The sequence below is a fragment of the Chenopodium quinoa genome, unplaced genomic scaffold (genome assembly GCF_001683475.1).
Source record: "Chenopodium quinoa cultivar QQ74 unplaced genomic scaffold, ASM168347v1, whole genome shotgun sequence".
Taxonomy (NCBI): Eukaryota; Viridiplantae; Streptophyta; class Magnoliopsida; order Caryophyllales; family Amaranthaceae; genus Chenopodium; species Chenopodium quinoa.
In genome coordinates, this window is record NW_018743697.1 from 2,054,099 (window position 1) to 2,179,464 (window position 125,366).

At 35.6% G+C, this 125,366-nt stretch overlaps 14 protein-coding genes and 2 pseudogenes across 16 annotated transcripts; 7 read left to right on the top strand and 9 right to left on the bottom strand.

The window, feature by feature from the left end:
• Positions 1-14,020: 14,020 nt before the first annotated feature.
• Positions 14,021-23,471, bottom strand: LOC110684152 (phototropin-1-like). 2 transcript variants are annotated; one of them, XM_021860562.1, is made up of 22 exons: positions 22,506-23,471; positions 22,197-22,379; positions 21,197-21,288; positions 20,282-20,534; positions 19,852-20,089; positions 19,669-19,739; positions 19,372-19,478; positions 18,841-18,890; positions 18,595-18,699; positions 18,296-18,355; positions 18,110-18,199; positions 17,858-17,934; positions 17,686-17,770; positions 17,298-17,378; positions 16,922-17,025; positions 16,407-16,456; positions 16,192-16,298; positions 15,938-16,060; positions 15,578-15,629; positions 15,109-15,221; positions 14,745-14,885; positions 14,021-14,355 (listed from the first exon to the last, which is right to left on the bottom strand). In XM_021860562.1, the coding sequence occupies exons 1-22, from the start codon at positions 23,207-23,209 to the stop codon at positions 14,257-14,259; spliced, it is 2,985 nt and encodes a 994-aa protein (XP_021716254.1). In that variant the 5' UTR covers positions 23,210-23,471; the 3' UTR covers positions 14,021-14,256. The 2 variants fall into 2 exon arrangements, with proteins under 2 accessions (XP_021716254.1, XP_021716255.1); XM_021860563.1 differs by lacking the exons at positions 21,197-21,288; positions 22,197-22,379; positions 22,506-23,471 and adding an exon at positions 20,725-20,877.
• A 5,694-nt stretch (positions 23,472-29,165) lies between these two features.
• On the top strand, positions 29,166-33,070 carry LOC110683956 (cation/H(+) antiporter 11-like). The gene is made up of 3 exons (XM_021860352.1): positions 29,166-29,663; positions 30,059-31,108; positions 31,192-33,070. Exons 1-3 carry the CDS (start codon positions 29,469-29,471, stop codon positions 32,341-32,343), a joined length of 2,397 nt encoding a protein of 798 aa, XP_021716044.1. The 5' UTR covers positions 29,166-29,468; the 3' UTR covers positions 32,344-33,070.
• A 4,797-nt stretch (positions 33,071-37,867) lies between these two features.
• On the bottom strand, positions 37,868-38,933 carry LOC110683957. The gene has a single exon (XM_021860353.1). It carries the CDS (start codon positions 38,753-38,755, stop codon positions 38,180-38,182), a length of 576 nt encoding a protein of 191 aa, XP_021716045.1. The 5' UTR covers positions 38,756-38,933; the 3' UTR covers positions 37,868-38,179.
• Positions 38,934-57,137: 18,204 nt separating this feature from the next.
• Positions 57,138-60,256, top strand: LOC110684467. Its single transcript, XM_021860924.1, has 2 exons — positions 57,138-57,615; positions 58,194-60,256. The coding sequence occupies exons 1-2, from the start codon at positions 57,138-57,140 to the stop codon at positions 60,254-60,256; spliced, it is 2,541 nt and encodes an 846-aa protein (XP_021716616.1).
• A 211-nt stretch (positions 60,257-60,467) lies between these two features.
• Positions 60,468-64,156, top strand: LOC110684153 (annotated as a pseudogene).
• Positions 64,157-66,496: 2,340 nt separating this feature from the next.
• On the bottom strand, positions 66,497-69,124 carry LOC110684154 (exocyst complex component EXO70B1-like). The gene has a single exon (XM_021860564.1). It carries the CDS (start codon positions 68,718-68,720, stop codon positions 66,813-66,815), a length of 1,908 nt encoding a protein of 635 aa, XP_021716256.1. The 5' UTR covers positions 68,721-69,124; the 3' UTR covers positions 66,497-66,812.
• A 656-nt stretch (positions 69,125-69,780) lies between these two features.
• LOC110684156 (PRA1 family protein B3-like) lies at positions 69,781-71,053 on the top strand. Its single transcript, XM_021860566.1, has one exon. It carries the CDS (start codon positions 70,008-70,010, stop codon positions 70,629-70,631), a length of 624 nt encoding a protein of 207 aa, XP_021716258.1. The 5' UTR covers positions 69,781-70,007; the 3' UTR covers positions 70,632-71,053.
• A 4-nt stretch (positions 71,054-71,057) lies between these two features.
• Positions 71,058-77,307, bottom strand: LOC110684155 (sorting nexin 2B-like). Its single transcript, XM_021860565.1, has 5 exons — positions 75,802-77,307; positions 75,480-75,689; positions 74,963-75,223; positions 73,502-73,588; positions 71,058-71,454 (listed from the first exon to the last, which is right to left on the bottom strand). Exons 1-5 carry the CDS (start codon positions 76,864-76,866, stop codon positions 71,374-71,376), a joined length of 1,704 nt encoding a protein of 567 aa, XP_021716257.1. The 5' UTR covers positions 76,867-77,307; the 3' UTR covers positions 71,058-71,373.
• Positions 77,308-79,121: 1,814 nt separating this feature from the next.
• LOC110684157 (N-terminal acetyltransferase B complex auxiliary subunit NAA25-like) lies at positions 79,122-90,078 on the top strand. 2 transcript variants are annotated; one of them, XM_021860568.1, is made up of 19 exons: positions 79,122-79,515; positions 80,333-80,489; positions 80,565-80,683; positions 80,788-80,862; positions 81,153-81,246; positions 81,336-81,454; positions 81,834-81,904; positions 82,208-82,346; positions 82,753-82,928; positions 83,889-84,091; positions 84,442-84,572; positions 85,718-85,794; positions 86,282-86,356; positions 86,481-86,673; positions 87,345-87,464; positions 87,541-87,679; positions 88,012-88,049; positions 88,132-88,392; positions 88,999-90,078. In XM_021860568.1, the coding sequence occupies exons 1-19, from the start codon at positions 79,357-79,359 to the stop codon at positions 89,686-89,688; spliced, it is 3,036 nt and encodes a 1,011-aa protein (XP_021716260.1). In that variant the 5' UTR covers positions 79,122-79,356; the 3' UTR covers positions 89,689-90,078. The 2 variants fall into 2 exon arrangements, with proteins under 2 accessions (XP_021716260.1, XP_021716261.1); XM_021860569.1 differs by lacking the exons at positions 79,122-79,515; positions 80,333-80,489 and having other exon boundaries at positions 80,591-80,683; positions 80,792-80,862; positions 88,999-89,688.
• Positions 90,079-93,103: 3,025 nt separating this feature from the next.
• Positions 93,104-95,543, top strand: LOC110684159 (annotated as a pseudogene).
• Positions 95,544-100,964: 5,421 nt separating this feature from the next.
• Positions 100,965-104,496, top strand: LOC110684160 (laccase-3-like). The gene is made up of 6 exons (XM_021860570.1): positions 100,965-101,863; positions 101,967-102,118; positions 102,222-102,466; positions 102,540-102,668; positions 103,036-103,989; positions 104,112-104,496. The coding sequence occupies exons 1-6, from the start codon at positions 101,759-101,761 to the stop codon at positions 104,240-104,242; spliced, it is 1,716 nt and encodes a 571-aa protein (XP_021716262.1). The 5' UTR covers positions 100,965-101,758; the 3' UTR covers positions 104,243-104,496.
• A 95-nt stretch (positions 104,497-104,591) lies between these two features.
• Positions 104,592-105,838, bottom strand: LOC110684161 (SWR1 complex subunit 6-like). Its single transcript, XM_021860571.1, has 4 exons — positions 105,627-105,838; positions 105,443-105,545; positions 105,051-105,160; positions 104,592-104,927 (listed from the first exon to the last, which is right to left on the bottom strand). The coding sequence occupies exons 1-4, from the start codon at positions 105,729-105,731 to the stop codon at positions 104,724-104,726; spliced, it is 522 nt and encodes a 173-aa protein (XP_021716263.1). The 5' UTR covers positions 105,732-105,838; the 3' UTR covers positions 104,592-104,723.
• A 480-nt stretch (positions 105,839-106,318) lies between these two features.
• On the bottom strand, positions 106,319-109,801 carry LOC110684468 (cation/H(+) antiporter 24-like). The gene is made up of 3 exons (XM_021860925.1): positions 109,559-109,801; positions 107,650-108,654; positions 106,319-107,401 (listed from the first exon to the last, which is right to left on the bottom strand). Exons 1-3 carry the CDS (start codon positions 109,799-109,801, stop codon positions 106,319-106,321), a joined length of 2,331 nt encoding a protein of 776 aa, XP_021716617.1.
• A 1,313-nt stretch (positions 109,802-111,114) lies between these two features.
• On the bottom strand, positions 111,115-113,802 carry LOC110684469 (cation/H(+) antiporter 24-like). The gene is made up of 3 exons (XM_021860926.1): positions 113,560-113,802; positions 112,429-113,436; positions 111,115-112,251 (listed from the first exon to the last, which is right to left on the bottom strand). Exons 1-3 carry the CDS (start codon positions 113,800-113,802, stop codon positions 111,115-111,117), a joined length of 2,388 nt encoding a protein of 795 aa, XP_021716618.1.
• Positions 113,803-115,523: 1,721 nt separating this feature from the next.
• On the bottom strand, positions 115,524-117,675 carry LOC110684470 (cation/H(+) antiporter 24-like). The gene is made up of 2 exons (XM_021860927.1): positions 117,022-117,675; positions 115,524-116,941 (listed from the first exon to the last, which is right to left on the bottom strand). The coding sequence occupies exons 1-2, from the start codon at positions 117,673-117,675 to the stop codon at positions 115,787-115,789; spliced, it is 1,809 nt and encodes a 602-aa protein (XP_021716619.1). The 3' UTR covers positions 115,524-115,786.
• Positions 117,676-120,292: 2,617 nt separating this feature from the next.
• Positions 120,293-123,619, bottom strand: LOC110684471 (cation/H(+) antiporter 24-like). Its single transcript, XM_021860928.1, has 2 exons — positions 122,038-123,619; positions 120,293-121,936 (listed from the first exon to the last, which is right to left on the bottom strand). Exons 1-2 carry the CDS (start codon positions 122,680-122,682, stop codon positions 120,716-120,718), a joined length of 1,866 nt encoding a protein of 621 aa, XP_021716620.1. The 5' UTR covers positions 122,683-123,619; the 3' UTR covers positions 120,293-120,715.
• Between the last annotated feature and the right edge of the window lie 1,747 nt (positions 123,620-125,366).

Consider the following 125,366-nt stretch of genomic DNA (forward strand, 5'->3'; position numbering starts at 1 on the left):
TCCAAACTTGCAAGCTCAACTCTGACTGAGTTAAGCCGTTCTGTCTATGTGGAGGTGCGCCGAGAAAAGAGTGTAGCCGAAGCAATATCAATCTGCTGCGCTGCACTCGAGCCGAGCTGGATGGATGACATCCTGGCTTATAAACTCAGGGACGAGCTCCCCGAGGATAGGAATTCGGCCTCCAAGATAAAGCGGATCAGTTCACGATTCCTCGTCTTCGGCGGCCAACTCCTCAGAAAATCCTTCTCCGCTCCATTATTGAAATGCGTGGGTCCAACGGATGCCGACTATATTCTCCGAGAGATTCACCTCGGCATCTGCGGAAACCACATAGGAGGGAGAACCTTAGCCCACAAAGCTCTCAGGGCAGGGTATTTTTGGCCTACAATGATCTCGGATGCAAAGAACATGGTCAGAAAATGCGAGAAATGCCAAAAATTTGCACCGGTAATCCATCGGCCATGCCTAGATCTCCAGCCAATTCTTAATCCTCTTCCATTTGCACAATGGGGGTTGGATATTCTGGGACCCTTTCCCGAGGCCCCATACAAAAGAAAGTGGCTGATAGTCGGAATCGACTATTTCAGCAAATGGATTGAAGCGGAAGCTGCTTCAAGCATATCTGAGCAAACTGTCAGACAGTTCATCTGGCAGAACATAATAACTCGGTTCGGCATCCCAAAAGTTTTTGTGTTCGACCACGGCAGACAGTTTGACAACCTGCCCTTGCGCCGATACACTGATCAATTCGGGATAAAATTGGCTTACTCCGCGGTTTGCCACCCTCAGAGTAATGGCCAAGCCGAAGCCGCAAATAAACAGATCCTTAACGCTCTCAGAAAAAGAGTAGAGGATCAAAAGTCCAAGTGGGTAGAGGAACTTCCGGGAACCCTCTGGTCACTCCGGACAACCGAGAAGGAGGCAACGGGGCATTCACCTTTTCAGCTGGTGTATGGATCCGAAGCAGTGCTTCCAGTGGAAGTGGGCTCAGAAAGCCTACGAGTGAATCTCTTCTCAGCCGAGGAAAATGAGCAGCTCATGAAAGAGTCCCTCGACTTCCTTGACGAGATTAGAGATCTAGCCCGAGAAAGGATGGCTGCACACAAGCTCAGAATGAGCAAGTCCTACAACCGAAGAGTCTATCAACGACCTCTCAGAGTTGGGGATTTAGTTTTGAGGAATGCTGCAGCTGTTCAAAAAAGTCGCATTCATGGCAAACTCTCAGCATCTTGGGAGGGACCTTATGAAATTTATCAAGAGCTTCAGCCCGGTACCTTCAGACTCAAACAAATGGATGGCACCGAGCTGAAAAACCATTGGAATGCCGATGTGCTCAAAAAATACTATGTGTAAATCCTTCGGATAGTACAATCTATGTAAGTACACTGATTTTGTTTATAAAAAGGCCATCGAGCCAGTATTCATTCAGATTGCGTGTATTCTTTAAGTCTTTATGCTTTCTACGGTTTTTCAAAAATTCAAGGTTTCATTCGGCGCTGTCCGGGTATTGCATAATGATGCCTTGTACCTCGGCAAGCCGTAAAACCTGCCAAAAAAAGATACAAGCCCGAAGTATTGCATAGTGATGCCTTGTACTTCGGAGAATCTGTTCCTTTGGGCAAAAAGGCCATAGACTTATCCGAAACATAGCCTAAAAAATAGGAACTGATAAAGCCCCGAAGTATTGCATAGTGATGCCTTGTACTTCGGATGAATCAGTTCCGGGTGGTAGTTGCAACTCTGAAGTATTGCATGATGATGCCTCGTACTTCAGATAAACTGCTGCCCCGGCATGGTGTTTCGGATAGTTGTTCCCTTGGATGAATTGAAGAAAGTGTCACAAGAGTACCATCTCTAGAGTGAAAACTCTCAGGTGGGAAATCAGTACTTTAAAAACAGATGTAGAAAATAAAGCAAAGTGTTCAAAGATCCTCGGCTTAGCCGAGAAAAATTATCAGCCATTCCAGAATTCAGAAGACCTCATCTTCAGATTTCTGGGGGGCAGAGGGAAATAGAGAAATGGCACAACTGATCTAATACCCTTCAGCTCAGCCGAAGTTTGATACTTATGTCAGTTTTTTCACAAGTTGAAAACATCCGAGTACAAACGGCAAAAAGAAGTCTCAGCAGAAATGATTCTCGCTAGCCGAAGTTCTGCACTTAGCAAATATTTGAAAGATCATTCAAAGAAAGCAGTAAAGTGCGAAGACTGGTAAAGCGAAGAAAAAAAAAATACACAAGAAAGCTGAGAAAGTGAACTTCTTTGAAATAAAAATGTTGAATTACAAAAATAGTCGGCAGCCGCCCACAAGCGGAAAGTAACAGCTGCCGAAATACGTACAGGCAAAATAAAAATATAATAAGCTGTTGTACGATAAGGCAAGCTGAAGCAAAAAAAAACAAAAGGCAAAAACTCAGAAAGCGGCAAGTCTAAAGTTAAGCACATGATGAACCGCAAGATTCTGAAGACGACTGCCCGAGTTCCTATGCTTCAGCCGGAGGATCAGACTGATCAGCGTTGAGTCCCATGGTGGCCTCAGCCCCAGCAGCAGAAGAGGAGGGCTTTGCACTTTGCCGAGCCTCCCTTTCCCTCTGCTCAGCTTCCAACTCCAGTCTTTCAGCTTCCTCTTCGGCTTCCTCAGCCTTAAGAATTTCAGCTTCAGCTGGAGTTGCATACTTCATGTGAGGGTCTTCGGGATTCTGGACCCACTCAGCACATTTAGACCAGTCCAGCTTCGGCTCAGCATGAAGGCAGAGTCTTCGGCATACTCGGAATCCGTTTCTGAAACCCATCTCATATTCCTCTTGGGTGTAAACACGGACTTTGAGTAAAGCCTCAGCATCAGCCAGCTTCTTCTGGGTCTCCTCCAAGTCCTCCTTGGATTTCTTCAGCTGTTCAGCGACTTTGGAGGAGGACCCCTTCAGCTCATTCAGCTCTTGCTGAATTTGGAAAGCCTTTGTCTGAGCTTGGGCCACTTCAACTTTCTGGATCAGCAGTTGATCCTCAGCCTCTTGGAATTTAGCTCTTTGAGCTTCAGCAGCAGCAGCAGCCTCTGAGAGTTGGACGTCTTTGGCCAAGAGCAACTCTTCAGCAGCCATTCGGCTGGCTTCAAGAGCCTCTAGACGCTGCTGCACTTCAGCTTGTGCAGCAGTTCCTTCTTGAATTCGGCTCTCAATAGCAGCCTTGAATTTGGAGACGTCCACTCCCATATGCTCCTGGAGGAATTTTTCCCCTTCCATCAGTGGGGGAAAAACCTCCATCTCCATAGCATCGCAGAAGGTTTTCAGAGCTTCGGCAGCTTTTTTACCGTACTCCTCAACCTCCTGCTGCTTCTCTTCAGCTGCTGCTTGCTTCAGCTTAGCAAGCTTAACTTCCTCTTCAGCCACCTTCCTTTCGTGCACAGCAGCGTCTACCCTATCTTGTAGGGTATCAATCAGCTCTACAGTGAGAGTCTGATTGTGCACGAACTGAAAACAGGAAGACAAAAAAAATAAGTAATAAGAAAAAAATAGAGCTGAATTTCGGAGGAAATGAAGGAAAATTACCTGCATCATCAGCAGTTGGTTAGACCTGGCTGGGTCAGGAACTGATCTACTGGATTCGCCCATCCCAGCAGTGGCCTTCAGCGACCAGATCCTTGCCCTGTCTACTTCGGACATGCCAGCAAAATTGCCGAAGTAGGCTGCAGCTCCTTCTCGGTTTTGACCCCATATGAGGTCCCAGATGTGATCTGGGATTGGAATTCGGGGGCCGAGAAACCCATTTCTCCAGAATGCAGAGTCTGGAAAGAAGGGAAGGACGACGATGGAGCTTGATTAGCTTTGGTTGTCTCAGCATCGTCCTTCTCAGAGGAGTCAAGTACTATGACCTCTTCTTCAGGGGTGAGGACGAAAGCCTCAACCTCTCTTGCGATATCTGCCGTGAAGCCTTCAGCACTTGACATCACGACATCTTTATTTCCGTGCTCAGCAGCACTCTCCTTGATTTCTTCTTGGACCCCTCCCTTAGGTTCGGGAGTCCTCTGATCCACCTCCATCTCAGGAGGTGGCGGAGGGGTCTTTTGAGGAGATTGGGGTGTTGGCTGGGGAACCCTCGGCGATCCATTGCCTTCCTCAGGTTCCCTTATTGCGACGCCGATGGTCATCGGCCTCTGCTGAAAGTCATGAGGGCCGATGATGGCCATCCTTCGGCGCCTTTTCAGAAGGGGCTGCTCGTCCATATCTGAGTCTGAAGACTCTTGTATTTGATCTTCGGGACGAACAGGAGCTTTGCCTTCTCTGTGTCTGTTACTCTCTTCAGACTGTAACAGACAGGGGGGAAGAAGAGTGTGAGTAAAAAAAAAAAAGAAGAAAGACAAAGTTAAGTCTAAAGGCTCACCGAGGTCTTCAGCAAAGCCTCGTCTTCTTCAGCTGCCCTAGCCGCAGCTTCTTCAGCAACTCTGGAGGACCCTTCTCCACCTTCACAAGCTTCAATAACCCGTGCAACCTCTTCGGCTGTACGGGCAGCTTCAGCTTCTTCTTCCAGCAGCTGAAACAAGGGATCTCTCTTCTTCCACCAAGGCTTCTGCCTCTGATACAGAGCAACAGCCTCAATTTGGAAGTGGGAAGAGTCTAGGTGAACCTCTCGGCGCCTTGGTTCAGTGATAGGGGGAGCCCGATCAGTTACGACTCGTTCTCGGTTGACGCCAAGGCGAGCGTAATCAATGCCGACGTTGGTCTCGTCCCGTTCTGAAAAAGAAAAGGGGAGAAGTCAATTCAGTTAGTTCGGCACATCACAAGAAAGCAAAATGAAAGAAGAAAAGAGATAATTAAAAGGCCTCGGCCCCAGCCGAAGAAGATTACCATCCCTAAACTTTCGGCTGAGGCCGACAGCTGCCAGCATATTCTCTTGGAAAACGTAGTGCGTATCGGGGAGCCAAGTCTCCGGGATATGCTGCATTCGGCCGCTGCCTCCCCGGTTCGGCAGCTTGCCGAAGATGTTCTGCTGATTAAGGTTCGGGTCTGGCCCGCTATCTTCGGGAGGACCTAAACTTCCCATATCAGGATCCGGCTCGGCAAGATACCGGGGAGCGCTGAAAACGTAAGGGTGGCTCGGCTCCGTGGGTGCCCTAACCCAAATCCATTGACCTCTCCAGTCCTTGTCTGAAGAGTCGTTCGGCCACATGGTTAGGAACGGGGGCCGAGACTCAATCCGATACCACCCAGAGCCATGGCATCCGTGCCCACTTTGAATGTTTGGCACTAGCCGATGGAGCCTTTTGAAGCAATGCAGGTTCGGCACGTACCTGAAGAATTTGCAGACCCATAAGTACGTCACTACCCTTCGGATGCTGGTGGGGGTCAGCTGGCACAGGGAAATGTTGTAATGGATCAGCAAGTCTCGGACGAAAACGTCCAAAGGGAACCTCAGCCCATACTGAAGCTGTCTCGTGTACACCCCCACATACCCCGGGGGTGGACGATGGATTCTATCGGATGCTGAGGGCATTCAGCACCAATATCCATCAGCTTCAAAAATGCCGTAGTGCAACTCAATTTGCTCGGCAAATCGATATTGATCGGCGTTCTCTACCCACCATGAGTAGGGGCGGTTCTTTATCATGGCCGAAGCGACTTCGGCATTCTCCCACTCTGAAAACCCAGGGAGGATATCCCAAAGGACAGCGGGAATTTCATCGTCCCGTCCAGAAGCACTCGGCTCATCCGTTCTTTGAGGAGGAGCCGAGGAAAGGGGAGTCGCCCTAATCCCATCAGCAGGGTCAGACTCCGGCCTTCGACCATTCCAGGTCCCAATCCTATTCCTAGGATCGGGAATCGGCCTTGCTCTTCTTGGAGCACGGGCTTTACCTCTAACTCCTCTTGCCATGGACTATTTCGAAGGAAAAAGTCGAAAAAGGGGAAAGAGTGCAAAGTCGAAGAAAAATGAAATAAAATCAAAGGAATTTACCTTGATCTGAAGCAAAAGTCGCCGATTTACGAATTGGTAGTGACAAGTCTCAGCTTCTAAGCTTAATGCTCGGGGAATTTGCGAAGTTTTGATGCGGGCTCTTGAGCGTTCTTGAGAATTCTGGGTTTGTGTTGATGAATGAGTGGGGAGAGAAGACGCGCCTCTATTTATATCTCCAGAAATGGGAATTCAAGGAGTCTGCGTTTCAATTTCTCTCAAGCACCCCACTAAGTAACCGTTAAACACACGACCTTGCAGTTAAATCGCCCACTACCCGTCCAACTTCCGCAATTATCCACATTAACTGTTGTTATCTCATTAATCATGGGTTAATTACGGTTTAAATTCACATTTTTGGATTAACAAATCATTCACTTCCCTCCTTTTCTGATTAAATCAAACCCGACCCGTCATCCTTCCAAATCGGGTCTGGGGGGCAAGTTGTTTGGGTCCAATTTAGTCCAATTGGGCCTGGTCACTGAATGATCCAATTAAAAGCCCAAGGTTAAGGTTCAACTCTCCAAATGTGCTAAAGTCAAAAATCAACATCCTCAAAGCCATGTCAAGGTCAGTCAACGGCCCAATCAGCTTGGCCCAGCCCAACTGACTTCCGGGCCCAATCCGCCTCCTTCATTAGCCAAGGTATAAAAGCCAACAATTTGGTCAATTCTTGGTAAGACAATAAAGCCTCAAGCAACTAAACTCTTGCACAGCTTTCTCTCTCTAATATACTGACTTAAGCATCGGAGGGGCCTTCCTCGGCGTCCCCCCCGAGGCTAGTTTACGTGTATTTGTTGTGCAGGAAACCCTCGGCTCCTGCGTCGTTCGGACCGAGACCAAGTTCCCTCAAGATAAAAGGATCTTCCGAGATTCGATTGTTTTCATCCGAAACACGAGGTATACGAGCAATGCCATTCCATTTATATTTGTCATGCATATCCCTAACCCTTTGAGCCGCAGCAACAGTATCAACAATCAACTTACGAGTACCAATGATAACATGCATCAAATTATTCTCAATCAGTCGACCATCAGTGATACGACGGTCTAAGTCAGCAATCTGTCGAGTCAACAGTAATCAAGAATCAACTTAGGGTTAACATCATTAGAAGTAGCATTAGCTTTGATAGCATCCCAGTGTTGGTTGCGCTCAATGATAAGAGCATCCTTTTGTTTTATGTGCTGTTGAAGGTATTTGTCAGATCCCATTAATGTAATTAGCAGATGTTGTTCTTGTTCACCAATATCTAGGTCTGGATTGCCAGCCATATTTGAGAGGTTTTTTTTTTTGAGAGGAAATTGAGATTAGGTTTTATTTCATAGAGAGGTAATGAGGTATATATAATATATTGAGTAAATTTGATTGTAGAATTGGTTGATATTTTTAGAAAATATATGCTTCTAGAACTAAGTAAAGATTTTAAGAAAAAAGATAGACTGGAATATTCTTGAATAATCTTGAATATTGAGCACTGGGAGGAATTTTAGATCTATGTTTTCTACTTTGTGCACTGAGGAAGTGAGGAGAAAGAGCATGTTTTTTATTGGGGAGTGCTAAACGCAACCTGACTTTACTTAGCGCAACCTCTATTAAGCAATCAATTGAACAAGGTCTCTTTTATTTACTACGGATTTACGAAGTACTAGTATTAATTTATTTTATGGTTGTACCTCTATGTAGAGCTGTCAATTTGAGTAAACGGGTTGGCTTTGAGTCGGGTAAGAGTGGGTCGGGTCAACTCGAGTCGGGTCAATTTCGATTAATTTCATAACCTATGCGGGTCGGGTTTGGGTTGGGACATGCTTGAGTCACGCGAATCACGTCGGGTCATACATATATCGGGTTTTGGTCGGGTTACATACGGGTCGGGTGAACATTAGGCCGGGTTTAATTTGGGTTTTCATGGGTTAAAACGGGTTAAGGTAATTCTCAGGTTCGAGTTAGGTTCGGTTCAAATCAATAATTTGCGGGTTAGAATTAGGTCGGGTTTGAGTCAGGTTCGATTCAAGTCAATAATTTGTGGGTTATAATCAGGTTGGGTCATTTCCAAGTCGGGTCATTCTCGGATTCAAGTCGGGTTAAGTTCAAGTCAATAATTTGCAGGTTACAATCAGGTCAGGTCATTTCCAAGTCAGGTCATATTCGAGTTCAACTAACTATAAATAGATAATTATCACTTTTATCAAGCTTATTATTTTCTTTGACTATAATATATATGACAATATACTAGGGAACTATAGTCTATAATTTAGGAAGATAATTATCTCCTTTGACCATACAACAAAATATATACTATATTTAACTCTTAAATTTGAGGATGATGCTCCTTTCTTTTGCTGGCCTGGACCGACTTGGTCTCCCTAGACAAAATGCTTTAATCAACAATAATAAGATGGTCTAAATTGCATTTAAGGTAATTTGAAATCAGGTCGGGAACAATTTGGGTTGAATTTAGGTCGGGTCAATAACAAGTCGTGTTAATTTCGAGTCGGGTTAGTAACAGATCGGATTGAATTTTTGGATCGGGTAAGTAATAGGTCTGGTAAAATTCGAATCGAGTCAATAACAAGTCGGGTTGAAATTGGGTCAGGTCAATAACAAGTCGGGTTGATTTCGGGTCGAGTTTGTAAAAGGTAGGGTTAAATTTGGGTCGGGTTAGGAACGGGTAGAGCTGAATTCAGGTCAGTTTAGTAACAAGTTGGGTTAAATTCGGGTTTTGACGGGTAAAAACATGTTAGGGTCAATTTCGGTTCAAGTCGGATTCGGTGCAAGTTAATTAAATAGACCGTTGTGAACCGGTAAATCGGTGCAAGTTGTAAACCGTTAAATTGGCCGTTTAACAGCAAATTGGATGGTTCCACACACCCAATTGGACTCCCATAGGGTATTAAGGACCATGGTAAACATTTAGGCAATTTTTATTTCCAGGCTAAAAAAAGTTAAAAAAAAATCCCAAAATTAAAGGCTAATGTCCACGCATTTTGAGAAATTTTGGAGGTTTGGGATCCGGTGTCAAAAAGTCTTGAAATTCTATGTGATACATCTCAGGATCATATAATGCCGTTTGGAACCATATATGATCATTATTTGTTGTCATAAATGTTCGTGGTAGGCTTGAATTAATGAAATCAATGCAAGTTGTAAACCGGTAAATTGGTCGTTAAAAGGCAAATTGGATGGTTCCAACCACCCAATTGGACTCCTGAAGGGTATTAGGGATTATGAGAAAAATTTCGGCAATTTTTATTTCCGGGTGAAAAAGTCAAAAAAAAAAATTCCAAAATTGAAGACTTATTACCCACGCATATTGAGAAATTTTGGAGGTTTCAGGCCCGGTGTCGAAAAGTCTTAAAATTCTAGGGGATACATCTCGGGGTCATATAATGTTGTTTGGAACCATATATGATCATAATTTATTGTCATAAATGTTCATGTTAGGCTTGAGTTAATGAAATCGGTGCAAGTTGTAAACCGGTAAATTGGTCGTTTAAAGGCAAATTGAATGGTTCCACCCACCCAATGAGACTCCTGGACGGTGTTAGGGATCATGAAAAACATTTCGGCAATTTTTATTTACGAGCGAAATAGGGTGAAAATTTTTAAAATTGAAGGTTAATATCCACGATTTTTGAGAAATTATAGAGGATTTAGGGCCTGGTGTCAAAAGGTCTTGAAATTATCGAGTATACATCTTAGGGTCATATAATACCGTTTGGAGAAATTCATGATCATTATATGTTGTCATAAATGTTCGTATAATGCTTGAGTTAATGAAATCTGTGCAAGTTGTAAACCGGTAAATTGGCCGTTTAAAAACAAAGCGGATGGTTCCACCAACCCATTTGGACTCCTGGAGGATATTAGGGACCATGGTAAACATTTCAACAAATTTTATTTTCGGGCAAAAAAAGTCATAAAATTCCAAAATTGAAGACTAATATCCACGCTTTTTGAAAATTTTTGGAGCTTTCAGGGCCCAGTGTCGAAAAGTCTTGAAATTCTAGAGGACACATCTCGGGGTCATATAATTCCGTTTTGAACCATACATGATCAATATTTTTTGTCATAAATGTTCGTGGTACGTAGGCTTGAGTTAATGAAATCGATGCAAGTTGTAAACCTATAAATTGGTCGTTTCAAGGCAAATTGGATGGTTCCAACCATCCAATGGGAATCCCGGACAGTGTTAGGGATCATGGTAAACTTTTCGGCAAATTTTATTTCCGGGCGAAAAAAAAATCAAAATTTTAAAAATTGAAGGTCAATATCCACGATTTTTGAGAAATTATGTAGGATTCAAGGCCCGGTGTCGAAAAGTCTTGAAATTATAGGGGATACATCTCGAGGTCATATAATGTCGTTCGGAACCATTTATGATCATTATATATTGTCATAAATGTTCGTATTATACTTTTGTTAATGAAATCCGTGCAAGTTGTAAACCGATAAATTGGCCGTTTAAAGGCAAATTGGATGGTTCCACCAACCCATTTGGATTCCCGGAGAGTATTAGGGACCATAATAAACATTTCAGCAAATTTTATTTTCGGGCAAAAAAAGTCTAAAAATTCCAAAATTGAAGACTAATATCCACGCTTTTTGAGAAATTTTGGAGCTTTCGGGGCCCACTGTCGAAAAGTCTTGAAATTATAGAAGACACATCTCGGGGTCATATAATGCTGTTTGGAACCATATATGATTAATATTTGTTGTCATAAATGTTCGTGGTAGGCTTGAGTTAATATAATCAATGCAACTTGTAACCCTGTAAATTGCTCGTTTCAAGGCAAATTGGATGGTTCCAACCACTCAATGTGACTTTAGGACGGTGTTAGGGATCATGGTAAACATTTCGGCAATTTTTATTTCCGAGCGAAAAAAATAAAAAATTTAAAATTTGAAGGTTAATATCCACAATTTTTGAGAAATTACGAAGGATTCAGGGCCCGATGTTGAAAAGTTTTGAAATTATAGGGGATATATCTCGAGGTCATATAATGTCGTTTGAAACCATTTATGATCATTATATGTTTTCATAAATGTTCGTATATTCTATAGTTAATGAAATCCGTGCAAGTTGTAAACCGGTAAATTGGCCGTTTAAAGGCAAATCAGATGGTTCCACCAACCCATTTGGACTGCCGGAGGATATTAGGGACCAGGGTAAACATTTCACAAAATTTTATTTCCAGGCAAAAAAAGTCATAAAATTCCAAAATTGAAGACTAATATCCACGCTTTTTGAAAATTTTTGGAGCTTTCAGGGCCCAGTGTCGAAAAGTCTTGAATTTCTAGAGGACACATCTCGGGGTCATATAATTCCGTTTTGAACCATACATGATCAATATTTTTTGTCATAAATGTTCGTGGTACGTAGGCTTGAGTTAATGAAATCGATGCAAGTTGTAAACCTATAAATTGGTCGTTTCAAGGCAAATTGGATGGTTCCAACCACCCAATGGGAATCCCGGACAGTGTTAGGGATCATGGTAAACTTTTCGGCAATTTTTATTTTCGGGCGAAAAAAAATCAAAATTTTAAAAATTGAAGGTCAATATCCATGATTTTTGAGAAATTATGTAGGATTCGGGGCCCTGTGTTAAAAAGTCTTGAAATTTTAGGGGATACATCTCGAGGTCATATAATGCCGTTCGGAACCATTAATGATCATTATATGTTGTCATAAATGTTCGTATTATGCTTTAGTTAATGAAATCCGTGCAAGTTGTAAACCGATAAATTGGCCGTTTAAAAGCAAATTGGATGGTTCCACCAACCCGTTTGGACTCCCGGAGGATATTAGGGACCATGATAAACATTTCAGCAAATTTTATTTCCGGGCAAAAAAAGTCTAAAAATTCCAAAATTGAAGACTATTATCCACACTTTTTGAGAAATTTTGGAGCTTTCGGGGCCCAGTGTCGAAAAGTCTTGAAATTCTAGAGGACACATCTCGGGGTCATATAATGTCGCTTGGAACCATATATGATCAATATTTGTTGTCATAAATGTTCGTGGTAGGCTTGAGTTAATGAATTCGATGCAAGTTGTAAACCTGTAAATTGGTCGTTTCAAGGCAAATTAGATGGTGCCAACCACCCAATGGGACTCCCGGGCGGTGTTAGGGTTCATGGTAAACATTTCAGCAATTTTTATTTACGGGCGAAAAAAAGTTAAAAATTTAAAAATTGAAGGTTAATATCCACGATTTTTGTGAAATTATGGAGGATTCAGGGTCCGGTGTCGAAAAGTCTTAAAATTATCGAAGATACGTCTCGGGGTCATACAATGCCGTTTGGAACCATTTATGATCATTATATGTTGTCATAAATGTTCGTATTATACTTGAGTTTATGAAATCCGTGTAAGTTGTAAACGGCGGTAAATTGGCCATTTAAAGGAAAATTAGATGGTTCCACCTAGCCAATTAGACTCCCGAAGGGTATTAGGTTGCATGGTAAACATTTCGGCAATTTTTATTTTCGAGTGAAAAAAAAGTCAAAGAATTCCAAAATTGAAGGCTAATGTCCACGCTTTTTGAGAAATTTTGGATGTTTCGGGTAGAGTTATCAATTCGGGTAAACAGTTCAGGTTTGGGTCGGTAAGAGTGGGTCAGGAAAACTCGGGTCGGATCAATTTAGATTAATTCAATAACCAATGCGGTTCAGGTTTCGATTGAGTCATGCTTGAGTCGGGTGACGTCGGGTCATAGTTCTTATCGTGTTTAGGTCGAGTTGATAACAAATGGGGTTACATTCGGGTCGGGTGAACAATAGGTCGAGTTTAATTCGGGTTTTCACGGGTTAGAGTAATTCTCAGGTTCGAGTCGCGTTCGGTTCAAATCAATAATTTGCGGGTTATAATCAGGTCGAGTAATTCTCGGGTATAAGTCGAATTCGGTTCAAGTCAATAATATGCGGGTTATAATCAGGTCGGGTCATTTTCAAGTCGGGTCATTCTCAGGTTTAAGTCGGGTTCGGTTCAAGTCAATAATTTGCGTTTTAAAATGAGGTTGGGTCATTTCCATATCGGGTCATTCTCGGATTCAAGTCGGGTTATGTTCAAGTCAATAATTTGCAGGTTACAATCAGGTCGGGTTATTTCCAAGTCAGGTCATATTCGGGTTCAACTAACTATAAATAGATAATTATCATTTTTATCAAGCTAATTATTTCCTTTGACTATAATATATATGGCAATATACTAGGGAACTGTAGTCTATAATATAGAAAGATAATTATCTCCTTTGACCATACAACAAATATATACTATATTTAATTCTTAAATTTGAGGGTGATGCTCCTTTTTTTTGCTGGCCTAGACCGACTTGGTCTCCCTAGACAAAATTCTTTGATCAACAATAATAAGGTGGTCTAAATTACATTAAAGGTTATCGATTTGAAATCGGGTCGAGAACAATTTGGGTTGAATTTAGGTCGGGTCAATAACAAGTCGTGTTGATTTCGATTCGGGTTAGTAACAGACCAGGTTAAATTTTTGGGACGGGTTAGTAATAGGTCTGGTAAAATTTGGGTCGGGTCAATAACAAGTCGGGTTGAATTTGGGTCAAGTCAATAACAAGTCGGGTTGATGGTCGGGTTTGTAACAGGCTGGGTTAGGTCAGGTTAGGAATGGATCGGGTTGAATTCAGGGTAGGTAAGTAACAAGTCGGGTTAAATTCGGATTTTGACGGGTTAAAATGAGTTTGGGTCAATTTTGGTTCAAGTCGGGTTTGGTTTAGGTCAATAATTTAAGGGTTACATTCTGGTCGGGTAATCTCCAGGTCAGCTTATGTTCGGGTTTAGGTCTCACATACTCGGGTCAATTCGGGTATAGGGTTGGTTTCAGGTCGGGTTTGGGTCACCATTTTTTCGGGTTCAGATGGGTCGGTTAATAATCGGATTTGAGTCGGTATTTTAGATCGAGTCAACTTTTAACAACTCTACCTCTGTATACCCCTGGATCCACCACTATTGAATAAGTGGGTTTTATCCATTTATAATATACCCACTTACACCCTAACCGACTCGCCGTCATGATTTTGAACAAATTAATGAAATTTTATAAAAGGATGATGGAACAAAATAAAATTGTGATTAGATATAAAATTTGAACAAATCACCACAAACATTACATAGGATACTACAAGAAATTAGATAAACACATCTCTCTTTTTTCCCCTCTAAAAGCATATTATTTGAAAGAAGCTAAGCAAAAGAACATAAATTCAATGAGCAATTTTGATCTCATTTTCTAATTCTAGAAGTAAAAATTACATACAAAGCTCTTGATAGAAGCATCCTCGATCTTAAAAGACATTTGTTTGGAGATCTAGCATTTCAGGATCCATGATTTTTGCTTCCTTCTCTGGGTCAGTGGAGAATGGAACTTCAAGCTCGGGAGGTTTCTGCAAAAATTTTACTCCACATTTAAGATACAATTCTTGTACATATATCGAAACAGCAAACTATGTTAAGAAATACGAGTAAAAATTTATGTAATAGCACATGCGCAGCTTAGAATAGTTTGAATTAATTGTCCTATCGTCTCAAATCCTTGTATATAAGTGTAACATGACTTTACGTAAAGGGCTCTTTATAAAAGCTTTACGTATAATCTTTCGGTCAATTATATTAAAGTAAATTAATTTTTAGACATTACTCGTACAAAATAGTACTTTATCTACGTCTAATGAATATTCTAAAGCTTGACAAGATGAAAACTGATTCTTAGATATATTATGATTAACTTTACTAATTTTGGTTATCAAAAAAAAAAATGACAGCGCGTATTTACCATGCCACGAACAAGAGCCCAATTGACTCCACGAAAGAATGGATGTCGCTTAATCTCATTTGCACCTTCATATGCCCCCAATCTGCTCTTGGGGTCTTTCTGCAACAACTGATAAATCAACTGTTTTGCATGGAGACTTACCTGCAGCATATACATCAGTATTAGCAAAAGTACATTCAATAAGGCTCTTCCAGTGTAAAAAATGATAGAATATGAAGTACAATCAAACAAAAAAAAAAACAGTAGATGGACATAAACCAAGATTTTGACTTCTTTTAGATATCAGAATACTGATTGTTGGTTAGGCCATGATTCTCAATTCTCAACTTAAAGTTCAGAGTTCTAAAGATTGGCTTTTACGTACCTGTTTACTTGACGGAAACTTTAGATTCTTTTGAAGCACGTTGGTGAATGTTTTTTGCCTCGTTTTACCACGGAAAGGTGTGTACCCATAAAGCATCTCATATATAAGAATACCTAAGAGCCAAGTAATGAATACCAAGCATCAAAATAGCTTATCATGATGACTCCTAAACAGAAACAGGTTTCAAATCTATATACATAGCTGGCTAGTGCAACAGGGAAGCGAACGCTAAATTTTTTATTTGCATACTATGGTGCATGGAAAATTAGCATTCCCCATTTTCCATAGAAAAATTGCACAATGCAAAAGGTCAAGACAGGTACAACATTGTAGAGAACAATGGGTATGCTAGCATGACAACTGGGAAAATCCATCAAAAATTCTTCGAGTAGCTAAACTGCTAATTTTAGACACATGGAAACATGAAATACAGTTATGTAGAGTGTAGACTCAGAAAAAAGCAACTTACCTAAAGCCCACCAATCCACAGCACTCGTATGCCCTGCCCCACCAATAATTTCCTGCATTCGATTCAGAAAAGAATGTTATTCACCTTCAAGTGGCAAAGATAATGTGGGAAGATTACATTTACATTTGCCCAGAGAGACAGACGCTCATGCCAACAAATTTGAATAAAGGATGCTTAAGAAGAGAAAAAAGATTTGACCAGTGTCTTTTTCTAGAAAACTTCAATTACGAGTTATGGCTAGACTCAAAGTGCTTCAAAACATAGTTAAGTTGTAGTTGACAGATTGAACCCATGTTTGTCACATACAAGAGAACACATTTGCTATGAGGAAATTAGATCATAATATTAAAGAGCACATACCGGAGCTATGTATTCCTCGGTCCCTACAAAAGAATTTGATGCTCGCATAGGCTCAGCCAAAAATATAGGATTCTGTTGAGCCTTGTTTTGCCTTTTCTTGTCATTGATTTCTGGAAGAAGCAACTGCAAACAGCAGCCAAAGAACCGAATCATATAACAGTATGCCCGAAAGTAAAGCAGCATATTAAACTGTTCTACATTAAATCTCTTTTCATAAACACACATACACAAATATACTACATAAGGATGAATACCTGTGGCATGCAAGATGTCATACATGAAAGATCAAAATCTGTCAAAGCTATATGGCCATTGCTCTGAATAAGTATATTCTCTGGCTTTAGGTCTCTATAGATTATACCTAAAAGTCAACAAAGAAGATAATGTCTCATTTGCTGCCATCCCCCATGGAAGAAAATTTAAAAAATATTTATTGTCTTTAAAATAAAACTTCGTATCGTGCATGTACCTTGGCAATGAAGGTATTCCAGTGCAATAATCACTTCCGCTGCATAAAATCTGCAAAAGAATTGAGAATTTAGTTTATGAACATAAAAGGAATCTCTGGTCAACACTGTTGAGAACCATCCCAGTTTTCTTTCTCTTTGGAGATTGGTGAACAGCTTTTAATCAATGAATTACAGTCAAATCAGTAAGTACCTATTCCTGCATTTGGTATCTGGCTTAAAGCCTATTACTGCATTTGTTAATCTGGCTCAAAATTTACTACTGCAGTTGGTATCTGGCTTAAATTACAGCATTGATTAACCTTGGGAAGATTTGGTGTACTAATTCAAGACTTTTAATAATGATTTTGTGACCTGTATAAGCTGGGAATCTACATGTTACTTTTTGAGAGGGAAAAGTATACCAGAACATAAGGAAGTCTTCTCTCAAGACCGTTTGCTGGCAAATCTAGATAAAACTGTAAAATTAGTCATGGTCTACTATAATTTTGCAGAAGAGAGCACACTCAAAATTTACCTCACTGCATCTTCTTTCAAGACCTTTGTTGGTTGTCTATCCAGAAGTAAAAATAGCTCCCCACCAGGGCAGTAGTCAGTTATCAGACAAACGTGTGTTTTTGTCTGCAAAAATTTACCAGAAATGAATTAATAGTAGTAGATAAAATTAATCAGCATACCAGTCAAAGAATAAAGCCACTATGAACATGGTAATGTTTTTCTATAATGGCAAACAAAAGTTTTCAGATGTAGCGAACATTCAAAAAAATTTAGACTACAATATAGTCATACAGGAGCCAATAACCAACTCTTTCAGGTAATAGCCATATCTAACTCTAAATCTATCTATTGCATTCAGAAATAGCGCAGTATAGTGTGGAACTGCTTTGCATTACCTGAAATGAAGCATATAATGCAGGGAGAAAAGGGTGGTCCAACATGTCAAGAATTTCCCTTTCTGCAATAGCTCTGTGTACCTACAACAAAATTGGCAGACAAAGTGAGCACAGGAAATATATCAAGACACAAGCTTCAGAGTTCAGAGTCAAAAGGTCGAGTTCCTTTAAGGATTAAGGAGTATAGCAAGCACTTCAAAATTTTGACATTAACATATATAATTAACTTATAAGTGACATCAGTAGTGCAGCATCCTATAATAAAAGGTCTATCATGGCCATGTATAATTTGCAGCGGATTGGAGATTGGACTTGAAAGACTGAATAATCAAAATAATTAAATAACTGAACATATAGTATACACTATACAGTACAATAATTTTGATACCTTATTACGATTAAGCATTGCATTTTTATCCATTGCCTTCATGGCGAAATATTCACCCGTTCCACATAATTCCACCAGATGCACACTGCAGACAATTGGGGAAGTTAAGAGACAGTCATTAAAGCACTACAGATTATAGTTGAATATTGCAACTCAAGGATTTAATAGAGACCTTCCAGTGTCACCAGCTCCAAGAGGCTTCACTGGATTAAAATGTTTCAAGCCTATTGGTTCACCACTTTCAGTTACCTAAAAAAAAAAATCATTTTTAATAAATTTAAAAAAGAAAAAAAAAACATATAACAGAAAAAGTATGTTTAAATATTCTTATATGCTTAGTAATATTGCAGGTATGAACTATATACAAATGGATGGGTGATATAATTTTTTTTTTTAAAAAAATATTACATCCTTTACATCTCACCTTTTGAATAGCTTTCCATGAGGCACATTCCTTCCTATGTGGTTTAGCTCGTACAAACTTTGAATGATTTGCCCACAAGTCCTCAGGTTTCTGCAGATGACATTGAATAAAATTATATAGTCAAACTTACAGTTTGAGTTGAAGAGAAATGAACTATTTATCTTGCTATATACTCCTATTGCTCACCTTGTTGGCATCGGGAAGTTCTCTGACTGCAACATCAACATTTTGTGCAGTTTCTTTCACCTGAATTGCATGTAGTGAGAATGTTAAATTTTAGGCCACTTTTGCATAATTGATATCAGTGTACAGTATCTAACAGAGATAAAAATGCATATTATATATGTACACGCCATATCCTCAGTTGGCAAGCACAGGCAATCCCTTAAATCCGAGGATTGTGCTTACAGCTAAAAGTCAAATCAGAGCAATCAAAATTTAAACATTGACAGAAAAGAAGGGGTGAATTGATATGAATTACTTACCAGCTTCTCACTCTCAGTTACAGTAGCTACCGGAATGCTGTTTTGAAGTGGTTCGACATGCTGACTACCATCTAACTGTACCCCAATAAAGTACTGGACTTCTCCCTAATCACAGACAAACACACAAGGAATAATTAAGAGAATAACAATGAATCAAATCATGACATGGGCTTAAGACAATAAATTAATAATCAGTAAGGAGACAATTTACAAACAAATTGTTGAAGGCAGTAAAAAAAGTTATACCTTTTGGTCACGCATGGGCTGTAGATGGAACACATTCCAGAATTTTTTCCCTAAATTCAGAGGATCACAGTCATCAGCAACTTATTTACCAACAGATGCGAAACAGAAGCTTGTTCCAAGGTTTATACTCAAGATTTTAGATGATAAAAATTGATTTAGTGATAAACAGGCCTTTTCCCTTCAGTACTTTATTTCTAGAGTATGGAAGAGTTTACATCATGCAAGTATTTGAATCAATATGGCAAAGATGCTTCAATACAGAAAACAACTGGAATCTTGCAATTACATGATTCATTTACAAGGATTATGAGCAGCAAAAGGTATCATGACTATACAGACATTTCAGCAAGATTATTAGTCACCTGAAGGAAAGCAACTAACTATTATAGCACAAGTAATATAGAGTAATATCTGTTTTAGAACATAGAAGCACTAGGAAATCCCAAGCAAATTCCACCTAATCAATTTCCAACCCTAATGTAAGGGGATGAGGGTGGGGGTATTGAGCAAAGTTCGGAAAGTAAAGAATACCAGTTTTTGTGTAGTTAATCAGCTGAACAGTAACATCTGTTTCATTATTAATTGCATCTCTGATTTTACGTACTGTTTCTGGATCAGTTTCAGGCCCCTGGAGAAACCTGTAAAGTTGTGTAATTGCAAAACAGTATTAAGCATAATGTATACCAAATTTAGCGATGATGTGAAACACATTGACTGATCATGTAGGTCAAATAATAGCAACAGTTTCAAATTTCAGGATCTGATACTTGAAAAAACTAAAGGTAACAGCACGGAACTAGATTCATAAATAACTAAAGCTTGGCCTACCTGCAATTTCTTCCCAAAATCTCTTCACGGCTGTATTCTGTCAGCTCTAAGAAACTATCAGATGCAAATATCTGTAACAACACATATTGTGAAAATCAGTAGAACAACATTCTTCAAATGTTAATATTTTCAATGTTTGTTATGGTCTTCTGGATGAGTGATAAAGTATGAAAAGAAACTTACAATGGGATTATCAGGAAGCCTTGGATCAGTGATGACAAAATTTTTCTCTATACGTTCAAGAGTGGTAGCAAGATCAATACCCTTTCTCATTTCCTTTTTCCTAACTTTATCATCCACACTATCTGGTCTTAGATCATCATAATCAAAATCATAATCTTCATCGTCAGTGCTTCCTTTTTCATCAAAAGTTTCTTCACCATTAATAGGCTCCTCACTGGGCTTAGTTTTCTTCAAAATCCTAAAGCACAATTACATAGGAATATATGTTACAAACTTACAACAAACCATGATTATAATTTAGTAGGAAAACGAGAAATATGAGATAGAAAAAAAAGTTTTGCTTAAAAATACACTTATCCTGTTTGATCCTATTGGTTATCATGGCAAGATTCCCTATAAAAAAATAGCTTTGAAAATAAGAAATCAATACCCCATGAATGAACGGCGTCCAGATTTTTTGGGTTTCTTTTCAGGCACCTCACTAAGCCGTTCCAATGACATACGCCTAGCTGGAGGCACATGCTCTGAATTTCTCCTCATCTGAGACTGTGATCTGTCTTTTTCATCAGCACCACCTGATTTTCTCCGAAAGGGTCGATTCCCTGATTCACTTAGTGCCCGGGGCCTTTTCACTGCCTGCACTAGCTCATTGACCGAATTGGATGCCATGTCTTTCTGGCGGGCTGCAGTAATAATATTGGCATTTGTCATGGTTCAAGCTTAACAGTTTTGCATCATTAATAATTTCACTTAACATGAGTATATTGGAGGAATGATCACAGCATGCCTTAAGAAAATCTCATTAGCATGTACATTGGAAAATGTGATCACTTATAGTAATAACCAATAAAAGTTGCATGACAATATAACTACCTAGGGAAATTCTGATTACACGGCAACGATCCGTTCTGAACATATTTACAGCCAGGTTTCAGATTGCAGCTACATTTTTGAAGGATGAAGTATGAACCAAATTTAGGTCTAATTATGTTCTGTAAGGTAGGGGTCAGTCGGAAGTCCGTGTAGAAAAGTACCAAGTTATAATTATGATAGAACAGAATAAAAGAAAAGCTTTTTAATTTGTTGTTAATGTATCTTTCAATTAAGGGACCAGTCCTGATTAGACTCTAAATGCAAAATGAGAGCATCAAATTGCTGGATAATGCTTGCGGAGATCTTTACCACTTTCTGTAGGATCTTTTAACCTGTTTATTAAACTGTCCCAGTTGCTGAGTTGTCTATGATGTGACTTTTAAGATGATAAAAATTGAAAGGTCATTTACTAATGTTTATATCAAAAAAAAAAAAAAAAAAAAAAGGCAAATAGTTCTAGGATCAAACTAACCATCATATCGAATTAAGGATTCTGGCAGTCCATTGGGACGGACCATCTTATCCTTGTAACCCTCTGTGTGCTTGCTCACCTCCACTTGCATCCTGCCAAATCAGCATTCAATATACATTTAAAAGATAAGTTTCGTATGTTCTATCATTTTCCTACATCTACTAATCAGCAAGCATAATCCAATATACATCGCCGTTGTGATAAAGCAAAGTAATTAATCATAAATGCTGGCATATAAGTTGGGGAATTAGGCAACATGACAATAGAGACTTAAGGCTCATGACTGCTTTATTTGAAGCGTATATTTTGTATCAAATTATCAATATATTCATAATTCTGCTGATTCCTTTTACGTTTGACACGGTTCCCTGGAGGATATCTAAACTCCATCACCATCATGCAACACAAAAGTCAGGCAGATGACAAGAAATTTTCTGTCAAGTCGCTAAGCTAACTAGCAGACATAAAAATGGAAAGTCTTTTGATTTATCACAACAGGAAATGTCTATTATGGCTTATTTAGTCGATAATAGTGCATATTTGAGATCCTTTTTTATGTAGGCTATATGTTTAAGGTCCCACAGGTCACATGAGTAGCTGCATATGTGTTGCTGGTTACAAACTTATAATATAATGTTGGATATATTAACTCCTGTGTGAACAGGTGACCTTTCGATTAAAAACAGAAGAATCTAATGTTTTATAGTTGTAAACCCCAGCCTGTCTAAGGCTCTATTCTAGTTTCTCCACAACTTATTGACAAATGTTTCAGCAGAAATTACTAAAGTTCGGCCTAAATAAAAATAAGCGAAGTTCAATAATTAATTAAATAAAAGAAGCTTTAAAAAAAAAAATTAAGTTTAATACAAGGATTTTCAGTTTAGCAAATACTTCGTACGAGTATATGTTAAGTCGGCAATAGCTAAGGTTGTAACTAAATGTGCATGAATTTATAGCCTATAAACAGAAAAGCAAAAGTACTACGAAGTAGTATACTTACCCTATGTATTTAAGGACTTTTCCTGTTTCATCTTTGATGGGTGTCATAGTTAGAAGGTTCCAGAAAGGTGTACCATCTTTCTTGTAATTCAGCAACCTCCCACAGTAGTTGGTACCCTTCTGTAATGCTTCTCTAATTTTATCCAATTCTTCTGGGTCTGTCTCTGCTCCCTGTAAAAACCGGCTGGCCCACCCAATGAAAAATGAGATGAAATAAATTCCGTTATTACAGTTATTGGGATAGATAATTAATTAAAAAGAAAAATAAAAATAAAATAAAATAAACCAAGTACTAGAAGTGCAATCTTACCAGTTTCTACCAATAACCTCTCTAGAGTTATACCCAGTCATCTTAAAAAATCCTTCACTGGCATACAGAATTGGGTAATCAGGTTTGCTAGCATCCGACACAACAAAAGTTTGTTGAAATGCTGACAAGGCATCCTTTAAATCTTCAGACACTCTTGGGGCGTTCCTGGTGAGCCCACCATCTGATGAATCACCTGAACTCCGAACTGAGCCGCCGGATTCCCTCCTCGAGCTCTCAGGTTTAGGATTCGGTTCATCCCCGCCTGAAGTCCTGACCTTCACACCCTGTGGCTTCCCAGTTTCATCATCAGTTTTGAGTACTAAACCCCACTCAGCTGCCCTTTGCTCAGCCTTGGCAGTACTAGGACCTTTAAGTTTTGATTGATGATCATCCTCTTTTGAAATGGGAATTGCTGGGATGGTCTTGTAGACTTCTGGAGTCGGGTCAGGTAGAGCCATCCATGAGGTGATCTCATCAGACTTGAACTGACTAGAATTGGGGTCGAGTTTTAAGTCATCCTCCTTAACCTGCTCGAGCTTACTTCGTGCTTCCTCCCAGCTTTGCCATGTGGATGGGGACTGAAAAACTGGGTTAGTTGGCCTAGACGAGTAAGTAGATGGGTTGAATACTTCTAGTGAGCCTCGGGAGTCTTTTGGAAACGATGGAACAAGTGAGGACTGCTTGCTGGAACGATTTGATTCCATTATCTGCTTAGAAGAAACAGAACTAATGTCGGTAAACCATGTAATATTGCTTCATTGATCAACTTAAGTAGTTGAGCAAAAATTGGGTCAGTTGCAAGATGGAATAAAAAGGAAGAAAATGAAGATACAAAGTACTCAAGTCATAGGAATAACTCCAAAGAATTAGTGGGAAAACTATACAAGAGGGTCAGAGTGAAAGAAAATATAGTGTAAAAATAATGCAGCCAAAAATTGAAAGAAGGGTGGTAGATGCATATCACAATGCTTGAACAACAAGAACAGGATTTATAGTCCGTGGGGTTGGCTAAATAGACAAGGATGATAAAGATATGGATGACATGGAATGTAAAATGGGCCAATTGGTGCCCACATTGTTTGTGATCACAGGCAGAAAATACAGGGTAGCTTTCACTTCCAAGGATTTTGTCATCCTGTGCAGAAATATCATTCACAAATAGCTTAATGTAATTAAGGTCAATTAACCAAATATTGAAACAGCAATAACTTACAATTTGAGCCATTAATCAACCAAAAAGTTTCTGTATATTCTAGATTAAATTTCAAGCTTGATGACTCTCATACATGGATATGGACATTTGACCATTTGTTTTGGACAGAAAATATGGAATTGACATAAAATAGCCGAGTTTGACACTATGACACAAACACCAATACTTAATACTCGAGTCCAGATAACATAGGTCGGCATTGTAGAAATCATCTATGCTTTAGTAAAAACTGAAAATTCTCTGGCTATTATGTGTTGCACAAATTTAATACGTATGCCCCACCTTATGGGCAATCCTTTTGGTGACACTTTCTCCATGTTGTTATGTATTTTGGTCAGACTATAAATAATGACAAAGACAGACTGGTAAAGAAATGAGAAACATAACTTTACCATGAATTACATGACCAACAGTCAAAATCTTCATCACATGATTACGAAATTGATAGCAAACATTACACAGTAAAAATAAATAAAGCTCGAGAGCTACAGCATTATGGATTGTTGCAAAAAATAAAGACATCAGTAGTAGTAGACTAGTAGTATTACCTTGAGACTCAGACGGTGACTTGACTTGATGATAGAACTCAGCTCAGGTAGTCAGGTATATCTATCTGATGATAAGTTACTCAGCAGAATATATAACATCAGCATAAAAAGAGTAAGATTGATTGCTGCGAACAATCAACGAGGATGGAGCTTCAGTGGATTATCAGAAAAGAGCATAAAAGGGCCACACCTCCCCCATGCTTTGCAATGCTAAGCTTCACATGGCACTGCTTTCGAGTTCCTGCCCCATGCCCAAAAAATTTGCACCAGATCATATGTTACAATTATAGTGTAGACAGGCTAAGACAGCTAAATTCCGACACTCTCATCTAATTGGTTATATGTTAATGTAATGTAAAGGAGGGGCAAATCACTAGTACAACTACCGAGAGTGGCAAAGACAAGAGTGGGGGGCCTTAGCGAGCACGTTGGACACACAGGCTCTTACCAGCAGTCAGGTTGCATTCAAAATGCTTCCCATCCTCCTACCTTAGCTCAGTGTTCATCTTGACTAGTCAGTTATCTTAATTACTACACACCAAACTATGTAGAACCCATGTAGATTCTACACCACATGTTAGCAAGATACTTTGGTATGTTTTGTAATTATCAACTAATATAACTACATTTTGGTGAACGATGTAGTACAAGGCATACTGTACCATAATATTCTGTCACAATGAAAAACTACTAATCACCCAATGCTAAAATATCACATAGATACAAGAAAGATGAATACTTAGCTAATACTCCGTAAATAAATTATACATAGTACTAATTGATTCTTCTAGGCGGTACATCTACGTACATTACTTCTATATACGTCTAGAAAATTATTTAAAAGGTTTGATTTAGGCCTAAAGTATCATCCACAAAGGCTATAAGAACTAAATGTGTAACATATGTAAATTACTTTAACATTACACAAATATCCTGAAATACTTGCCTTCATATAAAAAATTCTGATTAACCAAAACAAGATTGTGTAACAAGATTATATTATTAGTTATTCTATTTTTTATGGAAGATTATATTATTCTAATTCTACCTAAGCTTAACTCCCAAATTGATGCATAAAACTGATGAAAATATAAGAAGCTTAAGACTTGGTTCATTTAGCAAGTGCAAACAGATAATCTTGCATTTCTCCCAACAACTTAAACAAGAACTCATTAAAAGCAATTAATTTCTACTAAATTAACTATGATTTCCAGAAAGGCCAAAAACACCACACAAATTCCTCAATAAACAGTGGTTTTAAAAAGGACACATTTTGTTTACTAAAAGAATTTCAACAACAAATATTATTTATGTAATTATATAAAAGGAAACTTCTAAAAATTGACAGGAACACTATACTAAAATTAATCCTAGCCTCAAAGGCTCAAACATAATACTAACAGTAAATTTAAAGTAGTTGATAGATGGAGACACGTACTATGACTACTATCCAACACTAATGCAGTAATGTCGTAACGTTTTTACCAATTGAACTAGTTGACATACACAAGTACACTCGGTCATGAATACTATCCAACACTAATGCAGTAACGCCGTAAAGTTTTTACCAATTGAACTAGTTTTTACCAAAAACCACTCATCTTATTCAATTTTCCTTAAAGAAACTCAAAACTAGAACGATTTAGGACTATAGGTACATCTGGGTGTGTAATTAGCGCGTAATTATGGTACGAGTACGACACTGTAGCCAAAAAAATCCTACTCAGAGGGGTCCCAAAGCACGTGCAGAAATAAGAAAAAACAAGAGCCTAAAAAACAAACCAAATAAAGAAATAGCACTGCCTCTTATCTCCTCCGGATTGTCCACTGTCTTTCTGCATCCACCATCACATCATATCATTCATGTTTTCTGCTCCAAACATTCTCCATTTTTGCCAGCTTCATCTACAAGCGGAGGCCCAATAGGCCCAACTTATTTGGGCCTGGCTGAAGTTGGGCCTAGAGATTCAGACTGATAAGCCCATTGATTTCGCAGTTCAGCCCTTTTATTTCATCACCTGCAAAAATGATAAAAACAAAATTCCAAAGTTATAAATAAATTGGGAGAAAAGAATAGGAAATTGTTGGAGGAATTTAAGGAAATTGATTGGAAATATACTCAGAATTTACAGTAACATATAAAGCTGCAACGAATTTAATCGGAAATTAGGGTTTTGTGATTGGCGAATTTCGAAATTGAAGAACGTTCGAGTAATTTGGGAATTGCTCTTTAGGTCTCTCTCCTTCTTGATTGTTAATGCGGAATAATGGAGTGGTTTGGAGTTGAGTTGCAACTTCATTTCAATAAACTGAATAATGTACGTAACTAATTGGGATAGTAGTTGGGGATCCCCAATTTAAATCACATTAATTTCCTAACTATTTTTTTTACTATTTTTTTTTTTATCCAAGTTTACATTTTAAAAAGCCCGGTTTTGTCAGTGAATTGTCCTTCTACTAAACTTATTTTTGTTGAAATTAAATTATTTAAAAAAATTATAAATTAAAATTTTAAAAAAAAAAAACAAATTAACTAAAATTATCTTAATACTTCGTGAAATAGGTGAGGACCTCACAACCTTTTATTCCGAAAACGCAAAATGTTTGGTTAGCAATTTACCACGATATTATCGTTTGTGAAACCCACTTAAGGAGTACTACGTATTTGTTACCTCACAAAGTCTCAAGAATGCAATGTGCATTGAATACTAACTAATATTGCAACAAATCAACAATCAAACATTGCAATTTTTTTTATACGAATGAACATCATACTACCTAGTCGGCTGGTCTCGAGACCAACTAACAACAACTGATCAAACATTGGTTTTTTTGTAGCCTATTAGATGGTTGATGGACCAGGTTAATCCAAGTCTATCTAGGCCCAATCCGATTATTGGGTATTGGGCCCAACACTAGGCCTGTATGAAACAAATTGAGTTATGACTGGGCCTAGTCCATAACTCCACCTAGGGTGACAATTACTTAAATTAACGTTAAACATGTTAACATTTAATATTAAAAAAATATAACTTAACCTGATCTACTATCTACACTATATATATAATTAATAGTTGGTTCGTGGAGGCGGATGCACGATCCACATGGTGCATCCGCTCCAAAATACAAAAAGGCGGAATGAACATTCAGATATATACTAATGAACATGGTCATATAAAAGAACATAGTAGTCATTTATGATGTACATGGACATATACATAAAGAACATAGTGTTCATTTGTAATGTACATCAGTTTTTTATGCAACAATTTTGTATATATATTTTTTTTAAAAGAAATTTTGTATAATGAAATAAATAAATAGTACTATAATTAATTTTTTTTACCATACATTAATTACAAATTATTTCAATTTTTTTTTTTACCAAAAGTTCACTTTCTCTCTCCAAACAAAACTTCAAACCCATTTAATTTCCTCAAACCTCAAACAAAATTTCAAGAAATTCGAAATTTTTAGCCCAAGATGACAAATAAAAATGAAAGGTAAGACCAAATTCGACATTTATACTTGTTTATTTGACATTTATACTTGTTTATTTTGAGTTTGAGTGTTTGTTTTTTATAAATTTGATTGAAAATTGTAATATTTGATTTTATTGAAAATTAATTGCGATTTTGATATAATTTTGTTGTTGCAATGAGAAATAAAATGAAATTCTTGAAGAAGATCAACCGATTAATATATTTTGGAAGAAGAAAGCAAGCAAATAGACAAATTTAGAAAAAGTTGTAGATCCAAATAATACAATGTACATTAAAATACAGTAAAATGTTCTTTTTTCATATACTTATATGATGCAAATAATACAATGTACATAAAACATGTAACCAACATTAGAACATATATGTTCATTAGAATATAATACAATGTACATTATAATACAGTAAAATGTACATTTTCATATACATACATGATCATTTATACCAAATGTACATTTACTATATGAATAATGTTCTTTAATATTATCATGTTCTTTACTAATATTATAAATGTTCTTTAGATTTACAAAAAAACATATAAAACTAGATGAGCTATATGTTCTTTACAAAACAACTATATGTTCTTTACCGAATAGCTAAATGTTCATTCCGCCTTTTTTTAAAGAACACTGATGCACCAAGCATGGTGCATCCGCCTCCACAGATAAAATTTCACTATATAATGATTATAATCTTTTCTAATACTAAAATAATTTACTATTTAATTTCATGATATACATGGTAAATTATACGAAGTATTAGATAAATGTTCATACAAACATAAAACAAAATGATGTTGCAATTGCTATTTTATTATTGAAGCATAATTATACAAAAACAAAAAAAATTGAATTACATTGGTTTTTAATTTGAAACAAAAATAAATTTATAACAATACTTTCTATGCAATGTGATTTAATTTTATTATTTCCGAACATTTGCTAGCAAAATGGAAAAAATACAAATTAGATTATGTAACAACTCGGTATTTACTTTATAGTTTCATGTTCTATAATGATTTTAATTAATTGATAAGTTTTTTGCCACAACTCACTTGTTGCTTAGCTTTAAACATAATAATAAAGCTAGAGGGCAAAAACTTAATATACTACTATATATTTTAATTAGAAAGATTAATCATATGTAATGATCTCAATTTTTGTCTATGGATTTATCTACCATACATATGGTATTGTTTATAGAACCTAAATTTAGTAAACATTATACAAAGGCCAACAATTTTATGTCCAAGCTGTATTTACTAATCTAGTTTACATTTTTCCTTTGGATTCTCTTGTTTGTTTTTTTGATTGTCATCCTCCTTTCTCTCTTTTCCACAATCCTCTTATTCGGTAGCTCTTTCATTCATAGAGAAAGAAGGAAGATTTTTGTCAAAGAGGTTTCAAAATTACAAATTGTAATAAATTATTAGAAAGAAAATTGATCTGAAAGAGATATACAGCTTAGTGAGGCTACCCTAATTGCCTAGGGTCCCACCCCGGTTTGCATTCGGGGTGGGAAGGGAGGAGGCTACTAATTGGGTTAAAAACATTATGCATGAGTATGCCTTGTATGTAAGTATCCTGAGAGAGGAACCTAAAACAAGGCTTGCACTCAGATCAACCTTTATATTAAGTACTTCTCCCGGTAATCCTGAGCCTAACATTATTTGAGTTTTATCATTTTTCTAACAAAGACCATCATGAGAGAATGGAATGCAACATGGTTGTCACCGGTTTGCCTTAAAATACCACCATGGTACCCTAGAACACATTTGGTAGAATTCCCTACTATAGTATTGCTAATTCAAATGTTGGTTGTCTATTGTCTAACTCAAGCCATACATCATAGCTCATTCAAGCGTTTTGGCCTTCCTCCTCTTGCTTCACAATTAATGGTATGCTCTCGATTCATTTACCATATTATTGTGACATTGTGTGTATACTAATTATATACAATTTATTTAATTTGCTATGAATCAATTCGTGACTTTAGGATAGATTTTGTTGTGAAATTTCTTTAGCCCCTCATGTTCAAGTAGATGAATTTCCTAGATTATATCCCTCTATGATATAAACATATATGATTGTACTAAGATGATTAGCTTGACCTATAAGGTAGCATAATTAGCTAGCTAGATTAAAGGGGAAAAATTAAAGCCATTACTATGTATGTTAATCATAAGAAATACTTTGAGACCATTCAAACCTGTTTATTTTTAATTTATTACTTGTGTGTTGTATTAGTGTTTTCACGGATAATGATCATATACTATCTTATGGTGATATATAGGCAGGTGTTGTCTTAACGCCGGAGATATGCACAACTCATATTAAGCCACTGAAGGAAGCTCATGAACTCATATTTCCTATGGCAAGTAATGAAGTATGGAAGTGTATATCTATGTTGGGTTTTAGTTTTTCTATATTCATTATCTCAGTTAAAACAGATTTTACCATCATCATGAAAACTGGCAAAAAACCTGTAATAATCGGACTACTAGTTCCCACTCTCACAGGTGTTGTGAGCTTAACAGTTGCGGCTTGGTATGGTGGATTTATTCGAGTAGTCAGTGATCAGAAGCAACTGAGCGAACTTTCAGCTAGTGCATCAGTCTTAGCATTGTCTACATTTCCTGTCATTGCTGTTCTTCTTAGTGATTTGAAGCTTCTTAACTCTGAACTAGGTAGATTAGCTTTGTCTTGTGGGATTGTTGGTGAGATTGCGGGCATTGCTCACACATTAGCCTTGAAACGAATACTTAGTACTGTAGATCTTCTTCAAAAAGAGAAGACACATGAAGTTCTTCTATATGTTGGACGTCGTGTTATTGGCCTTTCTGTGTTTGTCCTCATTGTAGTATTCATGCTTCGACCATGGATGAAAAAAATAATAAAAAAGACCCCTAAAGGAAAACCCGTTAAGGATACTTACTTGATTCCTATATTTTTGTTGATGTTGTTAGGAGGTCTTGTAACAAATATTAGTGGGGAGTTTGTGGTAATTGGTTGTTGGGTTGTAGGAGCGGCGGTACCTGATGGACCGCCTCTAGGATCAGCTATAGTTGGTAAATTTGACACCTTTGTCTCGGGAATTCTTCAGCCTTTTTTCATAACAATGTCTACCATGAGGGCCAATGTGTTTAAAGTTAACTTTCAAGACAAAGTCATTGATGGTGTAATCCTTGTCACTTTGTCTGGTTTTGCTACAAAGATCGTTATATGCCTTGCGTGTGGGTTGTACTATCGCATGGAAATCTCAGACGCCTTGGCACTCGCTGCCATTATGTCTTCCAAAGGGATTGTCGAAATTGGGATCTTTAACATGTTTATTGATTCAAGGGTACGTAAGTTATTGTAAGTAATCATTTTTCTTCAAATATTATATATTCAATCCTAACTTGAGGTATTTTCTACTTTTGGCAGCTAATTAGAATCTCAACATGCGCCTTTTTAATGGTTGTCACAATAATTGTTGCAATTGTTATACCCATCATAGTTAAGTGCCTTTATCAACCTCTAAGGAAGTATGCAGGATATCATAACAGAGATATTGTGAGTTGCAATCTTGAAGCTCATCTCCGCATCCTTACTTGCATTTCGAAACCAGATGATGTGCCTGCATTTGTTCATCTGCTCACTCTTTCTAACCAAGCCACGAACAACATGATTGTAGATGTTTTACACCTTATAAAGCTAGTTGGAAGAGCACAACCCATATTTATATCTCATGACTTACAAGAGGGAAATTCATCAGAAAACATGTCTTACTCTGAAGATATGATTTCAGCTTTTAACTCATTGATTCAAAGAGCTAACATGGAAGACCTCTTTATACACTTCTTTACAACAGTCACCCCACCTAAAGCAATGCATGATGACATATGCACACTCGCACTTAACAATTTAGCATCACTTATCATCTTACCCTTCCATAGAAAGCTAAGTACTCTTGATGGATCTGTCGAGTTTGAGGATTATGGGCAGAGAACCCTTAACAACAGCATGCTCGAACGAGCCCCATGCTCTGTAGGGATCTTCATTAATAAAGGAACATTGAAGCTCCCTACAGTTGAGTCCTCAAACATGACCTCAGTAGTTGTACAATCCCAACCTGAGCAAAATCAGTTCTCAGCAGCAGTGATTTTCATAGGAGCAGATGATCAAGAGGCGGTAGCATATGCTAAGCGCATGGCCTCTGGACCAATGGTATGGGTGCTTGTCATCCGATTAGTTGCTTCCGAAGATGAGACCGAGCTTGATTCCACCACAATTTCGGATATCCAACAGTACAAAGAGATCAAACAACAATTCAACTACTCAGAGCAAGTAGTCCATGATGGTTCACAAACTGCAAAAATGTTAAGGTCTATTGCAGAAGACTTTGACCTTATCATCGTAGGAAGATCACACAATCCAGAAAGTCCTCAACTTTCTGGTTTACAACAATGGAGTGAAGTACAAGAACTTGGTATCCTTGGAGATATCCTCGCCGCACCAGATTTTCCTGGAAAGACATCAATTTTAGTGTTGCAACGACAAAAGCAATGGTTATCTAAAGGCTATAAATATAGTTGAGTGCTAGTAATTTTTTTGATACTTGTACATACATATGTTATATGTATCAAAGTTTTTGGTATAATCTTTCAGGTATGAGCTGATGATGATACTTCTTATTTATATTTATCATTACACCATACTGCGGTTTGGTTAGTACAGAGTATTCTTAGGTATAAACATGAAAATTACATGTAGAAGTTAATATGAGCAAATTCTTCATGACAAACTCTTCATAACTTTATTTTCTTGAAGATTATACTAATCCACATTTTTTATATGCTCAACCCTAGATTTCTCATCGAAAGATCATCTATATCAACTTTGTAGTCTTGTAGAGGTAAATGTTTTTAATTGTAATAAGCTATTTAATTTGTTGCTTTGGTAAATTTTCTAAGCTATTTGTTGCCTTCTTTCTTTATTTGTAATTTATTTGTTTAGTATTTTGTAATCCATTAAAGTAATTATATGGAAGGAAGTGCATGTGAAATATACTTGTATTATTCCAGAGTTTCACGTACATTTTCTAAACTATTAGATGTGTTAAATGTTATTGATCGAGGTGAACTTTTTTTTTTTTTTGTTAAAAACCTAATTACTCAGTAATTTTTTTTTACTGATATTATATTGTTTCCTTTATTTCGTATTTAGGAAGAAAAAAAAAGGAAAAAGATATATGCAGCCCCAAAGGCTGCATATAAGAACCTAAAAGTGGAAAGAATTGACAATAAATATACAATTATTACACCGATTTACTCGCAAATTGTTGATAAATTCCCAATTTAATACTAAAAAGGAAAGATATTAAATGCTTATATGCATCCCTAAGGGCTGCATATAGCATTACCCAAAAAAAAAAAAACTCAAAAATTGAAGAATTCGCATGAATTTTGGATCATGTCAATTGAAACTTACAATTACTTTCAAATTTTAAAAAAGTTTGTGCCAATGCACAAAATTCAAATGCTTTGCAAAATGCAACATCTTAACCTTCAAGACAATTTACATCTTGTTGTCTTAGTCAAAATTAATTTAGGAAATTTTTTTACCATTGCATTAAGCTAATGTAATTATTGTAGACAACAAATCGCTAATTTTTATATATCCTTCATATGTATGTATATGTTTTATTTGCTAATCTAATACATAAATCTTAGATGCATCATGATGTGTATTTCATATATAAAGTGGATTAATTTAGACATATAGTTTTTTGAAGTGATAGTTGACATAATTGATTTAACAAGTTTTGACAAGTGAACATATATATGATCTGTAAAAGTGGTAAAAGCAATAGACTTTCGAAGTTGTGATTTAGGGAATGAAGATATATAAATTAATGATTGCCAAAAACATTATTGTTTATGAAAATATGTGGAGGAGAGAGACTGAGAGTGAGCGAGCAAGCTGGAAGCTTGAATCCATGTGAATTGTGAAGACTCACTTCCATTAAAGGATTTGCCAGCTTGTTTGGCATTACATCATACCTTCGACTTGTCGTTATTTAACTACTTTTTGTGTTTTTATTATTTAACTTCATTTTATATAATATATACCCGCCAAAAAATATAAAATACTACCTCTGATTTTTTTAATTGCAACTTTGGAATATTTTATATTTCACAAATAATACTCCAAAGTTGCAATTAATAAAAATCGGAGATAGTATTTATTTTATATATTTCAAAAATGAAATTAAATTATTTATGCTTATTAATAATTTCATCTTTATAATCAATAATAATACTATCTCAATCATATTAACCAATTGTTTCAAACTTTCCATATGACTAATTCAAAACTTAAGCATCTATTTCGATCTCTTATCTTCAAATTATTGGACATTAATTATTTAGTTATCTTATTAATTACTTATTAGGGGTTTGCATGCCTTCTAGATTAGTATTTGGCTTTTACGTCTAGTCAAACAGCTTCTAAAATAAATGTGCTTGATGAGTGATTGATTATTCAAGCAAAATCAAAATTATTAAGCAAAATTATTATTAGAGCATGCATGCATGTCTAATTGTATATGATTTACTAACAACCAATCTAATTTTATCAAGCATCAATTTTTTTTTTCTTTTTGTCAGATAATATAAAACTCCTCGATTAGAGTGATTTCCATTGATCAATATTTATAGGGTTACAATGAGAAACCTAATCATATTAGGTAACTGTAAGATATGTACAGATATCAAAGATAATCTTATACAAAATATATCCTAAACCTAGGATGAGAATATTCTATGGATATTCTCTATCACACCCCCGTAGTCAGAGCGGGAGAAAATCGGATGCTCAGACTGGATCTGAATCACGCATCGAACGGTAAGGATAGTATAGTAACCCATGATCAAAAGAGAAAGTAGTAGAAATGTGCCGATGATGGCGAGAGAAGCAACAGCCACGACCTACATAGAGTAGAGATAAGCACTGCTAGGCCGGAGGAGAAGGAGAAGAGCCGCACACAGACTTGGGCTAAGTTGCAGATCTAGAGAAGAAGAAGCTAAGGGATCAAACCATCATCGGGAAGAAGACACTACACTACTACGTGAAATCACAGTTGAAGAAAAATAAATAAAATTGCGCAAGAAAAGATTAAATCCCACCGCTTGAAATTAATCAATTCTCTGTAGAGAAACCAGGTAGCAAGAAGTAATACTCCACAAAGATTCCAAGTGCTGCAACAATAAAAGGAGCTAACTTGATAGCAAAAGAGATGTGCAAAAGTTGACCTTATTGTGATATACCACCACCCAAACAAAATCTATGTGATTATGTGTTAAAAAACCAATGAGGCAATGTAAGAATCATTGTTGGTCATGGGGAGGTGGAAATAGAGTGCGGCACATGGAATAGGTTGGCAGATGTGGTTACTGCCAGTAGTGGGAGGCGGTAGTGTATGCGATTGCCAACAATGATGGAGGAGGCTTTCGCGATTGCTACTGTTGGTGGGAGGCGCAAGATTACATAAAGATTCTAAAAATAACTTTGAGAAAAGAAAAAAAAATCTATATGTGTGTTTGCGGAAGCATAAAAAACTTTGTATATCCCGCCGGTGGATTTAATTTTCTAACCCACCGGCAGGGTGAGAATTTTTGTATATAATCCCAAGATCTAACCTAAGCTGTGATACCATGTCAGATAATATAAAACTCCTCGATTAGAGTGATTTCCATTGATCAATATTTATAGGGTTACAATGAGAAACCTAATCATATTAGGTAACTGTAAGATATGTACAGATATCAAAGATAATCTTATACAAAATATATCTTAAACCTAGGATGAGAATATTCTATGGATATTCTCTATCACTTTTTGGTACGTACAAAGAGTCAAATTATGACAATGATATGATATAATCTCAACTTTTGGGTACCACTCTAATAAGACCGTACCTTAACAAAGATAATGAGTGAAGGAAATTACAGGTAAATTAACAACACGTTAATTCAAATAAATTAAGAAGCTCGATAGTTAATCGATTGTCAAACTAGGGTATTAGGTACACTTAAGCTTCCAAGAAATTATACAACAACAGTCCAGGAGGGAAATACAAGGGGTTCGATCATGACTTGAGCTGGATAAAATAAAATTCATAGATAGATCTTTCACACGTTTACATGTAAAGGGAGTATCATGTATTATGTGCATTTTGTGCATCATTACATCATAATACTAGTAACATTCTTTGTATTATTCAACTTGATGATTAATTAATTTGATTATTCATTATAATAATAATGTGGAAGAAATGTAATATATGGAACACAAAATTGGAAGCAATGATGAAGACAAATTCCTGAGTTATATTACACATCTACCACAATTATCTCCTCAGTAATATCTGTACGGAGTAATTAACAATTTTGATGATCATAAAAAAATATCCATGTATTCATGCATGTAATCTGAATACTTGCATGATTAATTATTATTAACTTTATCATTAGCACCTAATTGATCCTACCAAGATTTATATTTTGACCATCCCAAAAAATATAAGGAGAAATGAATATACATAAATTTTGGATCATGTGATTAGAGAACTTAATTATTTTCAAAACACAAGTACGGAGCGGGTTTAAGAGTTCGTGCCCAGGCTTATTAGCACAAAATTCAAATGCTTTCATGGAGGAATTTATATTCATCCATGCATAATTATGATTTATGATTATGTTGACATTTATACACTACGAAATCACTTGCACTTCCAACACTTACGGTTTTTTAGTTTAGTATTTACGGATCAGACCAAACACTTGAGATCGAGTAGAGGGGATGCTAAGGGAATCTCTACCCCAAACACTTCACCGGGTAAGATTATTCAAACCTCTAACCTCAAAAATCTAATTAAGGTAAGGAAACTTACTGAATGAGCCAACACTTTGTTGCATGATATTCACTTGTATTATACTATAATATGTATTTTTCTAACAATATAATAGGAAGTCAAAGAAGAATGAATGAAATAAGCTAAGAAGTAGGCAAAATCAAATACAAGTATGACTTATGGAGTACAATGTTTTGTACTATCACTACTACAAGTTTACAACAATATCGTCGGTCCAATTTTGCTGACATATAATCTCTTTTGAATTACTTCGCATTTGTGTTGCAAAAGAATAAATTATTGTCCTTATTAGCTTGATTAACGATTTCTACTTTGATCTCGAGTACACCTAACTCTAATTGTACCTTAATATCATTTGCTACTTGTAATATCATTTACGAGTACTTCTTTTTTTTTTTTTTTTTTTTTGAGGGGTAACGTTAGCAGAATATTTATTTCAAATTAAGTTCCGCTAAGGCTAAGATCATTTACGAGTACTTAAAACCACATAAATTAAAATTGTAGTGAATATGACTCAAAAGTTGGGTGCAGTGGGAATCAAAAGCCAGCTAAGGTTGGTGCATAATTATTATGCCTAATGTCAACAATGGCTGAATTTGGCTAATAAGTGTGTTTGCATTGATAAACTAATTAAACATTATGTTGACTAAAAAAAAAAATTAGAGTAAGAAATTAAAATGAGCATTTAAAGTTTCAGTTACAATGTATTGTCACAACCGAATTGAATTACGTATAAATACTATATTGCAAAAATAGCTGTCTTTGCCTTGTGTACGTTAAACATCCAATCATTGGTTGATTAATGAAGATAGATATTTTTAAAGGAAAAACAATGGAAGATGGAGAAATGGAAAGAGACATAAAACTGAGATTCAAAGCATTTATTCAAGTTAAGATAGATCCACCAAAAATATTAAAAATTTTCATGTGAAATTTTATTTAGATGCGTCATTTGACTTTGAAATTAAGTATTAGCATACAGAATTCGCGTAAAATTTTAAACATGACAATTAACTGTAAGTGTCGTTTGATGTTTATATCAATGATAATTTTGAATTGGTTTTCTTTTTTCCCTATCGACAAAGGGTTCGTTATTGAATCTTATGTTCAAGTGAGATCGACTTAAGTTATCTGACATTATACATAAAATAAAACGCGATTAATTAACTCTGAAAAAATCAAGAATAAAATCCAAAGTTCTCCGTATTTTTCAACTTTTGGTATGCTCAAATATTTTGAGCTCTCTTTAAGAATTACTCCGTACTTGTACAATAATAAACCCGAAGCTGCCAATATTACAAAGCACTCGGAGAAAAATTAAGCCAAAATGTAATGTAATGTATCCACAATAAATTATAACTCCATCCTCAACACCTTGAAATTTTTGACAAGGAAAAAAAGAAAGGCTTTGCAATTTGCATATAATTGCAAATCTCAAATAAAGGAGTTTTAGAGAGAATAAAATTTTAATTTAATATATATTTAAAGAAAAAAAAATCACAAATCTTCAGTAATAATTTCCAAATGAGGTTGCCAAATACCACTTTTACCCCTGCTGCTTCTTCTCCTTTGATGCTTCCCAGATTTAGATTTAATCTTCAAATTTGTTTCACAAACTACCACATTGCTAATATTTTCATGATCACCTTCTAATTTCGACAAATCTATACTCAAAACTTTATTATCATTATCGTTATCATTATCATTATCATTACACTTGGACTTATTAAGCTCCTGATCATTGAGTTTTTGATTGTGAGTAATACTCTTAACCTTGTTTTTCTTAGACGAATAAGGGTTTTTAGAAGGCAAAGAAGAATCCGGTAGCAAGAAATAGATGCTACCGCGTTTAAGCTCAGAATCGGAGGATAAAATCATGATTTTCCTAACCATATTACCTTGTGAACAAGGTTTGCTTAAGACATGGTTTGGATAATCTTGAAGAATTTCACCAGCCGTTACACCGGCTCTTGTGATCTCTTCTACGTACCCGTTTAGGTGAACAATTCGGATCAAGTCGAGTGCACCACAAGGTAGTACACAAGCCAAACAACACCTTAAACTATTTCCCATTTTTTTTTTTTTATCAAAAATTTAAATATTTTTGGATGATCAAATAATGAAATTTATTTGAAGGTGTTTTTTGGGGGGAGCTTTGAATATTTTGATGTGGAAAGTGGTGATGAAGAGAGTTTCAAAAGTGGGGGTTTGAGAAGGTTGTTATATAAGAGGACCAACCTTATATTATAATAATATAATATGATCTAACTGTATGATATGATTATATTTTTATATAATAATGTTTTGGTTAATTTATGCTTCTAATAATGTGATTATTGTACTTGTTGTTGAAGTTTTTAACTACCATATTAGGTGATTAGGAAGCTTACTTAAGGGGAGTACTACCACTTGGCCGTCATGCTTCAAATTAAATTTAATCTCTGATTAACCTTGTTGTAAAGCAATAGTAATTAACTTTTTAATGTTAAAGTATGTGCTACGTTTTTATCTTTTAAGGTAAGAGTGCAAAACTTTGTTTTAATATGTTTTTAGGTCAAAAAATAACTTTACTTGCATTACCCAAGCTGATTTAAATAAAATTACTCAGTTATTCTCCACTTATTTAAGATTGAAAATGAATAAACCAGGTTATATATTCATGCATAACTCGATGCTAGAAATAGAGAATCGTATCTATATGGCACCAGGCCAGCACGTGCATCACACATGCCTATAGAGATAAGAGCATAGTCCTCCATGTGCATATCAATATAATGTTGGTTCAACCTGATTATCTTATCAACAAGCTAGTATGCTCTATATTACACAACTACAAATAAGGCGGTAAAAAGATTTGCAATAACTTATTATGAGACAGCTAAAAAATAAAAGGTTAATATCGGTAATTAAACTCTTACGGTAAAAAAATAATTTACGAATCAATACTAAGCTATTGTAAATAATTTAAATATGGAGAAACATTTTCAAAATTAAATGCAAATATCTCAAGATATATATAGCATAATAGATAGCCGTCTTACCCAAAATACAGCCTTTTCTTTTGATAAGCAGAGATTATGAATCAAATCTTACACTATTTCCTAATCAAGGCAGCTCAAGCAAGGTAAAACTCAAAAATATAACACCACTGTATAATTGTATAATATAAAAATATATTATATAGTTTTAGAGTAGAATAAATGAAGTTGACTAGATAAGACAAGCCTTGAAACTCACAGCTGAACTTATATTATAACCGAAATAAACCCATCTTTAATTAAAATTATATATTGAACGTCATAGTTTAAGGGACTAACACATGATCATATAATTACTTTAGAACACAAACAAAGGGGTGGTCTGTTTTTGCTAATTAAGTTTATGATTTAATTAAGTTGGCGAAACATGTTGGGTGGCCCACACAACATGACCCATTACGATTAATCGCGAATATTGGCAGAGTTGCGCCGATCCTAACGATTTATTTTATTTATTTTAGCTAGCTTAAGACTGCATTTTTAGAGGATAGAGAAATTAAATTAAAGTGTAATTTAAAATAGGTTGAAATTAATTAGAGAATTAGGTACAATGATTAATTAGAGAGGACAGCCTTGTTTATGATGTAAACAACAATTTAGATAATGTTTAGGTTGCTAATGATATAACATCACCTACTTTGGTGTTAGACCATGATTATTAAAGAGAAATGATTTTTGTAAGTCCATCTTATTGCTATATACCCCGATATTAATAAGAATAGTGAAGGGTTTAGCATCTATTATCAATAATTTCGTAATAAAATAACATTAATAATGTAGTAAGTAGTAAGAAAATACTTTTTGAGAAAAGTTTATAAATGTTGTTCTACTAATGTCACAAGTTCTCTTTTTGAGCTACAATTCTAGTGATTAAAAAAGGGTATTTGTGAAAATTAAAGTTAAGTTGATCGAAGAGATGAATCATATGATGCATGAGATGCAAAGGCCAACATAACCTTAATGTTTGAAAACTTGCAATTGATATATATGGACCTGTTCACATTTACTGAACTAAACTGAACTGAACTCAACTGAATAGAGTTGAAATGAATATTTTATGAGAAAAGGAAATTAGAAGCTGAAATGAATTGAACTAAACTAAACTAATTGGAGCTAAACTAAACTAAATTGAACTGGTTAGAGATTAACTAAACTGAACTAAACTGAAATTAAGTTGAAGTGAACAGGCCCATAATATGGCAGACTAAGCTAGTGCAAAAAAGTATAGTGTCGAGGCATTTGACACTCTTATCTTAACAAGATTTTGTCGTGCATGCAACATTTTAAGTGTCATCCTATCTTTTTTCTAAGTCATAAAAGTTCAATTCGGTCAAATTTAGGTTTTGAAAAACAAAATACTCGTAATTATTATTATAGTAAAATAAATATTATTCGAGTGTCAGTCCAAAGTTCCAAGACTCAAAAACATCTTATTGTAAATTATGGAGTCATATTGTTCATTGTTATGTTTTATTTTTTTTCCTAATTCTTTGAATTATTTTCACTTATTTATTTAGTTCATCCACGTTTTAGTATCCAAATTGACCAAATATGCCAATCTAATGCATTAACAGTTTAGAACTACCATCCAAAAAGAAAAATTCAGATCTGGATGTGAAAATTATTCAAAACTGAGTATTTGCTGTATTTTATAGCACTTAACAATCATTTTACGTGGAAATCACATGATTATCTACTGTAATTTGCAGTAAATATATGCAAATTAGAGCCTTATTCTTTTGTTTCTTTTGATAAAAATTGCATTATACGTTTAGAATTTAATGGTTACATTTTTATGTTATTATGGAATCATCATAGAAGTAGATACTCTGCCTTGGCAATAATAACAGTAATGCCCTGCTATTTTTGGACCACTTCTTTGCTGCTAATTTTGGACCACTTTACCGCGTAGCAAGTACAATCCTATGGTACTTTACCCTGCTTAATTCCATACTTTATGCAATTTGTTTATGTTTTCAATTCTATTGCACGAGGATTTGTTAATTAACGATGTGATTAATTCTTAAGTACGGGCGATAATTACGTCCTATAAGTTGTTAATTATTTACTTAATTTTAGATCGTGGAGATTCAAACCATGCATGCAAGTTGATGAACAGTTGCATCACTTGCATGTAGTTTATTGTTTATACTACATTAACGAAGACCAGATTTTCATTAAAGTTCAATAGTTTAATAAGTTGCATGTATGAAATGTAAACATGAATTATGTTCTAAGCATGTATCGACTTTGTAGATAGGTAAAACTTTGTGTTTTTGAGCTCGGCCATGCATATACATGTCAATACAGTTTCATCGTAAAATTAATTGGTTATAAATGGAGTAGCTCACTACGCTATAACTTAGTTAAACTCTCTTCTTTTTTTTATTCGTGGTATAACAAACTTATCCCAACTTATATGTGACCGATGTGGGTTATTATCTTAATTGATTTAATACAACCTGCCTTAGAGCATAATTATTGTAAATAACCATATCAAAATTTTGCAAAGTTTCTTTTAATGAGTTTAATCATAAAAGTAGTTGAGAAAAACCAACGATAACATATTTACATAAAAGAGTGCTCAAATTAAGATAACATATAATTATACCTGGATGTACGTTCCCATAATTTGTGGACTATAAATGTATCATGTATGTATTCAGTACTATTAGAAGATTAATAACAGTCCAATTTGGCAATTCTTTTTAAGACATTGATAGGATTTAAAGATTAACAACAAAACTTGCCAATACAATATTCATAATCTGTAATTAAGTAATGTTGTTAGAGTAACAGATATCTTCTAATCATGATTCTGCTGCTAGATACGATACTTCGTAGCATGTAGGTTTTAGGCACCGCCCTTAATTAAATCCGATTAAGTACTATAATTTTGTTTAGATTAAGTCCTAAATTTGATTAAAAACTTTAGACCAACAAAACAATAAAATAATTGAAAAATTACAAGGGCATCTGCACGAGGAGTTTGAAATTATAATCAAAGAATCTAATTTAGTGGTAAGTTTTAATATGAACCCTAATTGAAAACAAAATGTGTACTGAACGAGGGACCGAAGACACAGAAAGAAACTATAATTGAATAACGTGAGTATGTGAGTTAGTGTCTGTATTGACACCAAAGTCTAGGTGGAAAATTGATTATATTATTACCTATCCTTTAAACATTATTATAATAATTCAATGAATTATTACTAATCATCATCATATTCTTATATTAGTTCCTTGTAACTTAAAGTACACTTTTTTTTGGTCCATAAAAGTAAGCTTGATTATAGCCATACAAGTATGCATAAGAATAAAAGAAAAGATTTTGCAAGCAAAAACCCTTTTTAATGTAAAGAGCATTCTTTTTTCCTTATACTACAAGTTCGGATTTATAACAAGTATTCCCTTCATCCCATAATATAGTGTCTATTTTATAAACGATATGGATTGTAAACATGATCTAATAAATAAGATAGAAGTATGATATATGATTGACATACATATCATATCGAAGTCAAAAAAGCTCCTGATCGACATAATCATGTACTGAATGTATATGTTAGATGACCAAATCAACTATACTCAGGGTCATTCATGTGTTCATATAATGGTCTAATTCCGTAAGGGACGAAAATTACAATTTACAAGTGTTGTAACGTAGCTTAAAGAAGAACACATGATCATTAAACAGCTCTTTCCTAGCTAGACCCTCATAACTTAAAATTTCCCACCATTAACCCTTTTAACGCAAAGCTATATACACTAAATCAGACCAGTACTAACTTAGATACTGTTTCGCTGGCAACCCATTTCTCAACTGCGCCTAATACATTGCATTTTAGCTTGTTTTATTAATTCATCGTTTCAATCACCTAACAAAATCCAACTATATTATGCATCTACTATATAATAGTAGAAGGGACTCGTACTTTCAGATGAGTTTATTTTTTCTTTAATCAATCAAATTAAACATACAAAAAAAAAAAAAAAAAAAAAACAAACGCGTATTCTGTTGGGAAATAAATGCAAAAACATTACACGTAAACATGGTTTTAGGCACATGAGCTTCTTTTTTTTTTTTTTTTGAAAGATAGGCACATGAGCTATAATATAAGTAAGTTTTGTGAATAGGTTCTCGTAATTTTGAGGCCTTGAATATGTTATTAACTTGCCAAATTAAATGAGTTCATTCGCTGGTTGTTATATGATTAATTAATTTGCTCAATTCGATGGAATATTTCTGATTTTTGGTCAAATATCCGTACATTGTACCGAAATTAGAGCTTATAAGTTCAGCGTAAATGCGTAATGTAGTGGGTAAGTTGAGGTCAATAATTTAAAATAGAAAATATTTACTCCCTATGTGTGGAGTTCACTTGCTAATTATCACTCCATAACTACATACTCAAATTAGTTAGATTAATTTTTTTTTTTTTGGGATATTGTGCCTAATGTTTGAGATAGATTTTTTTTGTTGCCCTATGTTATCTTTCAAAACACTACGTGATATAAAATTACAAACCTCCTAGGCTTTTAAGGCTACACATAAGTATAATATACATTATATTATAGAATATTACAAAAATGAAAATTTATGACAATATAACGCATCAATTGGTATTTTCATCAATACCCGTATTATTAAATAATTCTTATACTTTTTTTTTTAATTAATATGCATGTTGCAAATTAAAGTATTTCTTTTCTATTCAACTTACTTTTTAAATTTATCTGAATTTATTTTCATTATAATAGACCTAACTTTGTTTAAACTTATTATGTTCGGATCCAGATTAGTCAAAATTGTTCAACAGAATATGGCCTTAAAGTATTATGTTACATAGTATCAAGCTAGCAAATAGAAACTACACGTAATATTTTGAACTCATAGTATGATAATCTTATAGAGAGTTTAAACATATATCATCTACACTTTAGTCGTTTTTCATGTAGCTAAACTTTAAACGATAAGTACAGACATTTGAAGTCAAATACAGTTAGCAAAATGGTTACTATTGTACTCCGTATTACATATTCCATGTTTGGTGCCTGTGCCTTGGCTACTATTTCTCCAAGTCTCTAACCTTATTGTAGCCTATCAAAATTGCATTAATACATACAGTTTATGCTAATTACACCGCAGTCACAGTTGTCAACATTAAATAACAGCTATAAATTCTATTTTGTTCATAATTAATTAGGGTCTGTTCTCATTGACTGAACTGAACTGAACTGAACTGAACTGAACTGAGGTGAACTGAACTGAAATGAATATTTTATAAGAGAAGGAAATTAAGAGCTGAACTGAACTGAGCTGAACTGAACTGAACTGAATTTCAACGTAAGAGAACAGGCCCTTAATCTGCAATCTGCATGCATACGTGACCTATATAATAGATTGAGGGAGTACGAGTATGTAGTATTTGTCCTTTATCGGTAAACTGCTTAAAGTCAAATAAGTCGAGTGAATCTATCCATTCAAACTAAACAAGGTCATAAGATCATGCATGCACATGGATAAGTGAATAATGAAGGAAAGAATAACGTTCAAAATTAAAAAGAAAGTAACAACTAACATAAGGAAGCAATGCAAAACGATAGAATGAAGATGCATGTTCATGTACGTATACGTACAAATACATCCTAATTAGAGTTTAATTGCTACTACTTTGTACGGTATTATGTGCATTAATTGTACGTTTTCCATTACAGAAAGGTCACTTGCACGACCAGATATCGATTGATCTGATCAGAATTACAAAAATTATACTTATTAGCGAGCATATAGTTTGCATACCGTACGTTTGGGACCACAATTTTGTCATGCTTTCAACTTACATGCTAACTCATACAAGTACTTTCTCATCAGTTGGTATATTTACTCTTTTGTTGAGTTTAATTACGTACATTATTTATCTGATTACTGTTTTCTGTTTTCCTAATATATATTGTCAGTGCTTAGCTTAATTATAATTAGTGTTATAGCTGTCACATAATTCCATCATTAAATTAGTAAGATATGAACTGCTAGTCGATTAGTAACTTAAGGTATATATATTATTAATATAACACTTTGCTTTAAGCTCCAAATCTTATAAGTGGTAGTTTAATTTGATATAGTTAAGCTTGTTTTGCATGCAATAATTTTGCTGTGGATTACGGTAGATGATTAATTCCATGGAAATCGTAGGATGTATGTATGTAACAAGATATACCAAGATCGAGTCCGAAATTAATTATCATGTTAATAGTGTAATAATTGAACAATGGATGGATTGTAGAGTATTAGAGTTCACCAATGTAACCTGCTTGGCTGCTTGTCCATAATGACAATATGTCATAATGTATTAATATACTCCTAATAAGATTGAATCTTAAATTCATGACTTCATATTCATGTGTATAAGATCAATCATGAATTCATGACTCAATATTTATAAGGTTAGTAATTAGTATGGCACTCAAAAACTCGATCTACATATTTGCATTACTTTGGCTTACATAAGATAGTGCATGAAGTAGACATTATTCCTAATAAGATTGAAAAACTATACAAGGAGTAATTTGGTTGACAAAAAAAATACAAGCAATGCAACTTCTTAGAAAATTCTCCTCCTTTTACAACATGTAGGAATGGGTTGAATTGCCTAGCTAGCATCCACCCAAGTTATTATTAAGTGGACCCTCGTGCATGAGAAGATTTACTTAGTGAATTGTTGTCAATTTGTAATCGACCAAATATTTTTTACCACTTAATTATTAGTGTATTGTAATCAACCTTAGCTTGATTGACACTTAATTCGTATTATAAAAGCAATTTCCTTAGAAATATAATAACTTATTGCATCCAATTCAATGGCTAGCTTAGCCTTTTCAACGGGTATTTAGGGTCTATCTAATTTACTGAATTGAACTAAACTAAAATGAATTGTTTATGAGAAAAGGAAATTAGGAAATGAATGGAACTGAAATTAAGCTGAAAAGAACATATCCTTACCATTGAAATCTTTGATTATTGCCAAATCAAGCAATCTGATCATCCGTATTAATACGTACCCCTAGCCTTTTTTGTTAACCATTTCATTAAACGTGTAGAACATTACTTATTGCAATTTGGTACATCTACTACTACTATGCGTTGATTTAAGCATACGCGATCGATGAACTTGAGCCTTAAACAAGGCACATGGGAAACTAAAAGCTCCAAGAAAGCTAATTAAGAGCAAGGGGTCCTTGAATTAAGTATACATTACAATGCCGACACATTCAATTAGCTCAAGGCTTGATTTGAAGCTCATTGATCATGTTATCCCATGTTTCATAGACCCCACGCTTCTTCTTCTATCATCTATCATGCATCCGATAAGACTTGTCCGTTGTCCCCCCCCCCCCCTTATAATCTCTTCATGATATGATGAGAAATGTAAGGGTACTTACATAAATGTACGCGTGTATGTTCCTAATTAACTACTTGTATTTTAATTCGTATGTATAGACAATGAACACGCGAGGGTAAATCCTTTATAATCGATCTCTCATAAGAAGGATGATGTTAAAATTAAAGGACAAGGAGGTTTAATTTAGTTAAGTTGGTTTAAGATAAGAATTGAAAGAACTCATTATTGTTAGATAATAATATTGCGTAAGGAACTTTAATCAGTATTCTTATTTCATCCAACTCGATTCCAATCTATACCAATGCAAACAAGTTATTTAATTTAATTTAACGATAAATTTGCACGAAATAATTAGATCTTATAAGATACTCCAAAATCCGAAAAGCATGAACACATGATCCTCAAAACTTGTAAACATGAACAGATGAAATGTATAATCCCAGCCTACACGTTATACAATACGAATAGGACAAACAACAATAAAAAAACGAAACTTTGTATTATACACTTATACCTTGATGAACTACACTGGTAATCTATAGAATTATTACTCGTATACAACAAAAAATTAACAAAGGGAATAAATATAATCTGTCACTGTGCATATAGCATCAAAATTACAATAGATATTTCAATCAAATCAAAATAAAAGATCACATTGAGATTTTCTAGGGCCAGAAGACCTTGGAAATGTAGCTTAATTGTACTAAAATCCAAAATAATTATCCTTCTGATTTCTTGAACAAATTAAATTACAGTTATAATATGATGATTTCGAGATCAAACCCATTATTTAAGCAAATATGAGAATGTCTTAAGCTAAGCTAAGCTAATCATACATAAACTATGCAATTAGGTTAGTTGATCAAGTTGATGAAATAATTGATATATATGAAGCACGCATGCATGTATATGCATGCAGCCGGCCATTGATTTGGTGCAGTACATAGAATCAGTAACCACGCCTACCGAATCCTGTAATGCACGAGTGAGCCAGCGAAAATCATGCCAATTTCTACTTCACATAGATATCATCTTTCAGACTTATACACCTAACACGTACTCCTTTTTGGCTTGTTATTGATCAACTTATTTTATATGTTTTTTAACCCCGATTTTGTGATGATAAGAAAAATCTGTTGCGTAGTAATCCAATTTAGTGTTGTTTATTGATTAAGACTACCTATGGTAGAATTCTTAAGGGAAAAGTTGTCAACAACTAAATGTGTATCAACCCCGCGTAGGGGTGGATCCATATGGGCCTTTGATGATGCAATTGGAACGCCCCGTTGTTAAAATAAAAAAATAGATTATGTTGTGGTTGGGAATTATTTGAGAAGAGGTAACCCTCAGACTGAATCCAATTTGTAAAGGAGAGGCCAAGTTAAACTTGAAGGGTAAATAAAATAGGACTTCTTTTTATCCTATTGTGTTCATCGGCGAATTACCATTTTTGAAGAGAAAACCACTACAAGCTAAGGATGCCATGCCTAGATGCATTTTGAACAGAGCCAGTAGTGTCCTAATTATGGTGGTCGTTCAATTGGTGGCTAGATTGACTGATGACTTGGTGAGTGTTGCTACAGAGATTATGTGGAACAAAAAAAAAAACCCCTAAGCCCAACATGTAAACGAATTGAGAAAAGATAACAAAACAAGTCACCCCAAGCCCAGGCCCAGTCTTAGGCCCAACAAATTCATCCAAATAAACTGAATAACAAGATGATAATGAAACTCAAGTTTTCTAAAAAGTGCATGCACTAAACACTACAAAAAAAAAATCAATATAGCATCAACCAAAATTTGTTGCTGTTCACCAAAAATCCATTGCCAACTCTATTTAGCAACGGGTTGGAAACAAAAAATTGTTGTTGCTAAAAGGCTTGTTGCCATGGGATTTTGGATACCAGTTGCAAAGCAATTTTGTTGCAATATTGCATCAATTTAAATATAGTTTCCATGATTGTTGCTGTATTTGGTGCATTCGTTGCCAACTTTGGCAACAGATTACCATTGGTCGTAGCTAAAATTAACAACAAATTATTAATGTTAGTTCCTTAAATAGCAAAAAATTATTAATGTTGGTTCCTAAAAATAGCAACAAATTATTAAATTTGGTTCATAAAAATAGCAACATATCATAAATATTGGTTGCTATCAACACTACAAGACAAAAACCCAATCCCCATTAGCAATTCGGTTCAACCCGATCTCGGCCTTTACTAATCTGAAATCTCACTTTGGTTAGGTCAAGTCGACTCGACTTTGCATGTAAGGCTCTTTGAATCCCCAGTCTCAAGAATCGCATTTAGTAGGAGTCGAACTTGTGACCTCAAAGTCACATAGTGAATCTCATACCAACTATACCAAATACTATTTGTTTACTTCTATGCATATAATTTATAATAAGTGAATGAAATATTAGAGACAAAATTGAAAAATTTGTCTCTAAATTAGGGACAAAAATCAAAAATTCGTCTCTAAATTAGAGACAAAATTGAAATTCGTCTCTATTTGATGTCATTATAGCAACAAATAATTTTATACATTATAGCAAAACGTGGCCTACATATAAATTAACAACAATATGTAACACAACTCGTTTCCAATGGCAACGAATAAAATAATACGTTATCAATTAGCAACAATAATTTAAAAGACTTGTTTCTAATGGAAACAATTCAAAAATTCATTGCCTTTTTTTGTTTCCAAATCAATACAAATAATTATTTGTTGTCATAGTTTGTTACTATTTGGCAACAAGAGAAAAATATGATGCCGTCTAGTAACAACTAGTAAGACAATTTGTTTTAAAAAGCAACAAATCAAAAACATGTAGCCATTGTTTATTAAAAAAACTAAAGCATAAAATGTTGCTTTTAATTAGGCAATGAAAAAATTTAGATTCGTTGCTATTTAGCAACGTTTTAAAAATCTGTTACCAAACTTAGTTGCTAAAAAGATTTTATTTTTGTAGTGAAATAAGAACCTAAACCTAAATCACGTTATACTGTACTTGCATCTAGAGTTGTCAATTCGGGTAAACGGGTCGGGTTTGGGTCGAGTAAGAGTGGTTCGGATCAATTCGGATTAATTCCACAATCTACGCGGGTTGAGTTTGGGTTGGGTCATGCTTGAGTCGGGTCACATCGCGTCATACTTCTTATCGGGTTTGGGTCGGGTTTAGGTCGGGTTAATAACAGGTCGAGTTACATTCAGGTCGGGTGAACAATAGGTCATGTTTAATTGGGGTTTTCACGGGTTAAAACGGGTTAGGGTCATTCTCGAGTTCGAGTTGGGTTCGGTTCAAGTCAATAATTTGAGGGTTAGAATCAGGTCGGGTCGTTCTTGGGTTTGAGTCGGGTTCGGTTCAAGTCAATAATTTGCGGATTATAATCAGATCAGGTCATTTTCAAATCGGGTCATTCTCGGGTTCAAGTCAAGTTCGGTTTAAGTCAATAATTTGCGGGTTATAATCAGGTTGGGGCATTTTCAAGTCGGGTCATTCTCGGATTCAAGTCGGGTTATGTTCAAGTCAATAATTTGCAGATTACAATCAGGTCAGGCCATTTCCAAGTCAGGTCATATTCGGGTTCAACTAACTATAAATAGATAATTATCATTTTTATCAAGGTAATTATTTCATTTGACTATAATATATATGACAATATAGGGAACTATAGTCTATAATTTAGGAAGATAATTATCTCCTTTGACCATACAACAAATATATATTATATTTAACTCTTAAATTTGAGGATGATGCTCCGTTCTTTTGCAGGCCTGGACCGACTTGGTCTCCCTAAACAAAATGCTTTGATCAACAATAATAAGGAGGCATAAATTGCATTTAAGGTGATTTGAAATCAGATCATACAATTTGGGTTAAATTTAGGTCGGGTCAATAACAAGTCGTGTTAATTTCGAGTCGGGTTAGCAACAGATCGGGTTGAATTTCTGGGTCGGATAAGTAATAGGTCTGGTAAAATTCGGGTCGGGTCAATAACAAGTCGGGTTGAATCTAAGTCAGGTCAATAACAAGACGGGTTGATTTAGGATCGGGTTTGTAACATGTTGAGTTAAATTCGGGTCGGGTTAGGAACGGGTCGGGCTGAATTCAGATCAGGTTAGTAGCAAGTCGGTGTAAATCGGGTTTGACGAGTTCAAATGGGTAAGGGTCAATTTCAGTTCAAGTCGGGTTTGGTGCAAGTTAATTAAATTGGTCGTTGTAAACCGGTAAATCGATGCAAGTTGTAAACCGGTAAATTGGTCGTTTGACGGCAAATTGGATGGTTCCACATACCTAATTGGACCCACGTAGGGTATTAAAGACCATGGTAAACATTTCGGCAATTTTTATTTCCAGTTAAAAAAAAGTAAAAAAATTCCAAAATTGAAGGCTAATATCCACGCATTTTGAGCAATTTTGGAGGTTTCGGAGCCCGGTGTCAAAAAGTCTTGAAATTCTATGGGATACATCTCGCGGTCATATAATGCCGTTTGGAACCATATGTGATCATTAGTTGTTGTCATAAATGTTCGTGGTAGGCTTGAATTAATGAAATCGGTGCAAGTTGTAAATCGATAAATTGGTCGTTTAACAGCAAATCGGATGGTTCCACACACCCAATTTGACTCCCAGAATGTATTAGGGACCATGTAAAAATTTCGGCAATTTTCGGGCGAAAAAAAGTCAAAAAATTCCAAAATTAAAGGTTAATATCCACGTTTTTGGAAAATTTTTGGAGGTTTCGGGACCCGGTGTAGAAAAGTCTTGATATTTAAGGGGATACATCTCGGGGTCATATAATGCCGTTTGGAACCATATATGATCATTATATGTTGTCATAAATGTTCGTAGTATGCTTGAGTTAATGAAATTCGTGCAAATTGTAAACCGGTAAATTGGCCGTTTAAAGGCAAATTGGATGGTTCCACCAACCCAATTGGGCTCTCGAAAAATATTAGGGACCATGGTAAACATTTTGAAAATTTTTATTTTCGGACGAAAAAAAGTCAAAAAATTCAAAATTAAAGACTAAATATCCACGCTTTTTGAGAAATTTTGGAGATTTCGGGGCACAGTGTCGAAAAATCTTGAAATTCTAGGGGATTCATATCGGGGTCATATAATGTAGTTTAGAACCATATATGATCATTATTTGTTGTCATAAATGTTCGTGGTAGGCTTGAGTTAATGAAATCGGTGCAAGTTGTAAACCTATAAATTGATCGTTTAAAGGCAAATTGGATGGTTCCACCCACCCAATGGGACTCCCAGACGATATTGGGGATCATGGTAAACATTTCGGCAATTTTAATTTTCGGGCAAAAAAATTAAAAAATTACAAAATTGAAGGCTAATATCCACGCTTTGTGAAAAATTTTGGGGGTTTCGGGGCACAACGTCGAAAAGCCTTGAGATTTTAGGAAATACATCTCAGGATCATATAATGACGTTTGGAACCATATATGATCATTATATGCTGTCATAAATGTTCGTGGTAGGTTTGATTTAATGAAATCGGTACAAGTTATAAATCGGTAATTAGGTCGTTTAAAGGCAAATTGGATGGTTCCACCATGTCGTTTGGAACCATATATGATCATTATTTGTGTTCGTAAATGTTCGTGGTAGGCTTGAGTTAATGAAATCGATGCAAGTTGTATACCGATAAATTGGCCATTTAAAGTTAAATTGGATGGTTCCAACCACCCAATTGGACTCTCGGAGGGTATTAGGGACCATGGTAAACGTTTCATCAATTTTTATTTCCGGGCAAAAAAGAGTCAAAATATTCCAAAATTGAAGTCTAATATCCACGCTTTTTGAGAAATTTTGGAGGTTTTGGGGCCCTTTGACGAAAAGACTTTAGATATTAGGGGATAAATCTAGGGGTCATATAATGTCGTTTGTGACCATATATAATCATTATATGTTGTCATAAATGTTCATGGTAGGCTTGAGTTAATGAAATCGGTGCATGTTGTAAATCGGTAAATTAGTCGTTTAAAGGAAAATTGGTTGGTTCCACCTACCCAATTGGACTCCCGGAGAATGTTAGGGACCATGGTAAACATTTCGACAGTTTTTATTTTCGAGCAAAAAAAGTCAAAAAATTCAAAAATTGAAGGCTAATATCCATGTTTTTTAAGAAAAATTTTGAAATCTTCGGGGCCCGTTGTCTAAAAGTCTTGAAATTTTAGGGAATACATCTCGCGGTCTTGTAATGTCGTTTGGACCCATAGATGATCATTATTTGTTGTTATAAATGTTCGTGGTAGGCTTGAGTTAATGAAATCGGTGCAAATTGTAAATCGGATAATTGATCGTTTAAAGGATAATTGGATGGTTCAACCCATCCAATTGGACACCCGAAGGGTATTAGGGACCATGATAAACATTTTGACAATTTTTATTTCCGTGCGAAAGAAAGTAAAAAAATTCCAAAATTGAAGGCTATCTATGCTTTTATAGAAATTTCAAAGGTTTCAGGTCCCTGTGTCGAAAAGAAATTTGATTTTAGAGGTAAATCTCGGTGTCATATAAAACCGTTTGGAACCACAAAAGATCATTATATGTTGTCATAAATGTCCGTGGTATGCTTGAGTGAATGAAATTGGTGCAAGTTATAAATTGGTCGTTTAAAGGTAAATTGGATGATTTCACTCACCCAATTGGAATACCGAAGTGTTTTAGGGACCATGATAAACATTTCGACAGTTTTTATTTCAGGCGAATAGAAGTCAAAAAATTCCAAAATTAGATGCTAATATCCACGCTTTTTGACAAATTTTTGAAGTTTCGGGGCCCGGTGTTGAAAAGGCTTCAGATTTAAGGGAACATATATCAGGGACATATAATGTCGTTTGGAACCATATATGATCATTATATGTTGTCATAAATGTTCGTGGTAGGCTTGAATTACTGAAATCGGTGCAAGTTGTAATTCGGTAATTGGCCGTTTAATGGAAAATTGGATGGTTCCACCCACCCAATTAGATTCCCAGAGGGTATAAGGGACCATGCTAAACATTTCGACAAATTTTATTTCTGGGCAAAAAAAGTCAAAAAATTTCAAAATTGAAGGCTAATATCCACACTTTTTGAGAAATTTTGAAAGTTTCTGGACCCGGTGCGAAAAGTCTTGAAATTTTAAGGGATATATCTCGGAGTCATATAATGTTGTATGGAACCATATATGATCATTATTTGTTATCATAAATGTTCTTGGTAGGCTTGAGTTAATTAAATCGGTGCAAGTTGTAAACCGATAAATTGGTTGGTTAAAGGAAAATTTGGTTGTTGCACTCACCCAATTGGACTCCCGGAGGTTATTAGGGATCATGGTGAACATTTCGGCAATTTTTATTTCTGGGCGAAAAAAAGTAAAAAAACTTTAAAATTAAATTCCACGTTTATTGAGAAATTTGGGATGTTTCAAGACCCGGTGTCGAAAAGCCTTTAGATTATAGGGGATGCATCTCGAAGTCATATAATGTCGTTTGGAACCATATATGATCATTATATGTTTTCATAAATGTTTGTGGTAGACTTGAGTTAACGAAATCGACACAAGTTGTAAACAGGTAAATTGGTCGTTTAAAGGCAAATTGGATGGTTCCACTCACCCAATTTGGAATCTGGGAGGGTATTAGAGACCAAGGTAAACATTTCGACAATTTTATTTATGGGCCAAACAAAGTCAAAAAATTTCATAAATTGTAGGCTATATCCATTCTTTTTGAGAATTTTTGGAGTCTTCGGGGCCTGGTGTCGAAAAGTTTTGAAATTCTTGGGAATGTATCTCGGGGGTCATATAATGTCGTTTGGAACCATATATGATCATTATATGTTGTCATAAATGTTCGTGGTAGGCTTGAATTAATGAAATCGGTACAAGTTGTAAACTGGTAAATTGGTCGTTTAAAGTCAAATTGGATAGTTCCACCCACCCAATTGGACTCTCGGGGGTATTAGGGACCATGGTAAACATTTGGGCGATTATTATATCCGGGCGAAAAAATTCAAAAAATTCCAAAATTGAAGGCTAATATCCACGCTTTTTGAGAAATTTCGAATGTTTCGGGACCTGGTGTTGAAAAGCATTGAGATTTTAGGGGATATATCTTGGGGTCATATAATGTCGTTTGGAACCATATATGATCATTATATGTTGTCATAAATGTTCGTGGTAGGCTTGAGTTTATGAAATCGGTGCAAGTTGTAAACCGGTAAATAAGTCGTTTAAAGGCAAATTGGATGGTTCCACCCAGCCAATTGGACTCCCGGAGGGTATTAAGGACCATGGTAAACATTTCGGCAATTTTTATTTTTGGGTGAAAAAAAGTCAAAAATTCCAAAATTGAAGACTAATATCCACGTTTTTTTGAGAAATTTTGAAGGTTTCGGGTAGAGATGTCAATTCGGGTAAACGGGTCGGGTTTGGGTCGTTAAGAGTGGGTCGGGTTAACTCGGGTCGGGTCAATTCAGATTAATTTCATAACCTATGCGGGTCGGGTTTGGGTTAGGTCATGCTTCAGTCGGGTCACGTCGGGTCATACTTCTTATCAAGTTTGGTCGGGTTAATAACAGGTCCGGTTATATTTGGGACGGGTGAAGAATAGGTTGGGTTTAATTCAGGTTTTCACGGGTTAAAACGGATTAGGGTAATTCTCGGGTTCGAGTCGGGTTCGTTCAAGTCAATAATTTGCGGGTTATAATCAGGTCGGGTTATTCTCGGATTTGCGTCGGGTTCAGTTCAAGTCAATAATTTGCGAGTTATATTCAAGTCGAGTCATTCTTGGGTTTAAGTCGGGTTCAGTTCAAATCAATAATTTGCGGGTTATAATCAGGTAGGATCATTTCCAAGTCGGGTCATTCTCGGATTCAAGTCGGGTTATGTTCAAGTCAATAATTTGCAGGTTACAATCAGGTCGGGTTATTAACAAATCTATAATAAGTCGTATTGATTTCGAGTCGGGTTAATAACAAATCAGGTTGAATTTTTGGGTCGGGTCTAGTAAAATTCGAGTCGGGTCAATAACAAGTCGGGTTGAATTTGGGTCTGGTCAATAACAAGTCGGGTTGATTTCGGGTCAGGTTTGTAACAAGTTGGATTAAATTCGGGTCGGGTTAGGAACGTGTCGGGTTGAATTCATGTAGGTTAGGTTAGGTTAGTAACAAGTCGGGTTAAATTCGAGTTTTATCAGGTTAAAACGGGTTTGTGACAATGTCGTTTCAAGTCGGGTTCGATTCAGGTCAATAATTTACTGGTTACATTCGGGTCGAGTCATCTCCAGGTCAGTTCATGTTCGACTTCGGGTCTCACATACTCGGGTCAACTCGGGTCTAGGGTTGGTTTTAGGTCGGTCAGATCGGGTTTGGATCACCATTTTTTCGGGTTCAGATGGGTCGATTAATAATCGGGTTTGAGTCGGTATTTCGGATCGGGTTAATAATCAAGTTGCATCTACAGGACTACAGATGTACTCGTATAAAAGTAGGTGAGAAATTAATCTTCTATTCCATATTTTGTGTACCAAGTCTACTTGTCTCATGCCTATTAGGATTATGAAATCAACCTTTTTTCTAACTCGAAACAGTTTATGCGCAAAATTAAACAGTGACACATACAATCAGACATGATACGGAATACAGTACATAGTAATACGCAGAAGACTGGGAATCAAATTAAGTTTGCTTGTCAAAAAAAAAAAAAAAAAAAAAAAAAAAAATTAAGTTTGCTACATAAATAAAATTGTGTCCGTTACTAGTTGCTACTTCAGAGTATAAATAAATCTATGTTACTTTGCTTACTCCTCTAATCCTTTTATATCTTGACACATAAACTAAGTTATCTATATCTGCTTATAAAATTTAGATGAATAATCTCTTCAAAGCTACAAAAATTATCCAAAATTTTGCCATTTGTTCTTGAAAATATATTACAGAATATATTCTTTCTATAAATTCCCATCCCACTAACTAAAAATCTACACCCCAAAAACATGGCTCCAAACTTATACTCCCACTATCAAAATGTGGTTTTGATAGGAGATTTTAATCAAGTAGAGTATAGTTCAGATAAGGTGGGTGGTTCTCCAAATATAGTTGGTCAAACGGATTTTCAGGACTGGAAGTTTGATTCAGGGTTGTTAGATATCCCTTTCTCAGGACCCACATTTACTTGGACCAATGGACATCATAATGGTAATCCTACATTTGAACGTCTTGATAAGGCCTATGCTACAAATGATTGGCTTATTAAGTATCCTGATACTTCTATTTTGCATCAGCCGATTCTATTTTCGGATCATGCTGCAATTATTCTTCGGGAACACCGAGTTTTGGAGGGTCGCAAACCATATAGAGTAGACAATTGGTGTCTTCTCTCAAAGGAAGTAGCTTCTATTGTTTCTTTCTCTTGGAAGTTGGATATTTTGGGCTCCCCTATGTTTTCTATTTCTCAGAGATTGGAGGATTTACGTTCAAAATTACTTAGATGGTGTGTTACTCATAGGAAGCTTTGGGGCATCAATTGGATAGAATTACATGATTCCATATCCCCATTAGCTCAGAATTTGGAATCCAAACTTCATAGACATCTTTTTCTTTCGTTAAGAGAAGAAAAAGTCAGACATTCTCAGGCAGCCTACCTTTACTGGAAGTAGCGGGCTAAGGTTAAATGGGATGTGTTAGGTGACTCTCACTCACATCTTCTTTTTTCTTATGTTCAGAACCGCCGTTGAAAGAATACAATTCAAGGTTTACAGACCTCTTCAGGAGATTGGACTCATGATCATGCTCAGATTCGTTCTATTGTCTTTGATTATTTCTCCTCAATTTATAGAAGTAATCAACCTCTTCAACAAATTCCTGAGTTTGATTGGTCCACCTTGAATTTATCCTGTTTATCGGAGGTTCAAAAGTCTAATCTTATGGTTCCTTTTTCTGCCTCAAAAATTAAAGCGGCTATGTTTAGTATAGATGACGCTAAGTCTCCTGGACCAGATGGGTTTACGTCTGCTTTTTTAAGTCTCATTGGTCTGTTGTTGGATCCTCAGTTATTGAAGCTATTCAGTATTTCTTTTTGCATGGTCACTTGCTTAAGGAATGGAATCGAACTTTCATTGTCCTCATTCCGAAGGTAGATCATCCTCAACAACCTTCACAATTTAGACCTATTGGGTTATGCAATGTTCTCTATAAATGTATTACCAAGTGTCTTGCTGCTCGACTTCGGATGATTCTTCCTTCTCTCATTTCAGACTGTCAGACCGCTTTTGTTCCGGGTCGTCTCATGTCGGATAATGGTTTACTTGCCCATGAAATTCTCACTTATATGAATCACTTGCGGGGTCGTACTATGTCAGTTGCTCTCAAGCTTGATATGAATAAAGCTTATGATAGAGTTAATTGGCAATTTTTACGGCAAGCTCTTCAGAAGTTTGGTTTTCCCCCGTATTGGATACATATTATTCAACAATGTGTTTCGACAGTCTCTTATCAGTTACTTGTTAATGGAAATCCGACTAAGGTTTTTAGACCCTCGTGTGGTCTTCGCCAAGGAGATCCTCTGTCATCATACTTGTTTGTTCTTTGTATGGAAATCTTTTCAGCTATGATTAATCAAGCGGAGAGCACCGGTCTTTTTAAAGGAGTTAAAGTATCTCGTTATGCTCCTTCAATATCACATCTGTTTTTTGCAGATGACTCTCTTCTTTTTTTCCAGACCTCTCCTCAGGCCTGTTCCAATGTTCTTGGAGTTGTTCATCAGTTCTGTGATATATCAGGTCAGATGTTAAATTTACAAAAATCCTTTGTTCGTTTTAGCCCTAATGTTCAAGAGGACTATCGGGAATCTTTAGCCAATTCCTTACAGCTAAAGAGTCTTCCTTCACTTGGTACCTATTTGGGACTTCCGGTGGATATGGGTAGAAGTAAACGCACACCTTATCAACCTCTTGTGGACAAGATTACTTCTCGGTTGATGAGTTTTGCTTCCCTGCATCTCTCACCTGCGGCCAAATTAGTTGTGATCAACTCGGTGTTGATTGCTTCTCTTAACCATATCTTATCTGTTTTTAAGATTCCTTCTTCAATCTCTGACAGAATTAACAATCTATTCGTCAGATTTTGGTGGAAAACAGGGAATCACTCCAAGGGTTTGGCTTTAACTCCACCTTCTGTCTTGTTTACCCCAAAGGGTTTGGGTGGTCTAGGTATTCGGCATTTGGGTTTATTTAATTCTGCTTTGCTTGCTCGTCAATCTTGGCGTATTATGCAGAATTCACAACTTCTGATTTCTCGGGTTTTTCAGGCCAAGTATCCTTCCCTTATGTGTTTCCGGTCACAAGGTCGTCTTTCTAATCCATCCTGGGGTTGTCGAAGTGTTCTTCATGGAATACAGACCTTAAAGATTGGGCTTGCTTGGAAAATTGGCAATGGTTCTAAGGTTCATATTCTTCAGGACTCTTGGGTGCCTGGTTCTCCAGTTTACTTTAAGAATTCTCTAGCTGGATCGGTTCAGCCGACTCTGATGTCTTCTCTTTTGGATCCTATTTCAAATGATTGGGATCCTGCTTTAATTCATGCTTTGTTTCCGTCAACTATTGCCTCCAAGATTCTGAGTCTCGAGCGTCCTCCTCAGCTGATGGATGATTATGTTTATTGGAAATACTCGAGAGACGGCAGATTTTCTTCTAAATCGGCTTATGCAAAGCTGATCGCTTTGTCGAATCAGCTTCCTGAAGGTTCTTCTCCAATTCCTCCTATTCCTTGGAGTAAAATTTGGGTTCTTCCTATTTTACCCAAATGGAAGCTCTTTATTTGGAAAAAATTTCACAATGCTCTTCCTGTTGCGGATACTTTGAGAACTAAGGGTCGTCCTGTAGATCCTGTTTGTTCTTTTTGTTTTCAAGATTCTGAGACTACCGAGCATTTATTGCTTCGATGTTCGTTTATCAGGAGATTATGGCATTGTGGTCCTCTAGGTATTCGGCTTCCATGTTTTAACAGCTCCTTCCATCAGTGGTTTAGCTCTTTACTCCTCTGTCATATCTATAAAGAATTGGGATGGTTTGGATTATATTTTATCTTTTGCTTGGGCCATTTGGATTCATCGTAATCACATTCGATTTCGACAAGCCACCTGCTCTCTGCCCATGATTTTCCAGATTGCTCAGGAATGGACTACTCGGAGTCAGGCGGCTAGGAGTTCATCTTCCTTCGATTACTCCATTCCCCCTGGTTTTGGTTCCCTGAATCATTCCTCCTTTCTTGCGGGAAACCCTAATATTTCTCCTACTGTTATTCTTATAGTGGACGGAGCCTGGGATTCTTCGGATTGTCGAGCTGGCACGGGTTGGTGTTTTTATTCGTTAGATACATCCAGCAGTTTGGGTTGTGCGGCTCGTGCGTGTTTTGCTCTTTCAGCTTTCCAGACGGAACTTCAAGCCTGTTTTTTTGGTCTTAAGATGGCTCTCCACCGTGGGTATTCTCGTATCCTTCTTCGCACTGACTGTTTATTATTGGTTTCTATCCTTCACAGGCCGTCGCAGGATATGGCTACTATTTGGATTCAGCAGCAGCTCCGAGATATCCTTTCTTTGTTTGAAGTTTGTTCTGTTCAGAAGGTTCCTAGAAGTGCGGTTCTTCCTGCTCACCAGTTGGCTACTTTATCTAGGAAGCGTCAGTTAATTAGCTATTTTTTTAAGTTTTTTGAGTTGACCTTTGTCCAAAAAAAAAAAAAAAAAAAAAACTTATACTCCATCTTCCTAATAACAATACTGTTGCAAGCTTTTTCCAATATTAATGTCACAGCCCAAGCATTATTTCCTGCAATCCTCGTTTTTGGTGATTCAGCCGTGGATACCGGCAACAACAATTTCATCAATACCATTATATCACCAAATAGAGCTGATCATCCTCCTTATGGAAGAGATTTTCCTAGCCATAAACTCAACGGTCGTTTCTCAAATGGGAAGCTTGTCCCAGATTTCTTGGCTGATACACTAGGGTTGAAAGAGAGTGTACCCCCATTTCTGGATCCCCGTCTGTCAGACAAGGACCTGATTACCGGTGTGTGTTTTGGGTCTGCAGGGTCTGGGTATGATGATTTAACGAGTAAGACAACTAAAGCAATCCCAATGTCAAAGCAGGTTGAGTACTTCAAAAAGTATATAGAGAGAGTTACAAGTATTGTAGGGGAAAAGAAGGCTAAGGACATCATAAGAAAGGCTTTAGTTGTTATAAATTCCGGGACTAATGACTTCGTGATCAATTACTATGATCTGCCTACTAGAAGACTGTAGTACGGTATAAATGGGTACCAAGATTTTGTTCTCGAAAGACTGCAGAGCTTTATTGAGGTTTTAACTCTTTTCTTTACTCCCTCCTTTCCCATAAAAAAACAATGGAAAATTTGTTAGAAACTATCTTATAAATGACTTTTTTTGTCAAAAACTACCTTATAATTTTTTTTTTGTGAGAACAAACCATTTTAACAACATTTTTTGCAAGGACATACCAGTCACCGGATTTTCAAGTTTGACCTCAAAAACACGGCGTTGACCAGTCATGTGCCGGGCACGTGACTTCATTAAACCCATTTCTTTTCTCTTTTCCTATTCTTTTCCCTCATCTTTCTCACGACTTACCCCTTTATGATACCCAATTTCTTCTCTCTCCTCAATTTATCTCTCCTCTTAATAAAGCATTCACCTTAAACTTTCTTCCAGAAATTGTATCTTTGTAGAAATTACAAACAACAAGTCTAAATATCATGTTATTCGAGTATGTATGTTACTTTGGTTTTTGAAAATGTAAGTGTAGTTGTTGGTTGATAAATGTGTAACTAATTAACTATATTAGGGTCTAATTGGGGATTTCTGTATGTTAATACTTGTGGCCAATTCGCACAGGTGAACAAGGCTTTGTGAGGAAATTGAGAAGATTGAAGAAGAAAAGAAAATATGGGGGAACCAAGCATCTTATTAAGTCGTGAGAAAGATGAGGGAAAAGAATAGGAAAAGAGAAAAGAAATGGGTTTAATGAAGTCACGTGCCCGGCACATGAATGGTCAACGCCGTGTTTTTGAGGTCAAACTTGAAAATCCGATGACTGGTATGTTCTTGCAAAAAATTTTGTTAAAATGGTATGTTCTCACAAAAAAAAAAAAATATAAGGTAGTTTCTGACAAAAAATGTCATTTATAAGGTAGTTTCTAACAAATTTTCCAAAAAACAATTAACAGATTCAAAAAGGCATAAAACGGGTAGAGGGTAATGGGGTATTAGGTTTGAGTGCAATTTTGCAATGAAAACGTATCTCATGTCAAAGTACATGATAATACAATTTCATCTCCAACTATGCGTTTTGCTACAAAAGGTTCCATTCTCACTCAACACCAGATCTAATCATTTAAAATGGTTGGGTGGTAATAGAAATTGAAAGAGAAATGCACATATTTGAAAATAGAGTTGTATAAACATTGACACCCTAAGATTTTTCTTACAAAATTACACAAACCAATCAACATATTACCGTCATACTACTCTGTGTGTGCTAAGACAATCATAGATGCTGTGTCATAGGTTGCAGGTTGTAGCTGACCAATAAATGACACATCAACTATAATTGTTTTAGTATGACAAGGAACAGAAATTAAATTGATTCATCAATTTATACGAATTCCTATAGCTTAGACATGACTTACTTTGGCCCAAACTTAAACAACTATTAACGACCCATTCAAGTTAATATTTCAATATCTTATAATTCTACATGACAATAACACACTACTTTCTCAAAAATCTGAAACTGCAGGAGGTGCATGAACTCGGATGCCGTACAATAATAGTAACTGGGCTACCTCCCATAGGTTGTCTTCCGATTCAAATGACAGCAAGATTTAAACTCCCAAATAAAAGGAAACGTTTAGAGGACCAGAATTCAGATGCCATGTTATATAACCAGAAACTAAAGAAACTCATACCTCATGCACAAGCTTCACTTCCGGGAACTCGGATACTATATGCAGACGTATACACACCATTTAGTGACCTGGTAAAAAATCCAGAAGAGAATGGTAAGGAAATACTTTGTATAAGACAACATGAAGACCAAATATTGCATAAACAATACTACTTATATAATTATCAGCTGATGTTATATTGTCTAAACACTGTAACAGGATTCAAAGTGACAGATAGAGGATGTTGCGGGACAGGATATATTGAGACAGGGAGCCTTTGCAACATATTAACACCTACATGTAAGAATGCTACAGAGTTTGTGTTTTGGGACAGTGGTCATCCCACAAAAGCAGCGTACCAGTATGTTCATGATTCTTTGCTTGAAGAGCTTGGTCCTCAGATAATTAATGATCCCAAGTTTTCTGTTTCCTAACATTCTGTAATATTCAAAATCTTCATACGTTATGTAATGTTGTATGAAAGACATATCCTCTCAGATTCTTTAAAAAAGAATGCAGATAGTTTTATGAATACATATAATTTCATCTTTTGGAAATACATCAAAAATACCATTTCAATATCTCTAGAATTAATACAACTGTTCTCATTAGACAAAGCAAAACACTGAATAGCATTAGACAACTTCCTAAGTTCCTTAAAACTCCAATTTTGGTATTAAACATTCTATTAAAGTACAAACATAATACAAATACATCTGGTCTGAGCTGCTGCCAAAAATATACAGTATAAGATTTAATGCTTACTGTGTGGAAGGCTGGAAGCTAATCATAAAACCAAGTGCAGTATTGAAAGTCAGAAAGGCAATTTAAATATTTAACATACTTCTTATAATGATTTTGAAAGGGCAATATCCTAATCGTCGGAAGATTCAGTCAACTAGCTATATCCCACAGCAGGTAAAAAAAAAAAAAAAAAAAAAAAAGAGAGAGAGAGAGAGAGAGGAGGTTCAACTGTTCCAGGGGTGCAGATGCAAGTAAGCATACTACAGTCCCTCAGGACATGGAGATTGAGGAGAAAGAAAAATTAGGGGAAAACAAGCCATAGAGTGTGCATCCCAACTTTTGGAGGAGAAGGAGGGGGGGGGGGGGGGTGACTATACATAGTACTTGAACTCAATTCTGGGAATATCCAAAATGGTATACTTCAAAGTGGCTTTGAGACTGACGAACTAATTCAAGCTATCTATCACCAGAAACTACTTAGATATCAGAAAGGCAAAGGTTAAGAAATCTCTAACATAATAATGTACCACAGTATCAGAACTCAAGCAATAGATCTGGCTGCAGAGTACAGACATATATCGGATTGAATTTTCTCAGAACTCGCTGAACAGCAAGCCACGTGTAAGAAACTACACCAGATATCTTTGCTCTTTTGTACAATGAGAATACTCCACACAAATCTTAATATCCTAAGCATACAAAGATAATGCAAAAAAGGCACCAAATTTCAAGGAATTGTGACAGAGAGATGAGTCTAAAATTCATATAGAGGCTTAGGCACAAATGCACAATCATCCTCTTCTCGTATACTGGATATCTAGACTTCTTTAGTGGTCTCAATATCTCAAAATGAGATCTAATCCTTTCTAACACAATTGAGTGCAAGCTCTTCTGTTGGAGACATTTGAGCGGTTTAGGTATAAGTACCTTAGACGGTTAGACCTAACTAGTTGAGAAAGGAACATTCCTAAGAGTAATACTAGAAGAACTATGTTCCTACAAAAAAAAAAAAAAAAAAAAAAAAAAAAAAAAAAAAAAAAAAAAAAAAAAAAACCTTTAAGTACTATGAAGCAAGAGAAATGCAATATGATGCGAGGGAGACGGAGGGGGTTCACCGATTGCTTAAACTAGGCCCAGAGTGTCATAAGATTATTATATAGCCCAAGGCTCTAATAGAAGTTTGCTTCCAGTCGGCTAATCTACCTTCACAAACAACAGGGCCTCAAATAGTCAAATTCTAGGGGATAAAAAATGTACAGGGAGCAGATGACTGGCCTTTCAGACAAATTCATAAATCATTTCTCAAAATGCACCTGTTTCCGTAGACCAGAATTCAATATCTACAACCTAGTTACTTGACATGATCACCTCACCCACAAAATTGATTTTGGCCCTATTTGGTAATTAGCTGGTTTGACTAACTGATTATATTTACTCGTTTGACTAGCCGGTTGTAAATACATGGTTCATGGTTGTGTAAAAGCATTTGGTAAATAACTGTTATTATTAGCTGTTTAGCATATGAAACAGCTAATAAGCTAAATGTTCAATAAGCTAATTCCAAAAAGCTCATGTTTTGTGAATTTACAAAGAGAGTTTTTTGAGTCCAAAATGCTCTTTAATAAGCTTTTAACCAAACACTATAATTAGCTTTTTGATAACGGTCAAACCACTAATACGTTCAATAAGCTAAAAACTCTCCAAAAAGCACTTTACTAAGCATATCTTATGATACTTAACTAACTACTCTACACCAGCCTTCTCGGGTCATATCTCAGCAAAGACATTATTGATCATACTAGTCTTTCAAGCAAGTCAGTCAAGTCGTTGGTGCTAAAAGAGCAATTAGCAATTGAATTTCAATCCCAATAAGTTGTTAGCACAATCTAATTTTTGTCCAATATGATGATCTCTGATATGATAGGTGCAGCACATCATGGGGATCAACTGCTAAAAAGGGAGATTTTGCATCAAGAGACATGGTCTGCAAGATTAAAATCCACTTACAAGCAACTGGACATACAATAATCAAGTTGACTTAAGCAAATGATAAACAAAATCAAGTGACATTAACAGCTGGCTATGCAGATACTTTCTGAGCACTATACAGGCAATATAGTGGAAACTAACCCGAGAATAGAAGGTTGGGCACATGACCCTTTGAAGATACACAGTTCTGCATTCCCATATCTCCGAATCTCCGATGTGTATACTGTATCTCGATTTAGTACTTTGTTAGTGGTAAGATCCTACAAAATCAGCACACATAACTCAAGTTACACATAATGTACAGGATTTATAGCTCCAGATTTCAGACAAATTAGTAGAATAGAGATGATTCAACTGAGATATCCAATTGCATGCAACAAATAAGCATCTTTCTACCTGTTCTGTAACCCTCAACTTTCTGCATACAGAGTCACAGCTTGTATGGTGAAGTAATGCTCTGACAGCACTTACAGCAGCTCCATGACAGTATATCATCATCCAAAGATAATTCAATGTTACAATAACATGAAAATACAATAGAAACCAAGCTTTAAAGACTTCAAAGTACAATAGGTAATAACAGGCAAGTAGGAAATTAATTTTTGAAGAGCAATTTCTTGCTAACATTAAAAATCGAACAGATCCAATTATACACAATCGTATAAAAATGATCAACAAGTCCTTTGTGAAAATAGGAAATTGATATAGAATAAAATTTGGCTTTCACACAAGGTTAAGTAGTACATAAGGGCCAAATCACACATCTATACACCCCAGTGGAAAATCTACCAGCACGCCAAAATTTTACACTCCACAGTGGGGAAACAACTAATTGATCACCAAAATTTTGGAAGACCTACCATTTCAATTCACATATTCATAAATTGATACATTGTTCTAAATCGATACAAACTTGCTTACACTGTTCTACAAAGTTACAAACAACATTTTCTGCTCATCAATTCATCACCGTCTTTCATCTCCTTCCACCATTACTATTACCCCGAAACAGCCCATTGTTAATCTGAGCCTCAACATCCTCCACACTATACTTGATATGTTTCTCAGGGTTCCTTCCTGCTTCTGCAGAGTTCTGGAACCTTCCAATGAATATCCGATAAGCAGGCAACAGATTTTGAATAACAGACATCTTCAAATCCTCCCTCAATTGATCATCAAACACAACCCACGAAGATTGAATCTTCAATATCTCCTCAAAGTAAGCATTGAACATCTTAAATCTTTCCTTCAACGGCCTCGAATTCTGGCCTCCATTAGCATTACTCCCACCTCCATTATCCACCTTCAAAACCCCAACCACCTTATTCCAAGTATTCCTCTGATAATTCATCTGAAACTGCCTAACTTTCACACTATGTTTTCGAATCCAATCTTCCCCTAACAACAACCCAAGCTCACTATCCTTCACCTTCTGCACAATGTACCTCCCATTATTCATCATAAACAAAGAACTCAAAGCAGCATCCTTATAAGTCTTTGATTTTGCCTCCAAATTACTCTCTAATAACTCCATAATCCACGCCATTTGAACCGACAACGAGCTCATCCCCGACATCCCTCGTTCCCTTTCCTCCTCAAACACCTGCTCCAACGTCTGCTGCGACTTACACGCAGCTCGAATATAATTCATCACATATCTAGTAATCGGATGAAGCCCGCCACCAGGCACCGGGTTTTTCGCCGGATCACGCCTAATCAAATTCTCCAATTCCATAAAAATCCCCCTAATTGCTTCCCCAACTCTCTTCCAAATTGCCACAGCTTCATTCCTCAGAAAAACACAATACTGATCAGAAAACAATATCTCAAACTCCGGAATCAAATCCCTCAAAGTCTCATAAACATCAAGCACTTTAAACAATCTCTCCGGAGACCGGCTCGAAATCGCGACCGCATCGGCGAAATTCAACAGCTGAATAGCCGAACCACGGCAAACCTCCATAAAAGCAAAATCAGAAGTCGACGGAAAACCGAAGAAAATACGATCACAGAGACGCCTTTCAGAAGGAAACAAAATCCGAAGAGAGAAAACCGCCGATTTACACCACCGCTCAATCTCATCCTCAAGCTCCGGCCATGGAAGCTTCTGGACTTCATCAGTGCTCAATTTCTGTAACCCTAACCTCGACAAACTCTCTTCTAGAAACTCCCTCCGGCACGCGCTGTACACGTGCGAACACTCTCTTCCGTACTCCACCAACACCATTCGCCTCGCAATTTCATGGAGATCGTTGATCGTCGACGCCGGTAAAGCATCGATAACGATGTTAAAATCCGTCACCGGATGTGCCACCGGAATCTCACCTCCGCCATCATCTCCGCCGTAACCTCCTCCGTCTTCTGAGTCGGAATCCGACGATTCACGAGTCAAATCGAAGGAATCAGCACCTCGTTGAATCAAGCCACGAAATTCTTCCTCAAGCTTGAAAATCGCCGATTGTAGCAGCTCATCTGCGCGATCCAGCGTCACGGCGAGCGCCTTGTTGTCGCGCGCAAGAGGAGCGAAGTCGCGGATTGTTGCGATCAGCTCGTCGAGAACTTCGAGGAAGGCGGAGGAATCGGTAGGGTCAAACCATAGTGGACGGTCAGAGGAGAGAGAATGAGAGATCTGAGCTTCGAGTGAAGTTAAGCATTCTTCCAAGGTAGCAACCGCCGACGACGGTTTATCGACGGATTTAGGGTGGTTTTCCGGCAACATATTGTCGGAAAGCGGTGATAATTTATCGCGAGAAAATCGACCGTCGAAAGTGGAGAAAATGTTGAAAATATCGTCGGTCATAGAATTGGAATGACCGAGAGATTTTGCAATTTGACGAGCAACTGCTATCAATTTCTCTTCTCCATTGATGTTGTTATCAGCCATAATTAAAATTAAGTATAAATAAATAAAATAAAATTGTGGTCACATCAAAAAAACAAAAAAGAAATTCGGACAAATTCAAAGTATAATTTTAGTGGTAGTAGAATAATCAAAGTGATAGTGTATATTAGGGTTTATAATTGAAAAGATGAACGCGGAAATAGAAGGAATTGGGGAAGAATAATAAAAAGAGGAAAGTGTGAGGAAAATGAGAAAGGGACAGTTTTTTTTTGGTATTTTGTTTTTGGAGTTTGGTTTTGTTTTTTCGAGTTTTCCCACTGTTTTGGTGTTTTTTGTTGGCCGTGTAAAAAGGTAAGTTTATCGTTGTTTTCTTGTTTTTGGATAATGGTGTTTTAATATCATTGCTTAGTCAGCATTTTCTAGATGATTATATATTTTTTATAGTGCTGAGTAGTAATTAATTAATTCCCCTTCTTGTTCAAAATTACGTCACAAAGTACTCGTAAATCGTAATAGATTTAGTACTCAATCGGGACGATCCTATTACTTCTTCATTTCGTATGCAGGATTACAATTATTTTGAGGTTAAATATTAAAGTTACTAATGTATAATCAAGATATTAATATAAGGTTGTCGAGTAAGGGTTTAAGACATACAAAATAACCACCAACACCGACTCCGTCACTTAAGAAGTACTTAAATTTTTTATATTTTGTAATGTGTTTTTACTGTTTTACTTACATTATCTAGATTTTCATACTTTAAGTACTTTTTATATAAACATGAACTTCATAATTTTAACTTTAGGAGTAATTTTAAAATCTAGATCTTCAACATATTTTGATTAATCCTAATTACAAGGTGTGAACTGGAGACTGAAGTCAATGAAAGTAGTACAGTATTGAATATTACAGGGTACTGTTAAAAAAAAAAAAGGCAGGCTCAAAAGCCCAAATTTGTTTTGACAGCCCAAAAATTAAACTTGGGCCTTACCTCCAGTAACATGCCACTCTATAGCACAACAGTTAGGCCCATACTATATTGCTTGTTGTCTCTTTATGAGTTTTGAAGCAACATATGCAAGTTGGGTGCATTGGTCAACCTTTTACATGCATGCTTTCATACTGATTCATATGCAATACTTGAGTTGTAACTGATGCCACAAGCAAAGGGAGATAAGTTACCATTTCTACAATCAACCATTTTTCACGTTATAATTCCTCCATTAATCAACAATCTTTTAAGAATACTACTTTGAATACATTCAAACATCATATCAACAAGTCTTAGCTCAAGTTTTTGCTTCTGAAACATCATATTCATATCCCATGTCCTCTCCTCTGTTACTTCAGATCCCAAAGAGTGTTTCTCTATCTCCCCCATTCCGTAACTTTATCTCTCGCATCAGCAATTCGATCTACCGTGCATACTCCCGACAACGCCCATGGTCAGAACTCTTTGAATATGCTGCATGTTCTCGTCCTTGTTCGTTCTCTGATGCCACAACAAGGATCCGTAAGAATCTTTCCTATTTCGGGATCAACTACCTTACACTCCTTGGTGGTGTGCTTGCTTTTTCTCTATTGTCTCACCCGCTCTCCCTCATTACTCTCCTACTTCTCCTTTCTGCTTGGATCTTTTTTTACTTCTTTAAACCATCTGAGCAGCCATTGATCATCTTTGGCCGCACACTATCAAACAGTGAAATATTAGCCATCTTGGTGAGCGCCACAATCGTTGTGATGTTCTTTACCAGTGTTGCATCTTTGCTGATTTATGCTACACTAATTAGTGGGGCTATTGTGTGCCTTCATGGTGCTTTCAGAGATCCAGCAGATCTATTTCTCAACGCACAAGATGGAACTTCTTCGTCCAGTTTCTTTTCTATTGCTAATGCTGCTTCAATCACATCGGCTCATGCCTCTATGCGTGATGCTGTTTCCATAATCTAGAATCTGATTTCAGATCTCATTATCTCAATGCTTCTCAGTTATGAGGGTATTAGTACATTTAAGCTTCATTAGATGTAATAGTTATTATGACCAACATCATTAAGTAAAAAAAAAAAGAGTAGACCCATACTTCATATTATTATAGGTCTCATTTCTATTCTATAAATTCTAAATAATACAGTAGGTTTTGTAAGTTGAGTTTTTAAATTTTCCATCACCCTTTAAAATGACTATTTCACCTTGATTCTACAAAAATGACCACAGCAAATAGGACTAAAAATCGTTTCACAGCAAAGCACACAGCTGCAATATTAGTAACAGGTTTGACTTCCCTTCATAACGGGGCAGAAAAATCTAGCCAAAGAAGGCAATAACGAATCCACAAGTAATCAACTAGCTCAACACTGAAAGTAAAACACAATGGAATTGATCAGATTGCCCTTGTTGAAAATCAGGCCATCCTTGTAATTTCTTATTAGTATGTCAGATGTTCAAAATGCAATCAGGCTAAAAAAAATAATCCTGCCATGCGTGGAACTTTTTTTTTTTTTTTTACAGGGTTTACAGAACAAATTCCAGTGAACACATCAACTGATCTGAGTTCCTAAAAGCTATATTATGGGCTCCCAATTTTCTGTGTGTGATATGAACTTGTTTTGTTCTTGATTAGACAGTGGGAAGTAAAAATATGGAAGACACAAGAAGAAACTCTTTTTTGCGTTACAGCTATATACTCTTACACTTAGGAACTATCTTTTACATATCCTCTGGTATCTTCTGCAACCTTTGACCACAGATTAGCCATTTTCTCAGCAGAGCTTACCTATTCAAATCACAACAACAAACATTGTCTCAGACCATAACTTTGCTTGGCAGTTCAAAGCCATAAAAATAAATTGATGCAAGAACATAAGACACGTTATGAATGAGTCATTCAAATCACTAACTGAAATTCAAGAAGTATATATTTTTTTTATAAAAGAGATATATGAGTTGTGTCACAACTCGCAAAAACACATAAAATACATGGAAATATTTTCTTGTACCCTGTATATGTTTCTCTGAGTGTATGTTTGTATTGTTTGGGTGTGCGTGTGTGAGTGAGATAGAGAGGTTAACCTCATGTTTCAACAGCAGGAGCAATTCTCCTCTTCTGATACCTATAAAAATAAAGGGTCATAGACACAGTCACCACCATGGCTCCCCTCACACCCCAGCCATACAAAAGCAACTCCAAAAGCCATTTACAAACCTCCCCCACCCCCCACCAACACCAAACCCCCCAATGAAAAGCAAAAGGGCAGCAACATTGATTTATATAGCCATTTACCATCCCAAAAATCATTTAGAGCCTATACCATCAACAGCACATCATTAGTTCTGTAATATACGGCTCCCACCAGGCAATCAATATGATCAATAACATACTCCATAATCCACACTCATATGGCTACATGCATCCCCTAATCTACTATCATTTGGAGAAGAAGAATGTCCTTTCAAAGTGGAAGGGAATAGGTGAAATACCAGATGCTCAGACTGGTACAAAAGCAAGCTATGCTTAGACACAGAGACAAACAGATCACATGCTCATCTTTGCAGAATTGGAGCAAACCGAACAAAGAATAAAGATCTTAAAACAAAAGGGTATATTGTGTATTGATAAGGAGAAGATAATTCATTCGTAGTCCTCGAATCAGACTGCAATCAGAACAGCAGCCAGATGTAATCATCCCAAAAAAAACAAGATTGTCTACAAGAGTACCCAAAAATGAACCTGGAGAAGTAGAGGGGGCATGTATGGTCATCTGTTGACTTCTTTAAAAATGCCGCATTCTTCCTCTTACTACTAGAATTAGAAGCTCTTTACTACCTATCAGTTGCTACTTATCAATAATGCTTTGGACAATGAATCTACCAAAAGAAACCTCTTCCTCTAAATTCTGGTCTTGACATCTTTAATGGTGAGCAGGATCAAAAGAATACAAAACACACTTCTCTACCTTTAACTGTGAGATCCAACGTTGAATCAAAAGTCTTGAGAAAAAACTCCAATTATGAGACTCCATGAGTCCCAGACTTTCACTCAAATAATATTTACTACCTCCGTTTCATATTATGTGCAACAAAGGTCTTGGGCATGGACTCCTAGGCAAAATTTGTTTGTGAGTGTTAAATGGAGAGAGAAAGATAGAGATGCATGTGATGAGGGAAGAGATAGAAAGGTACTACCTCCGTTACAGGTTATGTGCAACGATTAGACATTTTTCCTCTCTGCTTTATGTCAAATCGTTGCACATAACCTGTAACGGAGGTAGTATGAAAACTTAAAAAGGAAAGAGTATTTGTTGCACACTTGAACATAAGGTGTAGCAACCATTTTTAGTAAATGTTGCACATAATATGACACGGAGGTAGTTAGATGATCGATACAGCAACCAAAGAAAAGACGATCAGGCCAAGATTTCGCAGCCCCTCATCCATTTACTGCTTAGTTCAGGTGAGGATTTCTTTACAGGACCAAACTGCTTCAGAAAACAAAGAGTGAAAAGCTCTTACAATGAAAGCCTCCCAATTTAGCATCTCTCTCCTAAACATAACCCATTTGAGCACCCAGTTACTAAAATGATTGCACCTTTTCATAGGGTTCAAGAAAATACCCTCTCAGCAGTGAGGAGGGTATGACTATATGGTGTACATCTGAAATCCAAAATGTGCACCAAGTGATAAATTTCGAGTTTCTGAAACCTGATTTATCCCATGCAAAGCAAGAAAGACAAGGGGTAATGAAACAGAGGATCATCACACTCAACAAAGAAATATAACAAAATCAAAATTACACATTACAAGGAAGAGCAAGGAGGATCTACCTGATCATTTACAAACCCCTTCAACATTTTCAGAAAATCAGTATGTTTTTCCCTTTCGAGTCTTTCAAGTTCAGTCCTATTATTTTCCTGCAGATATACCAGCATTATTTTAGTCTCAACAATTATTATGGTTAGGAAAACAATAATATTACAAACAATTTACCCAACAAATTTGTCACAAGAATATTAAAATGAGAGCATGTATCTAACTGGGCTAAGTATTTGGAAACTTATAAATGAGACAACCCCAAGCCGAAAAATTTAAAAAGATGTAATGAAATTCTCTAGACTATCAAGGTGTACTCTACAAATTTCTTAAGCTGTGACATCCCAAAAACCCACAGACTGCATGTTTCACATGGATAGTGTGGTATGGATAACCTTATCTCTTATACTAAACAAGCCATTAAAAAGTAAAGCCACTGTTGATCTTACTGACAAACAAAACAGATGCAAATCCGAAATCAGAACACAAAATACCATCAAACTGCAAAAGAGCCACATAGTGTTGTATACAATATGATTAGTCAATAACTTCTTTTAAAATAACAAACCACCATATTTAACCAAGCTTTTTAGTGATATAGTCATATAGATTATAGCTTCAGAAATCATTGGCCATCCAGAAATTTCAACTACAGAGCTATAACTCTCATCAATGATTGGTACATAAGGAGACAATGACCAACATTTGCCTCTGGAAACCTTTAATTCTCCAGCCCTAGTACCATCTTCACCATGTCTGAGAGCATTGTAACTAGATAGAATAATAAATAACATCACAATTGTAACCTGCTTCTCCAGTAAAAGACCACAAAGAGAATTCCAAATTTCAATTTTCAACCATGTCTACAAACAACATACCCATATAGATAAACTACTACAACTTCCTTCTCTAGAACAGGACCACAAAGCGTTTAAATTCATTACTTTTCTTCATCACTGGTTCCAACCCCTACCTTACGGCATATAGTCCTTTAAAATTATAACTACTTTTCATCAATGGTTACCACAAATATTCTAAATTGAATCAAACTGGGCAAAACTAACAAATTTCTCACAAGGTAACCACCACTATCACAGAGCATCAATTACATATTCTTCACCACTACGCCAAGCCTACCACAAATATTTTAGCAGAATAGAAACATTGCTTGCTGAAACAATCAGCAAAACCACTGCTGCAATGCACTAGAAATGGTAGTTCTACAAAAGAAATCATGAGATACACTCAATATATCTAAAAGGGGGAATGATTAGAAAATCTGGAAGCTGTTAAATAGCTGAAGCCACATAAGAATGCAAGATGTTTGATTCAAAGGGCACCATGCAAAGCTGGTAGTTACGCGACAAGGTACAGATATAACATGCACTCAGATGTACGCAATGCTAGTTTGTATGGAAATTGTTTAATTCCAATGAGCAACTTAACTTGGACCATGATTTAGACTGATTCCATACCTTAATTCGCTCATACTCTCTGACTGCATAGTTTTTTGAGTCTTCAGTGATTTTCATGGTTTCCTTTAACTCTTCCAGCTTGTGATTTCTGGTCTTATCACCACCAAAGACTCTAGATGATGCAGCCTCAAGTTTGTCAGCTTTCGATTGCAAAGAGGATACCTCTGATAGAAGTGTCTGAACAGTCAACAACGCATTTGCACGATCTGAATACGCATTGTGAGCAGCTAACATAGCTCCAAGATATCCATGAAGGGTTTCCTGTAAAACACAAAAACAAGCAAGTTATCAGCATAATTCTAAGGCATCTAAGCTCTTTAACTGTACAAACTACAACGCCTACGATTGGAATGATTTTTTCTAGATAGAGTTTATGCATTAGAAAGTCAGTAAATAGGCACCAGAGGACAGCTTTTATATGTCCAAAATTGATTGTCAAGCAAAACCCCATCAATATAGAATAATAGAAACTGCAGTAAGCCAGTAAGCATTAATTAAAAGGCAGAATAGGAGATACCAGGTTCTTCACTGTTTTAGCATTTAACTCCCTATACATTCTGCTGCCTCTGACTGTAGCTGTTGCTATGTTCTTCATTTCAGCAGCACGTTTCCTTTGAGTATCAAGAATTGCTGCCTCATTCTCAAATTTTGTCAGCTTGATAAATGATAACCCCAACTCTCCCATTGTATCTCCCATATCTTGCTGAGCTTTGACCAGCGATTCAGCCTGTAAATAATTAGATAGCTAAGCATTAGGAAAGGAAAACTTCTGTAAATCATTATAAATGAAAGTGTGAGCAACCAACGAGTAACAAAAGAAGTTGAAAATGCAAATTGACCTGCTTAGAAACATCCGTGAGGCGGGTTTCGAAATCAAAGAGCTTTTCTTTCTTCTCCATAAACTCCTTGTCTTCCTCAACAGCTGGTGGCCTCGAATTTCCCCAGTCATTTGTGACAGACTGTTTTAGCTCTCTAAACAACCTCAGCAAATCCCTTCCTCCTTTAGCAGGCTGAACTGCCTCATGTGGAGTGACAACACTCCTAGAATCCCCAAATAATTGTTTTGGTAAATTAACAGCCCCATCTAGCATCCTCGATGCTACATCTGTGCTCGTCTGCAAGGGAAGCTTCCCCTGCACTTGCAAAAACATTCTCAACTCTTCACTCGTCCTAAGGACAGGATGAGCAGCTAATTTCCTCAAATACTTCTCCAGTGCCACTCTTCTCTGCTCAACAAACTCCTGCTTGTGCATAACTTGACTCTCCACCACACTCTTATCAGGCCTGGGAGGTATAAAAAACCCTCTATAAGACTCCGATAACCTATCCGCTAATGTCACCACGTCCCTAAACCTCCTCCTAACGCTAAACTCCGTCCCACCAAACCCCCTCATATTAGTCTTCGTAGTGATCAAATAAGTCACATAAGTGTTTCCCCCAGGAACAATCGAATTCGACGATAACTCCTGCTCTTTCTGGGGGTTCGAAACCTTAATGTTCAAATAATCAGCACCCAAAGAACTCAACGAGTCCGAACTACTCCCGGAATTCACTTTCGGGCTCCCAACCCCATTGACACCCCCACCATTAACACCCCCAGTAATTGGACTATCAAACACATCAGAGTAATCAGAATCCTCAAAATGCGAGCTAAAATCAACATCTTTATTTCTAATTTGATCCTCCTCTTGTAGAGGAAACAACAATGGATCTGAATCAACAGGTTCCGCCACAATCGAGGACGATAAAGGATGATTATTATGCGAATCAGATAAAGTAGTCAAAGCACTCTTGTAATTAGCAAACGATTTAGAAGATGATAATGGATCATCCAAAACTAGGGTTTCCATTTCTTCATTAGGAGCAAGAGGATGGGCTCCCTCTTCATTCTCAGAGCCCATCATTTTCTTCCCAATTAATCACCTTATCCTCCAAATCCAAAAAAAAAATCAACAAAATCAAAATCCAAAAAAACCCTAAATTCCACAAAAATTCCAAAACAAGTACAATCAACTGAAATTCAAATATTAATGCTACAATGAGAAATCAGTGAGCTGCGAGATCACGAACCAGGAGAGAGAAACAGATAATTGAATCGAATATTGAGGAGAGAGAAAAATTTCGCCGGGAAACGACGATCGACGGCGGAAGAACGGAGGTTATAGAAGGTGGTGCATTGAAATTCCGGTGGAAAAAAGGAGAGAGAAAATTTAAGGCGTATAAAGACGACGACCCGCGAAGAAGTTTGCACTTGACATGATAGACAGTATTTATTGATTACAAAATAGTACTTGTACCTTTTTCCTAACCCATATTATGGGCTAATTTAGGATAATTTTTTGTTTGTTTCGCAATGTGGATGATTTTTTTGGTTTTGATTCGTTTGTGCCTTGTGGTAGTTGCTTCTTTAGAATACACAGGTTACAAGTAACTAATCACTTAACACTCTCTTCTTAAAAGAGATTAGGGCCCTGTTTGGTAGTAAGCTTATTGGGAGTATATTAGCTTATTTGACTAACTTTAGCTAATTGACTAGTCAAACAAGCTAACACAAGTGTTTGGTAGTAAGCTTATTTAAAGAGCTTATTCCACTAAATAAGCTCTTTTTGAAAAAGCTCATTTTAGGAGCTTTTTTAATTAGCTTATTCATTAATTATTGTGAAATGACATTTATAACCTCATTTAATTTAAAATCCTTTCTAAATTACCTACCCCAAAATTAGCTAATTGGTCATTTCACATACTCAATCACCTTTAAGCTATCAACTATTTACCAAACACTTTTATATAATCAGTTAATACAATAAGTTAGTCAAATCAGCTAGTCAAAATCAGCTAACTCAATCAGCTTCAGCTTTCAGCTTTCTTCCAAACAAGGCCTAGGTCAAGCGTGATTTGCTTTTTATATTTGTGGTTGAGTATGAAAAAAGATTTAAGAAATTTGTTGTAAATACTTTGTTTCTTATTCTTGATCGTAATTAGGGTAATGCCTTTTCTTTTCTTTATGCGTAGTACAAAGTTTTATATTTTGCCATTCTTTTTAGTTTAAAATGCAATCAATTTGTAGGGTTGTCTATCATGAAACATATGCTCGTGGATTTCATAAAATTAGGTAATTATCAAAGAAGTATTGATCTAACTTAAGATGGATGATCGTGTGAGAGTGAGGGGTAGCTCAAGTGGTTAAAGTTGTCCTCCCGATTTCAGGTGATTTTTTGTAAAAACAATTGTAAAATCTCTCCTAATTAAACTTATATTATTTAATTAGTTTGTGGATTTGAGTTAATCCAGTTGCTTAAGTTAGTGTGCCCAACCCAAATACACTAATATTGTGTTATTTTCAAGTTGTATATTTGTGGTGTGTGAGATTCTCGTAGCAACTACTGATATTTTGTAAAGATTAATAAAATTGGTGGTGGTGACAAGAGGAAGTACTCACTACAATATTCACGACATGCAATAAACAAACTCATAGCAAGGTCGGCGAGAGAAGACAAAAATGTGTGGAATCATTGTAACAATATCAATAATTTCAATACCACTATATACAAAGATCAAAACTATTCTTAAAGTGCATTTACAACAACATGCATGTACTACTTGTGATACTTGCTTCGTCTTGACACTCCACCCTACATGGTAATCAAAGGCAAATCCAATTTAATTTTTTTTTTTAGATCGGGCCAAAAATGTGCAAATAAGAGAGATTGAACCCTTGACCTTCCAAATCTATGCAAGAAGTAACTAACCAACTAAACCACTACTAAAACTTAAATATTTGAACAAGATATTTAATTTATATGATATCAAAATCTGGGCATTGTTTCTAAAAAAAATATGGGCATTGCGGGGCTAAGGCTCAGGTAAGCCCCTGGATCCGTTTAAAGTACCTCATAGACAACGTACTAACGGTTCTAGAGGTATTAAAAACTGACCCGATCGACTTGAACAAAACTCAATTCAATTTTGGACTTGTTTAGATATAATAATTAAGCATGACTCAAATTTAAAATAGATCCAACTCGATCTCATCGAGACTAACATAACCATCCAAATTGATACCTATAGTTTATAGAGATTGATTACGAGTGTAAGAAAGGATTTTCTATTTGCCCCGAGCCTAGGCTAACCCAAAGGCCAACACCCATAAAAATGCGAGTTAGGTGACACACCACCTTCCCTTTCAAGACTAATCCAAATTTCCTCTTCATCCCCAAAATTAGGTTTTCCCATTTCAGTTTTCACACTCAGTCTCAACTCTCAACCATCATATTCGATAAACTAGCCGGCATTTCTCAATTCTCTCATCTCTTCCCAATTTCTTCACAAATTCTCTTCCCCCATTTTCTTTCTACCATCAACAATCTCAAAAATTAGCAGAAACGATTTCTTCGATGTCGAGTTCACTCGCCGGAAAATTTGGTTATGCCGGCGGCATACCGGAGCGAAAAGTCCGACCCGTTTGGGATGCGATTGATTCACGACAGTATAAAAATGCACTCAAACTCTCTTCTACTCTTCTCAACAAGTATCCCAATCTTCCTTATGCAATGGTCAGCTTTTTTCCTTGTAAATTATCTCATTCTTAATTTTTAACTGTTTTTAGGGTTTTTCTTGGGTATTATTTGTTCATTGTATGAGATTATGTTTGTTAATTATGTTTTTAATTGTGGGTTATTTGAATTGAATGTGTTAATTGAACGAAATTGTGTTTGATGTCTCTGATTTCGGTATAAATGATAGAGTGCACATTAATATACTATTGGGTTATGTGGGGTTTTGATCAAGATTTTTGTTTTCGTCGAAGATTTTATGTTTTGTGAAATGGTTTTATTGAGAAAAACTTGAAAAGTCATGTTGATTTGATAGCAAGAACCTTTGGATAAATATTGGCACTGTTATCCTTTGGTAGATTGGTTTTTATTACTATTCATCTTTATTAGAAAAATAGTGATTTCAGAGTGGAATGTGTGACATTAGATTCAATTGCTCATTCTGATTGTCATGTGGAATGTGTACAATTGTTGTCAGATTGTAGTATTTATATCCCTGCAATGCCTCGGTATCGGACTGGACTTCTTAAGCTTACAGGAAAGTGGGTATAGTATGTCAGTTTAAGGAAATCATATGTTTTACAACAAATTCAAATTTATGAGGATTGTATTGCTGTTTACTGTGTTGCATGTTTTCTTTTAATAACTTGTCAATGTTGCTCGAGTAAGATCTTTATGTTAACCCTCACATGCGTAACCATGTGATGTTCCCTTTTGTTCTTAGTTTGTTACTGGTATAAATTTCGGTAACTTTTCAAAATTTATCTTTCTTGTGGTCTGCCAAACCAATTGAAGAAATGTCTTGAAACATCTACAGGCACTTAAAGCTCTTATTCTGGAAAGAATGGGGAAACATGAAGAAGCATTGTCTATTTGTATGGAAGCTAAGGAATTGTTGCATAAAAATGTGTCCTTGTTAATGGATGATCTTACACTCAGCACGCTTCAGATTGTCTTTCAAAGGCTTGATCGCTGTAAGTATGGGTTTTGATGCTTATTGCTAAATGCTGCAATTGTGTTGTCTGACATGTCTTCTCTTATTTGAACAGTGGATCTGGCTACTAGCTTGTATGATTATGCATGTGGCAGAATTCCAAATAATTTGGAGTTAATGATGGGACTTTTCAATTGTTATGTTCGTGAATATGCATATGTGAAGCAGCAACAGGTTGATGTTTTCTTAGGCCACCATTAATTTTTGTTTGAATCTCCATTCTTGGCTTTAGGGGTATGTGATTCTTCCGGCTTAATATTTTCTTCCTTTTTTCCCAGACAGCTATTAAAATGTACAAGCTTGTTGGTGAAGAGAGGTTCTTGCTTTGGGCTGTTTGTAGCATACAGTTGCAGGTTACTCTTTGACGCTTTTCTGAATATTTTATACTGTAATTCATTTTCTTTTTTCTTGCTGGTAATCTGGTATGCTTGAGGATTTTTCTGATTTGTTCAGACTGAATACTATTGAAATATTGGAAATTGGATTTTTCTGGTATGTTTGATGAGGTTGATGCATTCTATATCTGAGAATATATGCTATGATTAAAAGGATAAAAACTGATGTGTTATTATCCTTATAAACAAGCCAATGGTTATTAGATATATGTTTTCCAGCTGACCAATTTGTTTTCTTCGCTTAACAGGTTAGCTGTGGCCAGGGCGGAGAGAAGTTGTTAGGATTAGCTGAAGGCTTACTTAAAAAACACATTGCCTCTCATAGCTTGCATGAACCTGAAGGTCTGTTTGTGATATCTTTTCATATGTCTGAATGATAAATCATGTAGCTTGTCTGGTCTTTTGTACTGAATGATTTACATATCTTGCAGCTCTTATTGTGTACATTTCCGTGCTGGAACAGCAAGGCAAGTATGGCGATGCTTTAGAGGTCTTATCAGGAAAATTAGGATCCCTGATTCTGATTGAAGTTGATCGACTTCGCTTGCAGGTATTTTCTGAAGCTTTTTTTCTTGTGCTTTGTTATTTTGTCTATTGACTATGGTGCTTGGTGAATTAATTTCCTCATATTGTTATCTGAAGCTTTGTGATCTTTCTATTGCTTTTATTACGAAAATGCTTGAAACTGTCCCCAGTTAATTGTTTTAGTAAGAATGTTCCTGCCGCTCTGCAAAAAATCCTTGGCGTATAATAAATTGAGACCTTTGAAACTATGAATTGCAAAGTTCTGTGTAGTAAATCTTCGTGTCTGTTGTTTAGCATGCATAATATTACCTCTTAGGTTAAAAAATTGTTAACATAGACATTGAAGCTCTTTTGATTTTCTTGCATTCGATTTCTTATTTGTTCTGTTTTACTTAAGCTGGCAGGGTAGACTTCTTGCTCAGTCAGGTGACAATGCTGCCGCAGCCAGTACATTCCAGAAAATCCTAGAAATGTGGTATGCTTGTGGACTCTGTTTTAGTGTTATCATTACATTGTCATTGCTTAGTAGAATGCAATTCACTGTTAATTAGTGTTTTCTTATGTGCTGACTGTCACCTCTCTTTTTTTAGCTTTTCTAAAGGATTTTAAGTTGCCTATATAGCTGAGGTCTCAAGGGCTGAGGCTGGACTTTTTTTTTTTTTTTTAAATTTATTTTTGTGCTTTAGCTCAGTATTGTGCTATTATGTGGTCCTTTGCTTTTGTGTTTTTTAACATCTCTTTTTCACTATTTAACCTCATTGCTCTTTTGACCTGGCAGTCCCGACGACTGGGAGTGTTTCCTTCATTATTTAGGTTGTTTGCTTGAGGATGATCAAAGTTGGTGCAATGGGGTAACTAGTGAACCAAGGTGTCCCCCAGGATCTGTCAATAAGCTTCCTCATATAACAGATGATATGGTACGTTAGCTTCTCTATGATTTCTGAGTATTATCATTCTTGAACTTCTTTTTATCAGCTTTCAGTGACCAGATAGTCAGATAAGTAAGTTAATTTGGGATTAGCATGGAGCTGATGCATATAAAGTTTATTAAATGTAGATTAAAAATATTGAAATTGTGTTTAGAGAGCATGAAAGAGAGAAAGTGTTTGATTAGAGAGAAAAAAATCAGTAGGACTGAAAAAGGCTATAGTTTTGTTTTGGGATGCTCCATAATGGCAATTGTGTAGGTTTTTTTATGGGATGTAGAAAGTAATAGTTAGAAGAATCTTCCAGTTATGTATTTAATCACTCTTATATTTGCTGATACTATTACTGCTTCGGATCAGTTTGACTGACAAGAACTTATTTGTTGTAATTTTGCAGTTCAATTCTCGTATCCAAGATGCATCAGCTTTTGTTAGAAAATTAGAGACAGAAGCTAGTGATGATTCTAAGAGGGGCCCATCTCTTGCTTATCTTGAAATTGAGAGGAGGAAACTCCTACATGGTATTGGTGCTAAGGAGAAACTTATTGATGCCTTGGTGCTATACTTTTCTAGGTGTGTATTTATATTACTTCCTCTTTTATTTTTATTTAATGCAACATTTGGACTTTCACGTTTGCCAACGCACTACTTCAACACTAATAAAAATTTGATATTTTGAAAGTATATATCAAGAAAATTCTAACAAGACCCCACATGGCTATAGTTTTCATTCCTTTATCAAATGATGGTCAAAGGGTATTATGTGAGTAGTGTTAAAGTCAAAATGTTGCACTTATAAATAAATTGACTGTCTGAACTTATCAATTATTTTCCTAATTAAGTGATGATAGAGGAGAAACCTTTTTTTTGTTAATTTTTTTTTTCCTTTTTCTTTCTTCTAGTGACCCTTAGAAGTACTAAGAAATCTCTAAGATACAGATTGAGCTGGCTAGAAATTGATATGGGGGTGTTCTCTAAGAAATTGATATAGATAAAGAATGATATGATTGGGCTTTTTACTCCTATCTATTTTTGTTGCATAACAGTAAAGTTGTGTTGGATATAGGTGGATATTACTACCCATGGAAACATGATAGAGCAAAAATTAGAGAATTAGGAAACTTAAACTTTTGGAGAAAGGCCTTGAATATATAAAATAATATTAGCAATCTTAAGGAAAAGTGCCATTTTTCTTAGAGTTTCAGAAACAGAGAAGTTAAAATTTGTGACAGGATTCAAGTTGTTTTTTTACCCCTTCTATTTCCTTTTTGTGGAAACATATTTGTATGAATGCCTATTCTGATTTTAGAGTGAGGGATATTGTATTTTGTTTTCAGTAAACGCAGCTGTTTGGTCTGGATCTCTGTAGCAACTATCAGTCATTTCAATTTTCTATGCGTTGTGTTAAAATTGCTTCATTCTACTCTAAATTGATAGCTTGGTGTGGCTTGTTTGCTCCGTTAGCACTGTATTACTTTTTTGAAAATACAGCTTGGTATATTGTTTCAGCTTTTCATGGTTATAATGATGCAGATTTGGCTACTTAGCTTGCTTCTGCTCTGATGTTGAAGTATTTCTTGACATTTTAACTCCCGATGAGAAAATGGACTTGCTGGAAAAGCTCAAAGAGAGCTCTGTATCCACGTCTATGGTACCAACAAAATCTCTCGGTCTGGCAATCAGTCTCCAGAAGTTACAATTGCAAATTGGCATCACATACAAGCTCCCTGATGCTGGTGTGTCTTCCTGTCTTTCCCATTTGTCATTTAAAATGGGTGGTTTAAGCAATAGCTTCACCCGTTATTTGAAATTGCAGCAATTTTCTTTTTAAGGAAGTTTCACAAATATTGCGTCATTATTTAATAAAGAAATTCAATATCTTCTTTCTTATTGCTAATATCCAATATACCTTTGTTGACATCACCTCAATTTCTTTTTTATTTGTGGGTAATTCACTTAGTTTTTGTGGTCTCTCTCATTTGTTTCCCACTTTTTTTAATCTCTGTGCCCCCCCCCCCCTTCTAATTTTGCAACATATTTGGATGGAGGAGGATTTTTCTTATTGGCTATCTTCTATTTGTCCCAGAACTTGAAAGTTTGGCAGTGAAGATGATTAATATTTATCGTAAAAACCTTCCTCTTTCAAAGGATTTGGATCCACAAGAGAGTATGCATGGTGAAGATCTTTTTCACATGGCTTCCAATATATTGGTCCAAGTAAGTCTTCCACAATGAGTTTGTATTCCTTTGGGGGGGGGGGGCTGGGGTGTTATGGGAATAGTTGCATGTATTAAGGCATGTGTGATTATTGTGCTTTACTTTGTTTGTTTCCGTGCTCAAATGTTATTGTTCATTGTACATTTGGCTATATAAAATTATAAATTGCAAAGTGTTCTGGATTTTAAAGAAACGGAGGAAATTTTGGTCCTGTAATCCGAACTACAGATGAATTTGGACTGATTATGCTCATTGAATGGTCCACCAGAGAATTAAAAATGTAAATAATTAAGGAAATTAGCTTTTTGAAAAGTGTTCCGTAAAAGAATAAGAGAAGATCATGTTTTCTACCCCTGCTTTGTCTGACCACTCAAATCGTCAGTGGTCGGAGAACCTTTTACTGAACCTCATTCACTGTGGACAACCAGTTTTGTGGCTAAGTCGGGCTCTCGAATTTTCTCTTTTCTTACACCTCCCCAATTCTCTTCAGTCCTTATCCCTCTTCTCATCACCACCCTTTTCATTTTCTTACTTGATGAGGCTTTTTTTTTCTACTAGCAACTATTGATTTCTTTCCTTGTGGTTAGTGGTTGCTGGAGACTGGAAGGTGGTTGATGGATGGATTTGAATGGAGGTTGGGGGTGGGTGTGAGAGTGGGGTTTGGTGGGTCAAGGGAGAAATTTTCATAGTTTCTCTCTCTCTCTCTCTCTCTCTCTCTCTCTCTCTCTCTCTCTCTCTCTCTCTCTCTCTCTCTCTCTCTCTCTCTTTTAAGTTTAATCTTCTCAAACTCAAATTTTGCTACATAATCAATACTTTCCTTGTTTATATGGACTTAAGTCACAATGGACCTTGGAGTTCCATTTCCCCTGTTTTATCATATTCCATTCCACATATAGGAAATGTTAGATTTGCTTTGCTTTATTGTTAGGCAATCATACTTGTTTGTTTGTGACGTGTGTTCCTTACCAATATTGATCCTATATCATGCTGTTGTTAGTCCAGTCCCTCAGATTTGCTTTGCTTTATTGTTAGGCAATTATACTTGTTTGTTTGTGACGTGTGTTCCTTACCAATATTGATCCTATATCATGCTGTTGCTAGTCCAGTCAAGCTGATCTTTTCAATACCTTTGTCGCTGCTTTCAGTTATATTGGAGAACTGGAAAGATTGGGTATTTGTTAGAGATTGTTATGATGCTGGAACTAGGATTAAATATCAGGAGGTCAGTTTTTCATCATTCAGGTTTTCTGGTTTTCTTTTTATTTATTAATTTTAGTTATAAATTTGATTCTCTTGAAATTCCTTAATTTCTCCTACTCATTTTATTATTTATACATAATTAGAATTTGTTGCATAATTTTAAGTGCTGTAATCCATGCATAAATGCAAATTTACTTATAAAATTGCTACTACAACTTGTTGCGGATATGTAGCATTTCCCTTGTATCCCCCCCCCCCAAGTTTCTGAGAACTCTTTGTATATCCTATGAATGCTTCATAGTGTGAATGTGCTCAATATTTTTTCAGATGATTGGTTACCTCAACAAATCAATAAAAATTTATGTAGTTACATATTAAATCATACTTCATAGTTTGATTTCTTTGGATCCACTCCCTGACTAAATTATGCTGTACCAGACTTACTCTCGTCTACTGAATATTTGGTAGAATGTGGAGCTGACCATGGAATTTTTTGTTTTAATGTACAGATTTGTATCGCAGTATAAGATAATATTGCTACATTTGTATTCTCACTTGGGTGCGCTTCCTGTAGCCTATGAATGGTTAGTAATTTAGTCAGAGCCAAAAACTCCTTTTATTGTGATTAGGTTGATGGAGTGCCACAATATAGTTTATATGTATTTTACAGAATGTTTTTTGACTATGAGAATTGTGTCAATATTTTAGGTTTCGTACTCTGGATGTGAAAAATATCCTGTTAGAGTCTCTCTCACATCAAATCCTGCCACAGCTGTTGTTATCTCCTCTTTGGGAAGCTTTAAATGATCTTTTGAAGGACTACCTGAAATTTATGGATGACCATCTTAGGGAATCTGCAGATCTTACCTTTCTTGCTTATCGACATCGTAATTATTCAAAGGTAAGCTTTTATCTAGCTGTGCTTATTTTAGTTTTGCTTCAGCAATGTCTTTTGGTTATTGGTGCTCCACTCTCACCTCTGTCATCCTCTTTTTTTTTTTTTTTTTTTTTTTTTTGGGTGTGTGTGTGTGTGTGTGTGTGTGTTTTTTTGTGGCACGTGCATATGTGCTATTTCAAATTCTGAATGTGTTTCTCTGCTTAAATTCACTTTATAACACTTGGTGCACCGGCACAGTTCAACATCCTTTGCGGCACGTGCATATGTGCTATTTCAAATTCTGAATATGTTTCCCTGCTTAAATTCACTTTATAACACTTGGTGCACCGGCACAGTTCAACATCCTTGTGATTAATTTTGGCACATGTTTTTAGGCTCAGTTCTGTAATTCTGTTCAATTATATACGCCTATAACTTTTGTTGCTGGCTTGCTGCCCTAATTCATCTTGCTCTTTTTGTGTGACTATTGCCTGTATTAAATCTGGAGTATTTGTTGTACGGGATTGGATTGTAGGTTAAAGTTATGGGTGCTTTAGGTAAAAGTATTTCATGATTCTACAAAGTAGGTGTAGAACTGTAGACTGTGGAGAGCCTGAAAATAGAAAATATTATCGGGGTTGGGACTTTTAATATTTTTGGCCTAACAAGTGTTGCTTCTGCTGCCTATGTTTCAGGTTATTGAGTTTGTGCAGTTTAAAGAACAATTGCAACATTCTAACCAATATCTGATTGCACGACTTGAATCATCTATTTTAAAGCTGAAGGAGAAAGCCAACAACATTGAGGAGGAAGAGGTAATATTTCCTGCAGGACGTGCCCTTAGCTACATGCTGATATTTCTTATGTGTCAGTGACATGTTTTCTTCACAGGGTGTTTTTGAATCCTTGAAATGTGGAACTCAAGCTCTTGAGCTTGCTAATGATACGTTGTGTCAATCATTGACATTCAATGAAGAATTACAATTAAGGCCTTGGTGGACCCCAACTCCAAAAAAGGATTATCTTTTAGGTTAGTGCATCATGCTCTTTGACCAGCAGTGAACTGTGATATATTTTTTTTTCTTTTCTAATTGACACTTTTTTTCGCTTTCATGCAAATTGTAAAACAAAAGTCTGGTTGCCGTTATAGATGTTAATGTCTGCCGTGTATGTTTCTCCAACTTTTCAGCAACCAGAAATGGCTTTATGAGCTTCCTTTTTATAGCTTGTGACTGTTGACTAGGCTCTTATAGGTTATTGCTATGTTGCTGCCAATGCTTTCCTTCATGTGACTCTGTTTGAGTCTTGTAAGATGGATGTAATTATCATAATAAAATTATTAATGTGTTCCTTTGATTTCAGGACCCTTTGAAGAACTCAAACATCCAATGGAAAACTTGGTATAAACACTTTTTGCTGCTCATGATGGTACTTTTATTTATGATTATATGTACTGATTTGGTCCTTTGAGCTATAATGCAGGATCATTGTAGAGAATGGGAAACAAATGTGCGAGAAAATGTTGAGAGGAGATCTCTTCTTCCTCGGATGATATATTTGTCTGTGCAGTGTGTGTCAGCTTCTAGTAAGGAGAACATAGATGTTAATGGGTCTGTGTCTGATTCTACCTTCTCCTTGGAGATGAAATCGTTGTTGGAGCGCTATGTGAAGATCCTTGGCTGTTCTGTTGACGAGGCTGTGAAAGTTGTGCTTGATGTTGCAGAGGGTCAGAGACCTTTGGAGGTCTGTATTATTATAATCTTCGTTCTTGTTTATTATCTGTGCAACTGCTTCTGATACTGCCCCTCTCTCTGGAACTATGATACATGTGGTAGCATGTGCCTCTACTGGATTGAAAGCTATAATAATATACTACATTATTTCAGGATTATCTAATATGAATTGTCAAAGCTATAATGATCTATTGAGTATAGCAGGGTATCTATCATCCATATTAAAAAAAGTACTACATATCATGTTATTTGAATAAGAGATGCCCTGTCTTGTGAATGGCATTTTTTTACTTTATGTTGACAGTCATTGGACTTATGTATATAGGAGTATACTTTCTTCTTCCCATTATGTTTTGCACACTTGCTTGGTGTAGATGTCCAAATCATTTTATTTATTATTCACCCCCTAAGAAAAACCAAGTGGCCCACTCTTTCATAAACAATGTCCACCATTTATATCTGTGCCAACCCTATCATTAAAAACAATTAAGGGCAGAGGGATTAGCTTGATCGAATGGGTAAAATCTGCTGTGTTGTTTTTTTTTTAAAAAAATTTATTTATTTATGATTATTAATTTTTTATTTAAACTTTTTCCTGTGTCGGCATTTGGCGCAGGCTTTGGGCTCAGACTTGATAGATTGGGTGAACTTCGCTGTATTTTTGAACGCATGGAACTTGAGCTCCCATGAATCCGTGCTTCCAAGAGCTGAAGGGAGTACATCACTTTGGCATCTAGTAAATTCTTTGCTACAGAAGTGTATAGTACAAAAGGTCAGAATAACAGGTCCCAAGGTTTGTTCTCCAGGAGGCGATCTGCCAGTTTTGGTGCAATTGATTGCAGAACCTGTTGCTTGGCATTGTCTAATACTCCAATCTTATGTTCGCTCATCTATTCCTTGTGGCAAGAAGAAAAAGAAAATTGGACCCACAGATGGTTCAACTTCTGTGTTATCTCAGACCATCCGGGATTCAGTTTTGTCTCTGTATAGCATTATAGAAGTGGTTGTGGAATGGTTGAAAGAAGAGGTCAATAAAACAGAAGATGAAGCAGTGGACCATATGCTCTCCTCCCTCACGAGTGACCCAAATGAAGGTCCTGGAAAAGTATACCAAGCTCTTATAGAATTGTGGTCTACTGCAGACGAAGGAGAACTGGGTGACCGAATCTTCCAAGGAATCAAGTCCTGGAGTCCAACAGATGTTGCCAGGAAGACATTTAAAGGCCAACATAAGATGATGTCGACTTTTCTACAAATATGTGACTCCAAGCTTAAGCTGTTGGAGACTGTAAAGCAGCAAATATGAGGTGCAAGTAACCAAGTACTTTGCTTAGCTCACTCTTGACAGTTGTGTTGGGTCATTTGTTTGGTTGGTATGTTTGTTGCCTTGGCACATTGAGCCTCCTGCCTTCATTCTTTAATTACCCTAAGGGAACTTCATTATCCAGGCACCATGTGCGTTTTTTTCTTCTTGATACAAGTTCCCAATCTAATTGGCATGTTTCTCAATAGGAGAATTTCGAGCTTGAATCATGTACATTAAAGAACAATAGGAATCACATTTTTCTTTAGTTCTTTTTGACAGCAGAAAAAAAAGAGAAAAGAAAAGAAAATAGAGGCTTGTAACTTCAAATTTTTTTCGGAAATGAGCTTTGTCAATAATTTTTTTGAATGATAGTTTAACAATTTTACATGATTTTTTCATGCCAAGAAAGATTTTCTTGGTACTCCACTATTCCTAATACATGATGCCTTTCTGTAAATTTACTGTACTTTATATCTTACTTCTTGAATAATTTACCAAATTGCCATGGAATGCAGTTGCAGAACCACATTTATGATTTGGACTTCTTGTTGCTGTTATTTTTGTTTGCAGCTTAGCAGAGGGAGACTCGTTGCTCATTTTCTGACCACTGATGCTCTTCCTTGTCAAGGCCTTGCTTACATAAATTCTTCCTCCAAATTCATCAAGAATCACTTGCACGAATTGCCTGAGCACCTTGGCCTTCGCTGGCTCAATGAACATTGAACACCTTTATTTCCGACAATGCAGGACTCATTCAAGTTAATATTTCCCAAAGATAATCCTAGGAGCACATCTCCATGACTCCATCCATAGGAATTGGAGGACTAAAAGATAACTGGAGTACCTAATCAACATGCCGCGATTGATACTGTATTAATTAACAGAGTCATCCGATTCTGGCTGTGGAGCAGAAATCCACAATCATGAACTTGTATGCTCCTTAGCTGGCCAATCTGACATCACTCTATACTCGTAAGCAGCAAGTAGAGATAGTTCAATGACAGTCACCTAAGAACTAGAGGGGTCATTAGCATGGAAATAGGAATAAGTGGGTAGTTGATGACAATTGACAAAGTCCCAAATAAGATTCTTATCCAAGACTTGAGATCAGATCACGTCTAAATCTACGATAATGTCTTTATTACACCAAAATAAGGCTCCAATGACTTTTTGCAAGAAAATTTGTCAATTTTTTCAAAGAAAAATAGCATCACATTGACACTCCTTACTAGCTACTCCGTACCTACTTAGCCAACACATGACAAATTGGCAAGTTATTGTAAAAGATTACACCATATCAACAAATATGGTATAAACAGATTCATTTATCTTTTTCCTTAATGGTAGCAATTATCCCATTACATGTATCGTAGAAGATAATAATCTAGCAATTATCATAAAAAAAAACTATAAGATGGAGTGATTGTCAACAAATATTCCTTTCAATAACCACAAATTTCTTAAGATTAGTGGCACGATTGATTTTTCATGGATACTTAGCTTAATGACATCAAGTCCACTAAGATCATTGAAATTTCCAAACATTTGGAAACTTCATAAGTCAATTAACGAACAAATAGTCAGTGATAAAATTTCAACAAAAGTTAACAAAAACCCAAAAAATTTCGTTAAAATAAGATTATAGTCGTTGGAGTTGCTGGCACAACCAAAAGCCAAAAAGATACCTAAAACCGTTACCTTAATTAGATTGTCAATAACAAAATTTCTTGTTTATTTCGTGTTGCATACGTCCAAAAGTCTTTAAGGTTAGCTGGAGTTTCTTAATTTTTTTAAATTAAGATCAAATTAAGGAAGGTCAACTAAACAAGTGTAAATATAAACCAAATACATACAATCAGTTTCATGTAAATTAAATAAATAAGTTTATATGTCAACATAACGCATGATCTGCTTAGGTTAGATACTCTTTAGTGATTGGTGAGGTTAGGCAAACAAATTTTTTATTTATTTTAACCATAGGTAAGTCACCAGTGACTTTAAATCAGTCAAAATTGAGATAGAGTGTTTATTATACATCCTATGTACCTTGTGCTAGGCTCAACACTCGAGATATGTCAATGGTTACAAAAAGATAGTCTTGTATGTAGCTCAATTGGCTTGATGTACATTGATGAAAGTATATAATTATCGATGAATAACTCTAATACTTAATTTAGTATCCTTTATCGTAGTTATTATGTCTTCACCATGAACGACATTAGACTTATACATACACATGATTAGAGCTGGGTATAATATTGAGCCAATTAAGCCGGTGAAAGTAAGTTGATTCCAAATGCAATGGTTAACATGAATGAAATTGGTTAATTATCTCACAATAAATCACTTGACGTACGATAGCCAGCATATATAGAGTAACTCAAGTATTCAACCTTAGCTATAACCCTATGCTTGATAATGGTTATTTTTTTTCCTAAAACTATTAATTCATCGACCATAAATAAATAATTCATCATCTACCTAGATTCTAAATTAAAATGACTCGAATCCTGTTAAGCACGATTTGTGCATGTGTTGCGTCTATAATCACAACCCCAAAACTTTGTATTACAAAGGTGTTTTTTCATTTTTATTTTTTATTATTTTATTATTTTTTATTTATTTTTAAAATATACTTGCTAACAATCTAACATGCAGAAACAAGAAGACTACTTTAAAGTCGTCTCTTACGGCAATGGATAATGTGGGAACAAGTCAATATGAACAAAAGAATATGAAAAAGCTAAGCCTTTGAATTTGTTAAAATGACCTTTACCTCATTTGATCAATGTGTACATATTTTAAAGCTAATGAGCGCCCCCGGGACGTTAGATAAGAGAATTAAAGTGCAAATATTAGAGTTAAATTAACATTAATTACACCGAACGACGTATGATTTTGTCATGAATTCCTAACTTAATACCATTTCAACCAATATAATTTATCCTTATCTTACGCCCCGGGGGCTCGTTAGCAAGATCGCTTTTAATAAACTTAATTAATTTATTTCTAAGAACACCTGAATCGCAACACTTGGTCAAAGGAAAAATTACCATTCTTAGAACAATTCAAAGATTGAGGTAAAAATAAATAAATTAAATTAAGATAATTAGAAGTCAAATTTACACTAATCTTTCTGTAAACTTGGACCAACCTCTACTTACGCATATATATTCCATCTTTAATATAGTCAGGGATAATTGGTGCACCAAATCTTCGTTATGGTTGGACTAAGCAGTTGATTTGGACCTAATATACATATTAATTAAACTCTTACATTATATTTTCATCTCATTTTTCATGCTTTATTTTAAAGTATAGTATTAGGTTATGACTTCGTATCATCGTATGTTATGTACGTGTGTATATATATCCAACACTTTTCTTCATACTACTCACACAACTTTATTACCACAACTTTCACTCTAGCAAAGGATAGAGTGTAAGAACCAAGATGAAGTTGAGCAACACAAAATGTGGCCTCTTCTTGGGATTGTTTGTTTTTTTTGGCATTCGCGGCTGACTTAGCTAGCGCGAAGATACATTATCATAACTTTGTTGTATGTATTCTACTCTATAAGTGAATAAGTCTCCTAAGTAACTTTGTTGTATGAATTATTTTCATGCATCAATTGTTGTTCATTTACTAACTAAATATATTTGTATGATGAAAACAGATTCAACCGAAGCCAGAGAAGAGGCTGTGCAACAACCAAGTTATTATGACCGTAAATGGTCAGTTTCCGGGACCAACCCTGGAGGTACGAAACGGAGACACCCTAATCATCAAAGCTACTAATAGAGGCAGATACAACATCACCCTCCACTGGTAAACTCTCTAAGGACCTATATAGGTGTAAAATGTGTTAAGCTTAATGATACCGAAAATTTAACATGTTTATAAATGTTTAATTTAGGCATGGAGTACGTCAAATGAGATCACCATGGGCAGACGGGCCAGAGTTTGTTACACAATGTCCTATAAGGCCAGGACAAACCTATACATACAGGTTCACCATCGAAGACCAAGAGGGGACGTTATGGTGGCACGCTCATAGCAAATGGCTTCGAGCCACTGTATATGGAGCTCTAGTGATATACCCGAAGCTAGGATCTTCATATCCCTTCCGAAGGCCAGCAAAAGAATTTCCTGTACTTCTAGGTAAGATAAATCCCCTAAACTTATATGCACATTTAATTTGTAACATAAAAACGGAGAGTTACAAGGGACTAAAATTTTCGAGTTTGACAGGGGAATGGTGGAACAGAGATCCAATGCAAGTCCTTCAACAGTCTATGGTTACAGGAGCTGCTCCAAATGTATCTGATGCATACACTATCAACGGTCAACCTGGTGATCTCTACCCCTGCTCTAGTCAAGGTACGACGATCTTCCCTTGTCAGAAACAGGTTGATTACTGCAGTTTAAGTGATCTGGTACTTGATAGGAGTAATATTTTTTTACTGATGACAGCTTCGATTATGATGCAGATACAACAATATTCCCTGTAAGAGCTGGTGAAACATTTCTTCTCCGGATCATCAACGCTGCACTCAATCAACAACTCTTTTTTTCAATAGCCAACCACCAAATGACAGTTGTTGAGGCGGATGCAGTTTACACCAAGCCCTTCACCACCAATGTTGTGATGATAGGGCCAGGACAAACAACCAATGTCCTAGTCACGGCTAACCAACCACCAGGCCGCTACTACATGGCAGCTACAGCCTATGCCAGTGCTCCTAATGTAGCCTATGACAACACCACCACAACTGCAATCCTCGAGTACCAGAGAGGAGGTTCTTCAAGGCCAGTCCTCCCACAGCTACCAGTATGGAATGACACAAACACCGCCAAAGCATTCACAGCGCGATTTAGGAGCCTCTCCAGAGGTGAAGTCCCAACTAGGATTGATGAGAACCTATTTTTTACAATCAACCTCGGACAAATCAACTGCTCACGCCCAAGTTTCCGTTGCCAAGCACCTAACAACACTCGGTTCACTGCCAGTATGAACAACGTATCATTCTCACTGCCAACGAGAAATTCTATACTGCAAGCCATGTATCAGAACACCCCTGGTGTCTTCACAACAGACTTCCCTCCGGTGCCTCCAGTGCAATTCGATTACACTGGAAATGTAAGCCGCGGGTTATGGACACCTGTTTCAGGGACAAAACTATACAGGCTGAAATTTGGATCTCATGTACAAATCATCTTACAGAACACTAATATTGTCACAGTTGAAGATCATCCTATGCATCTTCATGGTTACCATTTCTATGTTGTTGGTTCGGGTCAGGGTAACTTCAATCCAAAAACCGATCCTGCCAGATTCAATCTGGTTGATCCACCATTTAGGAATACAGTTGGAACTACACCTGGTGGATGGGTTGCTATTCGATTTGTAGCCGATAATCCAGGTAATTTCCTAAATCTCTTACAGTACACTTCTTTTTTCATACTAGTTATGATGATGGTTATGCTAATCTTTGTTTTTCTTCTCTATTTATTCATGCAGGGGTTTGGCTGATGCACTGTCACCTTGATGTTCATATTGGGTGGGGTTTGGCTATGGCCTTCTTGGTCGAAAACGGTGTTGGTGAACTGCAAACCTTGGAACCCCCTCCATTAGATCTTCCACAGTGCTGAGTAAAAGAAAAACATTGAGTTTACATTTAATACAGCTTAATGTCTAGGAAAATGATGCCTAATTTACAAATTTAAGGGACAGTCTTTATTATTTTTTGTCAAAAATAATGTATACCATATTGCATTATTGCATAGTTTTTCATTTCCATTGCATGTACCTGGCTGTGGTACAGAATCAATCTATATTGTTTTTGTCTATGAATCAATACATTTTAGTTTCAATTTTTGAAATTGCAAAACGCGTGCCTTTCTATAAGTTATCGTTTTCATTGATCAATAATAACCACCTTCTCCAAACTAAAATCACCCTATCATGTTAAAATTTGGCAAAATTCTTTTGAGAAACTTTTAACTAACACTTCACATCACCAAAAATTCGATTTTTTTAGCATATACGAAATATATGAATTAAGACCTTTGTTTAGCTATACATATTATAGCTTTCAAAACAAGTTGTACTGGGCTAATTAAGTAATTTCGGACGTAAGCAGAACAATGAACATCTTTCAACCTCACTAGGAGAGTAGATAAAAGTATACTTAAACTAGCATAGTTGGTGTTGTAGTTGTTCGGGAACCTGGCCAGTACAAGTTTACGTTGTTCAACAAACTAATCCCACTTCATACTTGTATGTTGGAATTCTTAGAGCAGCAGGCAAATCTAAACCTGCTAACGGAATGTGAGGTCAACTTCTAAAGCATAACAAAACAAACACATAAATTAAACAGCAATCATTACTAGAGCTGTAAAAGATGAACCGGCCCGAATTACCGACTCAAACCCGATTATTAACCGACCCATCTGAATCCGAAAAAATGGTGACCCAAACCCGACCTGAAACCAACCCTAGACCCGAGTTGACCCGAGTATGTTCCGAACCCGAACATGAACTGACGTGCAGATGACCCGACCCGAATGTAACCCGTAAATTATTGACCTGAATCGAACTTGAATTAAACCGAAATTGACCCCAAACCCGTTTTAACCCGTAAAAACCTGAATTTAACCTGACTTGTTACTAATCTGACCTGAATTCAACCCGAACTGTTCCTAACTCAACCAATTTCAAGACTTTCGATACCGGGCCCCGAAACCTCCAAAATTTGTCAAAAAGCGTGGATATTAGTATTCAATTTTGAATTTTTTTTCGTCCGGAGATAAAAATTGCCGAAATGTTTACCATGGTCTCTAATATCCTTCGGGAGTCCAACTGGGTTGGTGGAACCACCCAATTTGCCTTTAAACGGCCAATTTACCGGTTTACAACTTGCAAGAATTTCATTAACTCAAGCATACTACGAATATTTATGACAACAATTAATGATCATATATGGTTCCAAACGGAATTATATAACCCCGAGATGTATCCCCTATAATCTAAAGGTTTTTCGACAACGGGCCCCGAAACCTCCAAAATTTCTCAAAAAGCGTGGATATTAGACTTCTATTTTGAAATTTTATTGACTTTTTTTCGCCCGAAAATAAAAATTGACGAAATGTTTACCATGGTTCCTAATACCCTCCGAAAGTTCAATTGGGTGGGTGGAACCATCTAATTTGCCTTTAAACGACCAATTTACGCCGGTTTACAACTTTCACCGATTTCATTAACTCAAGCCTACCACAAACATTTATGATAACAAATAATGATCCTATATGGTTCCAAACAGCATTATATGACCCCGAGATATATCCCTTAAAATTTCAAGACTTTTCGACGCTGGGCTCCGAAACCTCCAAAATTTCTCAAAAACTGTGGATATTAGCCTTCAATTTTGAAATTTTTTTGACTTTTTTCGTCCAGAAATAAAAATTGTCGAATTGTTTACCATGGTCCCTAATACCCTCCGGGAGTCCAATTGGGTGGATGGAACCATCAAATTTTCCTTTAAATGACCAATTTACCTGTATACAACTTGCACCGATTTTATTAACTCAAGCCTACCACGAATATTTATGACAAAAAATAATGATCATATATGGTTCCAAATGACATTAAATGACCCTGAGATATATTCCCTAGAATCTCAAGGCTTTTCGATATCGGGTCCCGAAATCACCAAAATCTCAAGCCTTTCTTTTTGGAATTTTTAGACTTTTTTCGCTCGGAAATAATAATTGCCGAAATGTTTACCATGGTCCGCAATATCCCTTGGGAGTCCAATTGTGGGTGGAACCATCCAATTTTCCTTTAAACGACCTATTTAATTACAGGTTTATAACTTGTACCGATTCAATTAAATCAAACCTACCACGAACATTTATGACAACATATAATGATCATATATGGTTCCAAACATCATCATATGATCCCGAGATGTATTCCCTAAAATCTCAAGGCTTTTCGACACCGTTCCCCAAAACCTCCAAAATTTCTCAAAAAGCGTGGATAAAAGCCTTCAATTTTGGAATTTTTTTTGACTTTTTTCCGTTTGGAAATAAAAATTGCCGAAATGCTTACCATGGGCCCTAATATCCTCCGGGAGTCCATTTGGGTTGATGGAACCATCCAATTTACGTTTAAACGGTCAATTTACCGGTTTATAACTTGCACGGATTTAATTAACTCAAGCATACTACGAACATTTATTACAACATATAATGATCATATAGGATTTCAAATGACATTATATGACCTCGAGATGTATCCTTTAAAATATCTAGGCTTTTTTGCACTGGGCCCCGAAACCTCCAAAATATTTCATAAAACGTGGATATTAGCCTTTAATTTTGGAATTTTTTGACTTTTTTTCGCCCGGAAATAAAAATTTCCAAGTTTATCATGGTCCTTAATATATTCCGGGAGTCCAATTGGGTGTGTGGAACCATCCAATTTGGTGTTAAACAGCCAATTTACCGGTTTACAAATTGCAACGATTTCATTAATTCAAGCCTACCACGAACATTTATGATAACAACTAATGATCATATATGGTTCCAAGCGGTATTATACGACCCCGAGATGTATCCCATATAATTTCAAGACTTTTTGACACTGGGCTCCGAAACCACCAAAATTTCTCAAAAAACTTGGATATTAGTCTTCAATTTTGGAATTTTTTGTATTTTTTCCGTCCGGAAATAAAATTTTCCGAAATGTTTACCATGATCCCTAATATCCTCCGGGAGTCCAATTGGGTTGGTGGAACCATCCAATTTGCCTTTAAACGGCCAATTTACCGGTTTATAACTTTCACGGATTTCATTAACTCAAGCATACTACGAACATTTATGACAACATATAATGATCATATATGGTTCCAAACGGCATTATAGGACCCCGAGATGTATCCTTTAAATATCAAGACTTTTCTACACTGGGTCCCGAAACCTCCAAAAATTTTCAAAAAACGTGTGGAACCATCCAATTTGCTGTTAAACGACCAATTTACCGGTTTACAACTTGCACCGATTTCATTAATTCATACCTACCACGAACATTTATGACAACAAATAATGATCATATATGGTTCCAAACGGTATTATATGACCCTGAAATTTATCCCTTAGAATTTCAAGACTTTTTGACACCGGGCCCCGAAACCTCCATATTTCTCAAAATGCTTGGATATTAGCCTTCAATTTTAAAGATTTTTGACTTTTTTTTGCCCGGAAATTGCCGAAATGTTTACCACGGTCCTTAATAACCTACGGGAATCTAATTGGGTGTGTGGAACCATCCAATTTGCTGTTAAACGATCAATTTATCGGTTTACAACTTGCACCGATTTACCGGTTTACAACGACGATTTTAATTACTTTGCACCAAATCGACTTGAACCGAAATTGGCCTTAACCCGTTTTAACCCGTCAAAACCCGAATTTATTCCGACTTGTTACTAACCTGACCTGAATTCAGCTCAACCCGTTTGTAACCTGACTCGAATTTAACCCAACCTATTATAAACCCGACCCGAAATCAACCCGACTTGTTATTAACCTGACCCAGATTCAACCCGACTTGTTATTGACCCGACCCGAATTTTACTAAACCTATTACTTACCCGACCCAAAAATTTAACCCAACTCGAAATTAACACGACTTGTTATTGACTAGACCTAAATTCAACCCAAATTGTTCATGACCCGATTTCAAATCATCTTAAATGCAATTTAGATCACCTTATTATTGGTGATCAAAGCATTTTGTCTAGGGAGACCAAGTCGGTCCAGGCTTGCAAAAGAAAAAAGCATCATCCTCAAATTTAAGAGTTAAATATAGTATATATTTGTTGTATGGTCAAAGGAGATAATTATCTTCCTAAATTAAAGACTATAATTCCCTAGTATATTGTCATATATATTATAGTCAAAGGAAATAATTAGCTTGATAAAAATGATAATTATCTATTTATAGTTAGTTGAACCCGAATATGACCTAACTTGGAAATGACCTGACCTGATTGTAACCTGCAAATTATTGACTTAAACATAACTTGACTTGAATCCGAGAATGACCCGACTTGAAAATGACCCAATTTGATTATAACCCGCAAATTATTGACTTGAACCGAACCTGACTTGAACCCGACTTGAAAATGACCCAACCTGATTATAATCCGCAAATTATTGACTTGAACCGAACCCGAACCGAACCCGACATGAACCCGAGAATTACCCTAACCCATTTTAACCCTTGATAACCCTAATTAAACCCGACCTATTGCTCATCCAATCGAATGTAACCCGACATGTTATTAACCCGACCAAACCCGATAAGAAGTATGACCCGACGTGACCCGACTCAAGCATGACCTAACCCAAAACCTGACCCGCATAGGCTATGGAATTAATCCGAATTGACCTAACCCGAGTTGACCCGACCCACTCTTACCCGACCCAAATCCGATCTGTTTACCCGAATTGATAGCTCTAATCATTACTCAGAGTCAGAGACAAAGAAAAAATTGTTATTTATAGGTAACTAGGTAAAAAGTTATAACAAAGGCTAACGGATTGATGTTGTCACATTGTCTAAATTTCCTCATATTTAAGGATGTATGGAGTACATGGTTATCATCACAGAACTTTGGCAAAATGAATATAAACTCATTACCATTACTTATTACCGCCTACGAAACAAATGTACACAATCCCGTGTCATGGATTAAGAGTAACAGCAATGGCAAGATTCTACCAAGAGAGCTCATTTGTTTATTTGGCTAGACCAATAGGCACAATTTGCTTAGGTTGGATTTTTTTGGCAACATTTAGTGGGTTGGGTTGAGCCGTTGAACCTTCTACCAACAAAACTCTACTCAACTGATGGTTTCAAATATACCATGATTGGCATTGGTCGTATCAATGCGTTAAGCAGTTGTACGATGTTAACATAAACAACCAAAAAAATAATATAATCAATACACATCCAATAATTAATTTTGATACAATCAGAGATTCAGAGTACAAAGTTAAAGCCGACGTTCTTTAACAAAATAATAAAATTATAAAAAAAAAAACAAACAAGAAATAATTGACATTATGTGAAGAACGCCAATTTAGCTTCCCTAATCTCTATGACCCTAAGTATAGTAAAACTTATTCTTTTATTCATGAAAAACAAATTAAACCTAAACAACAAGAGGAAAGTCAAAGGCATGGTACTAAGACAATGTTTAGTTTGACAGGAAACTCTTCTTATTTCTTACAAATTTGGTACGTACTAAGCTGAAATTCAATTGAAATTAGATTTCAAAATCCATTTATATTTCATTCCTCACCGGAACAATATTTCATTTTTTGCCGGAAAAATAAATAGAAAGAAATAGTGGGATTAATGGGAGAGAAGAAATAAAATGGAAAAATGTGATATTCATAAGGTAAAATATATTCAGCCCGAGAAAATATCACCACTATTTTTCGGGGAAAATAAATCACTCCAAGTGAAAATGAGAAGTACTTAAATCACTCCCTCCTAAGAATTGAATGACAATAACATCATATATTTACAATTCAGCTGAACATAAATTATAACTTGACTCTAATCATTTAAGATAAATAATAGATGAGAAGGATTTACTACAAAATCACCAGAACAACTAAAGATCAAATAGAAAAAAGCTCATTTGCCCCTCTTTTTTTTTTTTTCCTTTCCTTCCAGGACATAGGACAATTAAGTGTATAACTACTGTATTTCTTTACACTTGAGACTAGAGGGGTTAATCACATAATTATAAATTATAGAATAATTTGACAAGGTAAGTGGGTGAACCAAATTCTCTCTATTGTTAGACACAGTACTTGATTAGACACCTAATCCACATATACAACTTAGTATAAACTATGTTTGTTATGGTATTAGGTCACTATTCCATTTCACTCTCGTACGTATATATACTTGAGACCTCTCCACCCTAGTCACAACACACAACCATCAAAAGCTTCATTCTAAGGAACGAGCAAAAGAAGTACAGTAAGATGGAGTTGCACAGCACATATTGTAGCCTTTTCCTCAAACTAACCTTCATTTTAGCGTTTACAGCTTGTTTAGCAAATGCAGCGGTCCACCATCATGAGTTTGTTGTAAGTTCCTTTCCTCTAGTCTTGCAAGGAGTAAATTTTTCATGCATGAATGCAGTCCATCCACTTTTCTTTCTTGTGACTTCTTTAACAATAAATATCACAGATTCAACCAACGCCGGTGAACAGGCTTTGTCAAACCCAGCATGTTATGACTGTAAATGGTCAGTTTCCAGGGCCAACCCTGGAGGTACAGAATGGAGACACCCTAATCATCAAAGTAACGAATGCTGGCAAATATGATATCAGTCTCCACTGGTAAGTAATTAAGTACACACAAGCTATCCCCAAAATACTTCTAGAGACGGGCCACTCGACCATAACTCTAAGTTACTTAACATGTTCTCAAAATTTCACACAGGCATGGAATCCGCCAAATGAGAAACCCATGGGCAGATGGACCCGAGTATGTAACACAATGCCCAATGAAACCTGGAGTAACCTACACATATCGGTTCACCATTGAGAACCAAGAGGGAACACTATGGTGGCATGCTCACAGCAAATGGCTAAGAGCTACTGTATATGGAGCTCTAATCATATACCCCAAACAGGGATCTTCATATCCCTACCCAAAACCCAAAAGAGAATATCCTCTTATTCTAGGTAAAGCAAAGTGAACAACCACTTTAAATAATATAGCCATGATGAAGATGACTCTAAAATTGGTAATTTACAGGAGAATGGTGGAACAGAGACCCAATGCATGTTCTTCGACAAGCAACAATAACAGGAGCAGCTGCAAATGTGTCAGACGCATATACAATCAACGGTCAACCTGGTGATCTATATCCATGCTCCAGCAAAGGTTTTGATTTAAGCATTAATCCTCATATCTGCTGTTATGCTCCATTTAGATGGAAATCATGGCTAATATTATGTGCAATATTAAGGAGTGTGGAAACAAATAAAAATACATAATAATGCAAATAGATTCAGGCTATCTGACTTAAATGGCTTAACTCAGCAGAAAGTTATAATGAAACAGAGCATTTAAGCCCTGAAAAATTCTGCATAATAGGTCCTACTTGGCATCAAACTAGGCATTATCAGAAGTAACCACCAAATATGATACATGAACTATAACAGATTATCAGAAAAGGTGATGTGCAACTGATGAAACAAATTTTACCTCCAATAGAGAATAGTATAATCATTGCTTCAACTTTGTGCAGATACAACCATATTTCCTGTCGAAGCTGGTGAGACGATTCTTCTCCGAATCATCAATGCTGCACTCAATCAACAACTCTTTTTTTCAATTGCCAACCACCAAATGACAGTTGTTGAGGCGGATGCAATTTACACCAAGCCCTTCACCACCAATGTTGTGATGATAGGACCAGGACAAACAACCAATGTCCTAGTCACTGCTAACCAACCACCAGGCCGCTACTACATGGCAGCTACAGCCTACTCCAGTGCTCCTAATGTAGCCTATGACAACACCACCACAACTGCAATTCTTGAATACAAGTCTGCTGCTTGCAAATCCAAAACAGGAAGTCCTATGAGACCCATTCTTCCACAACTACCAGCCTGGAACGATACTAACACCGCAAATGCATTTAAAGCTCAATTTAGGAGTCTTTCCAAGGGGAGGGTCCCAATTGAGATTCATGAGAACCTATTTTTCACAATCAACCTTGGGCTGATAAACTGTTCAGGTCCAAGTTTCCGTTGTCAAGGCCCCAACAACACCAGGTTTACTGCTAGCATGAATAACGTATCCTTCGTTTTCCCGAAAAGGAATTCCATAATGCAGGCTTTGTACCAAAATACTCCAGGTGTCTTCACAACAGACTTTCCTCCAGTACCTCCATTGCAATTTGATTACACAGGCAACGTAAGCCGAGGGCTGTGGACACCTGCACGAGGGACTAAACTATACAAATTGAAGTATGGTTCTCATGTACAAATCATTTTACAGAATACGAATATTGTCACAATTGAGGACCATCCAATGCATCTCCATGGATACCATTTCTTCGTTGTTGGCAGCGGCAAAGGTAACTTCAACCCAAGAACAGATCCTGCCAGATTCAATCTGGTTGACCCACCAGAAAGGAACACCATTGGAACCACACCTGGTGGATGGGTTGCTATCCGATTTGTGGCTGATAACCCAGGTAACAAAGAAGCAACTTAGTTATTTTTTGTAAATTCTCTTATCGTTTCATCATTAATTTGCATAATACCCTTACCAGTCAGCGGTGCTAATATTTTTCTTCCTTTTCTACTGTTCAAACAGGGGTTTGGCTAATGCATTGTCACCTTGATGTTCATATTGGCTGGGGCTTGGCTATGGCCTTCTTGGTTGAGAATGGTGTTGGTAAACTAAATTCCGTAGAGCCTCCTCCGCCACAACTTCCCCAATGTTAATTTACATGAGTCAACTTTTCAGGAAGGGATAGGGTTACCCAAGTCACAAGCCTACGAGACAAGACATTTTTCACCCAAATTTTAAGCACTCATTTCCAGTATCGTCACTTTTTTTTTTCAATTCAAGGCTATGGAACAAGGTACAGAGCAAGCCCATTCGCCAGATGATCTTATTAGTGTGGTTTTTATTGTAATGTAAACAAGCTGTTCATATTAAAGTATTGCAGTGGCAACAAGTTTTGCCAATAAATATTCTTGTTTCTCTTTCTCATTCTCTCTCTCTCTCTCACACACACACACAACATCAAAAAACCGTGAATCATGTCGAAATCAATAAGCAAACTCAAAATTCTTAATAAATCAAATAATTGAAGATACTTCATTTCAACATAATAGTAAGCTTCAAACAATAATACATTGCAGCACTTAACCTAAAGAGTAAAGACTTACAATATTATGCACAGCAAAGCCTCTTAGTTAATCAAGCAACAAACTTCAAACAACGAGTATCATTATGTATTTTCTGGCAACGGATACAGCAAAAACGCACGCCACACCTAACACAAGTATAATTAGCATTAAACCCACAAACCGTGCAGAAATTACGACGAGAGGTTATGCTTGGAGGTCCAACAGCTGCCCTCAAATAATTCGGTACATGAGGGGGCAAGGCATCCAAATTTGCCTGTTTTCACAATCAAAGACAAAGGCCAAGGACTTTGCTAAGAACAATAGCAGAAAGTACCACTAAATCAAGTTCAAAGATTAGAATCAAGTCCAAAGATTAACAATTATTCTATTTTCTCACCTCATTAACTAGCTCCAAAAACGTTCTAGGATTTTTCCTTGCAATTTCTCTCGCTTTTCCTTGACGAGTTTTCCGCTTCATACTCATAGATTGCTTCTTCTGTATATATGCTGTCAATCCATACATTATCCCAATTTTCAAATTATTTCAGATAAATAAATTAATAATGCTTCATCTTTTATTTAATCTGATTTTAACAAAATTAAGAACAACAAAATTCAATTTCCTTTGCAACTCCAATTCAACCTAAAATTTCACAAATTCATTCAACTCTACTGAAATAAACCTAATGTCGCACTAAATTGACGAAATCACTAACAATAGCACTGAAAAATCAAGCAACAAGAGGATTTTTGAAATGATTTAATCAACAGATTAATAAAACAACCTACCTTCTTCGTCATCATCAAGAGAAGCTTCATCGTCGTCGTTGATCTCAACTGTTTCAACTCCGCCATTATCGTTTTCCAGAGCATCAAGCCTAGCTAATGCCGCCTACAAATCAACGAAATTCATCATTATAGAAGTAATTTCCTCCTCTTCCGCCGAAGAGAGAGAAAGAGAGAAAAGCAAGACCTGAGTTCGATTATCGGAGCTAGCAAGAGCAGCCGCCATTTTTGTGGCGACTTTTCGAGATCTTGTCGACGTTCGTCGGACTGCGCCGGAGATTTCATCGTCCATCGCCGGAATTTTTTTGGAATTGATTTCAGAAACTTGGTTTTAGTCTGGTGAATTAAGGCCCCAATTTCAAACTGTGGCTCCTATGAGCCTATGACTCTTATGAGGTTATGTTATTGGGTTTAGAAGGGTTAATTTGATAAAGTAGGTTGCGTTTTGGGTAAGGATGGTCATATCGATTGTGTCTTGTCTCATGTTATATTCTTGTATCCATACGAGTTAAAATATAAATTGAGTTGTTTTTATTAATAGATTGAATCAGGTTGTTGTGTTAATTAAATTAAATAGTCAAAATGAATATACATTTGATTGCTATTTATTGCCAATTTAATTGATTTTTAAATCATTAAAATTGAATCAAACATTATGTACAAATGATCTTTGATATTGCATTTGAGGGGTAGTCAACTCTAAAAAAATTAAAAATACAAAATAACGAATAAAAATTAAGTCTAACATGTTTAAATATGAAAAAAAAATCAACCATTAAAATTAAACTAACATAAAACCTAATCTAATAACAAGCCCAAGGGCTAGCTCGTTGATCTCTCAACACTTGTTGTTGCACTACTAACACGGATCCGGATGTATTAAAATCGATTGATACCAAAAAAATCACCTACTAATCCTAATTCAGGATTATCAGTCCATTCAGATAATCCTTCCAACAAGGTTGGATTAATTCCATTTTTCCTTCCGGTAATCCAAAGATCTATTGGAACACTATCATTCAATGATTGTACCGCCGAAACAGTTTCAAAACCATTGTTCACAACAACTTCCTTGTACACTACTTTGTCATTCCTCTCATTTTTGACCCAAAACCAAGTTACCACCCCATCATCCAACTTCCTCTCGGATTCATCATCCCCTTTATACTCACTTGCCAAGAATCGAACCACAACCAACGACACGTCGGGATGTTCCACCATACGATCCGCCAATGAGAGGGCCTCACGGGCATCAGGTCCACCAAGGAATAACATGGCAAACTGACGATGTATGCAGTTGCTTGATCGAGTTGGGAGTGACCCCCATGCAGCGGCATTCTTGCATGCTAAGATTCCAACGGAGCATGGTGCATGTGACAACGTGTTAGCATTAGCAGATTGTACACCCGGCCTAAGTATGGCAGTTGAAAAATCATTTCCATCTTCAATACATTTTTTGTGAAAAGGTAAAATAATAAACCCTACCTTGTTCAACAAGGCAATCTCACATATATCTTGGTACATGGTTCGTTGAGGGGTAATACTTGTAAAAAAATTCATGGAAATGCAGTCTGTCCGAGCCTCTTCGTAGAGCTTGATGGCATTGTGGATAGCTTCATTGTTGGTATCCCAATAATCTTCGTTTTGCTTTGTGTGGTCGATAAACACTGGGGCTGCTCGCCCAAGTAGTTCGACAAGGTAAAGAGCAAATACCGTAAATGGGTTGCTTGAAGTTGGATTAGCAAAGTCTAAGAGACTAAATAGGCTAGCCACACTTTCTTGGTCATAAATGCATGCTAGGATTCGAAGTTCAGACTCTTGCACTGTATGTTGTATGGTTCTTTTCTTGTTGATCATATATGGTCGTGTTGGATCATAAAGGAAGTCAATTATAGGGCTGCATATGCCTGTTACTATGATTGTTAGGATCACCATCAATGAGAAAGATGGCGTTTTTATGATCTGCATATAAAAATTCAAAGTTTAATGTAGGATAAATTGATGAGAACTAACCTAATAGTCAAAATTGACCAAATTCAAGTATATAGACCAAACACTAGTATTATTATATTGATTTGGAATGGGATACCATTGTTTTTATTTATTTATTATTATTGTAGTGGTTTAGGTATATTAGGTCGAAGTTTGAATATATTACCTTAAGCATTCTACATTGACACTAGCCTTAAGATTTTGTTATAAAATCGTACCTTTAAGTCCGTCCAATGAAGATATAGAAGAAATTCTGTTTGACCTCTAAGGCTAAGCATAAAGCCCATAGCAAGCGAATCTCTATACGACATGTCAGTAAACCGTGCTGCCATAACAACCGAAACAAGCTTCGACACTATGGCCATAGTAGCCAAAGCAAATAGAGGAGTTAAGCAAGACCAACATTCACTCATTACAAAAATATCCGTCTTAAGCCCAATAGTTGCATAAGCAAAGGGCATAAGAATGTCATTCATAATAACCTCACTCTTATGCACAATAGTAGCCCCAATTGGCGGTCCGTCGGGTATGGCTAGTCCAAGCCAAAGAGGTCCATTTCCAATTGCAGCACCAATAAAATCAGTTGTAAAGGCAATCACAAAAACTCCTAGCAAAGTAGCAGTAATATATTTTTGATCCACAGGTTTACCTTCAGGAGTTTGCCTATTAATCCATTGCATAACTTGTGGAATTCCACCAATTACTAACCCACTAATCCCAACTACCGTACATATATAATACAACGCATTTATCCCTTTATCTTCTCCTTGTTTAACAGCTTCAAACGCGATAATCACAGTTATCCCCACAGCATCACTTATGATCACGGTTGTTAAGGCAACACGTCCAATTTCCGAGCTTAAAAGTTGCATATCCCTTAGAATTGAGTATATAACCGGGAATGTTGTGATGATTATTGCTGAAACTATACCTCCAATAGAAGAGTATTTCCGAAGCTCAGGGTCCATGTAGTCGCGGATGCAAATCGCTACAACCCATACAATGATATGGGGAATTATCAACCCGGATAATGCAATCACCCAATGCTTCTTTCCTGCTTTGAAGATCACAGCTAAGTCCATTTTTACTCCGGTCACAAACAAGAAAAACATGAACCCTATGATCCCGATATTTTGTATTACGTAACGTGAGTTCTCTGGAATTACATTCTTTGCAAAGTTATCATTGTGACCTAGCACTGACGGTCCAAGGATTATGCCCGCCTATATACACGAAAAAAAAAACACTTAGTTTTTTCACTACATAATACATGGACAATTGGACATTAATAATTAGGCTAATAAGGGAAGGCTTTACATTCGTTCTCACTTAGTAGAAATCAATGGCAAAGTGCTAGCCTGTATTTACAATATACAAAAAAAAAAAAAAAAAAAAAAAAAAAAAAAGAACAAAAAAAAGAAAAGCAAATAGTGTTATATATACTCCTAAAACATTACAATTTACAACCTTAATTGTAATAATTTTTTGAAACGATTGCTTAAAATCATTTTATCTCATCAACATGGTAGTGATTAAAGAGACTTGATTCGATCTCAAGTCTTATATATATGATTTATATATGTTCCATCCTATAAACTTATATTAATCCATTAGTCCTTTTTTACTGATTACATTTAGACTTTGCACGTTTTCCATTGTACTTTTTTATTATCAATATATTTCATTGCATACTTATAAATTTTTTAATAATTGAGTATTAATTCAATTAAATACTCGTTGAGAAAAATCAAATAAGACCCACATGACCATATTATGTCTTATATAATTGGAATAATTGGGTTTTCTTATCTTATGAATAGTGTCAAAAGTTAAAACGTAACAAATAAATAGAAATGGGGGAGTAGCATAAAAAAAATCCAGACATAATATCACTTTATTTTTCCTTACAATTGCTTGCCATCATCTTACAAAGTACATTATTAAACATATATTGCCAAGTATTCAAGAGAACATTACAAAATTAAAATTTTTTCTTACATATATATATATATATATATATATATATAAGTGTAAGAGAATCAAGTCCTTTAAAAAAGTTCTAATAATGTTTTATTCATCATAATCATATAAAGTAAAATAACTATTAAGAAAGAGGGGAACACTTACAAGGATATCGGAGATGACTTTAGGTTGTTTGAGAGGCTTCAAGAGGAAGCGCATTAATTGGCTTAATATAAGAACTAAAGACATTTCTAAGAGGAGAGTGGTGAAGGAAAAATCAAGAGGATTAGCACCTTGAAATATGGAGAAAGCATGATTACCATGATTTCGTCGACAAATTATCTCCACAACTCGGCCATGAGAATCTATCACAGCGGATCCATTTAACTCTGATAAAGTTTGGTCCATAACCACAACTTAATTAAATAGATGTTTTATTTTTTGAAAAAATAATAACTTTTATTGTTGTTACAATCTTTCAATAGCAACAATTCTCACGTGTACAAGATCGAATAACTTATTTAGTTTACGACGAATAAGAGACTCATCAAGAAGACGGTAATAATGTGATCACAACCTTTAATAAGATGATCATTCATGCAAAAGTTTGAATATTAATTAGAGAAGACAAACCAAAAAAAAAATATGGAAGTTAATTTTTTTTGGGTTAGGAAGAGAGTGGAGAGAAAGTAAGAGAAACTAAAGCGGAGAAAGTGAAAAGAAAGGGAAATTTGAAGGATGGTTAGGCGTTAAATGTGGCAATTTGTTTCCATTTTAGTTGCTATGTTACTCCTTCAATCTAGTCCTCTCATTCATCCTCACTTTATGTTCTTTTCCTTTCTCCTTTTCTTCCTTTTTGTTTTTTCGTGTACTCGTGTAAATTATTAAATTTCCTACTATTTTCGGAAAGAAAAAGATGAGTTTCTTAAATCTATGTTATATATTGTGATATGGAACAAGTAAAAACATACAATGGCTACACCAATTATGTAATAAATCACAAATTTAATCCTTTAATAGTATTATTATATTTGCACCATTGATTCAAAGAGATCTACAATCAAATAATTATGATTATTCTAACAATTGATATTTACAAGTATGAAAATTTGAATTCTATTAGGTTGAAGTAATCTACTACTCCGTACAAAGGTTGATATATATATATATATATATATATATATATATATATATATATATATATATATATATATATATATATATATATATTTAACATGATCATACATGATGCGTAATGTTTTTTTTTTATACCAATACCAAGAGGCGATACCTTTATAATTTACTAGGAGTACTTTTATATATATATATATATATATATATATATATATATATATATATATATATATATATATATATATATATATATATATATATATAATTTACGTTATATGTATAGATAAACCAAACTACATAAGTGCTTTTGTTTTTAAGTTAATTTGCAAGAACTTGTGAAACTTGTTTTGTAGCTTCAGTATTAGTGAAAGAGTTTTAAATTCCCTTAGTAGCTTTTGTATTATTTGAATTTTTGTTTGTTTTAATTTAGAAACATGTAGTTGTTGACGATCAATCAACAATTGATAATGAATATAGAGATTATACGGAGTAATCAATCAACAATTTAAAAAAAAAAAAAAAATATTATTTCTAACATTTTTGTACAAAATCTTATGGCTAACACAAATCCTAATTTTCTAATAAGCTCAAGGATTAACACGATGATTTCTTAACACTTGTTGTTGCACTACCAATACAGATCCCGATTCCAATGACACCAAAACATCACCTAATAATCCTAATTCAGGATTTTCACTCCATTCTGATAAACCCTCTATTATAATTGGGTTAATTCCATTATTTCTCCCTGTAATCCAAAGATCTATAGGAGCACTGTCATTTAACATTTTAATGGCCAAAACAGTGTCAAAACCATTGCGCACAACAACCTCCTTGTACACTACTTTGTCATTCCTTTCATTTTTAACCCAAAACCAAGTTATCACCCCATCATCCATCTTTCTCTCCGACTTCTCATACCCTTCATACTCATTTGCCAAGAATCGAACCACGATCAATGACACGTTAGGATGTTCCACCATGCGACTCACCAACGAAAGGGCCTCACGGGCATCAGGCCCTCCTAGGAACAACAGTGCAAACACGCAGTTTACGCGGTAGCTTATTCGAGTTGGGAGTGTCCCCCATGGAGCAACGTTCTTACATGCTAAAATTCCAACGGAGCATGGTGCATGGGACAACGTATTAGCATTAGTAGATTGTACCCCTACCCTACGTATGGCAGTTGAAAAATCATACCTATTTTCAATACATTTCTTATGAAAGGGTAAAATAATAAGTTCTACCTTGTTCAACAAAGCAATCTCACAAATATCTCGGTACATGGTCCGATTAGGTGTAACACTTGTAAAAAAGTTCATTGTAATGCAATCTCTACGAGCCTTTTCGTAGTGATTGATGGCTTTGTGAACGGCCTCATTGTTGTTGTCTCGATACACATCTTTATATTTCGTGTGGTTGATGAACACTGGGGCGGCTCTCCCTAAGAGTTCAACAAGGTGGAGAGCGAAAACTGTAAATGGGTTATTTGTTGTTGGATTAATGAAGTCCACAAGGCTAAATAGGTTAGCCACACTTTCTTGATCGTAAATGCATGCTAGGATTCGAAGTTCAGACTCCTGCACCCTGTGTTGTATGGTTCTTTTCTTGTTTATCAAGTATGGTCTTGTTGGATCATAGAGGTAGTTGATTATAGGACAAGCTATGCTTGTCATTAATATTATCAAAATCACTATTAATGAGAAAGACTGCGCGTCTATGATCTGCATATAAGATCCAAAAAACACAAAAGAAAGATTGATAAGTAACAACCAAGATTTAATAATGCTGAAAATGTTATTTTAATATAAAATGAGTTTATTATTGCCTTTGTAACTCATACACTGATACACATAGAAAATACATATCAAGTATAACAAGAATTTGTTAAAAGATCGTACCTTTAAATCCATCCAATGAAGACATATAAAAAACTCCGATTCACCTCGAAGGCTAAGCATGAAACCCAAAGTAAACGAATCTCTATATGTCATCTCCATAAACCGAGCTACTAAAACAACCGCAACAAGTTTGACAAAAATGGCCGAAAAAACCAAAGTGAAGAGAGGAATTAAAGAGGCCCAATAAGCCCATATTTGAAATACATCCGTCTGAAGCCCAATAGTAGCATATGCAAAGGGCATAAGAATGTCATTTAAAATAACCTCAGTCTTTTGGACAATTGTTTCCCCTATTGGAGGCCCATCAGGTATTGCAAGCCCAAGCCAAATGGGCCCACTTCCAATTGCAGCCCCAATAAAATCAGTGGTGAAGCCCATAAAAAAAACTCCTAATAAGGTAGCAATGACATAATTTTGGTCCACGAGTTTACCTTTGGGTGTTCTCCTAACAATCCATTTCATTATATGCGGTATGCCATTTAATACCAAGCCACTAACCGCAACTAGTGCTAACAAGTAATATAGCACATATATCATCTTTTTTTCACCTTGCTTCAATGCTTCAAATGTAACAACCATACTTAACCCGAACACGTCTCCAATAATCGCGATTGTTAAGGCAACACGCCCAATTTCCGAGCTTAAAAGTTGCATATCTCTAAGAACGGAGTAAATTACCGGGAATGCTGTGATGATTATAGCTGAAGCAATAGCTCCCGTCGAAGATGATTTGTTAATAAGTCCAAGGTGCATGAAGTGTTTAATGATTATTACGAAGGAAAATATAATGATATAGGGGATTAGTATCCCTCCAGAAGCGATCACCCAAAGCTTTTTTCTAACCTTGGTGATCACAGCTACGTCCATTTTTACGCCTGTTAAGAACAAGAAAAACATGAATCCAATAATCCCAATATTTCGAATTATAAATCTTGAGTTATCTGGAATGACATTCTTCGCGAAGGTCTCGTTGTGACCTAGCACTGATGGTCCAAGGATTATGCCTGCCTACACACAAATAGTCACAATATGAAATACACATAAATTGAAAAGAAAGTATCCCACAATTTTATTATATGAACATTTAATTAATTAATCATAATTATTATAAATTAATGGACGGTGACTTACCAGGACATCAGAGATAACTTTAGGTTGTTTGAGAGGCTTCAAGAGGAAGCGCATAATGTTGCTTAATACAAGAACTATAGCCATATCTAAGAGGAGAACCGTGAAGGATAACTCAAGAGGATTAGCGCCTTGAAATATCGAAAATGCGTGACTTCCATGGGATCTTTGACAAATTATTTCAAAAACTTGACCATGATAATCTATCATAGCAGATGCATTTTGCTTCCATAAATCTTGTTCCATAACAACGCGATGTATATCTTGTACGACAACAACAATGAGGAGGATGAATCTTTCCTTTGATCTAATTTAATCGATTTCAATGGCAACAAATACCACGACGAATTAGCTTAATTATGGAGATTAGATCGATTTGCAAACCATATTAAAAAGACGATATTATGGTCACGGTCATGAATAATATGACCGCACCATGCATGGTAAACTTTGGAGATTAAATCAAACCAAAAAAAAATGATTAAAAAAATAAAATGATGTGAATATTTTTTTTAGGAAAAAATTTGGAAGGATATTATGATTAATTTTCTTTATGTTATTTTAAATTCTTTTGTTTTTTGAATTTTCTATTTACATGCATGTGTTCGTGTAAACCTTCATTTTTATAGTTTTCTCTTAAATCAGAAAGAAAGGGGGAAAAAAAAAAGAAAAAAAAAAGAGGGAATTAAGAGAGGATTTGAATCATTTTTAAAGATAGTATAACAAGAGACAGATGATCAATGGAATAGCACCTTTCCTTCAAAAAAAAAAAAAAAAGATAGTATAACAAATGAGAAAGAATGTGTTGTATTAATTTTAGACATCTAAATTTAAGTTTTTAAGTATCATAATTATAGGTAACTTAATGGTGTAATTAGGTGACTTTTTACATTTAGCTCAAATAATCATAATCATGATCATGATTCTAAGTCACAACAATTACAAAGTCAAAGATAGTATATCATGTGCTTCTTGTAGTATATACCATATAGACTATATACCTTAGCTTGCACAGCTGTCCCACCTTAATTAAATTAGTCTTTTTTTAGATGAAGTATCCTTCATTAATATTATAGTCAATGTAATTGCTGTAATTAATATTTTAATGTTTTTTAGTAAATTTAATTCATAAGAAAATAAGGTTGAATCTAATAACTAAATTAACAAATTGAATCAAAATAAGAGATGCTCTCATGATTTATTGAAGCCGTGCGGATGGTTTCTTCTGATTCAAATAATTGTGTTTATTGCGATTGCGGAATTGGTAATACTGGTTTTGAGAAACTAAGTTAACTAACTATGAACTTACGACTTTTTAATTCTATTTGGACTACTCCATCAAATCAGGCCTCCTCCAGAATAGTTTACATTCAAATGCAAACGGTTAACCTATATTGATTTGATTAAGCAATTTCCAAAAGTTATCATTATAAATAAAACAAATTGGGTCGTTCGGACTAATTTTTGACACCTATTCATCATGAATATGAATTGGTTAATTACTAATTTAATCTACTAATAATATAAATTATATTTACTCCTTCATCTTGAATCTCAACCCTTCATATTTAATTAAATGATCTTATCCATTAATATTTTACTTTTAACAAGATGGAGAGAAAAAAAAAAATCTACTTTCGTATGTATAAACCATGAAACCAATAAAGCAATAAGATACTTTCCAATATTTATATATTCAAAACGTAAAATAATCATCTTTCTTCCTCATTCGTTCTCAACATCATAGTGACTTGGTGAGATTGATTTATAGGTTACAACACATTTCATATAAATTTTGAACATCTCGACTTTGAAAATTAAGATATAAACTAGCTTTTTGAATATTTCACTTAGCTTTGAAAGTTTCATTATCATTTTTTTGAAATACTCTTTGTGAACCAGACTCAATTAATACTTTATTTTATTTTTTATGGATAGTTATTTTGTTGGCATAATTATATTAAGTAATGGTGTAAATTAATCTTTATAATGACTACATTTTCATTGCCATTGCAAATGTAATTTATTCCTAATCATCATCAATATTTTACCAAAGTTGGGATTGTTTTTGTTTTTTAACCATCAAATATAAGTTTAAATAAAAATATGTACACTTGAAACTCTAGAACACATTTTGGTGTTATCAGTTACAAATTGAGATTTTAAAATAAATAAAAAAAAAAAAGGATCGATGAATCATAAAAATTAATTTAAAAAAAAAAAATCTGATCTAGTAACAACCCCATGGTATACATTGTGGATCTCTTAATACTTGTTGTTGCACTATCAATACAGATCCTCCTGAGGTATTAACATCCATGGACACCAAAAAATCACCTATTAACCCTAGTTTGGGATTTTCACTCCAATCTGATAAACCCTCCAGTAAAATTGGATTAATTCCATTTTCCCTCCCAACAATCCAAAGATCTACCGGAATGCTATTGTTCAACGATTGTATAGTTGAAACAGTATCAAGACCATTTTTCACAAAAACTTCCTTGTACACAACTTTGTCATTCCACTCATTTTGAACCCAAAAACAAGTTACCACTCCATCATCCATCTTCCTTTCGGACTTAAGATGCCCTCTATTCTCAGTTGGCAAGAATCGAATCACAATTAACGACACGTAAGGATGTTCCACCATTGGACTCGCCAACGAAAGAGCCTCACGGGCATCAGGACCACCAAGGAATAGCATGACAAATTGGCGGTGTGTTTGGAGGGACATTGGAGTTGGGTTTGTTCCCCATGTTGCATCATTCTTACATGCCAAAATTCCCACGGAGCAAGGTGCATGGGATAATGTATTAGCATTTGACGATTGTACCCCTGGCCTTGTGTAAATTGAATAATCACTCCCATCCTTTATACTTTTCTTATGGAACGGTAAAATTATAAATTTAACCTTGTACAGCAAGGCAATTTCACATATATCTTGGTACATTGTTCGATTTGGGGTAACACTAGTAAAACTTCTCATAGTAATGTAATCCGTACGAGCCTCTGCGTAGTGCTTGATTGCACTATGTATGACCTCGTTGTTGTTGTCCCAATACGCGTTAATATGCTTCGTGTGATCGATAAACATTGGGCTGCCTCGACCGAGTTCGATTAGGTAGAGTGTGAAAACCGTAAATGGGTTGTTTGAAGTTGGATTTGCCAAGTCCAAGAAGCTAAATAGGTTGGCCACACTTTCTTGGTCATAAATGCACGCAAGGATTCGTAGTTCAGAGCCTTGCACCGTGTGTTCTATGGTTCTTCTTTTGTTGACCAAGTACGACTTTGTTGGATCATACATGTACCCGATTATGGGGCAGCATATGGCCGTCAATATGGTTGTCATAATCACTATCAATGAGAAAGCTGGTGTTTTTATGATCTGCATTTGAACATCCAAAGAATAAAATTATATTATAAGTCTGTCTCAACACAAGTTAGGATAATGTAATGAAATTATACCTCTAAGTCCATCCAGTGAAGGCATAGAAAATATTCGGTTTGACCTTTAAGGATAAGCATGATGCTCAGAATAAATGAATCTTTATACGACATCTCCATAAATCGGGCCAACATAACATTTGTCACAAACTTGGCTAAGATAGCCATAAAAACAATAGTAAAGATGGGAATTAAGTCATTCCAATATGCAGTAATTTCAAAGACGTCCGTGGAAAGTCCAACAGTAGCATATGCAAAGGGCATAAGAATGTCGGTCAAAATAACCACCGTCTTTCGCATAACGTCTACTCCAACTGGGGGCTCATTAGGCATAGCAAGCCCAAGCCAAATGGGCCCAGTTCCAATTGCGGCCCCAACATAATCAGTAGCAAACCCAATCAAAAAAACTGCTAGCAAAATAGCAATAATATAATTTTGGTCCACATTTTTACCTTCAGGAGTTCTCTTATTAATCCATTTTACTACATATGGTAGGCCTGCAAATAATAAGGTACTAATCCCAATTACCGATGATAAATAATACCATATAAAATCCTTCCTTTTTTCTCCTTGCTTCATTGCTTCAAAAATAATAAGCATAGTTAACCCAAAGAAATCACTTAGTACCGCGATTGTTAAGGCAAGACGCCCAATTTCCGATCTTATAAGATTCATGTCTGTTAAAGTGAAGTAAACAACTTGGAATGATGTAAAAATCATGGATAAAGGAATTGTAAGCAAGGAAGAATGTATTTGTAGCGCCGGGTCTAAGAACTCTCTAATGGATTTCATTATGCACAACATGATTACGATTGGGAAAATCGCCCCGACAAATGAAATCACCCATATTTTTTTCCCTGCCTTGGTGATCACTGCTAAGTCCGTGTTCGCCCCGGCCAAAAACATGAAAAACATGAACCCTATGATCCCGATATTTTTTATTAGAAATTTTGTGATATCCGGTATGACATACTTTTCAAAGGTCTCGTAGCGACCTAGGAACGATGGTCCGAGGAGTATGCCCGCCTTCACACACAAACATATTTAGAGTTACTATTTTTAAAAAAGTACAGTACCTATTATGATTTTTAATCTACGGAAGTCATATTACAATGATATATACATGATTTAATCCTAAATGTCAAAATAGTATTAAATGAAAATAAATTAATTTAATCATCATTATGAAAATAAAACTTGAGATAAATGAACAAGACATACCAAAATATCAGACACGACTTTAGTTTGCTTGAGAGGCCTGAAGAGAAAGTGCAAAATATTGCTGAAAATAAGAACTATTGATATTTGTAAAAGGATAAGGGTGAAGGAGGATTCAAAAGGATTATTATTTTTGCCTTGAAATATTGAGAACACATTATTTGCATCAACTCCTAAGCAAATTGTCTCAACAACCTTCGCAGTAGTTTTATTTAGCTCATTTTGATTTTGGTCCATTACAATCACTTTAAAAAAACAAAAAAAAACCAAAAGTATGATCCCACTCACAAATAGTTTTTGGAGCATAAATAAATCATTTTTATTTATTGATTGATTGATTTTTGGGGAAAGAAGGAGAGTTGGAGAATACTCCGTATGATTGTTTCCTTGTGCTCTTTTTTTTTTTTTTTTTTTTTTGTTTATCCTTTTGTTTTACATGTACTCGTGTAAATCTCTTTATAATCCTCTTAATTCAAAAAGGGGGGAAATTAGGGAGTAACAGTGGATATGATTGACTGTGTATTAGGATAATACAATATTAACCTATTTTTAGACATCTAAATTTAAGTTTAAAGTATCACATTAATAGGTACATTTCTAATTAAACTAGGTGACATTTAAATTCATCTCAAAGTAATTACATGCATTATCACAATCATGATAACTAGTAACAGCAAACACAATATCAGCCAAAAAAAAAAACACAATATCAGCCTAATTATAGATACCGTGTACAGTTGTACTAGTTTTATTAATTTTGATTATTATCCTTGATCTAATGTCGTAATTACTATGTATTAATTAATTACGCAAATAACTTCGTAGTCAATGTAAAAAAAAAATGTATGTCTCTCCGTCCCTTGAATTAATCATCTTTATCTATTTTTATTACGAGTAGTTATAAAAAATTGAAACTACTAATAAACATTGCCTCAAAAGGTGTAACAAGTATTCAAAAACGAAGAAAATATATCGGAAATATATAGACAATCCTTTATTTTGTTTTTTGATCAGTAGGAGGTAGGACTACATACATTATACATTTATACCTCAATACTTCTGATTAGCTAGTCTAACTATACAAGTCAACACTTTAAATAAAGAATGGTATACAAATTACAAACAGGCATGTTAGCTAGCTAGCCCTACAAGAATGAGTCTTTAACCATGACAATTTGCCATAAAAAAGCGGAAAAAACATGTACTTCCTCTGTTCTTTTTTACTTGACATGTTTCTTATATCACGCTTGCCAATGCAAAACTTTAACGATTAATAACTTTAATTCTCGATAAGTAAAAATTATAAAAGTTATATATTATGATAGTACTTGTTGAGACAAATTTAAAAATATCTTACATGAACATGTTTTTTTTTTAAATATTATTCACAAAACACGGTTAAAGGAGGAGTGGTGAATAGTGTAAAAGTCAAAGTGGGTCAAGTAAAAAAGAACGGAGGAAGTAGTTACTTTGTAAAGAATGTACAACTGTACTGTTTTATAAAGAGCATCTATATTTGTTTTGTAAAGAGCAACTAAATGTTTTTATTTTTTAATATCTAAAAACATCTGTAATATTAATAAAGAACATGATAATATTATGTGATGAACATTATTAATTGATTTAACCTATGAGAGATTGAGAGATGTCGCTTCACTACAGTCCTTCATCTTAAAAAGTTAATATGTTAAAGTTTACATATACAGTAGACATATTAAGCCCAGCCTACAAGCCACTGTATTAGGTTTAAGCGATTTGGCAAATGTTAAGCTTAACATTGTTCCCAACTTCCCATCATAATAAGAAGGAATTAGCTCTATCATATTCCCTCTATGTAATTGCAAGTTCAAGTGTTCAACTCTTGTTTGCTATATACTCAATAAAATAATACTCCGTATATAATTCAAATTGTATTACCATAATACTTCATATAGCATTTTATTCACATATACAGTATCTCTTATTGTGTGAGCTATATTGCCTACATTAGTTTTGTTTTATTGAATTTTTTTTTTTTTTTCATCTAATAATGATTATATTTTCATTTCAGCCATTATATTTTTGTCATTTTTTTTTTGTCATTTTTTTTTTTTGAAAGGATGTCATTGATTATTATCAATAATTTTAACAAAGTTGAGATCTAGTTTATAAAATTTAAATAGAAGTTTAAAACTAAATATTATGTTATTATGTACGCATAAAATACAACACTAAATTTTGGGGTTATCAATTACGAAGTACATTATAATTTTTGAGTTTGGGGTTTGAGGTGATGGAGTAGTGGCATCGCTTCTACCTCGTATTCCTGAGGTATGGGAATCAAGTTTCATGGGACTCATTTGAAGTATTTCCCTTGTCTTCCTATTACAATTGACAAATAGAGAAAGCTAAGATAATATAAGATTTTATTTATTTATTTTTTTAATGACATTCCTTTAAGAAAAATTAAAAAATTAAAAATTAAAAAACAAATCTAACAGAAAATTTAATCTACGTACTAACAACCCCATGGTATGGATTCTGGATTTCTTAACCTTTGTTGTTGCACTATCAGTACGGATCCTCCTGGGGTATTAACATTCATTGAAATCAAAAAATCGCCTATTAATCCTAGTTCGGGATTATCACTCCATTCTGATAAACCATCCAATAAAATGGAATCAATTCCATTTTTTCTTCCCACAATCCAAAGATCTATTGGAATGCTATTGTTCAATGATTGTAAAGTCGAAACCGTATCAAGACCATTGTTCACTAAAACTTCATTTAACTCTACTTTATCATTCCACTCATTTTGTACCTCAAAACAAGCTACCACTCCATCATCCATCTTTCTTTCCAACTTATTATACTCTCTATCTTCACTTGGCAAGAGTCGAAAAACAATCAACGACACATTAGGATGTTCCGCCATGCGGCCCGCCAACGAAAGGGCCTCGCGAGCATCACACCCACCAAGGAATAGCATGACAAATAGGCAACGTTTCCGAACAAACATTGGACTTGAATTCGTTCCCCATATATCATCATTTTTACATGCCAATATTCCCACAGAGCACGGTGCATTGGATAGTATATTCGCATTAGACGATTGTACCCCTGGCCTTAGTTCAGTTGAAAACTCACTCCCATCTTTAATACTTTTCTTATGGAAGGGTAAAATTATAAATTTAACCTTGTACAACAAGGCCATTTCACATATATCTTGGTACATTGTACGACTAGGGATAACACTTGTAAAACTTCTCATAGTAATGATATTCGCACGAGCCTCTGCGTAGTGCTTGATGGCATTATGAATGACCAGGTTGTTGTTGTCCCAATAGACGTCGGTATTCTTCGAGTGGTCGATGAGCATCGGGGTGCCTCGGCCTAAGAGTTCGATAAGGTAGAGAGTGAAAACCTTAAATGGGTTGCTTGAAGATGAATTAACAAAGTCTAAAAAGCTAAATAGGGTAGCCACACTTTCTTGGTCGTAAATGCATGCTAGGATTCGAAGTTCGGAGCCTTGCATTGTGTGTTCAATGGTTCTTTGTATGTTGATCAAGTATGACTTTTTTGGATCATACATGTAGTTGAGTATTGGACAGGCTACGGCTGCCACTAAAGTCAACAAAACCACGAACAATGAGAAAGATGGTGTTTTTAAGATCTGCAAACATAGTTTGATCAGTAATAACATAACAATATAACATAAAAAAATAAAAAAACAAGTGGTCTAAGATAAGATTTAATCATAAAGCGTACCTTTAAATCCATCCAGTGAAGACAGAGAAAATAATCAGTTTGACCTTTAAATCTAAGCATGATGCTTAGAACAAGCGAATCTTTATACGACATCTCCAAGAATCGGGCCAACATAGCCAGTGTAACAAGCTTGGCAAAAATAACAAACAAAAACACTAGAAGGACGGGAACTAATTCAGTCCAATCTGCAATCATTTTAAACACATCCGTGTAAAGTCCAACAGAAGCAAACGCAAAAGGCATAAGAATGTTATTCACCACAGCCTCTGTTTTTTGCTTAACGGCTGCACCTATTGGGGGCCCATTAGGCATAGCGAGCCCAAGCCAAATAGGCCCATTTCCAATTGCGGCCCCAATAAAATCAGTGAAAAACCCAATAACAAAAACTGTTAACAAAGTAGCAACGATATAACTTTGGTCCACAGATTTACCCTCAGGAGTTCGGTTATTAATCCATTTGACTGCTTGTGGTAGGGCAATTAATAAAAAGGTGATAATTACTAAAATAGATGACATGAAATACCATAAATAGTGGCTACGTATTACTCCTTGCTTCAATGCTTCGAAAACAAAAACCATAAATAACCCAAAGAAATCACTTAGTACCGCGATTGTTAAGGCAAGACGTCCAATTTCGGAGCTCATAAGCTTGATGTCTGTTAAAATGAAGTGAATAACTTGGAATGATGTGAAAATGAGACATGAAGGAATAGTCATGGAATATATACTATAAGTTAGTATTGTTTGATTAAAGCCACCTTTGATGAATCCCATGACTAATACCGTGGTCGCGAAGGGGAATGACACCCCGAGAAATGTAATCAACCATATCTTTTTTCCAGCCTTGAGCATCTCTATTAGGTTCATGTTCATTCCCCCCAAAAAACAGAAAAACATGAACCCTATGATCCCAATATTTTTAATTACATATGTCGATATATCTGGAGTCACGTACTTTACAAATGTTTCGTACCGACCTAAGAACGATGGTCCAAGGAGTATGCCCGCCTACACACACAAACATATATATGTATCTTTTAGTTAATTAGTATTCATAATCATAGTTTCATAAAGAAAACTGAATACATACCCTTTTTTTTTTTTTAAATTTTTATATTATTATTACGACACTTTTTATAATCGGTCATTTTTAATTAATTACAACACTTTCTTAACTGGAAATACCTTACGCTAATATATTACTCTGGTTCTACTCCTACTTCATTCACACTTTTTCTTTAATACTACATATTAAATTTTTTTTTTTTTGGGAGGGGGGGGGGAATACAACGTATTAATCCATTACCATATTTATTTTTTAAAAGGAAATTCTATTTGATAACACTCAACTTTTTCTTTTTTTCTCTTTGGTAAAATGAGAAAAATTGTTATTATCATTGATAATCTTTATTGCTCTTTTTTTATATATAAACTTTTAACTATATTTAAGAGTTTTCCTTTAATAACTTTTTTATTAACCCTGCCTCCCCCACCAACCCAGCCAACCTCGAGCCCCCCTCCTCTTGCCGGTTGCCTAGCTTCTCCATCCGACACGGCTTCCCATCCCAACCCTTGCCGGCTAGGCGGCTACCCTCCACCCTCCCATTTCCCCCACCCCCTAATGTTCCCCACCCTTAAAACGGCCCCCCTCAGGCTCTCACCAAAAACGATCCCCTTTATATTAAGAAGGTTAAATTCGTCATAACCATAAAAAAGTAAGATAAAGTAAACAAGACTTACCAATACATCAGACACGACTCTAGTTTGCTTGAGAGGCTTGAAGAGAATTTGTAAAATGTTGCTTAAAACTAGAATTAATGATATTTGTAAAAGGATAACGGTAAAGGGGGATTCAAAAGGATTATTTCTGCCTTGAAATATTGAGAAAACATCATCTCGTTTACGGACTCCTTGACAAATTGTCTCAACAATACGACCTCGATAATCTATCGAAGCAGATTTATTTAGCTCATTTTGACTTTGCTCCATAACAACTCTACTTTAAAATGTCAACAATTTGGAGAAAATTTAATCTATTCCAATCTCATTTTATGGCTACAATAATAACCCATTTGTGTACCACAACAATTTAGCCTAATCTTTTCTTTCCCCTTTCATCTTTAATTTTTTTTTTTTTTGTTTTACACATATTCATATACTCGTGTGAATCTCTTTATAACCATCATCACTCAAAAGGGGATTCATTTTAAGAAATAAAAGTAATTAAGATTGGGTTTCAAGGGGAAAAAAAAAAAAAAAAAAGTAATTATGATTTTATTTTTTTTTCAAGAAATAGAATATGGTTGATTTTGTTCATAAGATAACACAACATTAACCTATTTTTAGACATCTAAATTTAAGTTTAAAGTATTACATTTATAGGTACAGTTCTAGTTAAACTAGGTGGAATTGATATTCATCTTGAAAAATTACATGCATTATCACAATCATGATAATTAGTCACAGCATGCAAACACAACATCAACCTAACTTTAGGTACCGTGTACAGTTGTACCAGTCTTATTAGTTTCGATTATAATTTATCCTCTTTACAAGTTAATTTATCCTTTTTTGTAAAAGAGGATTTCTATATTGGCATATAAATGATACTCCTTTTGTGTTTTAACAAATGTTACACTTACTAAATCTGTTCGTGTTTTAATAAGTATTACACTTTATTTTTTAGCAAAAAGTTACATTAAATGTTATCTCTCTCTCATTTTATGGTTCCCAACCAAACCCACTACTATTTTTTTATTATATTTTTCTCTCACATTCATTATTTTTCAATGAACTATTAACCCCACTATCATTCTTTTACAATTTTTTAATATTTCAACTGATTCACTTACCTCTTATTTTATTTAAGTCAATTAATTTGTCTAAAAATATATGTCGTTCAAACTGTAACACTTATTAAAACACGAGGAAAGTAAACCACTATCAACAAAGTTCATATATGTCATAAAATGATGGGGAAAATTTCTCGTATAAGAGGCAATGAATGAAAAAACAAAAAGTAGTCGAAATGGGTGGAAGAGCAGTAAATAGAAAGTAAGCGTATCCGGTGGGTATATTAAGCCGAGGTCAGTGCTCACTTTATTAGGATGCAGCGATTTTGCAGCGCAGCCACAGGCCTAGTCTTTGCTTCCCCCCACGCTTATTTATTGCTTCCCAAATCAATGCCTCTTCATTCTTCATGCATGTCCACCTTTTATTTATTTCATAAGTTAAGGGAATTTTGCACAATTGACTCTAAGAGTGTAAGACTTTACTCCCTATAATACAGTATGAATAAATTACAGATGTTAAATATTGATCGATCTATTGACCTTATTATGAAACTAAATTCGATTCCACTTATACGGACATAATAATTTTGTATAAAGTATGTCTCAAAT

Excerpts from the sequence above, each read along its gene's own strand:
- LOC110684471 (XM_021860928.1), bottom strand. The coding sequence starts at position 122,682 with ATGACTATTCCTTCATGTCTCATTTTCACATCATTCCAAGTTATTCAC. Across the intron at positions 121,937-122,037 it reads TGTCGTATAAAGATTCGCTT|ACCACTTGTTTTTTTATTTT; the intron begins GTTCTAAGCATC and ends ATCTTATCTTAG.
- LOC110684468 (XM_021860925.1), bottom strand. The coding sequence starts at position 109,801 with ATGGACCAAACTTTATCAGAGTTAAATGGATCCGCTGTGATAGATTCT. Across the intron at positions 108,655-109,558 it reads AAGTCATCTCCGATATCCTT|GCGGGCATAATCCTTGGACC; the intron begins GTAAGTGTTCCC and ends TCGTGTATATAG. Across the intron at positions 107,402-107,649 it reads TTCATTGGACGGACTTAAAG|ATCATAAAAACGCCATCTTT; the intron begins GTACGATTTTAT and ends TTTTATATGCAG.
- LOC110683957 (XM_021860353.1), bottom strand. The coding sequence starts at position 38,755 with ATGGGAAATAGTTTAAGGTGTTGTTTGGCTTGTGTACTACCTTGTGGT.
- LOC110683956 (XM_021860352.1), top strand. The coding sequence starts at position 29,469 with ATGAGAGAATGGAATGCAACATGGTTGTCACCGGTTTGCCTTAAAATA. Across the intron at positions 29,664-30,058 it reads CTCTTGCTTCACAATTAATG|GCAGGTGTTGTCTTAACGCC; the intron begins GTATGCTCTCGA and ends GGTGATATATAG. Across the intron at positions 31,109-31,191 it reads ACATGTTTATTGATTCAAGG|CTAATTAGAATCTCAACATG; the intron begins GTACGTAAGTTA and ends TACTTTTGGCAG.
- LOC110684157 (XM_021860568.1), top strand. The coding sequence starts at position 79,357 with ATGTCGAGTTCACTCGCCGGAAAATTTGGTTATGCCGGCGGCATACCG. Across the intron at positions 81,905-82,207 it reads CAGAAAATCCTAGAAATGTG|TCCCGACGACTGGGAGTGTT; the intron begins GTATGCTTGTGG and ends TTGACCTGGCAG. Across the intron at positions 88,050-88,131 it reads AACATCCAATGGAAAACTTG|GATCATTGTAGAGAATGGGA; the intron begins GTATAAACACTT and ends GCTATAATGCAG.
- LOC110684161 (XM_021860571.1), bottom strand. The coding sequence starts at position 105,731 with ATGGACGATGAAATCTCCGGCGCAGTCCGACGAACGTCGACAAGATCT. Across the intron at positions 105,546-105,626 it reads GCTCCGATAATCGAACTCAG|GCGGCATTAGCTAGGCTTGA; the intron begins GTCTTGCTTTTC and ends GTTGATTTGTAG. Across the intron at positions 105,161-105,442 it reads TCTTGATGATGACGAAGAAG|CATATATACAGAAGAAGCAA; the intron begins GTAGGTTGTTTT and ends ATGGATTGACAG.
- LOC110684152 (XM_021860562.1), bottom strand. The coding sequence starts at position 23,209 with ATGGAATCAAATCGTTCCAGCAAGCAGTCCTCACTTGTTCCATCGTTT. Across the intron at positions 21,289-22,196 it reads AAAGTCCTTAAATACATAGG|GATGCAAGTGGAGGTGAGCA; the intron begins GTAAGTATACTA and ends CTGATTTGGCAG. Across the intron at positions 14,356-14,744 it reads GGGCTCTTGTTCGTGGCATG|AAACCTCCCGAGCTTGAAGT; the intron begins GTAAATACGCGC and ends AAATTTTTGCAG.
- LOC110684470 (XM_021860927.1), bottom strand. The coding sequence starts at position 117,675 with ATGAATCTTATAAGATCGGAAATTGGGCGTCTTGCCTTAACAATCGCG. Across the intron at positions 116,942-117,021 it reads TTCACTGGATGGACTTAGAG|ATCATAAAAACACCAGCTTT; the intron begins GTATAATTTCAT and ends GTTCAAATGCAG.
- LOC110684155 (XM_021860565.1), bottom strand. The coding sequence starts at position 76,866 with ATGATGGGCTCTGAGAATGAAGAGGGAGCCCATCCTCTTGCTCCTAAT. Across the intron at positions 75,690-75,801 it reads TCACGGATGTTTCTAAGCAG|GCTGAATCGCTGGTCAAAGC; the intron begins GTCAATTTGCAT and ends AATTATTTACAG. Across the intron at positions 71,455-73,501 it reads AGGGGTTTGTAAATGATCAG|GTAAGCTCTGCTGAGAAAAT; the intron begins GTAGATCCTCCT and ends TGATTTGAATAG.
- LOC110684154 (XM_021860564.1), bottom strand. The coding sequence starts at position 68,720 with ATGGCTGATAACAACATCAATGGAGAAGAGAAATTGATAGCAGTTGCT.
- LOC110684467 (XM_021860924.1), top strand. The coding sequence starts at position 57,138 with ATGGCTCCAAACTTATACTCCCACTATCAAAATGTGGTTTTGATAGGA. Across the intron at positions 57,616-58,193 it reads TCAGAGATTGGAGGATTTAC|TTATTGAAGCTATTCAGTAT; the intron begins GTTCAAAATTAC and ends TTGGATCCTCAG.
- LOC110684160 (XM_021860570.1), top strand. The coding sequence starts at position 101,759 with ATGGAGTTGCACAGCACATATTGTAGCCTTTTCCTCAAACTAACCTTC. Across the intron at positions 102,119-102,221 it reads TATGATATCAGTCTCCACTG|GCATGGAATCCGCCAAATGA; the intron begins GTAAGTAATTAA and ends AATTTCACACAG. Across the intron at positions 102,669-103,035 it reads ATATCCATGCTCCAGCAAAG|ATACAACCATATTTCCTGTC; the intron begins GTTTTGATTTAA and ends AACTTTGTGCAG.
- LOC110684469 (XM_021860926.1), bottom strand. The coding sequence starts at position 113,802 with ATGGAACAAGATTTATGGAAGCAAAATGCATCTGCTATGATAGATTAT. Across the intron at positions 113,437-113,559 it reads AAGTTATCTCTGATGTCCTG|GCAGGCATAATCCTTGGACC; the intron begins GTAAGTCACCGT and ends ATTTGTGTGTAG. Across the intron at positions 112,252-112,428 it reads TTCATTGGATGGATTTAAAG|ATCATAGACGCGCAGTCTTT; the intron begins GTACGATCTTTT and ends TCTTATATGCAG.
- LOC110684156 (XM_021860566.1), top strand. The coding sequence starts at position 70,008 with ATGTCCTCTCCTCTGTTACTTCAGATCCCAAAGAGTGTTTCTCTATCT.